At 36.6% G+C, this 144,179-nt stretch overlaps 1 pseudogene; it reads right to left on the bottom strand.

The window, feature by feature from the left end:
- Nucleotides 1-15,327: 15,327 nt before the first annotated feature.
- LOC109044828 lies at nt 15,328-115,610 on the bottom strand (annotated as a pseudogene).
- Between the last annotated feature and the right edge of the window lie 28,569 nt (nt 115,611-144,179).

A 144,179-nucleotide genomic window follows, 5' to 3' on the forward strand; every position in this document is an offset into this window, starting at 1 on the left:
ACCATTAATACCTGCTTAATGGAAGAACCAGCCACACCCATATCCCACTGTACAGATTTTGGGAACATCTGACTGGAAACGGGTCTTCAGTGAGAAGAGAATCTTCAGCGCTGTAAAAATGAAGGGATCTGAAATTTGCAGAGCAGTTGAAGTAGAGGATGGCATTCTTTCTGCTTTTTGTGTGTAATTTGTTTTCAAACTTGCATATCCCTTGCACAACATGAACACTTTGCTCTTTCTCCAAAGGCATGTGTTGAAGGTATCTTCACCTGGTGATAAGCCATTCCCAAATGCTGTTGTCAGGATTATTAATCTTGTATCTTAGACTGAGAGGATGACATGAAGCTATACAAACTGTCCAAAGTGTTCATGCAGACATTTAAATCTAATCAAACATGTAGGACTGATTCATGCTCATGATCATACTTTTTCATCTGTTGTGTCCTTGATGAGTGTCAACATGAATCTTTCAAGCATCATGCATTTAGAAAATACAGAACTTCTTGGTCGAATAATAACACTGGATAGGATGAAATTGCTATTAGTGACAATGAAGTCAACACAGACACTGCAGAGGATGTTCCCGGAGATGTTTTACTGTTTGTACCTGGGAACTGTACCTTTTTTTCCCTGAGAGTGTACAGTACATCTACAAATTGGCCTGAGGGTGAGTGTGTTTTCAGTAAATTTTCATTTTTGGGTGAATTATTCTTTTAAAACAAGAGAAGAAACACACGTTGTCACTCCATGGAGTAAGACCTATAAGTAACAAAAATTAATTTAATTCAAGACAATTCCTGAATCAGGAAAATTTCACAGTGCAAACAAACTGAACTCTGAACATCACACTGACTCGGTTCACTGCCAAAAGCTGTGAAAATGCTGTAAAATGGACATCACTAAAATGAGATCTATTAAACCAACACAGCTCCTGTTTACCTTTGATGGCCTCTATGAAACAAACATAAATGCCATAGGAGCAAGATACTGCTATTCACTACTGATGATATAGCCTACTTTCCCTGCGCAGTGTTAAAGCACCAATCTTAAATTTTAACCGGTTCAGACGCAAAGCTATCATATTGCTTCAGAAGATGTGGAATATGTTGTGCAAACTTAATTTATTATATTTTCAGACCTTACTGAAACTCAAAAGTTCCAGTTCCAATTCATAATATGCAAATATGGAAAGGAGCGAACAGTGCATTATTCAAAATGTCTCTTTTTTGTTTCACGGACTGATATGAGGGTGAGTAAATTATGAAACAATTATCCGTTTTGGGGCAACTATTCAGCAAAAAGGAACATTGATTAATTTTCACAACATTCGTCAAGAAGGAAAGAAAATCAAAAGCAAATATTTTTTTTTCTTTATATTTTAAGCTATGCTCATTCAAATGACAGCAAGTGCTGTGAGAATGATAAATAAGTGTTATTGATATAGCATGTGATACAAAGTGAAAGACGAATCACGCTGTTTGGCCCTATCGTTTCCTTTGCGATATCTCAGGGAGAAAAAGATTGGAATCTGGGATTCACGCAAAGCTCTCCGCTGTCACAGCATCTTCACTTTAAAAGACACTACCAGCTTTGAAGTAGTTTACACTGAAAACAGTATGTTGCAATAAAATTTCAGCGATAACAAAAGCAGGATTTTCACCCCTTTTATCTGCTACTGAAGTGAAGAAGTCTTTAGGTCAGTTTCTTTTTTATTTCTTCTTCTTTAAATAAATAATGTCAAAGAGGACACAAACCTAACAAAGGCAGTTTTCACCAATGTAACATCAGTTCACCCAATTAGTCAAAATTCTGTCATCATTTACTCACCCTCATGTCTTTCCAAATGTTTTTATATGGAAATCAAATGCTAATAAATTAATAAATATCCAGTTAGGTGAATTCAATACAATGGCAACACATCACAACTCACTTAAATACTTAATAAAGCACCATAGAGTGCCAGCAAAAAGCCTCACCAATCATTTTCCAAGTGGTCCAATTGGTTTCAGTGAAATTAATTTTAACAGTGAAATCATGGCAGCTGCCATTGTTTTCCTGTGAGACATCCAGTGCTTTATACTCCAGTCCAATGGGTGGAAGAAATTAAGCATAGCGTTAGTTCTGGCAGGTCATGTGAGTTAAGCTTGCTCTCAGCTGATCCACATCTAATTATAGGCATACAACATTCCTAGGCTATATAAGGTATATTCAGTATTATTCAGCAGTTTTATTGCATGCTCAGAAGCAAATTACCCTTCTCCATCCCCAGCTCCTCCTTTCATCACAGTCAGGACTTGGCTTTCTAATGTTCCTCATTTTCCTGAATCAGACTCCTTATATCATGAATAATGTTGTTACACTAAAATGTCAATGATATTTGCTACATTTGGTTCTACAGGAGTCCTATGGCTTTGGAGCAATGTAGAGTTGAGTTAATGATGACAGAATTTATATGTTTCGCTATAATTTTCTGACTTGTATGATTTTCTTTCTTCAGAGGAAACACAAAAGAAGATAATTTCAATACTGTCTTAATGTCTTTTGTCCATGCAGTGAAAGTCAATGTTGATTGGACCCCAATATTCTTCAAATATATTTTATTGTGTTCTACAGAAGGAAGAAAGTTATACACATTTGCAATGACACAAGGGTGAATAAAATGATGACAGCATTTTAAGTTCTTACCATATTTAAGATGATCATTTAAAAAAAAAAAAATGACTCCACATTTTTACGGTATCCATACAATTAAACTCAATATTGTTTGGTCCTCAGTGTTCTTTAATATACAATTTTGTGTTCTACACAGAAGAAAGAATGTCAAACAGGTTTGGAACAATGTGAGAGTAAATGATGACAGAAATTTCATTTTTGGAGGTGAACTCTTCCTTTAAGAATCATGAAGTTTTCTATATTTGAACAACTTTTATTATGATGGACATGGTGAAGAGGTTGAGAAGTGGTAGCATATTCTTAAAGGAAATTGCTCTCTCAAACAGTAGCCCCTCAATGTTTTTCCAATAAATCATCTGAAGAAAAGAGATCTCTTCTCTCAGTGCTTGAGACTCCTCTTCAGACAGCCGACAACATCTATGACCAATGGTGCAAGGGACTGTAGCCTCCCTATGGCCGTATGCATGCTGTGTTGGTGATTATTTTTTTCCCTGAGTCATTAGACCCCTACCAGTGAAGTCCATGCCCTGCTGGGACCAATGTGTCTTGATAAATTTGCCCTATTATGCTGATAAATTAGTACATCTCCAGAGTGTTCGGGGGTTCTCTGCAGCTGTGACTGGGGGCAATGCCTCTGTCATTACACTCTTTTAAATGTCATTATATTATCTTCCCAGAGCACAGAAAAAAGAGGCAAGAGGCAGAATTGGGATGATAGTATGAAAGAGGACTCACTCTTATTTGCTATGTTCACATTAAATCTAAACTGATGTTTGTACACAGCGGCCCCAAAAATCAAATGTGATTTCATGCTAATGAATGACATGAATGTTTTTGGTATGTTAAATTGCAACAATTCTTTTAACCTGAACTGAGGCAGTGCATAGCTTTTTTTTTTTTTTTTTCTCAAACAACCATGATGGAAGATGTACCCATGTAAATATTCCAGGATGATGACGCCAATATTCATTAGGCCCAAATAACCATATTTAAAGTCTTTGGGATGTGGTGGAGTCGACTCTGAAGAGTGGTTTTATTCTCCTGCTGTCAATACAAGATCTTGGCCTAAAATTAATGCAACTCTTGGTGGAAATAAATGTTGTTATGTTGCATGACATTGTTGAAACAATGTCATAACAAAACCACAATGCTATCCATGCAAAATATGCTCCAACTAAATATTAGAGTGTGCAATTTTTTTTTTTTGTTGGACAGGCAGTGTAAAGTCGACACCAGCACATCCCAAAGACTTTCAGTGGAGTTAAGCTCAGGACTCTGGTGGCCAGTCTTTTACAGTTTGAGCATAATGAATCTTGGCATTGCCATCCTGGAATATGTATATGGCTACGTCTTCTGACATGGTTGTTTGTGGGTGAAAAAATGAATAAAACAAGCGCTGCATCATTCAGGGTTAAAAGAATTGCTGTCAAACAGGAAACATGCCAGAAACATATTAATCACTGCAATAATGATTCAAACCTAAAATCTTAAATATTATATTTAAGTATATATATATATATATATATATATATATATATATATATATATATATATATATATATATATACATACATACAATTACATGAATTTTACCATTTGTGTACCTGTATTTTTCTGAAATGTTCTAAACAATATTCAGTCAACCTTCAGATAAAAGAACAAAACAGGTGTGAATACAGCAGAACTGCACAGTTTTATACATAATGTATGTGAAATGCAGCATTTTAGCTGTGGAGTAATGGTCTGCCTGTTTACCTTAACAAATGCAGTGAATCATTGATATTCTGATGTCCTCTTTTATATATATCAAAAGTGAGACTGGCTCCACCTGTATTGTTATTGCATCTGTTTGAAATCATAATCCATTATGTAGAATGTTAAGAGCTCATGCTGGTAGGAATAAAGAAAGGCTGCATTATTTACCACAACAAATTCTCCAGGGATACTATGAAAAGCCTGTTTACTTTAGTTAAACATTGTTGCATTGCAATGAGAGAGAAAAAAATAATCCCTAATAACAGCAGAAAACTTTCCCAGAATGCTTTCATATGTGTGCAACTCCTATTCATCTCCACTATTAAAGTTCACAAAAAGGTCATTTTGGCTTTCAAACATGCTCTTCTGCTGATGCTCTGGGCTGTTAAATGAAGCTCCTCCATCCTGCTTTGTCTCACAACCATTATTAAGTTTAAAAACTAAGTACGTTTCTAACAGAAAATTGGTAGCAGGGCATCAGACAATGTTGGCCTGTGGATTCCTCCTTGACAGTGTCTGTTTTCCCAGTCATTCGCTATCAGATGGCCTCTATTACACAAAACCTTTAGAAGAACCTGGCAGCAATGCAGCTTTAAAGGGCACGAGCGAAAACACACACAGAATAATTATGAAGCCGCTGACCTCTTGCTCATGCACCATACGCCATTGGCAAACATCTGTAGCGCAGAAAATGGGTGAGTGAGTTTAGTATTTCTGCAGTGTTTCAGATATTGGATTCTATAGCTTTACTTAAGAGGAACCTGATTTGAGGCCGTATCCATTTATCGATACCTCTTTAAGGATTTAAGATTTTAAAGCCTTGGTTCCTTTCTTGGAAATGCAAACAAAACTACCATTTGGAAGTAGCTTACAAAAAGTAGCTACACTGTTTATAGGAGCATGGCAGTAGCAAAACAGTGTAGTTTTTCCAGTAATGAGCTATTTTACACATCAAGTAGCAATGTGTTTTTTGTCACACTTTAATGCTTTACCACCATGCAAACTGGGATAATGAAATGTGCTCACCTAGAACAGGTCATCTGGAAAAGACCCAAATGATACACTTGATGTGGACTTGCAGTCACACGGTCTTCATTCATGCATGGCTCCCGATTTGTCGTTTAAGGAATCAGAATGGTGCTCACAAACACTATGCAGTTCATCTGCATGTGCACATTTTGAATTTGAATTCATATAAACCCTTCCATCTTCTTCTTTTTTTGTGTGTGTGATCATGACTGTTATATACAGTACATGGTTATATAAATTTGCATGTGTGTTTCTTTCATAGAGTTGGGAAATCTGACTCTTTTGAGTGAATCTGTTCATTTGGATGGTTCATTTAAATTAAATGGTTCAAAAAATGATTTATAGATTCATTTAAATGGTTCTATAATTGTATTATCATCATCATCATCATTATTTTAATAGATCATTTCTACTTTGTGACATATTTGCTTGTGTGCCCCTAAAGTTGGTAAACTTTATTTATTTAGTTCAATCTGTTTATTCAAATGGTCCATTTACATGAACTGGTTCAATAATAATAATAATAATAATAATAATAATAATAATAACAATAATAATAATAATAATAATAATAATAATAATAAATAAAAATAAATAAATAATAAATAATAATAATAAAGATTCTTAGATTAATTTAAATCCTTCATTCTTTTCCCCCCTCCTTTTTTTATAGTAATCACTATGTTTGCTCCTTGGTGACATATATATGCTTGTGTATCTCATAAAGTTGGGAAATCTGATTGATTTGATTCAGTCTGTTCATTCAAGTGGTTCATACATAAACTGGTTCAAATACATAGATTCATCTAAATCAATCCATCTGCTTATTTATTTATTTATAGTGATCACTATGTTTTCTGCTTGCTTGGAACTCATATTTATTTGAGTCAATCTTTTTTTTTTTTTTTTTTTTTTTTTTTTTTACATTGATGTTTCATTTAAATGAACTGGATTAAAAATGAGTCACATTTTCATTAATATTACAGTATGTAACATAGCTAAAAATATATATATTTCAAATGGGTAGCTCTGAAGCAGTTTTGAAAGTAGTTTCAAAGAAATGATAACATTTATTGTAGTGCTGATTGAGCTAATCGAGCAAAGAAGAAGAAATGCTCTACTACATAAGCAGCTTAAAGCTTCTCTCGGGCCCAGTTCATGTTTTAATGCCCCAGCGGGGTGCCTAACCTTTCAGCTTTCAGAGATTTTCCACTGGACATTTTTTTGGCCCCGCAAGCTGGACATTAAATGGCTCATACCACCATTTCAGCACAGGACAGATGAGAACATCTAGAATGACAACTTTCTTTTTTGAAGGTGACAAGAAATGGAAGGAACAAAAGAATATTTATACAGTATATAAGGGGAATAATATAAACTATTGCACCGATTCAAAAAAGGATTGAAAAGACTAGGCCCATCAGGTAAAATTAGGGGACATTCTGTGATGATAGGAATTGCTGGCATAAAATTTAGGTTTCAAAATCTTGTAACAATTTTTATTATTATTATTTTTTTTTTCCATAAGGCTTTCAAGTAAACAAAAATTAAAATGTACTATTTAGTATAAATAGAATTATATTGAATATAATTAACATAATTCACATAATAATAATAATAATAATAATAATAATAATAGATTTTACATAATATATAAAATAATTAATAAGTAATTACATTTTATGTATTTTTTTTCAGTTTCATAGCATTTTTCATAATTCCTCTTATATTAAATATTTTAGTTATTATTTTGTATTTTCAGAGTCAGTTCAGTTCAGTTCAGATAATTTTAATAACCTCAGAAGTTTCCAATCAGTTTTTAGAAATCACACAGAAGAAAATAAACAGTTATAATATTATATTGAATAAATGTGTAACAGCTGAAAAAAAAACATCATTAAATATATTTAATTAATAAGTTTATGTGTTCATTCTCAAAGCCCTAGTTTAATACAAAGATGCATTAATACAAATGGCATTCATATAATAAAAATAAAATAAAAGTAAAATAATAATAATAATAATGGACAGTCCTGTACATTAGATTGTTAAATTACTTTATTTCTGATCTCATCATCAAAATTTTTACAAAACATTTTTTTTCTGACAATAATATACTCAAAGAAGAGCCACATTTTTGCATTTGGAGCAGGTCTTCACAAAACTGTTTTCAATCTGTGTACAGATGAAAACAAAAGAAAACAACAGCAAAAAAAACAGAAGGGTTATAACAATGCATATTTACATCCCACAGAAAAACAATAACCCATAGCCTGAGACCAGGCAAAGCCAGAGAAACATGATTTTCATGGAAGTTAATGGGCCTACAGAGGATGAAGTGGAAGGTTAAAACACAGGGGGAGAATACAAATGAGAGACAATATTGCTTTTCATTGTGTTTTTGCCCTATGCCATCCATTAATAGATTGAGTAAGGGGAAATGAATCAGAACCAAAAAGCCCAAATTCACTTGAAACATTAGTTTGAGTTCTCCATAAATCATCACTGCCAGATCGTTGATATCTACACAATTGGCAGTGATGTCACAGCTCTTTCTACAGCTCTTGTATAGTACTGTATATCAGTTCAAAGGACGGTGTTTGAGATCTAAGCTGAGCACCGCTTTCTTTCTGACAAAGCAGCTCTGCTTTAAAAGTGGAACAAAACATCCGACTCAAAATGTTTTGCTGAGGAACCTTGAACATGCTGGATGGGTTTGCAGACAGCTAGCTACCAGACGTCATTTTAACAAAAGCATTTTTTGCTGTTGATACATCAAGGCTTTAGGTAACAGTAAAAAACGGATACATGGGAGTTTCTGCGACAAGTAGGCCTACTGTATACCAGTCAAAATACGAATCAAACGTCTGTCTATATCAGATGCTTTTTCCTGCAGATGACACTCAAAAGCGCTAGAGTGATAACTGCAACTCAGAATCAGTTTGAAATACATAAGCTTTAGACGATGCAATACTGAAACGGTCACAAAAACAGGGCTGTTTGAGATGGATGTTCAAGTTCTGTCAGTCATTCAGACAATGAAACATTTATATTTCCAGAAATGTTCAATGAAAAAAGACTACAGAAAACATGGACTCATGAAAAATAGATGAACATACTTCCATCCCACCAACCCATACTCATTTTCTCAGCCTAATTTTTGTAGTTTCCTCTTCATTGATTATAATATGTTTAGGTCGGAGTTAGTTTTGTCCTACAGAGCTGCATTATGGCCGAGTAATGAATGCCTTTTTTAAGCATTTCAGAGGAAATCGTGTCTCTGTTCCAAAACATAGCGCACTGCCTACGTAGACAGCATTTTAAGGCATTATTGGCATGTTCCTAATTTAAAAGTGTTCCAAAAGGTAGGCAGCATGATTAAGCAGCCTTCTAAAATCCCTACTTTTGACCAGTTCGATTGACAAAAATAGCAGATTCACAGGCCTTCTTTGAACAGAATTCAATCCCACCATGCATTGCAATGAGACCTAAAAAATGAAAGGTTACTTCAAATTATATATATATATTGTTGAATACTTGTGTTGATTATGAATACAATATTCTTTACATACTATTCTATAATAGTCTACTTGGTTATATAAATTGGCATGTGCACCCCAGTTGGCAAATCTGATTCGTTTGAGTGAATCTGTTCATTCAGATGGTTCATTTAAATTAAATGTTTCAAAAAAGTTTCATAAATTCATTTAATCCCTTCAATCTTCTTTTTATTTAGTGATCACTGTGTTTTTTACTATATAAATTTGCTTGGTTATATAAATGTGCTAGGGTGCTCCTATCATCGAGTCAAGGAATCTGATTCATTTATGTAAATTTGTTGATTCAGATGGTTAATTTAAATAAACCTTTTTTTAAAATTATTTATTTAATAGAGATCACTATGTGTTCTACTTGGTTATATGGATTTGCACTTGTGCCTCTAGTTGCACTTGTGCCTTGAGTTAGGAAATCTGATTCATTTGAGCAAATATTTTCAATCAAATGCTCATTTAAATGAACTGGTTCAAAAAGATTCATGGAATCATTTAAACCCTTTAATCTTTTTTTTAGTGATCACAATGTTTTCCGCTTGGTAATATAAATTTGCTTCTGTTCCCTTCTCATAAAGCTGGGAGATCCGATTCATTCATGTGAATCTGTTTATTCAGATTTACTTAAATTAAGTGCTTCAAAAAAGATTTGTTGATTCATTCACAACCTTCCATCTGTTTTTTAATGTATGTATTTAATAAGTATGTATTCTGATTCTGATTCATTTAAGTTAATGTGTCCACTCAGATGATTCACTTAAAATGAACTGGTTCAATAAAGATTCAGATTTTTATTTGTATTAAGTAATGTAGCTTTTTTAAAGGAGTAGCTCATAACTAGTCAAGTTTCGACTATTTTACCCCAAATTAGTGCACTGTGTTTTTATGTTTACTAAAATAGCATGCTGTTAGCTTAGCAGCATGCTAACACTCATGTAAAATGTGGATGTTTCTATGTAGAGCATTCCAAATCGGTCACTTCTGATGATTCATGATGGTCAGGATGCTGTCTATGTAGGTGGAAAGGCAGCTCACTAGATTTTGGATCATTTGGCTCTTCGGCCCAATTTTCACCCGTCTGTTCTGTCCAGCATTCACTTGTTAAACTATGACACTTAATGTTGAGATAGTTTGTGCGCTGGAGCTTTGGTTGAATGTGGCAGATTTTGTAGACAGAGAATATGGTGACAGAGCCAAGTCCACAATAGCAGCAGATGTTAGCCCCATGGGCCAACCCCCGCGCACTGACAACAGCGCTACCTCTCAGCCATGTGCAAGCCTGGAGATAAGCAAAAGGTTTTTTCACCTCCAATTTCCACACAGATGAGCAGATGTATGTGTTTGTGTGTGTGTGTGTGTTTGTTGTATATAGCTCCTTTCACCAAGACTTTTGCCCCAATATTTATATGGCTGCGCAGCAAAAAACAAAAAACAAAAAATTAAACAAAAATATTCCAACATGTAAGCTGAATTTCCTTCCATCTGACTTTCTTTCTCTCAGGCTTCTTCCTGTCCTTTTGGATATTTGCATTAGACACTCATTTGAGAGTCAACAGAGAAATATAAAAGTCTTCTCTGTTTCTTTAAATCCTACCCTTGAGGAAAAATGTGTTCCCAGAAGACACCCGGGCCCAAATCACATGGGGACATAGGACGAACAAAACAAACAACTGGGAAAGAGAAGCTGTGATTTTTCTTTCTTTCTTTTTTTTTTTTTTTGAAGCTCTAATTTAGTTTTCATGTGAAAGGACTGTATTGGTCCATTCTTTGTAAAGTGCTCTCTGAATATTAGCGAATTACACCTACTGATTTTAGAGAACGTGAACAGAGACAAATTAATTGGAAATTTGCATTTAGCTTGCTCTTTCTCTGCAGCTTGACAGCACCTGCATGGATATTTCCAGGAAAATCTACTGGAAGTGTTTTGCTTTGTGAACATTAACACAGGTTTGATTTAACCCTCCTTTTGTCTCCAGAAACTGTGCCCACCTATGATCCTTGTGCCAAACTGAAATTTGATTCCACTGAAATCCATCAATAATTAATGAATTCTTGATTAGGGATTGTTCACATTAAGTAGTTTTTTTTTTCTTTCCTTTTTTTTTTTCTGGTTCTAAAGCTTATTATGATTATAGATTTGAATAAAAACAATTTATGTAAAAAGGTACATTTTAACTTTTATTTTGTATTTCACAAATAAATATTTTGGGGTCAAATATTATTAATAAATTAAAGGTATACACAACCGTTCAAAAATGTGTGGTCTGTGCAGTCCGTGAGTTATTTAGGCTGCATTTTTTAAACTGTTTTCTGTTTTCCTGTGATGGTAATACTGAATTTTCAAAAAAAAAAAAAGAAAAAAAAAAGTTGTTTCTTTATAACAACTTTAGAGAGAGATAGAGAGAGAGAGAGAGACATTCATTCACTCATTTCAGGAATCTTTGATTAACAGAAAGCTGAAAAGAATGGCATTAATTGAAAATAGTAATCTTTTGTAACATTATACATGTTTTTACTGTCACTTTACATTAATTTAATCCATCCTTCACAAAATAAAAAAAAAAAAAAATAAATCTGAACAAGACAATAGGAGAGTTAAAAACGTAAACGGTAAAATGTAAATGACAAGCAAAGAGAAGATGCAGGGGCATCCTCAGTCTTACGTAAATGACCGTAAAGCAGCAAATTGTCAGAATAATGGGAAGAGACAGTTACATAAGGCGCCATGATTTGGTGACTCTGTGGAGGAGGAGAATCGTTGCTTTGAATGACGGTTTAAGAGCTTAGATTATCTAGTCAAGGTAACTCATCCAAATAGCTGATAGGATCGGATGCTTTCATACGCATTTCTTGTTTAATTTAAAGCATAAAAATGATGAAATTATGCGGTTCTGAATAAGTAAGTGTATGCTAAGTATTTTATGCAGACTGACCAAGCAGAGAGTCCCAAACAGGAGCTCTATAATGCATGGAGAAAATTATATAAAAATTGTATTCATTTATTTACTTAAATTATTAAATATTCTAGTTTCCCCTGAACAACAATCTGACTTTGCCTATTCAGGACACAGAAAGTAGTATGGATTTTCTGCAACACTGCCATTGAGCTAATGCCTTGCTTTAAGGAGCGTTTTATGAGGTTGTAAAGTTCTTGCGACTTACTCAGAATTGAAATGCGGTGGGCAGGTAACCCTATTAGCATTTACTTAACAACATCAAGCCTATACTTGATACATCATGCATGAAGCCTCGGAGCAAAGTACAAGCCACTTTCATTGAACAAGTAGATATTATTTTGCCTGGGTGTCTCGAAAATACAAACTGAGGAGAAAGAGAGAGAGGATCACAACGGTTAGGGCAAATAGCAGAATAAAAGTATATATGACATTAAATGAGCATTGATATAAATCTTTCTATTCCCAAACCAATGTCAGCAGTAAAGTGAGACAAAGAAAATGAAAATCTACGATGCTAATGAGATGAGAAACCGAATGAGACAGCAGATATAAAAATATCAATTTTTCAAATGAGGGGTCATATCGGGTCTCTCTAGAAGCGTATTCTTTGATCGGGATGCGCGTTTAAACAGCTGAGGCTTCTGTCTTTTTCACAAAACTTGTGCCAAAAGAAGCAAAACAATATGTTTCTTTATACTCTCTATTTACAAGATAAACATACAAAGATAACTGGTGCCGGAAACCGTCAGGACACATTTCAAAATGTCTTTGATCGTCTTGACAGCATCACTTCTCTTGAAGAGATTGAGACATGACAGTGTGAAATCCGTTTCTTACCTCGCCAGCTCTCCAGCACATTTCCTGTGATGTCATAGCGTTTTATTCATCCGTATCCTATCTAAACATGCCAACGTAGAGTTCTGGAGGGGCCAAAGCGGTTACTGTGGCTCCTGAGAAAATGGCTGATGATGTCACCACCAGTCTTTTCTCCAGAGGCCTTGAACTGGTTGAAATTTGCAATATCCACACTGATTGTTGGTGAGGTACCATGTCCACATTCATTGTGTAAAGTCCAAACGCACAGGCACACAGGGTGAAAAAAAAAAAAAAGAATAAAAATCTGTGTTTACAGGCAATAATTCCATATTCTCATGTTATTCAAAAGTAATTTGAGGGTTGAAAGAAAGAAAAAAAATCAAACAGAACCACAGGACAGTGGCTTGTAATGCCAGACAGTTTCTTGAAGAAAAATGCTCTGCTGAACTACATTGAGTGAAACCGCAAACTGAGTGATACGGAATCAGTGCAATGTGAGTAATGGATGACCACAGAAGTCTATTAGACAACTAACAGTACAGTGTTCAACGAAAAACCACACAGGAGCATCTGGTCTGCCTTAATCTCAATTAAAAATGAACAGGCCCTCGAATGACTATGGGAGACCGGAGGCTATTGTAACACTTATTCAGCATATGCTTAGTAGATATTACTTATCCTGCCTGAGGAAAAGCTTAAAATTATACCTTTGAATAAAAATGTGAACAAAAAATGTATATTTATTTTAATGGAAATATTTGTTTCATTACCATAAAAAGTGTTATAAATTTATATAATTGTTTTAATTGTAAATAATTTTAAAATGTAATTTAAATGTTTAATTATATATATATATATATATATATATATATATATATATATATATATAGCATATTTATATATATATATACCATTTTTCCACTTTAGACTTTTTTTTTTCCCTGACAAATAAAAGATGTATCCTCATCTAAAACTGAAAACGATTCAGTAATAATACTACATATTCAATCGATAATACCATTATTTTGATGTGTGCTGTTGTTGGAAATACAGTGGGTCAATAAACATTTATTTTTTTTGTGATCATGTTTGCCCCCAGTCACTGTTACAATCAAACCCATAACACTCTGACTACTTGTATTAAATTCAGTGTAATGATACTAGTTACTGTTGTCATATATGTACGTTTCTTATATCAAAACATGGCATGTTAATTTGTTGCAGTCTGAGTTATATAGGAAAATTGCAATTACAATTGTCCCTTGTCTCCCATACATCTTTCTGTTCTAGCCAATTATAGCAATTTCATCCATGTAGCTACTTTGTTGAGTGACATCTGGAGTCAGAAAATCTCTTGGTTAACACTCCAAGACCTGAGGTGACTGACCACCTCTTTCTGAACTCAGCTTAAGAAAATCTTGGTTTATTCAATTCTTCAATACAACAAACTTGTATTAGAGGTTGTAGTTTTGTTATTGTTAGATCATTCCCTCAGATAATTGAAAAGCCATTTGAAAACGGGTTAAAAAGATAGTTTTGGTCAGAAACATGTTCTACACAAGTTTGTAAACGCGAACGCTTCTAGCCAAGCTCCATTTCACACACTGTCATCTGCCAAAAACTCAAGTATGAGTTGAATTTTCAGCATTCTCAGTTTTTCCATTTAGGTCGGTTACTGTCATAATGTAGCAACAGTTTGAAGAAAATATTGCAGAGCAAGTTAACACACACTCCTCAATGACGTATAACTAGTCACCTCAATAATAACACACCCAGCATAATGCTGCCTCCTGGAGGTTTATTATAACAGTGTGTGCACTTGATATGCATTGCATCCTTGCGAAGAATTTGTTTCCGCCACTGTATGGGAACTCCAACATGCTAATCAAGTGAGGGACGTTTGCTCCATCGTCTTATGATTCTTCCCTCTTGAAGCTGAAGTGTGTAATTTTTCGGCTTTTTACTGAAACACAGAGACCACCTGTATCCAGTAACAAATATAAACAAGTGGTTGACTTAGCTTTCACATGTAAACACTGCTGCTTTCAAAGCATTTTTTGTTTAAACACTCTGACAAGCCAGCATAGCAACACTGGCACAACCAATGGCGTAAGTTTGGGGCGTGGCTGTCTGTTTGCCTGACCAATGGGAGATAAGGGAAACCTTTTTGAAAACAGTCATATTTTTCACTTCTGGCGGAGGAATTACACACTTCAGCTTTTAAACTTTAATCACACATACACACTCCCAAGCAAAAACACACATACAGTATCTAGTCGACACAGCCTTTGAAATACAAAGCTATATTTTCATTCTGCATTTCAGTACTGAATTCTGCAGGATTGAAAATCAGTGGTAAACTCCAGCGGCCCTCACATTACAGTATGCATTAGACACATACTGATTAGTTTGATTACATTTTGAAAAGAAAAACAAGCTATATGTACATCTAAAGAAGCTTGATCTTTGGTACATGTGCACGCTGAAAGACCTTGCCCTGTGAAACTTCATTTGGGTTTAAATGAATGCTTTATTTAGTACTCGAGATCTTCCATCTGACATGCTCATGTCTAGACGTATCTTTTTTTTTAATCAAATAATGACAACATTTATGAGCGGTCCCTGGCAACTAAATGAAAATAACAGCGAGAGGCCTTTGAGCTCTGGAGAACATTAATTTGTTTCTTTTCATTTCTTTCATTCTCACACTCTCCCATGTCAAAAAAAAAACCTTGTTTATTGCGCATTCCTATTCATTCTTCACTCAGCATGGGAGAATCACCATTATCTACTCCTCAGAGAAGGCGTCCTGTAGCGTCAGTACAGAGCGAGGGCTGAATGAAACCAAAGCCACGTTTAACATCTCATGCATGTTGCACTGGATTTCAATTTGCCATTGAGCAGAACGGGGACAACAAAACGTGTACGGGCCTTTGATTCAGAACAAAGAAAAGATGGAAAAAGACAAATGGGATCCCATTGGATTTACAATGGAAGTGTACCGTATGCCCGATCCTTGTGTCCTCCAGCGACGTCGTTGGAATGTTTTTCACTTCTCTATATTAGAGAGAAACAGTTAGCGCACAGCAGTATGCACAGTTTTTGGACGCGCCGCTGCGTTAATGCCGGCAGAATGTGGATCACCACCCAGGCACAGCCTCTTTTGAAATTACCCATCATGCCTTGCTTTGCGAGCGGGGGCCGTTAGCGTCTAAAAGTGAGGGTGCTGGTGGAACGTTCTGTTGTTGGATAGTTAATGGAGTGTTCTGTGGTGGGGTAGGGGATGCTGGGCCCCTCCATGAGCGCTCTCTGGCTGGGTGGGGAGCAGGGTCTCGCGGTGCCCGTGTTGATGGTGGGCACTGCTGGAAGGGCCACTGTCTGGATGGTGCGCCTCTCGCGGGGGGGAAGCTCCTCCAGCCCCTCCAGGCTTTGAGGCGGACCATCATAGCTCATGTTGAGCCGCAGGGGTTGATGTGCCTGGCAGTAATCCACTATAGGCTGCTCGTACCTGTAGAAGGTCAGAGTGCTCATCTGGTGAGGGACCTGTGGGGGGTAAAGTAGAGAGAGAAAGAATGAGCTGAAGATCCCTAATTAGAATAATTAAGTCATTAACAGCCATTAAATCGTCATTTAAAGGATAGTTCATTCAAAAATGAACATTTTGTCATTATTCACTCAGCCTCATGTCAGTGTATGTCCTACTACTGTAGGACACAAAAGGAGAAATTTTGAAGATTGTGCTGGTCGCTCTATTCCATGCAATTACAATTAATGACATGTGAATTAGAATTAATGAATTAAAGTTTCATTGAAATCAGATTCAAAAGAATGATTTGTTCACGAATTGGCGAATAACAGTGAATTTTCAGTGAATAATTACTTACATTTTGGTCTATTTCTTCACACAAAGCTATTGTATAACTCTGAATATTGCACATGAGTCATATGGAGCTTGTATGGAGCTTGACAGCCCATGTCCTCATTCTCAGAAGTCAGAAAGAGCTTTATTGCCAAGTATGATTATACACATATTTCCTTTATGGAAAAAGCAATCAGGATACACATCAAGAATTCCCCTTGAGTATTTTGTTCCAAGGACGAATAAAGACACACAGGTTTGGACCAACATGACATTTTTCATTTTTGGGTGAACTATCCTTTAAATTAGCCTAATTAAACCACCCCCTCACCACAAGAGTCATTAAATAGTCATAAAATATCTCTGATAATGATTCTACCACCAAGAGACATGCACACACACAGTGTTCATTCCAACATCCCTCCTTCCCACATAGTTCTCAGCCCACTCGCGACTTCCTCTTTAAGCTCTGCTTCCGTCTGCATTTAGAAGCTGCCTCGTGGCACAGCGTTTTCAAAGAGGCACCGCGCTGGTAGGGGTAATAGCTTTTTACACCGAGTGCAAACCCAGCATCTGTCTTGCTTCCCAGTGTGTGTGCCGTGCTCACTGGTGACTCACTCTGTGTATACACAAGAGGCAGAGCACACACACACACACACACACACACACACACACACACACACGATCCCCCGCATGGGCTGCTGCAGCTATCCCTTATAAAAGACACAAAAAAAAATACCCCTCCCCTTCACACCCCGACACCCCGAGAGACACATTGTAGAAAAATCACACAACATGCTGCCTCATAATAACTGCAAAAAAAATATTTTTATTTGTCCATAAAACATGCAGAAATACTTATCATGTAAACATCATTACAACAAGATAAAAGTACTTTATTTAAAAAGTACTTTCTAAATTTACTTTATAGAAAAAAAAGTTTTCAGAGTCTCAGAAAATAATCTATATAGTCTAGAAGAAAGACTAAAGAAGAAGGACGCATTTAGATTTTTTATTTCAATCAATCAATCAATCAATCAATCTTTAATAAAACACATTTTAAAACTTACAAAAAACTCTTCTACAAAAACAAGTCTTATTATTCAACATAATCTTACTTCAAGTAAATTTATCTTATTTTAACACTTTCACTCACACATTATTTAAAGAAAAGAAGTAGAAAAAAAGTTTACAAATACATTTTCATAGTGTTCTCATCCCTCACACTATCTCACACACACACAAAAACACACAGACAAATCATGCCGAAATGAGTTGCCATATATTTCCACTGAACAACCAGAGTTCATTGCTTTTAAAGGAGCGAATTAGTGAACGCTTAGAGATAGTGAAGAGCAACCCAAGCGCGATTACCTTCAGCGAGCACTAAGTGAACGTTAGTGACAAGAGAGCTCTGCCGGTGTGACAGACGAAGAGGTTTTACAAAGAGACTCCTGACAGGAAGAAAAATAAATAAACTACGTCAAATGCAGGGCCGACTCTCAAGTGATAATGAGATGCGTTGTGTCAGCAGCTCGGGTTTAAAGCTCTTTGTATGCCACAATTAATCCACTTCCCCATATTCCCCTGAGCAGAGCGAAAGGCTTTTTGCATGGGCACCAGCAGAATGCACAGCTACTTAAAAAACTGCTTTACTTAGGGTGTCATGGGATTTGTTAAGAGGAAATGGATAGTCATATACTGCAGGGTCACTACAAGGGATGCAAAAAGTACTAAAGCCAATACTAAAATGTGAAAAGCGATTTTATACACTGACATGCCTGTTTGTGTTTATATGTATATGAAAAGCACTTGCTCATCGACACAAATAATAAAATCGTATACTGTATGTATATAAAATGATATGTGCTTTAGGTCTTAATGCAGTTTAATAGACCTGCTGGTTTCTGTTATGCTTTGTAATATTAATCAAACAACGATATTGACAAGAAAAAAAGATAAAGTGCTTACTGATGTTGGCTGGACAACTGTAGTAGCTTAAATAAGTCTCTACAATCAACTATGAACACACAATCAGGCCTAAAGAAAACAAAATAATGAATTTACACATTTTAATAAAAGGCTTGCTTCCCATTTAAACTTCAACAGCATCCGATATTCATGCATTGTATCTAATAATCATGCAGTGAAAACTCTGCAAATAATTTAAGTAGTTTATTTTTACATTTGATTACTTGAATACTTGAATCTGCTTTTACATAAAACTTTAAGCACTGTTGACTTCATTTGTTCTGTTGCTTATAATTGATTCTGTTGACTGGTTACTTAAATAATTACTCAGATTACGTGATGCAATGTTTATTTAATTGAGAAAAGCTGAAAACAGATAACAGCTTTGTTAATAAGGGAATGATCTTGGTAATTGGTTATCGGCGGTTGATGATAATTAAAAAATAGCAAATATACACTAATTATTTGGCCTGATACAGTATATCAGTCCTGTTGGCAACATCAATCACAAAGCAGCAATTGTATAAAAACACAGGAAGAGGAAGTAAGCTGAGCTATTAAGTTATGGCAGAAGATCTTCTATGTGTTTAGGACACAGGTGGGTCGAATTTACAGTCTATGAGGACCCTCATAAACATCAAAAGGTGCCAGGGTAAAAATGAGCACTTGCCAAAATCCAAGCCATAGACCCAGGTGGCATGGAAAAATTGAAAATTAATGAGACAGAGGGGGAATCATTGTCAAAATGAAAGAACCTTCGCAATATTGTGTAAAAAAAAAAAAAAAAAAAAGTGTGTTCAACAGATGACAACAATAAGGAACATTTACATTAAAAAATAAAAAGTAAAAACAGTATTAATGTGAAATTTAATAACAATTTATATGAACTGGTTTATATATATTTTTTATATATATATATCTGAATTTTCAGCATCATTACTCCAGTCTTTCGTCTCACATGATCCTTCAGAAATTATTCTAATATGCTGATTTGATGATCAAGAAACATTTCTGTTGAAATGTTGAAAACAGTTATGCTGCTTAATATTTTTTGTTGTAATTATACACTTTTTTCAGGATTCTTTGATGAATAGAAAGAAAAGCTATTAAAATATTTTATAAACAATGTAAACATAACAAATTCTGTTACTTTTGCTCAAATTGGTCCTTGCTGAAAAAAAACAAAAATGACCCAAAATTTTTGAACAACAAAAGTTGTACATATATTAAAATGCCAACAAACCTCATTATGTGTTGCCCTGAATTTTGAAAGCAAACACAACCATGATTTTCTATGATATTCCTCCTCCTTTAGGTGGTTGTAGTGGCTATTTTCTAAGCAAAGGTGTGGCAAGCTTTCCATTCTGATTACAAAGGCAAATTATTTTGTTTATGTGGAAAGTAAATTGTCAATTTTGAGTTGCTGTTGACCGTTAGTCTACTCTGACGAAGTGACAAGGTCACATTGTGCTGAATTTTAGTGTGTGTGTCAGAGGTAAAGTTACACACTAAACATACTCAACTGAGAAGGCACATATTTAGTCCAGGATGTTCATGCTACTGTGAACCCAATGGACTATGCAAATAGACAGACATATAAATGATAATCAGGGTGAATCCCATGTACTGAGGCAAACAAAATGTTCAATGAGAGTCAAACATTTCTAATGAGCACTCATTGATACTCCTTGAATCTCTCCTGCTCAAATGAACTCCATTAAGCTACGTTTACTTTTGATACAGTGGACGCTCAATGGGAAAGTTCCATACCAACCCCCCCCCCACCCCCCTATTCCTAGCTATTCCTTCCTTCAGCCACTCCCAACTGATCTTCAGTGAAGTTGCATTGATTAAATATCATATATTAACTACTAACTGTTGCAGTGAATTCTGAACAGTGCAGGGCCTCTTCTATGATGCACATGTTTTAATTACTGCATTAAAATTAATTTAGAAAGTCAAAAATATTAGGGTGACTGTCCTAACTAGGACCTAACTGTTAGGACCCAACTGTCCTGATAACATACAGTAATGACGAAAAAAAGCCTAATTAAAAGAAACTCTTTTAAAAACTCACCGTCTCCTGCCCCATTACCCAGATGACAACACCACGGCCAACTACAGTCAAACGCTGGGCTGTTTGTCCATTACGAGTGACTGTGACAGCAGGGACTCATCAGTATGTGAGGGACATGGTGTCTTTGCCACTTCTGTTTATTCAGAGCTTAACTGGGAATTCTTGTGCCCTGGCCACTAGTTATGCAAATAAGCTCACATAGCATATTAAAGCCATACAGTCAAGCTAACACTTTGATTTACTGCATGCTGCTGGCCTTAAAAGCATGCCAACTAGCTCCGTAAGGAATCTATAGGATTCATTTTTCCCAATGTTCAGGCCAAAACCTTTTTATTACCAGAAACATTACTGCAGTGCATTTACAGTGCATTCATGCAGGAGGAAAATCAGTGCAACAATGTATTTGCCATGTCTAAGAGGCTAAACAAGGCGAAAGACATTCACCATCTGTATGCATGAGTCATCCTGCTATAGCTACAGTAAGCGTGCACAGTATGGAATCCGCTAGATCTTTAGTTAATAAGAGGACAAGTGCAATAAGCAATATTGTAAGTTTCCAAGCACGAGAAAAATGCACGACTACATGAGAGAGGATGTTCAGACACATTGTGCAGTTGCGATTGTGTTGCAACTGGTACAAATTGTAATTTTTTTGTCATTATTTATTCTTCTGTATGTTGTACAAAAGAGTAATTGTTTTAGAAAAACTGGACAAAAAGGACTAAATATATAAATAAAGGGACTAAATAAAAGGGCTGAATAAGTAAATATAACATACATAACATACAAAAAACATGACTAACTAAATAAATAAAATATGAAATAAATGGACTAAATAAATGAATGAATAAATAAAATGATTAAATAATTAAATAAATAAAATGACTAAACATAAATAAAAGAACTAACTAAATAAATAAAGGACTACATAAATAGATAAGTAAAAAAAGGACTGAATAAATATATAAATAAATAAAATAACTAAATAAAATAAAAGGACTATAAAAAAACATGCATACACATGTACATCACCAATTAACACATTTTAAGTACTATCAAGTGGTATAAAGCCATATAATAGTGAGTATAAAACAAGTAATTGTAAGGTAGTTTATAATAAGAAATACTGTAAAGAGACATTTTGAGACATGAGAAAGATGAGAAATATAATTGCAATTAAAAAAAAAGAAATATATATATATACAATTAAGACAGATGCAGTCACAAAAAGAAATAAAGTAAACATTTTGAGAAATAAAGCAGCAATTGTGAAACACAATCACAATATATAAGAAACAAAATGTAAATGAAAATATAAGAAGTCGAAACTGAGATATTCGAAGCAACATTACTTTGTTGAGATTAATAAGAATCAATAATGTCAAAACAGCATTGGTCCAACATGTGTAACTAAATGTTATGTGATACTTTTAAAATCTGGATGCGAACAAAGGCTAAAGGCTAACTTTATCACGGAATGTCTTAATGTTTCTCACGCAAGTCATATGGACTATTTATATGGTTTTTAACAGGTTTTTTATTTTTTTTTTCATTTTTGGAAGTTGACAGCCTCTAGTCACTGTAAGGCAAGAGTTGCGTAATGAATCTTTAGAAATTTCGACTTTTTTGTTCCATGGAAAACATGAGGGAGAGAAAATAACAACAGAATCGTCATTTCTGGGTGAACTATCCATTTTAGTTTGTTTACCAAAGCAGCAAACAGACACCATAGAGGGCAGGATGCGCAGTTACAAATTATCTTCACAATGGTTTGGCAGAAGGATTTTCTGTCACTGTCAAGAGAGTTTAAATCATCCCTGATAGGGCTTAAAAAAGTTTGCATGCATGTGCGTGTGAGTGTTGCATCTGGGTGTGTGACAATTTAATGTGGCTGTGCTGCAGGGGCCAAATGGGTGGCCTAAACAGAATAGTATTATTGTGCCCCCTCCTTCAAAAAAAAAAAAATAAATAAAATACTATAAGTGGTCAAAATGATTTTGTAGTCTCAAGTGTTTAGAAATTACACAAAATAAAATTAAGCAGTTATATGATAAAAACCATGGTTAATTTTTGGTAAGGGTTGTGATGTCCACATGTTTTTGTTGAAGAAATTAAAGAGACTCTAGCATTTCTATTGCAAAAAGGTGGCCAAAAATTAAAAATTAAGTGGATATTTGAATTAAATATTTGGTTAATATTAAACAAGGATTTGATTGTCCTGTAAGTGTAACAGCAGCAAATATCAGGCCTTTGGTGCCCTTTGCAGGCATTTGTAATAAAACTGTTTATTTTGTATTACATTATGTATTTAAACAGTGTTATTCAATGAAACCATATTATTATTATTATTATTAATTAACCAATCATTATAACCTCGTTTTTATATAACACATTTTAAGTCATGAAAACTAGAATATTAAGTCAATTAAGATGTGTCGTTGGTGCTGGTGAAATTATTACCAATATTAAAACACGTTACTAATGTCAACAGTCAAAAAAGTTTCACAGGATTATGAACGTAACTACATCTTGGGCTTTTATGTTTTTCTTTTCTCTGCGCCGGACTGCGCTCATGTGAGTGAGAGAATGAGAATGAGAGTTCAAACAGCTGATAAAAACATCACAATAATCCACAAGTAATCCACATGACTCCATTCCAGATGTTTTTATCTGTTTAGACTCTCATTCTGACGGCACCCATTCACTGCAGAGAAGCCTTTGGTGAGCAAGTGATGGAATGCTAAATTTCTCCAAATATGTTCTGATGAAGAAACAAATTCATTCTAAACTTGGATGGTTTGATGGTGAGAACATTTTCTGCAAATCTCCTAAAAAATTGCCATATTTTCTCACTCTCAGGTCATTCCTATATTTCAGTTGACTGGAAAAACATTGCAATCAGTATTTTATTTTTTCAATAATGACAGAATGATATTTTTCGGGTGACTTTTCTTTTAACATGTTTAGGCATGCTTTCCTGGAAAACAATAAAACATATTTATTAATAACAAAGCATCTAATAAACGAAAAGCATGTTAATTTTTGGGCGAACTGTCCCTTTAAAAGCAATTGAATCTGACACATCTAGGACTGTCTCCATCATCCAAATCTGCTGTGTCCATCTGTCCGAATCTACTTTGATTTTCACTCTGTCTAGCTGTTGAACATTTTCAAAAAGTAAAAAGGATTTTTGGCTCTGTGGCAGCCGCCCCTGTCAACTTTTAATCAGGGATATTGAAAAGGAGTGTGTGAACGGGCCTTTTTAAGCCGGGGCTAATCAGACATGCCTCCGTGAACTGGGCCGAAGCCAGGCCTGTTTGAAGACCTCGCTCTGTCTCTACCTTTGTTTCTTTCCCTTCTACTTTCTCTCTCCCGTCTGATTTCATTTCAGAGAGGCAGATTATCTGAAATGAGGCATTCTATCTGGAAAAGAGCACTCAGGATAAGCCTTTACTGAAGATGCTTCTGTTTGAAAAGGATCGATGCGGATTGTCTCTCCCTCCTGTGCATCTAAGACCTGGATTTCTACTTTAAGGTGCTCTTGAGAAAGAAATACAAAGAATTTACTGCTCTTTGGTAAATAGACAAATCCCTAATTCTAACAAATGGAGCTGTAGACAACAGGTTCTGCTCTGCAGCCAAATCGTCTTAAAACATCAGTTTTATTTATGTGTCTATTTAGTATGCTGCTCTCCACCTCTATTCTAGTGTCAGCCTCAGACGGTACGCCCACAATCCGTTCATTGACTGTCTGATGCAAACTGCACACAAAATTGGCATGAAACCACTAATTATGATCTAATTGGCTGTTGCTACCCATCTTCATCTTAAAGGTAAAAGGTGTACAGTGATTTTCTTTTCTCCAAATGGAATCACAAAAATAGTGAGTGTTTTCCAATATACAGAAGCCCACCAAGGTCATGCATATTAATATTTTGTTTTCTCAAGATCACGATTTATTGTATAGCTGTTTGGTGTTACTAGCAGTGCAAGAAATTCACGGCTCACCTGTAAAATGCAATAAAAATTTTAATAATAATAAAAAAAATTTTTTTTTTGAAAACCCATTACATTTTACAGGGAAAATGTATGTTTTAGGTGCTCTTAATTTTTAATCACTTTTAATCACTTTTTTTCAACTCGGTTAAAAAATGCTATCAAAATAAATGAATCTACAAGTAATCCACACAACTTTAGTCGATCAATTAATGTCTTGTTTGTAAGAAACAGATATATAACTTATTGGATGATGGACACTCGTGCTGACGGCACCCATTCACTGCAGAGGATCCATTGGTGAGGTATGGGTAAGTTATGTAATGCCAAATTCCAAATTGGTTCAGACGAAGAAGCAAACTCAGTAAAACGTTAATGAAGCACAAAATGATTAATGAAACAGCAAAAATTACCATTCATCAATTATCTTCAATCCATTGTTTTCGGCAAAAAAGTCATAATTAATAAACTGTATGTTTATAAGCATAAAAGCTGTGACAACTTGCCCTGACCTGACATATACTATACAAAAAGAGTAAGAACACAATTCAGCCTTTTAGTTCAAACCTCCCTTTATACTATATTTCACTTTTGTTTAAATGTATATCAGTCTGGTTATTGTGTCTAACCAACAGCTAAAGCAAAAAGTTTGTCTGGGTAGATAGAATTCACAAAAATGATATAACATCTATCCCTGGACTTCCTTATCTATTTTTAATTTGATAAATTTGGCAATACTTTTTTCTCAGTAATGTAATTTTCTATCATGTTATAACCCACCCATTAGAAAAACCTATCTGATACCATATAAATAATATCCTTTGCCCCACAGACACACCTTCAATGTTCTAAATCAGCACACTTTCATTTACAGATTACCAAGATTCAAAGGGTTGGGGAGGTGTGCAGCTGATATGTAATTATATTCTGGTGTAATATCTCTCCTACTCTCCTTGCCTGGTGTGTGATTACATTAGCGGAGAGCTGCAGTGCTGTTCTGTTCTGCTCTGCCTGCTGTGGTGTTGAGTTTGTTACCTTCAACATGTGTGTGTTCTGGTGTGTGTACTCGTTCATGGCACGTCTAGACCACAAATCTAAATTAAAACGATAACAACAACTCATTTAGTAGTAATTAAGATAGATTGTACAGTATAACATTAATGATGGGCCGTATGTTTTCATCTGCAGAAATAATTAACACAATCCAGGAATAAGGGAGAAAAAAAACACCTTACAGACCAATCTGTGGAAGCAGTGAAATGTCTTACTTCGATGGAATAACTGACAATACAGTAATATTCAACAAAATAACAGTTTTTACTTTGAATTCCTTAGCAGTTAATGTCTTGTCTGGGAACTAGGTTTATTTTGGTTAATAAACTAAAATAAAAACGTTACTAGAAATAAAATAAACATTAACTGAAATAATCTAAAATATATACATTTAATTCAGCTCACTGCCACAGCATTATTTCTCATTTTCTTTTAGTTTAAATTAAAGCACTAAAAAACTACAACTAAAATGAAAATAAAAAAAGGACTTTAACTGAATTGAAAACTAAAAATTTTACAATAAAAAATTAATTCAAAATATTGATAAAATTAGTATATCAATGACAGTTCTAGGAGACAGCCAGTCAGATCAGAAGCAACACTTTGAATGGAAAACACCTTAATGATGGATTTTATTTTTATTTTTATTTTTATTTTTATTTTTATTTTTTATTATTATTATTATTATTATTAACATTATTTTTTTTTTTTTTTTTTTTTACAAATAACTGGACTGGAGTCGTGTGGATTACCTATGAATTATTTTATCAGCAGTTCTGATGGCACCCATTCACTGCAGAAAATCCACTGGTGAACAAGTGATGTAATGCTGAATTTCTCCAAATCAGTTCCGATACCGAAACATACTTTTGGATTCATCTTAGATGGCCTGAGGAATACAAAGAAACTGAATAGGGAAATAAAGCAAGGTCTAAATCAGCATGCGTATAGTAGCACAATAATACATTTATATACCTTATGATGTTTATATTGCAAGACCATTAAATCATAATCATATACATTTACAGACCCCAACCGAACATATGCAACCCCTAACATATAAAAACGATCACTCAAGTAGTCTTAATTCTGTCCATTCTCATTAAAAATAGTCTAAATTCCTTCATTACTGCCTGAATCCGATGGCAGCATAAAACAATACATTATGTATTAGAAGCTTTCTGAGATAAATAGCTTTGGATAGACAAATAAACGCATTATTAAAGCTCCGAAGGGAAAGATGTGACACTTCCAGAACTGCAGCAACAAATCCAGAGAGATGCATTAAGAATGCATGTGTGAGTATTAAGTATGCAAAAGTGCATTAAGAATATATTGTGTATGTTTATGTTTCAAATCGATAACAACATTCAAGTTTCACTTGTGCGACCACGAGAGGGTGTGTTTATCTCACTTACACACTACTGTATTTACTCCAATGACACTCGTCCCTTGGTACTGTTTTTAAAAGGTCACGTAACAACCGTAGCGAGATGTTCACAAACACGTTGGCTTAAGTATGTCTATTTTCAGTTCTGCAGATAGTCAACAGATAAAATCTTTGAGTCAGCAAAGTGCTACAAAGTAGAAAATCTTGTCAAATCTAAATGTGAAACTTGCTTCTCACCCCGGGGACCATAGGATGTTTTTTATATGATTTTTTACAATAAGGTCCCATGGGTTAAAATAATTTTTCACCCAAAAAGGAAAATTGGCTGACAATGTTTCTTCAGGCTTCTCAGATTTGTGGTCCAGGGTCACATATGATGCTGCAAATATGTATTTTCCACAAACATGCAAGGAAGAAAAAAATCGTGAAATAATTCAAAATCTTTCACAATTGGCATGCATGGAAAATGCAAGTCATTTTGTAATGTTCATTTCAAACATTTTGCCCTCCCAAGCACAGAAGTGAAACTCTTTATTAAGTGAGGAAAGTAATGCCCGTACAATGCCTTCAACCTAGACCGCATCTTGAGAAAAAATGACTCTCTTTCAGCAATTCCCGCTGCTGATCTGTCATTCCTCAGTAGTTTATTTGAAAAGCGACGCTCAAGCACAGCAGGGGCCACTGAGTGATGAACGGAAGGTTGAGTAACCCCCAAAGCTGCAATTACTCTAAACACTAACTGGTCTTTTTCCCTTTAACCTCACTGTGACCCTTCATAGAAAGCATGAGCTTATGCACACCTGCAACACACCGGACATCAGCAGGCTCTAAACAAACTTTAATAACCACCGTTGATAACCAGTTGCTTGACTGCTCCAAAGACGTCCAGCTGGGTTGTCCCAAAATGAGGCTTTTTCCTGGTGTGAGAAAAAAAAATCCTTTGGAATAACACTATCGTTCCGAGACAGCTCTTCATCTGGCTGTGAAAAATATTTCATCACTTGAAATGGTGGCAATATGGTGCTTACTTTGATGGTGTGTTTTACAGTTCCATAGCAGAACACTGAATGATGCTACCACTGCTTCTTTCTCAGCCTCCAAGTTGCTCTTTGGCCCTGTGTGCCAAAAGTAAGCGTCTCTACAGAGATGTTCTGATTTCAGAACAACGTGCCCTGGCTAGCCCTACTGTCACATCAAATCTCTCCCTGAGCTTGGTGGATGTGCTTGGAGAGAGATGGGTAAATATTGGGCCTAGGCTTGGATTAAGCTGGCCAGATAGACCATCACATTACAGATGGTAGGTTTAGGTTGTGAGATTTACCCAAAGCTCACATCAGAATGTGTTATGGGTAATGGCAGGGCATGATTTGACAGGGGGCGATGCTTTTGAAAACTTTTTATAGTCGTATAAAACTCTATAGGCGGAGGCTGACTCAACTACCCATCTTTTTAGGCAAGTAGATAAACAATTTACATGAGTCTCAAAACATCTCAAAATCCAATGAGAAATGACAAATTTCCTGATAATTCTATGTTTTTCAGGAGTGTGGCAACCCTATATTTATGTGCTATATCATCATTTTCCCGTTCGTTCTAAATCTATTTCTCATTCTTTCTTACTGTCCCTGTCCATCTCTCTCCCTCCTTCCCCAATTTCTCTCTCCATTACGCCCACAAACAGCAGCTGAAAAGGTCTGGCACTCGTTCAGAATCCCAATGATCACCCTTCCCAAAAATGTCAATGGATGGAAATCAGGCAACGTCACCAGACTGAGGATTGAAGCGTGGCATTATGGGCGACCGAAAAGCTCCGGCTGTGTGCTGAGAGAGGGGAAGTGGTCCTCTTGCCACTCCTGCCCAGTCAGAGGCCTGGTGAAGGGTATAAATCAGCAGTTAAAAGCAAGGCGCCTCCGGCTGATTGGTGTATAATTAAGTGTCTTTTCCGGACATTTCTCAAGGCTCTGGCTCTGATCATTTTAATTTTGCAGTGTGACTTCAGGGTTCTGGACTAATCAGAAGAATCTGTGTCCTGTGAGATTTGCGCACTAGAGGCAGTGTGGCTGAATGGTGTTTAATATAAGAGAGTTGGTTTATAAAGTCAAAAAGGGAAATGAAATTATGCCGCAGAGAATTAAATTCATATCTGGAGTAATATGCTCCCACAACTTTAGGTTTTCATGGGCGACTGGAAAAGTTACAGGTCTAAAAAAAGAGTGTGATATGGTTTGTCAGTACTTTTAAAAGTCCAGTAGATATTATGATATGATATTTCGTTTTTGATATTATTAGTTTTATCAGACAGCAATATGTGAAGAGTGACGGGATTCTATTTTTGGAATAATTTCCATTTCTCAGACACAAACAATATTGGCTGAAAACTTGGCTGATACTTATGTTTTGTTCACATTTGCTGAAACTTTACTCACACCTTCAATACATCCAAAATAGAATAACTTTGTTTCTTAATGAGAAATTAAGCATTATCACTTGCTCACCAATGGATCCTCTACAGTGAATGGGTGCCGTCAGTCCAAACAGCTCATAAAAAAGTTTGACCACTTACAAAGAAATGAAGGGTCTGCAAATTTTATTGTAGGTTTATTTTTCATGGATAGAGACAGAATACCAAACAAACAAACAAACAAACAAAAAATCTGAAAAAATAAAAATACATTATATAAAGGATAGAGATTGATTTGCATTTCAGTAAATCAAATAAGTATTTGAACCCCTACCAACCAGCAAGAATTCTGGCTCCCACAGATTGGTTATGTGCCCATGTGGAACACAGATTAGTCATGCCACTTTAAGAAGTTACTCCTAATGTCAGCTCATTTGGCGTATAAGACACCCGTCCACACAATCTGTATCTTTCATTCCAACCTCTCCCACCACCATGGGCAAGACCAAATAGCTGTCAAAGGATGTCAGAGACAAGATTGTAGATCTGCACAAGGCTTGGTGCGATTATTCAGAAATGGAAGAAATACAAAACAACCATCAACTGGCCTCGGTCTGGAGCTCTGTGCAAGATCTTGCCTCATGGGGTAAAGAAGATCATGAGAAAGGTGAGGGATCAGCCCAGAACTACACGGGAGGTGTTTGTTAATGATCTTAAGGCAGTTGGGACCACAGTCACCAAGCAAACCATTGGTAACACACTACGGCGCAATGGACTAAAATACTGCTCAAGAAGGCACATGTACAGGCCCGTTTAAAGTTTGCCAAAGAACATCTAAATGATTCAGAGAAGGCTTGGGAGAAAGTGCTGTGGTCAGATGAAACCAAAATTGAGCTCTTTGGCATTAACTCGACTCGCCGCGTTTGGAGGGAGAGAAATGCTGACTATGACCCCAAGAACACCGTCCCTACAGTCAAGCACGGAGGTGGAAACATTATGCTTTGGGGCTGTTTTTCTGCTAAGGGTACAGGACAACTTCACCGCATTATACTGTACAGTATATACACCAGTTAAATAGTTCTGTTCTAGTTCTAGTTAAGTAGATTCCTCTGATATAACTTTCTGCATCTCTTTGTTTCAACATCACACCATCCATCATTCTCAGGAGACACCTCTCCTGCCCCTTTCCATCACCTTCATCCTACCTGCTCCACTGTTTCCATAGCGATGTTTGCTTGTGCCCATAATGACTAAGTATCTCTCAAATAGATTGCGGGGACTGGCAGGAACCCCTCTCATTTCTCACAGCCCTTTTCTTTTCTTTCTACCACTCATGTCACATTGATGCAAGCTCGCCTTTAAAGAACAGTCTGTAGAGAACACCAGAGTGGTGGAAAATGCAAAGTGCACACAGTGTCTGAAGAAGGGTGTATAATGTCACCGTGTCCCTTGTGTATGTTAGTCACATCAAAACAAAACAGTAAAAACAAACCTGTTTAAGAGTAATAGAAAGATCTTTAAAAAAAAATGCAATTTTTAAATTTTTAAAAACCTTGAACCAGGTTTTTATCTTTAACCAAATCTATTAAAAACAAGTTTGTTAATTTAAATGAAGCTGAAATAAACTATACAAATATTACATGTAAAACTAAATGAGAATTTGAAACTTTGCCTTGGCAACTAAATGAAATAAGTTTAAGTTAAAGCACTGTAATGACGACATTTAAATAAATGATAATTGAAATGAAAATAAAACTAAGATTTAAATAAAAATAAATTAAACCTTAATAGTAACATAAAGCTAATCCAAAATATTTACAACCATTACTGCTCCAATCAATGACAATTTTCAGTGAATAATGTTTTACATTTTAACCTGTTTCTCAAACAAAGCTACTTTAGAATACTTTAAAAAAATCGCTACGGTTATATGGACTATGTTTATGAATATGTAAATAAATGTGGTGATTTTGTTTATTTTTATTTAATCACATTCAATGGAAAAGAGCAGCGTGAACATTATTCTAAACTTCACATTTTGTTTCACAAAAAATAATAATAATAATAATAATAAACATACAGGTTTGGATCGTCATGAGAGCAAGTCAATGACACAATGCTAATTTTTAGATGAACTATCCCTTTAAGAAATACAGGGAAATACAGTTTTCTTGTAAGAAACTTGATTGAATAAGACAGAAACAGTGAGGGAGCGCACAGGGGAGAGAAAACCGGGACTGGTACAACTGCTAAAGCAGAAGAAAATATTTAATTTTTTTGCCCAGGAAAACAGAGGGGGAGGCTAGCAGAGACGGCGAGCTACAGGAAGACCGATCCAGAGGAAGAAGGTGGAGGGGGGGAATGAATGCAGAAGAGCATTGAGCCGTGGACTGTGTAGCAGCATGTAGGCACTCGTTACTGATGTGGCAGAAAATATGTGCCGACAGGAAACGAGGATGCCAGCTGTCCCTCGATTATGACATTACTGCGCAAGAATGGGCGACAGCAAAATCATATATGACTCACAGACTATGAGTAATAGGCAAGAACCATGACCTTCTGGCCCTGCATTAGGGGCCACATACAGACTCCCAGCCTCCCTATATGCAAAGCCAAAACTGCCTATAAACAATGACACTAAACCACCATGAGAAGCTTGAGGGATTGCATCGACACTCAATAATTAAAAGCAATTAAAATGAGTGTCTGTGCATGCAAAAATCACATCTGGAACAGCTGAAAGCAATGCCTTGTTTTTGCTTTGCAAAAAAAGCTTGTTTTTCCCTGCCAGTAACCACGCAAACATCCAAACAACAGCATCGGTGTGTGGGCAGCAAACATTATTATGCGGACATTCCATTAGTTTTTCAGAATAAGTGACCTTGCTTTTAGAATCTACTGGTGTAGAACTGTAGGGAAGTGAGAGAAATCTAACACCACTACACAAGTATCGTGCAGCCCATATTCACATATGAATACTGCATTAACATAAATGTATACTAGGGTTGCGCAGTCTGGTCGTTTTGACTCTTTGAGTACTTAACAGCAAAGTCAACCGAGTGCTCCAGGATTCAGACAGACAACTTTAGCCATTTCATTGCAGTGTGAACGCTGCGGTTCCAAAATGCAATGTCAGGTTATAAGTAGTTCAGCTTTCGAAAGTGAGTTCCAAGACCCCTGCTTTAGGTTCCTCAGCTGGGCCTTGCTACCTCTTTTTATGCAAAAATGCAGTGCAATGTCTTAACTTTTTGACTGGGGTGGCCATGCGAGGCACAATAAATAAAAAATTAATAATTAGATCACAAAAAAAAAAAATAATAAAACAGGATAGAAAAGGACACCCACAGCAATGATAATAATATATTTATTTATTAATTATTTATATTATTAATATTATTTATTATTATTATTTTATTAACCCTTTAAAAAAATATGTATAAAATATTCTAGAGCTGTGACCAAAACAGTTCCCTAAACCCTATATAGTGCACTATATGGCCGAATTCTGAGTGAAAGAGTTAATTCCCTACATTTGTTCAATACTTTTTACCAACAGTCCTCTCTGATCTTGAGTGTACAACCGGTGTACACTCACTAAAACATTATTTCCCATAATCCAGTGCAGAAAGTACTGATGAGCCAGAAGAGACAGCGGGAACGAGCGAGTTTGAATAAGAGATTGCAGTTTACATTTCTTAACGTTTATTACATGCATTACATTAAAATATATTATTTAGGCATTTACTCAGTTTAATGTTTTACTAATTTAACTTACAAGAGATGTGATGATAATTTGGTGGATGATTTAAAATAATTTTTGTTAAGCACCTGTATGTAGCGTATTTGTCCTAGTGTAAAATTAACGGTTGCCTTTGGGTGCGCTACGACCACTGTCATCTTATCTGAATGCAAACGCTGCTTGGGAGAGTTTCAAGATTTAATTTTTTTTTAATTTTTTTTTTTTATGGTCACTCAAATTTTATAAGTAGCTTTGTGAGTACAGACATCCCACTATGAGAGAGAGATTATCAAACAGTATGTGCACAGTTACTCCGCCACCTTCATGGGGAAATCAGATGTTGTGTAAATACAATGAGCCATGGATTCCTTTTTTAAATGCATTGTAATCCTCTTCCTGCAGTGGACTCAGCTGCAGTAAGGAATTACCATTAGATGTGAAAAAACTGGATATGTCCTTGGTACCTGTCATTTTTGCAGTCACAATATTTTTGAGTCCAAAAGTTGCATCAAAAACACTAGCATGGGGCAAGAACTGTGGCCCAGCAAGCAACCGCTGTGATGCATTCTGCATGCCAGAAAGTGGATGCTGCTAGTTTGGTGCCCTCGGGGACATAATCTCTAGAGAATAATGTTCAGCATATGAGACAGGGGAGAGCCATCAAGACTTAGCCACGTGGCCCACGGCACTGGAGATCATGCATATTTCATGGAGATGGCAAAAACAGACAGTGAGGGCCGCTAGGTCTCACTGTGGTGCTCTTGAATGACAGCAATGTGCTTTGGGCCGAAGACTGGTGGGTCATGTTTGGTAAGCAAAATTTAAAAGTAGCATAATAGACGTCTTAAATGGCTTTCTGAAGGTATTTTGGAAAAATATATGAATATCTGAACTCTTACATGAGGGAATAAAATATTGTAAAAAGAAATGCATTTCTAGAATGGCAGTTGTCCATAATGCAATTTCAGATAACACACAAAATAAACAGCCTACCAAAACTGCTTCCAATGCAGTGTTAAATAGACAACTTTAATGATCACTTTATATTATGAGTTGGTCTCTCTCTTTCTCTCCAATTCACACACACACACACACACACACACACACACACACACACACACACACACACACACACACACACACACACACACACACACACACACACACACACACACACACACTCATGCAACACACACTCTCTCTCTCTCTCTCTCTCTCTCTCTCTCTCTCTCTCTCTCTCTCTCTCTCGCTCTCTCTCTATGACATCAATAAATGTAAAAGACTGGAGAGATTCAGAATCCCTCTAAGACATTCTCTTATGTTTTATCCATGCTGAAGTAATTGCCACAGCTGGTTTCAACTTCCTCTTCCATCCTTCTGAAGAGCCCTAATGACTTCATATCACGTAAGTAAAGTAAAACATTGATGTCTCACACGTGCACTGCATCCTTCATTTCTAAATAAATTGTGTGAGGACACTCCTAACATCAGAGACATGTCAGTTCTTTGCACCTGCTGAGAAACTGCTAATTGGTAGATCACATGTCCCCAGATCACTGTCCCAATCGCAAAGAGCCAGTCCCTCTCTTGTTTCTATGATATTCTAGTGGAGTGATGTGGCTGGGGCCCACAGGGACCCGTGTACACTGCCCTAAATGATACAAACCGACCACCATGTCTCTATGATACTCTGGTGCTAAAGTATACCTGTTTGGCTTAGGCATGTTGCTAAATGGTTGCTAGGGTGTTCTGGTTAGTTACTAGGTGTTTACTAGGGTGTTGAGTTAAAAGAGCCCACCCTTGAGTCTCTATTGCATTCCGTTCCTAAGATATAATGTTTCATTTCAGGTAAGGTCAGGTCAGATTTTTCATCCACCAGGCAAAAACTGTAATGTGGACTGCTTAGAAACGTAATAGCACATAAGCTGCATGATTTGAGGTTTCATATCCGGGAAAAGTTATGTGCCAAGTGTTTTGTCTAGAAGAAGAAAAATAATACACCTTAGAAAGATTTCAAAAAGCTTTCCCAAATACTCTTCCTGTGTTTAACCAAACAGGTAGTCGTGACCCAAACTGGGGCCATTGGTTGAGAGTCGGGTTGCTCAAACAAGCACAGTTATGCTGAAACCCCACAAAGCCACAGTTTCCACCCTTCAGGGAAATCTGCCTATGAATAGCTTACTTATAGTTGTCTCTCTCTGCACATTAAGCTTGGATAGGAGAAAGTATTTTAACAGAAAAAATTACATCAGCTTGGCTTTCTCTTATTCCTGCTATCGCACTATAGGGCTAGTTGGGTTTATGTGGACTTAGGCATCAACCCACTTTTTAAGATTTATGATTACACAAATGTGTGTACCCAAAGCGCACTGCTTTTAAACTGTAAACAAAAGTCTAAGTTGAGATGGAAATGCTCTGCAGTTTGTTTAAGGCCATCTGCTGAGAGCTTTGCTTTTACAGTGTGTTGGATTTAAAGCTTTTTAAATGGGCTCAGAGATGATACTCCTGCCACAACGGTTTTAATCTTAGTCATGGCATTGTCTCGATGCCCTCTGCCTTGTGCGCTCTGTAAGTGTTGGCCTCTACGAGAGTGTTGAATATAAGAGAGGTGCACTGGCTGTTTACTCAGCAAGGTAAGAAACGGTGTACTTTTATTCCTGGCATCTTCAAGAGCTTTGACTATAGCTTCAGTAATGGGATCCTTCCGTATAGGTGAGGCAGAAATCAGAAAAAGCAAGAAACTGGGATTGAGCGGGGAAATAGAAGATGAGGCGGAGGCAGGAAAGAAATAAAAGAGCCACGGAAATTCTCATTGACATTTGAATAGACTGCAGCAGCATTTCAGAGGCTTAGAGCGTGCAAAAGCTGAAGAGCCAGTGAATAAAAATATCATGTCAAGAAGCCAGAAAAGAGGAGATGCACAGAGACATCGATGGATAGACCGAGAAGGGGGGTAGAAAGAAAATCTCCACTAGACCCAGTGGTGATTTTCAGTCTCCTCTTGTCATCGTGAGTGGGTGTAAAGTTCAGCCTCCTCACAAATTGGATGGGGGAATTTGTTCTCCCTTGACATTCTTTGCGGAGGTGTCACACAGAGGAGCTGGCCGCCTGCTCTTTGGAGGGAGATGACAGGGGCATTGTCAGGCCAGGAAACACAGGCCCCACTCCCCCTGTGCTATCTGTTGTACATCACAGCACAATGGCAGCTTTTTGAATGCTGTAGCTTGCCTCGAAATAGCAGGGTGAAGAGGGAAGCAATGTAGGCACTCAAACGGACTCTCATGAGAGGCTGTTTTGAGATAGGCAGATAAAGAGGTTGTGAATCATGGGGTGTTTGGGGGAATAAGGTGAACGTTCGTCTTAATTACCTCCCTGACATCTCACAGCTGTCCGTGATGTTTGCAAGATACCTGAAAACGCAGATGATGAATCCCTGCGAGGGTTAGGAATGTCTGAAGACAGAGGGATCCTGTCTCGCTCTATACCAATCTCTTCATCAACCACATCATCATTTCTCACACTCAGCTTGCGATGGTGGCCACATGGGAGATGGTAGGAAACTACCCATCCCGCCCCATCCGACACAATTTTGCATGCTTCACAAAAAATACTCTGCTCTATCTGGGGAAATAGACATAGACACCTTCCAAATTAACTGCGACAAAAAGAGCTAGGCATGATCCCTCGATGTTTGCTGCTTATCACGGAACGTCTGGTCATTAGCAGATTTGCCAGTTTACACAAATGTGCATGCTTCTCCCAAAGGGTCACATCAAGGTCTGATTTTTTGCAAACTGCTGCTTTTCATAAGCAAAACCAACTAAAACCTACTTGATTACTTCATGCTGCTGAAACCAACGAGGTCAATGATATCTGGAAAAAGCTGTTCGTTAGATTACACATTGATCTGAATGATAGTTGCGTAACTGGGACAGAAACCTTTTTGAATTCAGTTTGAAATCTGCCATCTTTACTCATGGTACCACAGAAGTTTTAAACAACTGTACTTACCACTTAGCATTTACCATTGACCTGGTGTGTTAAATCCTGCTTCAGGAGGCCAAAGTTCTGCAGAGTTTAGCTGCAATCACCTCCAACACAAATTAGTTGGGTCATGTGTGACTAATTATGGTTAAACCTAAACTCTGCAGGACAGCAGAGCTAGTTCAGATGTGTTTAATTAGACCTAGAGCTAAACTGCAGTGGAAAGTGGCCCTCCAATAGCAGGACTGGACATTCCTTAGGTATACAGTACATTTTATCAATTCATTTATCCCTGGGGATCAAAACCAATTATCTTGGCATTGCTAGCGCCATGCTTTACTGTTTGAGTTACAGCGAGCCTACCAACAGGGGTTAACTGGGCTATATTAATGAGCCAAACCTTAACCACTTGCCTGAAACAGAGTTCAGAATATGTAGCTGTCCTTGGTCCTGAAACTAATGCAGTTCAACAGTTGAGCTGTACTGAATCGAGTGCAGCAGGTAACTGTCCAGGGTCCTGAAAACTGCAGTACACATCTGTCTAGAATCCGGGCCAGCTGTCTGAACTCGGCTGACACAATGCAGGGCTCATATGAGAATCAGTGTCAGTAGGTTGGCACAACAAAACAGAGAACAAAGAGAACATGGGCAGCAGACGCACCCTGTCGAGACATCATGTGACCCGTTTTATAGGCAGAGTGACACTGCAGAAGCCCCAATCCTTATCTGGGAGATTAGGAAAACATGACACTGTGCTCTTCAAATCCTTTTAATCATCCAAATGTTTTGGTCTCCTCAAAATCACAAAAACATGGCCAAATGGAAGGAGAAATGAATCTGTCTGGAAGTTACTGTCTGCTAGCACTGCCCCACATTGCCTTGATACCCTTACAAATTATGCCTGAAAGTTAGCAAAAGGGCATTTAATGTAGTTGTCTGCATTAAGCCTTGTTTATTTCGCATAGCTCTGCATTGCGAGTCCCGCTGACTGTGCTTGCACCTCCCCCAATGGACGAGATGTTTATACTTGTCGTGTATGACGTTGTACTATTCTTTGAAACAACAGGGGGTGACGAGGAGTAATTGTCCTCTAAAATCAGCTGTTCACACCGCTACGTAAAAATGGGGAATTGTGCACGGCCGCCCACTCCACAATGACGGCATTTTCGCCGCACTCACCTTTGCGCTTGTGCGGTATAAACCAGGCTTCAGGCTAAGAAGATCTCTTCTTGTGGTGCTATTGATAAGTTTGAGGCAATTTACATGCAACCTGCTCTTTAAAGGGATACTCCACCCAAAACGAAAATTTTGTCATTAATCACTTACCCCCATGTTGTTCCAAACCCGTAAAAGCTCCATTTGTCTTCGGAACACAATTTAAGTTATTTTGGATGAAAACTTGGAGGAGTGAGACTGTCCCATAGACTGCCAAGTAAATAGCAGTGTCAAGGTCCATAAAAGGTATGAAAGTTGTCGTCAGAATACTCCATCTGCCATCAGACGTGCAATCTGGGTTAAGTCATCAATGACAACATCCAAAATATCTTAAATAGTATCCCTAAAATTAAAGGAGCATTTACGGGTTTGGAACAACGTGGGGGTAAGTGATTAATGACAACATTTTCATTTTGGGGTGGAGTATCCCTTTAAGTCGCATCAAACAATATTAGTGTCTTGCTCAGAAGTCTGACAGAAGAAGTATGTGTCTTCCTCAGGCGCCAAAAGTGGTACAAAGTGGTACAAAAAAAGAAGAACTGTATGTGCACTGAAAAGTCCTAAGGGGTTTCAAGACAAAGTTTTGGATGAGATTTTAATGGAGCAAAAGTAGAGGAAGTCATGTAAAATTAAGTGACGGCACAAGATGAACGAGTCATTGTGACCCCTGTGTTCTGACTCTGATCTCGGTTTTCTCATAAGTTTTGTTTCATTCTGTCTTTGGATGCTTAACATCTTCAGGAACAATGGCTATGTTCACAAAGCGGGAGAATACAGTTAGCAGTCATGTTTTAAGGTGCTAAATTTGGATACGTTCACACAGTTTGGTTAATTTGATATAATATTTTATAATATTTGCTTTTTAAAAAGCTTATACACATGAAAAAAAAAACTGTTAAGAAATAAATAACTTACTATTAAAGCTAAACAAATTCTGATCCCTGGTTCTCACTCCAACAAACATACCACATGTGAAAACACAACACTGAGGTATGAATCAATAGCAGCTACAAAGCATAACTCATATATCATACATGTGTTTGTGTGCACACATTTATTACACCAATGCCCCAAGGCAGAAAACACATGCTGCACCTGTACCACTGTCATGTGGAATTGTGTGATGGTACTCAAATTAAGTTATTACTACAGGCATACTTCTTTTTCCCTGATGTCACGTACATCAACCACAGAGAATTCAGCTCTCAGCCAATTCTATGTACATTGTCTCATTCTCATGCAAACATAAACACATGCACACTCAGAGTCCTCATGGGACTTTCCCAGAATTTCATTTATCTGCACTGGGATGTGCAAAACCTGACTAGATAAGACATTCTGGAATGATTAGTTGACTGAGTTGACTCAACACCCTGTATAATTAATCTGGTTTCCAACTGAGTTTCTTATGCATCATTTAAATAAAATATGTTGCATTCAAAATAGTATAATTAAACACAATGGCATGCAAAAAAAAAATGCAAAGCGGTCTGTTTGTTTCGCTTCGCAAGGCATTAATTAATGGACTGGAGTGGATTACTTGTGGATTATTGTGATGTTTTTATTAGGCTTACTGTTTAAACTCTCATTCTGACAGCACCTACTCACTGCAGAAGACCTATTGTTGAGCAACTGATGTAATGCAATGATGCAATAATGTATTTTTTTCTCCAAATCTGTTCTGATGAAGAAACAAACTTATCTACACCTTGGATAAATTTACAAATAAATAAACAAATAGACCTATACTACGGTATTCTTGAAAATACAATCATATATTTCAAAGTACAACAGTATTACCATCTGATACCATCAACGTACCATAGTACCGCCATGGCATAATGTATATGGTACAAGGCAAAGCTTTGCCGGCTGTTAGTATGCTAATTCAAGCAACATTAGCTAAAATAAAAAGAACTTCTCTGCCTCCCTAATCAACTGCTCTGTCGAACTTTGATGACTTAACAATTCTGAATCATCACTAGTAGATGAGCTTTTTGGCAAAAATCCACTCTAACCATACCCAGCAGGCAACTTGCTGCCTGAACTCTCTCGCAAATCTCACACAAAAAATCATTCAGTGCTGCTGACCATGTCACCATGAAAACATTCTCACAAGAAAGCCTTTTCCCCTGAATTTATTCAGAAATCAAGGAACATGTCCATACGCACAGGCGCTGTGATAAACTGCCCAATTCCACTATCGCCAAGTCTACAGCAGAAAGCCATGCCTCCAGTGTGTTGTAATCGTGATTCCTGTTTCAGAGTGTGAGCCTTCAGGCTGCTCTTTTGGTTTATTCATGAGTTGGGTTTAAGGATGTGAGTGGTAGAGAAGAATCTTTAATTGTACTATCAGCCCAGGCCTGGCAGATCTATGTGAAGAAGCTTCTAATTAAAGTCAAAAGGAACATCGACCGTTTTCTAATGGAATAATTCAGATGAGCCATGTTTGTCCATGCCAGTCTCTCATCCTCCATTCTCATTCATTAGAATGCATTACACTTGTGTGATTTCTGGCATCCCGTATTTGCTTCAAGATCACAAGCCAGTGTTGCCGTCAAAGAGAATTGTGCTCGCTCTCTCTCCCTCTCAAGTGTGCTTGCCAGTTGGTGCAGGAAGCAACCCGATGAGGAAAGCAAGGGATTATGTGCTCTGGATAACCCTGTGAAGCCTTTCATGTGAAATACTAGTAAAATATATATAATAATAATACTAATAATAATAATAATAATATAAATATAAATATAAAAAAACAGATTAATGAACATTTATACAAAATAATAATTAAATTTTTGAATGTGTTTTTGATGAGAATAATATTTGATCCATCAAGCTTTCACTTTTGCTGTGGTTTTTTTTTTACATACAGTATGGCATGATGTAGGAGAATATGGAGCTCAAACTCAAGAGAAAAAAAAAAAAGGATTATTCAAAGCCTAAAATGAGAAAAAATATGCAGTTTGGTGCAGTTGTTAGGTGAAGTTTATTTTTGTTATGGACAAAAAGAAATTCTGAAAGCTAGTATGTAAATTATGGAATCAATATAATATCACATATATACGCAAAAAAATAAAGTTTTGCAAAAGAAAATAAAGTTTTGCAAACAAAAATTAAAGTATTGAGGAAAATAATTTTGCTTTTTGCAAACAAAAATAAAGAATTGCAAAACATAAATAATACCGTGCGAAAGCAATGGTTTTGCAAAACATATTTTCTATGGTCATATCAACAATTTTATTTGCAACACTGATTTTATTTTGCGTGTCGGTCTAGTTTGAGCGTGCGCTGCAGTTTTTCCTGTGCGCTTCATTTTTCTGCGCGTCTCGCTTTGTGGCGCTGTTTTGACGTGGGGGTGGAGTCAAGGGGCAGGGGCGTGTACAAACATGCCTCCCTGGAAGTGACGTCATAGGCCCGAGACGCAGCTCACTGATCCAGGTACTGTCATGATGAGCAGATGCATGCGAGTGGATCGCTTCCTTTTATTCACTAGCATTAAAACATGCATGGTTTCGTTTTATTAACTTTATTAACAAATGTATAGCCTATGTGTATTAGCAGCGTTTGCTCAAGTTAAAGAAGTTGTTACCATGCACATCTGCTGTTTATTTCTCTCGATGTGCACACTTTTCTAGCATTAAAATGTGTATTGTTTCATTTGGTTAACTGCATGTGTATAAACAGTGTTTGTTTAAAATCTCTTAACCTGTGGAGGATGCCAGCGCACAGAAGCGTTCTTTGTTCACATTAGTTCAGAGTTACTGCTAGTTTTAACGATGCTTTTGGAAAACGCAGCACTGAAGAGTTTTGTAAATAAAAGCCTATACTGTAAAAAGCCCGACATGCCAATAAAGATTTTTTACTGGAAGTGCACTTTAGAGGATGAATTTAACAATAACCCTATAATAATAAATACTAGAATTATAAATGAATAATTCGCTAGTTTCATTTGTAAATTAAAACACTAATTTAACAAAGAACGTTAATTAGGTAAGCAATACACGAATTAAAAGGGGAAATAAGCATAACAATAAATATAAAAATATAGCCCTATTTAATATAATGGTATTATCAATTATTATATACGGTTAGCCTATATGAATAAATGAATGATGCATTTATATAGCACTTTATAATGTATTGTACACCCAATTCGCTGTACGATCATGTGGGGGGTCTCTCCTCAACCACCAGCAGTGTGCAGCATCCACTTGGATATATTATGTATATATAATGATAAAAATAATAAAAGCCTTATATGCACATATATTACATAAAAAGACACGATCAACGGACTGTGGGATGGATAAAAATATTTGATCAATCTCTGATAATCTCAGGTTGCTATGGTCACGCGGGTTTGTTTATGCATTAAACTCATGGAAAAATTAAACCAAAAAGATTCGAGCTTCATTTTTTTTTTATCTTACAATGACAGTCATTTATTAATTTATGCCAGGAGTTATGTAAATGAAAAACGAAGTCGAGATCGATATAAAACTTGAGTCGTAGACCTCTTTAATGATGTACGTTATAGTTTATGAAGTGAATTGCATAATTTTACATTAAAACTAGCAGTAGGCTAACTCTGAACTAATGTGAACAAAAAAACGCTTCTGTGCGCTGGCGTCCTCCCACAGGCTAAGAGATCTTAAACAAACACTGTTAATACACATGCAGTTAACCATATGAAACAATACACATTTTAATGCTATAGAAGTGTGTGATTGGCATAAAGTTGGCTTGACGTTGGACGTTCGATATTCGCAAATCTAGGGGACCGTCTCTAAAGTTATATGCAAAACTACTATACACTTATCTAACGTCAATAGCATGCAAGGAGAATGACTAACAGTCATGAAAACAACTGTTAACTGTCTTATCCAGGTGTCAACTATAATGCACACCTTTTATATTTTTTTGATAATTATTAAAATAAACTATAAATCAAATGTAAAATATTGCTAATTTTCATTACGGAATGGGCTCAAATTTAAAATATGCCATAATTTGAAGCTCAATAGCATTTGAACAGAATGACTCACTTTCATAAAACAAAGCCTACTGTAAAGTGTTCATCTAGGTGTCAACTATAATGCACACCATTCATATTTTTTCATAATTATTCAAATAAACTGTTAATCATATGTAAAATATTGCTACTTTTCATTACCGAATGCACTTAAATACAAATTTAGAGCTCAATAGCATTTGAACAGAATGACTCACTTTCATACAACATACTGTAAAGTGTTCATCTTTGTGTCAACTATAATGCACACCGTTCATATTTTTCATAATTATTCAAATAAACTGTAAATCATATGTAAAATATTGTTATTTTTCATTTGAGCTTTTGAGCTTTAAATTAGTGTTTACGTCCATTTGGTAATGAAAAGTAGCAATATTTTACACATTATTTTAGTTTATTTTAATAATTATCAAAAAATATAAAAGGTGTGCATTATAGTTGACACCTGGATGAACAGTTAACAGTTGTTTTCATGACTGTTAGTCATTCTCCTTGCATGCTATTGACGTTAGAGAAGTGTATAGTAGTTTCGCATGTAACTTTAGAGACGGTCCCTAGATTGCGAATATCGAATGTCCAACGTCAAGCCAATTTTATGCCAGTAAAAGAGTGCACATCGAGAGAAATAAACAGCAGATGTGCATGGTAACAACTTCTTTAACTTGAGCAAACGCTGCTAATACACATATACATTTGTTAATAAAGTTAATAAAACGAAACCATGAATCTTTTAATGCTAGTGAATAAAAGGAAGCGATCCACTCGCATGCATCTGCTCATCATGACAGTACCTGGATCAGTGAGCTGCGTCTCGGGCCGATGACGTCACTTCCAGGGAGGCATGTTGTACACGCCCCTGCCCCTTGACTCCACCCCCACGTCAAAACAGCACCACAAAGCGAGACACGCAGAAAAATGAAGCGCACAGGAAAAACTGCAGCGCACGCTCAAACTAGACCGACACGCAAAATAAAATCAGTGTTGCAAATAAAATTTTAGATATGACCATAGAAAATATGTATTGCAAAATCATTGCTTTCGCACGGTATTATTTATGTTTTGCAATTCTTTATTTTTGTTTGCAAAAAGCAAAATTATTTTCCTCAATACTTTAATTTTTGTTTGCAAAACTTTATTTTCTTTTGCAAAACTTTATTTTCTTTTGCAAAACTTTATTTTTTTACGTATATATGTGATATTATATTGACTCCATAGTAAATCAGTTGTTTATAATCAGTTTGTATAACAGTATAACACTATAGCAGCACTGAGACATAAACATTCCTCAAAAACCTCATTTCAACGTGATTTTTCTAAGAAATTGTGTACGGATAATCAAGTAAGTTGCTTCAGTTTAGCAAGTGTTCATCTTGAAATATTACTAACAATATAACAGCTCTTTCTAATGTTTACTCTAATGAAAATCAGTAAAGACTTTACAGCAAAAAGACACATGAACCCCATCCTGAAGGGGGACGTTTTTAAAATGATGCTAATAGTCATTTTACTTGTTAAAAAGTATAAACTATCAATGAGACAACAGACAGCATGTAGAAGATTGTGTACAACATATATTTTTGAGCATTTATTATTCAGAGGCCTTAGAAATGTGTGTATCAAATTTGGTACAGTAGGCTTTATAGGGTTAAGCAGAGGCTGAAAGTAGGCGGAGTTGGCTTTGTTCAGCGCTGCTGGAGAGGAGCCGAGGAAGTCACAGGTAACACAGCGATGGAGACCACAGGGATAAAGCCATCAATAGTTTCACAGAATACAGGTGTAAAAGAGTGATATCAGAAGAGGACATGGCAATAACACACTGTAAAAATGGCACATTATAAGACCATTTTTTTGTGTGGTTAAAGATGTTTTTAACCAGTTCTTTTATATCTTGACAGCCACATTATATAATTTGTGATAAAGTCACTACTAATCATCAACCAAAAAACGAATCAGGCTAATCTGAGTAGGACCACTTGAGGACAAATTTTACTGATAAACTGTCTGTATTAAATCTCATGTTGAAAATATATAGAAAATAACAGAAGTAATCATGAAGCAATTAAACTGTTAGTAACCTTTAAATATTTATCCATATAAAATATTAAAGGGGTTATGCACTAAGAAATCAAATTTTCCTTGATCTTTTGACAAATTATAGGTCAATGTACTGCAAAATCATCCTGCACATTCCAGAACTCAAAACTTTCTTGCTAGTCTAAAAACAGCTTTTATTGAAACCAAGTTGCTGAAATGACTCGTTTTGGAATTTGTCACACTATGACATCATAGTGTGATGAAAACCCACCTCTGCAGAAGAAGATCAATGCCTGCTTCTACATTGCTGCCTTTTAAGTCCCGCCATCTGATTTGCACATGTATTAAGAGGAGAGGAAATACTAGAGAGATGCAAACACAGGATTACTCCATCAACAAAACCATAGATTTGCCAAACACCATTTTTTTAATTGCCTTCATTGTGATCTTAACACTGTATTTACACCAGATATGAGTGTTGTTGCATCACGTTGTTAATCAATTTCTCTTTCATGTCAGAAGCATCACCAGTGCTTGGAGCACGTCAAAAATGGAACGGAAAATCAGTTTACTGTCAGGGATTTATTGTGTTGCACCGCTTTAGTGTAAAAAGACTCACTGATTATAACGGGTTCTGTTTTCTTTAGTAACGTTGCACTGCTCTCGTCCGGTGTAGACACGGGGTAACATTAGAAAAGAGCTCCAGATCACGTCAGTGAAACACTGTTTGTTTGCTTTACTGCGGATTCGTTCAAAAGCAGAGAGACTAAAAGTAAAAGATAATGCGGAGTCTGTCTAGAGTGGATCCAACAGTAATGTCGCAACACATAAGTGTGAGAAAATGTGTTTTTACCACCATTGCACTGTCTGTTTCAGACCGTTTGATATATACTGCGTATTTATTAGTTTTTAACCCAAATGACCCATGTTGTTTTCAAAGTACGTCACAGCAGAATCCATCTATTATTTTTATATTTGAAACTGTTAGCCAATCACAGCAGTGTGTTTACTTCCGAGTCTTGAATGCGCCCCAGCTATAAAAACAGACTGTTCTGCAGAGAAGGTCAAAAACAAGATAATAGCCTTTTACTTCAAAATTATGTTTTTTGATCATCCAAACATTATAGGTTGACCTCAGAGAAAACTATAAAATAATAATAAAATGCAGTTCGTGGCACCTATAGATTGGCCAAAAAAAACTTAATTTTCCTCCAATCCATTAGTGCAGATACATGATGAATGGCTTTAAGTACCATTTCAAAGCTTGTGGAAAAACCTAAATAGGAACTCAGTCACAGCGAGACCTAAATTCACAGCACTTTGAGGAGGATGTCTCGCCACGTGGTTCCTTTGCGGCCTTGGAGACAGATGCCTCTCTAGTCCCCACTCACTTCCCTCTTTGCCAAGCGTAGATGTCCACCCAATGGTTTTTCTGAAGATGCACTGTCAACATAAGGACATGACAAGGATCCATGAAGCCTGACGGAAACGTTATCAAATATGCATTAAATCTCACGACTAGCGACAACATTTGTGGAAGTAAGCCACACTGAGTGAGTCATGTGTGGTTTGTTGCCGTTACGGGACTTTGGGGAGATGTATTATTCCAAAAAAAAAAAAAAAAAAAAAAAAAAAAAACAGGATATAAAAAAAAGTTTTCAGAGTTACTTTACTCTTGGTGTACATGGTGTATGTTTGCTCAAGTGATCAGTCAGAAACTCTAGAGATGTTTTCTGAATTTCAGACTTAGCGCGGCTACATCCTAATTTCCATTAACTCCTAGCTAAACCTGTTAATGAGATTCTTTAACCTGTGCCTAATTAGGCAACGGTAAGGACAGCAGGAGGCGATGTAGGATTTAATCTCCCAGGATTTAGCTTTGATCATCCCTTAACCCCGAGCATGGCCCTGGGGGTCTGATTTACACCCACCAGTGCGGCCATCCAGGGGTGAGAATCGCAGCGGGAAGGGTCGAAAGTCTAGAGGACTGTGATTGGGGATGAAAGCTAGGATTGGGAATACAAAGGAGAAACGAAGGACTTTGCTATTAGGAAAGGTAAGTCTATTTACAGCAACACTGTCTGGGGAGGAAGAGAGAACAAGGGAGTGAAAAAAAGACAGCTTCGGGAAACATTTCCCCTGATTGAGAAAGAAACAAGGTGAAACAAACAAACCAAGCACATGAAATGCAGTGAGAAGAGCTTCAAAGCCTGCAGGTTGATTTAGCAATTAACTTCATTAGCATACGGTTGACTTAAGTACGTGGCTTTAAAACACAAAGGCGTCTTGTCGAGAACAGCAAAGGATTATACTCAGAAATAAATCATATATGACAGTGATACTGTTCAGAAAAACTAGAGATACAATGTTCATTATCCTAAATACTCCCACGTATCGTATCTCTCCATTTATCCCTTAGAACATAGTGCCTGAGCTAGCGTTTCATATCAGAGAGTATTCTTCTGTTTCTATGTTATGCTAAAACTGAGGTGCTTAGTCAAATCACTGAAGCTTGAAGAGCAGAGAAGGCTAAGTTATTTACACTCAAATGAGGGCAAAGCTGACGACTTGTACGTTGTAAACAAAAAAGCCGGGACATTTACTGCAGGAATTTACCCTGGGAAAACTTAAGCTTGTTAATGAAGTCCACTTAAAAACAACAAGCTAAAGTAGCAGCTAGCATAAACAAGCTCTTAATAAGGAACAATGGCAAAAAAGTGTTCTGCTGTTGATAAAATTAAGGTCATGCCTTACACAAAGTACTGTAGTATAAATAACTGTTACTATGTATTCTGGGGTAAAAGTAGTAAATTAAAAGAAATTCACCAAAATGGCAGATAGAAAGAGCAAAATATTGATTACAAACCATTTTACTTTATCGGCGAACACCAAAAAGTTGTGAAAAAGTTAATGTAATATTAAAAAAAAAAAAAAAAAATTGTGTTTACTATGTGTTTAATGTTTATTATTGTATCATGGTGTTAGCATAGCAACATGCTAATGTTAAACTCTTTTGAAATCCATTGAGAATTTAATCTGCCCAGTCAGTTTTGTGTTGGAGGTGCGCCATTTGAATTGTTGCTGCCTATAGGGCACTCCAAATCTGGAAAATATCAACAAAGTGTCCTGCTGTTGTTAAAGCTAAGGTCACTCCTTAGAACCGCTTACAAAAAAAAGTACTACATTCAAAATAACTGTAACTATGTATTCTGGTGGAGAAGTAGTGGATTCATGGAAAATAAAATCTGTCCAACATGGGAGTTAAAACAAGTGAAATATTGATTACAGGCCATCAACTTCATCAGGCAACACAGAAAAGTTCAAATTAAACTAAATATGTCTTATTTTAACACACACACACAAAAAAAATGTTTACTACAGTATGTGTTTTAATATTCGTTAATGTATCATGGTGCTAGAACATGCTAACATTACACTATCTACATCAGTTGAGAATCAAATCTCCTGATCGTTTTGAGTTGGAGATGCTCCATGTCAACAGTTGCTGCCTATGTAGGGCACTCCAAATCTGTCACTTTGGTTCCACACATGAGGTTTCTGACAGGAAGGATGCTGCATAAGCAGCAGACAAGGCATCTCACTAGCTTTTGAAACAGAGCCAATGTGTTCAAAATTTGTGGGTACATAGTTAGTTTTATAGAGGAATAGTTGATATCCCATTGATCGACATGGCTGCGCTGCAAGAACTACGGTAAATTTTCAGATATAAATGGGGTTTGCTGTGCCTAATGTTTTGTGTCATAAATCAATGCTAAATGGCTAGCTTCGTTTTATAATTTGAGCTCTTGGCGCACAGTGCAGCAGGCTGTATTTGACTCCAAAGTCCATTTTCCCCAGGTTTCTTGAAAGAGATGTTACTCCCTGTGCTCAGTGGGGGGATGTTTTTATTTGTCACCAGACAAAGTATTATCCAAATGTACCTATCTACATCAGATAGCCTAGCAGTTTCAGTCTGTCTCTGGATTTTTTCAGTTCAATTTCCGAGCAGGAAGTCCTCAGAGATGGCAAATTATACAGTCCATAGCAACACAGGTGCAAGCTGGCTGATATACTGAACAAAGCAGCAAGGCCACCCAGCATCATCTCTGGGGAGGAGGGAGGAGGCAGATAAAAATGAAAATCCAGACATTTACTTGGTGGATTAAAAGATTAGATGGGCAATGCAACAATGTATATGAGACATATGATGACATATAGTAACATGAAAAAACGGTCTTGACTGTAGTTTTTTTTTTTTTTTTCAGGAGATATTTGCTCGCTCCCACAAATTCAAGGGCACAAGCATACACACCAGCAAAACTGGCAAACTGATAGACATGGTTTTCTCTCCGACATGTGTCAATTTTCAAAGGCGCGAAGCGACTTGTGACTGAAACGGGATGCGGCGAGGATCGCTCCATCAAAACAACATAGCCTTGATGTCTGCAGTTACACACCATTTACTCCACCATCTCGGGCTTCCTGTGGATAAACAGGTGAACGAGAAGTATGTAGATGAAAAAATAATAGTGTGGGAGACGTGGGAGGAAACAAGCAAAGAAAATCCAGGAAGAGAAAACTGACTAAACTTGACAAAACTGACAGATATAGGTGACAGACAGAAGATCAATGGGTTTCTGACAGGGCTCTTCTGACATGACAGCTGCGTTAATAATGTGTTAATGATTGTGACATATGCAGTTTTAGATCTGCGGGCAGAAAAGAAATAGATTAAATCTGTGGTTCAGTAAAGGAGTTAAATACCAATGTGCATGACTACATATTTTCAAAGACGACTAGACATTGGGTTGTCTGAACCAGGGGTTTTTCAGATGTTTTAATTCAAAGGACTCAATATAGCAATTACCTTGCAGAAAACGCCAGGCAATATTTTTATTTTGAATATTTTTTGTATATTTTTTTTCTACAAAAAGATCTTTGCCCAATGTTGAAGAGGCAGTTCAAATTTATTTTTAGAGCACTTGTAACAATAAATATAAGTAGTCATAAAACCAGTGAGTAAGTGATAAACACTTATGCTAAATATAAAAACAACATGCTGTTTCCAAAACTACATGCCATTTTTTATTTGTTACTGTTTATTATTTTTTTTTCATGGTGTTTTTTTATGTTTTTGTTTAACTATTTTGTCATCTTAATAACACAAGAGGCACAATACAACAGCCAAAAATATTGTCCACTGTTCCTGTCACTATGCAAAATAACCCTCTTTGGGACACTTTGTGTCTAAATTCATCCTCTGCTGCTGAAAAAAGCTAAAATTAAAAGGCTCACCTCAGCAGCTACTTGACCATTCTAATCCTGTTCTATGCTAAAAATGGCCAGAAAATAATTTGCCTACCTAACATTTATGATTACAGTTAGTTGTGTTATGAGCGTGCACTCACTGTCCACTTTATTAGGTTCACTTTTTTTGTGTCTAGTGCTTTGTGACATGTTGTGTTATCCAGCTGCAAACGGCCATGACAAGACAGAATGAGACTATAAAGGGGTGCACATGCTCTGCAACAATATCCAGGTATGCTGTGACATTTAAACAATACTCAACTGGTGTTAAGGGCCTAATGTGTGCCAAGAAAATATTTCGCACATCATTACACCAACAATACAAGCCTGTTGACACAGAGCAGGATGGATGGATGCATTGATCCATGTTGTTAATTCTGAACCCTACGTTTTCCTGTTTTTAACTGACAGAAGTACAACCTGGAGTGGTCATTTGCTGTTGTAGATCATGATCTTAGGTTTGATTCAAGGTACATTCAGAGGTTCTCTTCTGCATAGCATATTGTACAGCTTGCTTACTGTCACCTTTCTGTCAGCATGAAGCAGCCTGGCCATTCTCCTCTGACCTCTCTCATTACCAAGGCTTTTTCGCCCACAGAACTGCCACTTTCTGGATGCTTTCTGTTGTTCGCAACATTCTCTGCAATCCCTAGAGACTCTAGTGCATGAATAATCCCTGAATATCAGCGGTTTTTGACGTAGAGATCACATTTCGTCTCATTTCAGATGTTTATTCTGAACAATAACTGAACCACTTGATCATGTATACGTCCCAGTCACCTCTAGTGCCCTGCGACTTGAACTCTGGCATTTTTAGATCTTAATGAACAATAACAAGATTAAGTAATGAATGACTCTGAATCATTTACTCAACCGATTTATAAAAAAAAAAAAAAACATTTCTGTAAAGCTGCTATTTAATGATATGTATTGTGAAGAGCGCTATTCAAATAAATTGAACTGACTTTAATTGAATTTTTCTTTACCTGCTGATGTAACAATGTAACCCACAAAAAGTGTCACCAAATGAATCAGATTTTTTTGTTATTTTTTAATCCGGACCACTAATAACTGCCTGTATGCTTTTGTGCTTTTATAAGTTCCTGACACATGATTGGCTGGTTAGATATTTGCATGCATGCAGTGGCATGCACAGGGGGCATGTCCTTGTCACTGCAATTGTCCCCTGCCCCTCTGGAGGTCTGTGCACGCCACTGCATGCATGTATACATTTTAATATATATTATTTCAGAAAGTGTGGTAAATTACATTTATGCAATTATAATAAAGGATAACAAGACTTGTTTAAGTCATTAACAACTTTGAATCATTGACTCATCCAATTTGTTAAAAGCACTCATAACACAAAAGACTACGGGTGTAACAATGTAACTGCAGAAAGTGTCACTGGATGAATCAACAAATTAATCTGAATGAATCTTTATTGTGACCTGATTAAAGATTCAAATTCACTGAGATTAATCTAAATCATCGCTAATAGCTGCTGCTCAAGTCTGCATACTTTTATGCAATGAGTTGCTGCCACATAATTGGCCAAATAGCTTTTTGGATGCATGTATTATTTATTTATTTATTAAACATGTATCCATTTTACATACAGTATACTGATATAAGAAAGCATAGTAAATTAGATTTTTTTCCCCCTCAAAATAACTACACATAAGTCATGAACTATTCTGAATCACTGACTCAACCATTTTAGTATTAGTATTATTTTAACAATAGCCACTTTCACACATAGTTATTACTGGTACATTACCAGTAAATTACTGTTTAGAGGTCAGAGGTCATGTGTGAGCAATTTTTCCAGTATGAGAAGTTGTAACATTACCATTAAATTGCCTGTTATGTTTGAACAAAGAACAAGATTACTGGTATTGAGCATGCACCAGAACAAGCGGAAGTACAGTAAGAAGTCTGCTTTGGGTCAGTCATAAAGCTTTCTGAAAGACCTGTTTACAGCCACTGCTTTTAATTATTATTCTATGTAAACATGTGATAGACATTTTTTAAGAACAACAACATGTTATGTGTGTCGTTCCCTTACGCCTGAAGTAAAAAAAAACAACAACAACAACAACAACAACAAAAACATTTTTTTGGTGAACTGATTCAAATTCACAGAGATTAATCAAAATGCCTGCACGATACATGACATATATAACATTCATTATAGGAAGTCAAAGTTCAGACTCCAAGGAGAACGATCTTACCGAGACCCCTGGAGACAGACACAGGAAAATAGTCTGGCCAATATCCACTCCACTTCTGCTTGAGTTATTACAGCCATTTCAGGCCGTTAAAACCCCTCCTTCAGCTGCAACTACCAAACAGGATTAAAGGGGTCTTAGATATCCCCAGGAACTACAGATTTAACCTTTAATTTGAGATTAGAAATTATATTTAGCAATTATTTATTTTGGCTTCCATTAATTACACAAGAAACTAAGGTGTGCAGTGACATTTGCACTCACTTCCTCTAGTACCTTCCCACCGATGCATTAGATACAAAGAGTCAGGGCTGTTTCTTCAAGGTTATAGGTACCATAAAATGATATATGCATACCAATCCCTCTGACCTTTATTAAATTCTGTCAGGCACCTGTTGAACAAAAGTTTAGTTTTAAGAATCCACACCACAGATTTTGCATGCAACTGCATCTTGATGTAAAAAAAAATGCTTGGGATCAGACGACAGTTGTTTCCGATACAGAAATGATGAATTGGTGAAACGGTAAATGTTAGAGAATATTTTCTAAACACGACAGCCTGACACAAACCCTGTAGCAGCAAACCTGTCAGTAGTCTAAAAAATAATGCTTCTTCAGTCTAGCACTTTGTTGTTCAGGCTCAAAGCCAGAGTTGCGATTTCGACTAAGAACCACCTCAGGTGTAAGAAAAGTTTGCAATATACATCTAACCCATTTTTTCAGATAAAAGGACATGTGTCAAATCCAAGCACAACAGTATGGAAGATAAATTATTCTGTATCTGATGAAACCAGACTGTCACACTTGTTAAGGGACTACATCTAGCAAACAAAATTCTAATAGTGGATGGGATATAAAGAGGGTATTTATCTTCAGATCGCACCTAGCGCTTTCCTCAGGGTGCTGCTTCGTTCAAAGAGCAAAGATAAAGAAATGGAAGCTCATCTTTGTCATTTTCAGTCTCAGTTAACTGAATCGTTAGCGGGGGGCCACCAAATCGAAGATAGTGCGGCATTCTAGCTGCGGGTAACCCCTGCAGAGCTCAGATTTATCTTCTGACTGTCTGCCAGAGCTTTAGAGGCGAAGAAAAGGCCATCAGAGGAATTTTTTTTTCCCCTCAGCTCAGCCGACTGAAACGTGGGGTTGTGGAACCCGTCTCAAACAGACTTAGAAGTGAGTCTGCGTTCTAGGGAGGAAGCTCTCTGGGGAGGCCGGTCTAGGGGAGCGTGGGGAAATGTAGCTGGAGACAGAGTCAATCTGCTGTCAGCCTGCCAAACACAGGACAGCGAGACATGCAGGAGAAAGGAGACATTACTGGTCCTCGGGGAGACTTTTCAGAAGCTGGGCTGGTGCAGGTGGATGCGGCAGAACAAATGGCAAAGGTTGTGTTTTGAATGGTAAGTCACAACAGAGCATTCTGTGGCTCTAAAGGACAAGGGCACGCTTCAACTGGATCTTTTCCAAATAACTGTCGGCTGGTTTTTTTTTTTTTTTGCAGGGAGGATGACGTCTTTTGGACACAGTCCCTGCAGCTACAACTGTCAAATTCCCTTTTTTTTATCCCGCCGCACACTCTCTATGATGCACTGTCAGGTGAAGCTGTCGATGTTGGGAGACTTCGTCAGATCTGTGCTCTCGCTTGAATGATCGGGACCTGTAAAATCTATTGATTCCTCGCTCGAGGTTATGTTTTATTTAAAAAGTGCTTCTGTTTTAGTAGCCGCAACAGCCTGGATTTAGAGTGAGGTGTGTGATTTTTACAACACTAGGGTCACTAGGTAAACAGACTGTGAAAAAAGGGGACATAAAAGGTGATTAAAAAATGGTGAAAACTGTGATGACCATTTACAGGGCATACACCTCCTGAACACACCTCTACCATATATAAAAAAAGAAGTTTTTTTTTCAAAATTTGTGATAGATAGATAGATAGATAGATGGATTTTTTTTATATACTGTATACTGTAGATATTCATGTTTTACAAGAAAATACTACTTCTGTGCATTTAAAAATATTTAACTTCAATGTGTTACTTGATGTTTCTTTATAATTAATTGTGAAATTTACTATTAATTTCTAAGGTACAAACTTTCTGTGCTATTTTTTCCCCCAGTGTTCTGCAATGAGCATGTTCAATTTATGAATTTAAATTTGTTTTGATATATTTTGGGGGGCATCAAGTAAAAACTGACAGTGTGATATTCTTAAAATCATAATGATGAAAATAGCCCAAAAGACTGGAAGACTGAAATTGGTGAAAAAAAAAAATCTCTCTCTCTCACACACACACACACACACACACACACACACACACACACACACACACACACACACACACACACACACACACACACACACACACACACACACACACACACACACACACACACACACACACACACACACACTTATATATAGATAAATTGATATTTCTGAAGTTAGTTCAAAGGGAAGTTAGTTCAGTAAAATATCTTAGAAACTTATTTATAACTCTTATCTCTGGATGTTTTTATTTAAATGATTATTATTTTTTTTTTTTTGAAAAAATACATTAACAAAAAATGTTTTAAGTGTACAACTACATATTTTCAAGGAGTAAAAAAAATATGTTACTTTTTATTAGTAAAATATATAAATATATTACTTTTAACTTGATGTTCACACCTTATAACATTTTTCGGTAGCAGCAAAGTCAGTGTTTACACTTTTCAGAGGACTCAACTGTTTACTTCTAATTGTCTCTTCATATTTAGCTGGAAAAATACAGCCTCAACAGCATAAGTTTAGTAACAGGCACAGAAGGAAGGTCATCCACGTTAATTGCAGCCAATAAAGCAAGAACAAAGTATTTCTTACTTGCAGACTTTGAGTTGAATGTATCTTGGTGTACCTTACAAAATGTTCCACTTAAAGGTGAGTCAAATCCTTACTCTTGGTCTCTCTGTCCTACTTAGAGCCCGTGTTATCGGTCTTCATAACCCAAACTGAATGCCTTTGTAGCAACCTGCTAAATTCACCTTTCTCTTGAGGCTCTGTGCCTTTCCTCTTTTTTTCCCCCACTTTAAAAGAAATCATTTCCATTTGTCTCTTCCTACAGTATGTCTATCCGTTTCCCCAGTATGTAAATGACTGTCCTAGATAAAAGTGTAAAACACCTACTGGTGTATTCACTTGGATTATACGTCTAATCTCAACACTTCATCATATCATTTTCAACGGTACAGCTCATAACAGCCATAGCAACCCACGATGTGAGAACATGTGGAAAAAATACACTGAACCTCTGTAAATGTCCTCAAAAGAAACATGTGAATTATTGATAAGCAGTGATGAGAATTGGAAAGAATTTACAACATTGGGGTTCCGCTTTAGATTCCGGTTCCAACAGCGATTGTTTTAGTACTTTTTAAACAGAAATACGTGCAAACACAAAATGCAGTTCTTATTACATTTACAGCCCTCAGCAATCTAAAGACACCTGATGAGATCCTTTCAGATTTTCAGTGTGTTTTCATGTTTTTCAGAAGCAGTCCAGTGCAAATGCAATCCAATAACTGGAATTGACTAAACTAAGATTTATTATTATTATTATTATTATTATTGAAAGTCTTATGCTCACCAAGGATATTACCAGTAATATTGTGAAATGTTATTACAATTTAAAGTAACTGCTGTCTGAATGAATATTTTAAAATGTAATTTATTCCTGTGATACAATCTGAATTTTCAGCGTCATTACACCAGTCTTCTGTCATTCTAATATTCTAATTTGCTGCTCAAGAAACATTTCATTAGTGTCACTTTTGAGCAATGTAATATTTAATTCATATTTATACATATTATTTGATCAAAAACTCAGTAAAAACAGTAATATTGTTAAATAGTATTGCAATTTAAAATATAACTTATTCCTGTGATTGCAAAGCTGAATTTTCATCAGCCATTACTACGGTCTTCAGTGTTACATGATTTTTTTTTCTTTTTCCTTTTTTTTATAGAAAAGATTGCAGATTGCAACAAAACAACCACAGTGATTTAGAAAAAAAAAAAAAAAAAAAAAAAAAGACTAGTACACTGGTCAAGTTGTCAAGTTGTTTGGTCAAGTGCTGGTCAAGGTATGATTCACTAAAAAAGAACTGCATCCTATGAAATCCCTATTGGGAAAAAGACTAGTTATGCTGTGTGTTAATGATTTGCTACAAAAATAAATAAATAAATAAATAATACATGTGTATGTTAGTAAGTTTTTATGTCATCATGTTGTCATGAAAATACTGTAAATTCTTTTTTTTATGGAACCATTTCTGTATAAGAAATGATTCTTGTTTCCAGCTTCATTTATAAGTAGACGCGCCCTAGTTATGCTATGAAATTAATTATATAGATATTGTCTTATTAAAAGGAGAGGACTACACTAAAGGGATACGCAAAGCATGACCCACGGGACAAAATCTGCCCCACCACATGGTTATCACTGTCAGTTTACCACAATCCAAAATTTTTTTTTTTTTTTTTTTGGAAAATTCACTTGCCACTTCTGCACTTCAAGTGAGTGATGCAACACAACAAATCAGAGCTCTCCCGCTATAATGAACGAACTTGTCTGCACTTCTAGAGAGTCTGACAATTGTAACGTGTCTACACTGAAAACAAGAGGACAGCATCAAAACTAGATGCATGCAGTTTGCATTACAGCCATTTAAGCCGCTTATAATGGAAGAAGTTTTTTTGAAAACCTACTCACCCTCAGGCCATCCAAGATGTAGATGAGTTTGTTTCTTTACATGAAATCTATTATCATTAAAAAACACACTCATTTACATCTTGGATGGCCTAAGGGTGAGGTGATAAAAATAAAATGCTGTGACCACTGAAAGCAAATGAAAATCAGATAACATTGCAATAGGGTGACCATACTTGCTATTCAGGTTTTGGCTTTGTTTTCCTGTTTTCATACTTGCTGAAGGTAATGATCAAAAAGTAGTTTGACCAATAACATGCAGGCATTGTACATAATCATCCATCATGGCATGTGAGAAGATGGGATCTACAGAGAATGGTCAAAGTGATACAAATACTTGTATACATATTAGGTGTGTTCAACTTGAAGCGGCTCTGTGCAGACCGATCAATGACATCAAAGTACCATAAGAGTGATTTGAAAGCATTAGGAGCCGTCTGCTCTCTATAGCTCTCATGATGTCATACACCGATCAGTCTGCACAGCACAGCATTCACTGGCCCTTGGTGACCCTTGCGTTCCTGAGCTGTGTAATTTGAATATCCCTGCTATACTGTGTAATATAATCCAGATTTACATGGTTTAAGAATTTCTGAAATCTTTATAAGTGTAAGCAATGTACTAGCACACTTTATCTTTAACTACTCTCATTATCTTTCCTCAAAGCACAAGTTTAATCGGCTAGGAAGAGAACTTCAATTTCTTCTCCTTTTGTGACTAATTAAACCCAGTATATGCTATGCCATTTAAATCTGCTCCTTGCAACCTTATTAGCAACATAGCAAACTTGTTTGCTAGAGAGACTCAGAAGTACAAACTTTACACCGATTTATAAGACCTGTTAGCATAGGGCCAGGAAGGTTAACAGCTTACATGTCTAAGTCTAAGACAGCCTGCTCTTGGTCCGTTAGGCATTAGCAGTGCTACATTTTTTGCTACATCAAGACAGCAGAATATAGCTGTTATCCCTATTTAGAGAGCTATACAGCTTTAACAAATTAAAAAGTTAAAAGAGCCATTATTCATTATCAACAGTATTTATTGTAAACAGCAAGCCTAAATGAATTCATTAACATGCTTAATGTAATTGCATTACATAAGTTGCTTTGGAACATATGATGAAGCATGTTTCAGAAAAAAAAAGCAAAAAATAAAAAAAATAAATAAAAACAAAACAACAACAAAAACAAATAAAAACGTTTTTGGAACTTGTGAAAGCAATATACTTTTAAAGAATATATACTGAATGTAAGGTTTTCAGGCATTTAATTGCATGTTAATTGCAATTAAATAAAAAATAAAAATATAGTTTATACTTATATTTAAAGTAATAAGCTGATTTTATTGATTTTTTTAAAAAAATTACCCACTTAGGTAGAATTTAAGTACATCTTTATGCAACTAAATAATTTATGTAATCATGTAATTTGATAATTACTTATATTGTCTTTGAAATATGCTTAAAATATATTGCTTAATGTACTGACAAGCATTTATGGTAAATTCAAATATACTTTAATGCCATTTCTATTGAAACTTGCATGTCATTTATTTACATATATTTGTAATTACACCTTTGTAACAAAGTTGTGTATTTAAAATATATCAAATGCAATACTGACTAACACACTACAGTTAAAATTATAATCAAGTACTTTACACATTCTCTAGTATTTTAGTCAAAAATCCAAATATGTACTGTTAAAGTATGACACAATATTATTAAAACAATGATTTAAAAAGTACTTTAAAGTAAAACTATTAATATGACTTTTAAAAGTGTACTTAAGTGTGTAAAGAAACAGTCATGAAAGTATACTCTCTTTAAGTACATTTGAGATTATTTTAAAATATGCTTTTAAGACTTCAAGTACACTACAAGTGCACCTTCAATACAAATTTTTCACAAAGGATATTCTAGAGTCACACCTGCTAGCAAACACTCCCAAATATTTACTTTGTGAATGTAGCATTCCCACCCCTTGGATTGCTTTAGCGTTAACATTCTCCACATAAGTGTTTCTTAGCAGTCAGCAACATTTACAGCCATTGACCGGGCCGCACCATTTGATCAGCGGCTAATGACACTTAACACAATTGCTTCAAGACAAACCCAGTGCTGTTTAGAGCAGAACAGATGTTTTGGCAAAGTGATCTCATGGTTTAATTAGCCATTGATACTAAGTGCATTAGCAGTGAGAAACGTCACAGCTTGAGATATGGCTGTCGCGCTGCACGTGCTAATGGTAATAGGGACTGGGACTGACGGTGTGGTGATGGTGGAAGACAAACAATAGGTCTTCTAAATGGCTGAATGGAATACGTCGACATTGAGGAGTGTTTTTGTTGGGAGCTGCTTAAGGAGTTGTTTTATGGCTACCAACATCTGGAGCTCGGGCAGATGTGCGTGTGACAAACTGGAGGACACCTTAATAGGTCTCTCTAGGTGAAAGTCATTACTGCCCATTACACAGTCCACTGAGAATGATATCCACATTGTTCTGATGAGCTTAATAACTTAATTAAACGCTTTGATTGATAATACAAGCATATATTGTCATCAAGCTGTAATTATGAGAGCGGAATGTAAGATTAGCTTATGTAATTTGCAGCCCCCTCCTCATCTCCCCTCCCCTCCTCACCAGCAATTATTCAAAATCATTCATTAAGCTTGTTTATAAAAGGCCATAAGTTGTAAAACAAGGATTAGTGTTTGAAAATGTTGCACATGTACATGACATCATTCAAAGTCATGAGGTAAGCTTTTACTTAGCCAAACTAAAAGCCTCTTTCCTTATGCAAACAAAGCCTAGGAATATACGTAGGCCTGTGTGATTTGGCCGAAAAAAAAAAGAAAAAAAAAAATCAAACATTTACTGTAATATCTCACATTGATGTTGCTTGATTAAAGGCATTTAATTAAAGATTAAACAAAAAGGCATACAAAATTAAAGAGCAGCTCTTATGAATATATATATATATGTGTGTGTGTGTGTGTGTGTGTGTGTGTGTGTGTGTGTGTGTGTGTGTGTGTGTGTGTGTGTGTTTTTCCCCAGCAAATTGAATCATATTTTGCCCTTGCTCTGTTTTTTAAAAGGAACAATCTGACCCAAAAGTAATCAGGCCCCACACCACTTTCCAATCACACTCTTATTTAGCAACATACTTAATTTATAATAATAATAATAATAATAAATGTTATATTTGTTTATAATAAACAAACATACAAATATATATATATATATTTTTAATGAAATGACATTAAAATGAAATATACAACATGTTTTACTAAAAAGTATACAACACTGCTATTCTAAAAAAAATGTAAATTGCATAAGAGTAAAGTTATTAGGGTAATGCTTTATTTTAAGGTTCAAATTCTCACTGTTAACAAGTTGCTTATTAGCATGCATATTACTAGCATATTTGCTGTTTATTGTTACTTATAAAGCCCATATTAATGCTTTATTTTGCATGACCATATTTTAGCCCCCTTAATTCTACCCTGTACCTAAACAACTACCTATTTAACTATTAATAAGCAGCAATTTCAAAGTTTGTTCAGGGAAAACAGTGTTAGTTAACAGTGAATGTGTGTTCCCTGTTCTAAAGTTTTACCATTTCACATCCTAAAAATAATACAAGGTTAATTCTGATATATACAGGTTAATTCTGATTAACAAAGCAACAATAACTGCTCTCATCCACAACCAGTCTCTGTGCAGCCCTAACTGTGTTTATTTCCAGCCAGTCTCACACAAAGCAACAAGATTGGCTCTCATCCACCAGTGGTGGTTTGGCCACCTGGCCTCCGCCAGTTCCAAAAGAACCTCATCAAGCTAGCTGTAGCCCCAGCTGAGGCAGCATTTAACCTTAAAGACACTTGAATCTGTTCTCCCAGTGCCACCCTCTCCTCTCTCACCTCGACCCACCTGCCTCGGCTATCCGAAATGTCAGGTCATGGGCCACTGACTGGCTGCGAGCTCGCCGGTCTCAAATGACACTCACACAACCACCCCTCACAACCGCCCGATGGTCCACTGACCTTAGCGCTGGTAAAAATTACCTTTCAAAGCTGGTCTAAGACTGGATTTTTTTTTTTTTTTTTTCGCCAATGATCTGAGATCTGAGACTTGATCAGTGCAGGAAGGCAATTCTCACCACAACCTCCTGAAGTGGTTGTTTTCGAGTTTCATCTGCCCTAAGGCAGGTAACTCTAGCTGATGTAAAGGGCTACATCCTATTAAATGACACCAGAAATGAATTTCCAGTTAGAGGTTATTGTTGCATGTAACAGGCCCCAAGCTGCCAAGCTTTAAAGGCTTTTAACAGGGTTTAACAGTGCTTTGTGTTGACGAAAGCAGCATCAGAATTGTATTAAAGATGATACGTCAGACTCTTAATATGGTCATAAACACCCACAGCGGTCATAAAAAGGACATAAAACATGGCTGGAGCTCATAATCTTAAACTTTTTGCAGTAAGAAGCATCAAACATGCAACTTAATATTCACACTCCAAACAGATAATGCTTCTAATTAAAAATGCACATTTGCAGCACATAATTAAAGGATGTTTGTCACGAGGATGAACGGTGCAGTAAAAAGTTAACAATAAGGCAAAGACATGGAATTAAGAGTGACAAATGACTTAGGGGTACAGCTGATGCATGCTGGGAATGACAAAGGGACTTTGAGAGGCTTTAAAAGAGACACAACAATTAAAAAAAACATGTACTGTATTTGCAAGCAAAAGCCTCCTAGGTAATCAGAGTTAAGTAACAAACAGAGACAGATTAATCAAAACATGTTGAGCCAAATGAATTTGCAAAAATTTATATTTTGCTTATAGACAATAAAGCTTACTACAAAAAAAAAAATAAACCCACACCAAACCTAACCCAATAATAATAATAATAATAATAATAATAATAATAATAATAATAATAATAAAAATAATAATAATAATTTACCGGACCGGAGTCTGCGCAGTAGAGAGCGAAGTGGAGCCGCGTCCCGCCCACACTCCCGCAGAGTCGATCACAAACACATACCCCTGACCATTTTTTAAATTAGACTGACTGGTCCAATTTTTGTCTGCTGATTTTTCATATAAGAGGCTTGTGTTAAAATAGGGTAAATACAACTCCAATCTCTTCGTGAAGATCCCGAAAAAGTCCGTTGGCGCCTCAGTTCGCTCAGAAAAGCTGTCAATCTCAATTGTCAATCATGACGTCACACTCCCGTTTTCATAGCATCACACAACTAACTAAAACCAAACTTATTTTAAAAACAAACACCCTAACTTACATGAGCATGATAAAATCTACATCAAATGACACAAACCATGTTTGAAAACAAAATATTTAAAGTGAAATTTAATTATTTAGTTTGTCCCACATCCCATTAGATTACATGGAGAGGGCGGGGTTTATGACCTATAATGAGACCAGCCACCTGGGGGGCGATCGAAACGCGAAGGCTTCACTTTTGAGGACTAGTGAGGCACACTTGGTCCCTACACAGTGTTCATTGCTCCCTACTCCCTGAGCAGGGTAAATCTTTTGAAGTTACCTCACTTTGGACATTCATTCACAGATTTGCGCTGCGCAACATCTTCACACACGGACAAGTGTGACATCATATACCTCTGTAAATAAATACAATTTAAATTCACGTCCCACACACTTCAATGTACTTTGAATGGAACATATACGTTCACTTCGAACTTGAATCATGGTGGAATATCCTGTGATGTCCACTTCGCAGGGCACTTACGTTTGAATAGAACAAATGTCTGAAGCGATAAGAGAAACATACAAAATGTGCAGAGCAGCGGGGCACGAGGAATGGAATTGAGAACCGCTGCTATACACTGCTCAGAACTTGCGTTTGAATCATCAGTGGCAAATCCTTTACATATGTAAATGTACTTACTGTACAGACTGTGAGTCAGAACAGCCGGCATTGTAGTCTTCTCTCCTAGAATCAGGAAGCAGTCCATAAAATGTGCTGCACACTAAATATTTGGGTTGAACTGTTCTGGAACAGTGTTTTAAATACAACTTAGCCACTGATTTCTAGTTGTGTCCTCTTTTGGAAGACCAAACAAAGTATTTTTGCTTTCACAACGAAACAGTGTCTCCACAACATGGCGCTGGCGACAGCAAGAATCAAAGTTACGACTTTTTTCTTTGCATGAACATTTTGGGCGTGAACAGTTGGGTGAGCTTCCCACATCGTGACGTAGACATGTGTGTTAGAATGAGCCGTTTTAGGGGGGTGTGGTTGACTCTTAACTTTTATAAAGAATATCTCTTTGGGTTTGAGACTTTAGTCTTTGCAAATTTACAGATCTTTTTTATGCACCAAGAGCTTTTTAACACTCCAAAGAAAAAAGGAAAATGTGAAATCGCATCATATGACCCCTTTAAGATCCTCCTCCATTCACATTAATGTAACAAAAAAAAAACTCATTCATATTAATGTGATACAAAAAAATATTATATATTATTTAAATGGATAACTATTTATGCATTATGATAGTGTGTATTGCAACTACATTTATGCAGATAGAAATAAAACAAAAACAAATACTGTATTACAATAATGTGAATCTAATGAGAATCATTATTCAGAATGAGAATAAAAAAAAAAAAAAACACAAGAGTAAAAGCTCTAGACACACCACAGCAATGAGGAGAATTGTGCTTAACTTTGAGAAAAAATGCCACAAAGCAAAATAAATTCTTAACAGTCTTACAAATCTGCTGAATTATACACACACACACACACACACACACACACATATATACAGTATATATATATATATATATATATATATATATATATATATATATATTATATATATATATATATATACACAAAAAAAAACCAAAAAACAAATCCTTTCTTAAAATAATACACATTCATATTTTTCTTTCTTTCTTTAAGAGTCCAGAATTGCATTTAGGCTTGTATGATAGACAGAGATCAAGTAATATACTCTCCTGTTTGTGTCTGTAACCATATCGGAAAACAATTTGTTATTATAGTGTGTGCACACATCACAGTATACAATACAGTATCACTGTATTACCCAGCTAATAGACCAATCTGTGAAGCAGAACCTTGTGCAAATCACTGAGGGCCACATTTCAGAGCGAGCCACTGAAGCCCTGTTCTGTATTTCCATAATGGCTCTTGTGGGTTGTGTGCGAGGTGACAGATTAAAGGCAAAGAGAGTCAGGGGTATAATATTGGGTAAAAGAGCAAGGCTGCCGAGTGTATTTTTGATGTGGAGCCCACTGTGGCAAGTGCTGTTGTGTGAGGCTGTGAAAGTGTGTGTGTGCTGAAGATGCAGAGCGTGTGGTGTTAGGTTGTGTGTTTGATGTGAAGGTAAAAGGCCTGATTGTGTTTTCTCTGTCCCTGAGGAAGTGACAGGGCTTTATTGTAATTCCACTCTCATTTCCTGCAACCATGGCGACCGCAACTCTGTCACTCAAGCGCGCATGAGAGAATGGCTCTGCCAATCAATCAGGCCTCCATTACGCAGTACCTCCTTTCCAAACCTGCACTTTTTCTCCTGTGTCACTTTAGCATAACTAAATTTGAGGTCTTTGTCATTGGAGACCATGGATCGTGATTGGTGTGGCAAATGAAAACAACGAGATATGGAGAAGAGAAGACGCTGTTCTACTCAACAAACTGACCATTAGCTACATGAGGCTTTTGTGGCCTATTTACGGTGCCCAGGAGGTGACATGTTCGGTTCACTTAGTTTTGTCGTGGCCACAACATCATCAAACTCATGGGAACATGATAATATGTCAGGGCCACAAGATCATTTTGTCTAGGTAACAACATCCTTATGTCATGGCCTCGAGATGCAATGTTGAGGGAATAACATATTTTTTCGTGGCCATGAGTTTAATGCGTAAACATACCTGCATGACCATAGCAACACAGGTTTATCAGAGATTGATTCTTAATATTTTACTTTGAATTAAGACCATTATTATATTATGTATTATATAAATTATTACATTATTAAATAATTATATTAACCATAGGTCTTGGGTACCGGACTGTATTAAACGTGATAGGCAGCATTCAATTGAAGTTTATAATGAATAAATGTTACATAAAGTGCATAATATAAAATAGGCCTACAAGAAAACAATTTTATTCATCCTACAGTCTTGTAAATCCATTAACTGATCGTTTTTTCCCTGTAGTACATTATTATTATTATTAGCCTATTATTATTGGTTATATTTTTAAGTTAATTTAATAATAATAATAATAATACACAAATATTAAATTAAATGTTTTATGTTAATAAAAATGTTTTATCAATTTTTGATAATCCCGGGTTGCTATGGTCACACAGGTTTGTTTACGCATGAAACTCATGGCTACAAGAAAAATATGTTGTTCCCTCAACATAAGAAGTCGTGGCCATGGCCATCATGTTGCCACAAGTTAATATGATGTTCCCATGAATTAATATCTCGTGGCCTCAACATATTATCACGTTCCCACAAGTTATTATGTCGTGGCCATGACAAAACTAAGTGAACTAAACATGTCACCTCCTGGGCACCATAGCCTATGTGGCGACCACAACAGAAATAATCACAGCAGCATCTTCTTACTATGTTTAAGAACAGCAGGATCGAGCGGTATGATGATATGTACCTTGCGATGGTTAAGACATGGTTCTACATAACCATTCATATTGCAATTATAAGTCTTAAACTCCCATTTGCGACCTTTTCATAATCATGATTATGACTTCATATCTGACATTTGTGACTTTTTCATAATTATGACTTCTTTTCTCGAAATTCTGTACAGAAATGGCCACAAATGTGAGATGTGTGAGAATGTGAGACTTTCTCAATTGCAAAATCTCTAAATCTTTATCTCTAAGTATATAAGTATTAACTATACTGCATGTTTTATGACCGCTGAGCTTTCAGAAGCTGGAATAGAGTAGGGAAATATAGAAAATTAGTACTGTAGCTTGCATAACCTTATCTTCCATCTGACTAACAGAAAGCAAGGAAAAAAGAAGGAAAGAATAAAATAAAATTACATGCTCCGTGTATTCAGATTGTGAGATGGTGACAGGACATTTGGTAAGAAAGTGTCTACTAGAGAAATAAATGTATATGAAAGTGTGACAACTGGATAAATTGAGTCTCCAACTCTTCAGTCATACAAATCTGACAGATATGCACAACTTACGCTCTATAATTGGTAACTTACAGCTTACCTTTCCCTCTAAATAGAGGTGTGTGTAAAAAAAATGAATTGAGTGTTCCAGAAAGAAATAGATGGGAATATGACACTAAAAAAGGGGTAAATGCAAGACAGACCACAATGAAATGAAACCGTGATGTAAAAGGAAACTGTGACAGAGGGTTAAGCAGTCAAGATCTGTTGTGTCACATTCAAACGGAGCGGAACATTACATTTTATCTTTTCCATTTGGAACAAAGACAAAAGTACAAAACAACACTCAGCCATGTTGAGTGAGAGCAGGAGAGAAGCAAGGAAAATTAGAAGCAATAGTCTACCTTGAATCTGTCAGCTGGTCTAATGTTGTATGCTGCACCTTGACAAAGACTACTGCATTATGCAAAATGAATTTTGTGACACTTTAAGACAACCGAAAGGGACATTTTATACTCCCCCTGTTGTCTTCAAAAACGTATTCTTTTTAGAGTAAATATCCTCTTTAATCCCCTGCGTTCAACATAATTATAAAAATGGGCTGAACGGCACAAACTTTAATGACTTTGAAAACACTTCATTATATATTCTCTATGCCACTACATGGCTTTTGCACATACAGATATTATTTATTGTACACCATGTACAATAAATAAATAAATAAATAAATAAACACTCAAGAGGTCAAACTTGTTTAAAAACAATATATATATACATACATATATAAATATTTTTAAAAATAACTCATGCAATATTTTATACTATATATATATATATATATATATATATATATATATATATATATATATATATATATAAAAAATATTGCATGAGTTATTTTTTAAAAAAATTCTAAATAATTAACTATGAACTAATGAATGAATGAATGAATGAATGAATACAAATATTGAATGAGCAGTTTCTTTTTTTCCCTTTTATAAATATGTTTACAATTGTCCAAATGTCTAAATTTGTCTCTATGATCTCTAAAAGGAGTAATTTCATGATTTCCAATTGGCAAACAATAAATAAATACTGAAATTGCATATAGCATTTACACAATTAACAAACAATTAAATAAAATAGGGTTCCAGGAAATTAGATTAGATTCAACTTTATTGTCATTGCACATGTAAGGTACAAGGCAACAAAATGCAGTCAGCATCTAACCAGAAGTGCAATAAGCAGTAAGTACAGGATATACAGTGTCTACAATATGTTACAAATATACAGTACAATAAATATAAAGATAAGGCAGTACTATGGACATAATTTACAGATTTTTAAATACTATCAGCATGATATACAGATAGGTGTGCTATGAACATACTATACAGATGGATTATGTAGTAAGTGTATGTACACTATAAGCAGAAACTGTGAACAGACTGTATGAACATCATTTACACTAGTGGAATGGACAGTAAAAAAACTGCATAGAAAAATATTCCAGTGTGCAAATGGATCATTAAGTATTCTGGATGAACAGGCCAGTATACGTGCAAGTAATACCAAGGGAACTGTTTTTTGTTTGTTTGTTTGCAAACCAGATGTAGTGATGAGGAGGGGTGAGGAGTGTGTGTGTTTGGTGTGTGTGTGTGGATGGGATCATGCGTGTGGATCCCGTTAATGTGGATGGGGTCATGCGTGCTTCCATTCTTCAGCTGAAGTCCACAAATGAGCTACCTTTGTCTTACTGGTGTTAAGGAGCAGGTTATTGTCAGCGCACCATGTGGCCAGGTGCTGTACCTCCTCCCTGTAGGTAGTCTCATCAATGTCTCTGAAGAGGCAAATCACCGTGGTGTCGTCTGCAAACTTAATGATGGAGTTGGATCCATGCACAGGCTTGCAGAACTCCCCGCGGCAGATAAAAAGGTCTACCCTTTACCATGAGAAACTCTAGGTTAGCTGAGCAGTGTCTCCCAACAATGACAGTGTTCATACACCAAGTTTTGTTAACATAAATGCACAATCCGCCGCCTCTGGTCTTGCCGGAGTCATCTGCTATCCTATCTGCCCGGAGCATGTAGCGTCCGGTTAGCTCCATAGCATTATTGGGTACGTCGTTGTGTAGCCATGTTTCTGTGAAAACCATGACATTGCAATCCAAAAGTCTTTTACGGTGGGTGATGCAAAAGCATATCTCATCACCAGTGGCCGCAGATTAGCGAGGAAAAATGCTGGGTAAAGAGAGCCGGAGCAGTGTTAGCTTTAGTTTAGCTCTTAGACCTCAGCGCTTACCCCCACCTTTGTTTACAAACTCAAAGCCGCCATGCAAGCACTTCCGCCCGGCCAGGTAGTGTGCGTAGCTTCGGGGGTTCTGGAGATTTCCAGGATGATTTCGAGGATTGGTGATAAAAACTATTGGAAAAGTGCACACCAATATCCAAAAGCTCCTGTCAGGTGTAAGATGTTAAGGCAAAGCCTGTTCAGTATAAACACACCGCGAGATGAACAGGAAAAATACGTGCAAAATTGCAGAACACTGTATAGAGAGACGCTGAGTCTCGCGATGTGTACGTGTGCCATCATGGTCTACCAGTTAAGTGGTTTTTCTCAGTAGGGCTGGTATGTAATAATGATAAACGTATATTTTCCCATCAAAAAAGTACAATCAAATAAAATATGAATATTTTCAAAAGTAGCTGAACACACTAAGAGGATTTAAATAAACCACATAGTTGTCATAAACAGTAAATGAGGTTTTCTCTGTGCCGTTCTTAAGTCTTCAGGGTATTTCCAAAGAAAGAATATCGCAGAGAAAATATCAAATGTAATGAATGTCCTTTAAAAAAAAAGTTAATGATAATCCTCTATCCCACACCAAGTAGGCTTTAGGCTAGTCATACAAACTCAGAGTGACATTTGCAGAGGTATGATATATATTCTAATAAAATGTCAACCCTCTCTGACACCGTTTTAAGTAGTTCCTGACACATTTCGATGCCCCTCTACGATCTGCACTGCAGTGTTGACTTACATCAAGATTTGATCATGTTTTCAAAGCAGTAGGTCACTGAGGCTATTTTCACAATAGATGCAGTGCAGATTTAGCCCTCAGCTATTCACTATGGTTCTACAAAATGGCTACTGCTCTTTTTTAAAGAAGCTTTACTGGGGTCAGGGGCAGACATGCTGTAGAAACCCAGGATTAGATCTAGGTTAAGTGCCTCACTTAAAGGTACTGGACCACTGGACAGGGAACGGACATCAGAACTTCTGACCTTCAGCTAGTGAGTTAACATCCAACTACTCCATGGGGAGATTTCAATGACCTCTTGTCTGCTGGTATAAAGTCACTACCTGACACTTTCCACAAATAGGGCCTGAAACATGAAGTCCCCCCACCCCCCCCCCCCTCTTTTTTAGCACAGTTATCACTGAAAGGAGGTGCTTAGCCTCATGAGGTCTAACTATCAACTAACTAAATATTTTATGTGCTGTTTTATTTTAATTTTTAATTTTAAATTTTGTCAAATAAACAAACAAATAAATATGCACAAGTTGTTTCCCCCCTTATAAAATGAGTTTTACCCCTTTTAGCAGACATTTGAGCATAAATTTGCAGTCATGGCTTTTATGTAATATTGATAAATTGCTAAACATATTTCCCATAAATAATAAAAAAAAAAAGGATTACAGAAAGAAAGAAAATGTTTAGTACCAAGGTTGAATGGTAGAGCTTGAAAAAAAATGCAATGAAAACAATATAGTTTGTTTAAAATTAGGAAAACAGAACAAGGGTTTTTTATTTGACCTTACAGTACAAAAGGTCAAAGTATGTTTTCCAAGCATTTCAGTGGACAAAAGTCTCGGGCAAGAACACATGTTATGAACAAAAACACAATACCCAATAAATAAATATATAAACCTTTCTCAAAATATTTTGATATATCAATAATAATCTTTTATGCATAAATAAGTCATACAGTTTTAAAACGACATGGTAAGTAGAATTCTAATTTCAGTCCCTCATAGCCTCAGTTTTATTTTATTTAATTTTTTGCATCACAGTAGATATGCTATATACACTGAAAAGTGGCTATCAACGGCCAGGATTCTGTCTTGTATTGTCTCTAGAACCCCAATGTGAAAATGTGTTGAAAAGCACTGTCATAGATAGGAACGTGTAGGACAGAGTATCATAAAGTCTCTGTCCCCGTGAGTCTCAGAGATATATTTTTCCCTTCTGTTCACATTGTACCAGTGAACTCCACTCTCAGTATCAAAAAATGATTGGCCAGTTAAAAACACTTTGTTGCCATCCCCTCTCTGCAGAGCACTACATCCAAACCCGCCTCCGTCTTTCAGTTGCTTTCCTGTGCCAGAATGAAACTACTGGCACTAAACACACACAGGTCCATAAGGGACAAGCAATCGATCGTTCTGAGTCAGCTCTGTCCACTTTAATTCATTAAAACCCCCCTGTCAATGCCCTTTGGGTAATTCCAGTAATGTGAAAGAACTTGGGAGGGCCTGTGCATGCACACACATAGGGTACACACTACAGGTTGCTTACTATATACAGCCTTCCTTGAAGGAATGTGGGCTGTTGGTTGAATAAATAAAAACCATTTAATGGAATTATTAACATATATTGCAGTTCGTTAATGGTAACTTTGGCTGCATATGTCAATAATTAAAGAAATGAAAATAATTCCAAAGCAGGTCATATTCAAATGACAAAACAATTATATATATATATATATACAACATTATATATATATATATATATAAAATATATAACACATATATATATATATATCTATATATATATATATATATATAAAGTGAATTAATGTTGGTTAATAAAATGTAAAAAAACAAAAAAAAAAGAACAATGTTGCAAAATTAGCTTAAATTAAGCTATCAATTATTTAAACATTTTAATTTATTAACATTACATGGCAATTGATAAATGACTATAATTGTGAATAAATAATTGAAAAAAAAAAAGAAATGAAAATTATTCCAAAGCAAAGTTAATTATTCTTACCATTATCACTTATTGTAGGAAAATTCCTTATTACTAATTGCTTTCTTTTTTTTTTAATTGGGGGGAAAAAAAACACACCAAATCACCATTCATATCCATAATTTACAATACAACAGTAAAACAATCTGGTTATTTGGCTTCATTGTGTCAGGCTCCAGGAACAGGATTTTGTTCCAAATAGGATTAATGAAAAAAGATTTCAAATGGCCACATGGTCATGCCGTTCCGACAATGCCGTCTTTATCAGATGTTGAGTAGCTATAGTTAGGCGAGGAAAGACATCAGAACACAGTGAGGCATGAGCGCCACTCTCAAGCTATTACAAGTCTGAGTTAAAGGAGCAAAGGACAGAACATTTAGCGACAAAAACGCACTCGCAATACGTGCACAATCACATTCCACACTTGTCAACTTAAAAGGTCACCGTATTAGTGTGGGCCCCGCGTCCATGCTGGTGGCTCATTTCCAAAGGGCACTGTTCGTTCCAACGTACTGATGGGGAGAAGTAGCATGGAAAATAATTGGATGCAATATTTTGATGAATTCATGAGATGAAAAAATAATCTCCATCTTTAGTTTGACATTAAAAACTGCCGTTTCACACAATTGCTGAAGTGGAACCAAGTCTGAAATGAGAATTACAGGCTAGTAGGAACAGCACACATCTGACAAGGCCCAGAACGACTATTTGTTGAAGCACTTTATCATAAATATGTAATATTCCACGCTGAATATAAGTGGAAAGGAAACAACATATAAGTCTTTTCATCATGAATTTCTGTTCTGGCTCGACTTTTCAAGGTTCCAGGTTTCGTGCAATATCAGTTCATATAAGTTTTTCACACATAACTTCAAGTTTGCATTGGATTTGGAAATAATGAAAAATAACTGTTTTTGAATTATTTTTTGACATAGCTCATTTGTGCATACTGTATGTGCTCACACGAGTTTGGGTTGGTATCAGACTTCAAATTTGAACCAGTCGGGTCAGTTCACAAGTTTACAGTGCAGATTCAAACTTCAACTTAATGCCTTTTGTTAAGTTTACATACCCCTGGCAGAATCTGTGAGATTTAGGATTATGATAAAAAGAGAGAGACCATTAAAATTAGCATTTTTCTTATTTAGTGCAGCCTTTAAGCTGTTTGATAACAGCTATATTCTACAAGACTAAATAATAACCTAATTTACACAAATTATTCTGTTAAAAAAGTTTGCATACCCTTAGTGCTTAACATTGAGTGTTATTATAAAAAAATAAAATAAAAAATTCCTCAACATCTTACAGATTGTGTAACGGGAAAATAAACTTGTGAGGGGAAAAAAATATGTATACTTGAGCAGTACATACAAGCGCTCTTATCAAGATATTGAATTATGGGAATGGTTCACTAGTGCATATTGTGGATGATGTAGCAGAAAAAGTAATAATTTGAGTCTTGCAATTTTAATTCCTACCAACACAAAAACCACACACCAACTTCCACGAAACGGAAAGAGTGATGGTTTTATTCCTTGAAGGCTTTGTACCCTTCCTTTTGCTCCTTTTTGGACAGAAACAGCATTAGGATTCTGGCGAAAGACTGTTCCTTGTTAGCAGCCTTTGCCAGCCACTTAATCTGCCGTTTATCGTTCACCATGGCAGTAATTTAATCTGTAGCCCGCAGAATATTTCTGCCGAACTGGTGATGTGTGTGTGGTGTTGTGAGAGGATGTGTGTCGTGCACATACTAAGGGATAGTTCACTCAAATATGGAGATTCTTTCATTCATAATTTTAGGTAAAGAAAATCAAAGAACAAATGAAGGGAACAAAATACGTCAACATGTTTCTTAATATAAATGTCTAGGGAGCACACCCTGAGTTGTATTAGCAACACTTCAAAGTTTGAAAATGCAATCTCCATTACTGTTAAAATAATTTTAGCAATATAAATTACTTATTGCTTTATTACCTCTGCTCCCAACCACTAGAATATGGAAATAACAACCGCGATCTCATGACCAATTCGTACGTATTTTATGAGGTGGCACGAATTCATACAAAACCTCACTCTTACGATTTTGTACAATTTGTCTAGACTCCAGTGACGGGTACGTTTAGGGGTGGGGTTAGGTGTACATCATTCATACAAATTTATAGAAATTTGTGCAACTCGTAAAATATGTACTATTTAGCACGAATCGTAAGAGTAAGGTTGCACGTATTCATACAAATTAGCCACCACATAAAATATGTATGAATTTCCATGAGATCATGCTGGAAATAATGTTTATTGTACTTCTGGTAAACACTGCAAAAAAAATAAAAATAAAAATAAAATAGTGATGTTCTTCCGCAGTATTTTTGCCTGTTTTCCAGTACAAATGTCAAAAGTTACTTAAATCAAGGACACATTTACTTGAGAGGCAAAAAAGATATAGGAAGATAAGATATACAATAAAAGGTTTTGTTTTCTGTTGAAACTGATCAAAATAAAATGGATTTTATGATTAAAACAAGTGCAAGTATCTGCCAGTCAACTTAATTCAAAGGGAAAACATGTTTTCATACCCCATTGACAGACTGTTTACTAATTTAATTCTGTTTGTTTTATAAGACGTAATTTACTTTTGCATCTCAAGCTAATGTATCTTGATGAAATGGATATTTGTGTTGGAAAACAAAAATAAATGAGGGTACACATAATTCCCTCAATAACACTGTTTATGAAGTCATGCAATAGATTTCTGACAGATAAAAAACCAAAAACTCACATTTTTATTACTGATAATCTTGACACCCATTTTTGTATCCTCAGCATGTTCATGAGACAAGTAGTGCTGTATGATTCCTTAACAAATCATTCTGAGTTGAATCTTTTCAATCAGTTCAAAAAACCAGAATAAACGAATCACTTTAATCCAATTTGAGTTCAACTCACTGACTCAGGTTGCAGCTCACTCTGATTAGCAGTAAATAATGACTAACTTCGCATTGACTAACTAACTTCGCATTGACTTCTTTAATATGCTTTCAAATCTTTTTGAAGCTTAAAATCATTTCTCTTCATTCATCATAAATGCACGGAAAAAAGCATGGGAAACAGTCTTCAATTTGTCTCCTTTTGTGTTTTGCAGAAGAAAGGTGAGAAAATAACAACTGAATTTTTGGGTGTACTATCCCTTTAAGAAATGTTTAAAAAGCATTTATGCTAGGGAGTTCATGTGTATGTGGACAGCTTAAACGGTCAATGAACATGCATATTAATATTACTCTGCTCTCAAGCATTTGTTTTTGTGTGGGTGAGAATGTGTCTTTTCGGAGTCTTCCTGTGTGTGTTTTTTGGTTGTTTTACCAGCCTCGTGGGATGAAGCAGTGGTATTCAGATCCTCTTATTTAGATGCAAGTCATAGCATGGTTGAACAGGGCTGGGAGATGTAGCGAGGTGGGGAGGGAAATGGGATTGGCTGTCCTTGTCTCCAGTCTCCTGCCCTCTGGGCTTCCCAAGACCTATTGAACCCTCACCAAAGGCATAAACAGTCATAAAAAAAAAATCTCTTCACAGCATTGTCACAAAGTAAATCACCACTAATGTCCTTTTTTTAAAAGAACTATCTTTACACCACTCTTCAAAATTTGGCCTGAAATGGCATCAGGCCAGTTAATATTGTTACCATCCAAGCAGTTCAATGCATCACTGACATGGAATGAAAAATGTCTTCATCAACATATGTTGAGTTGCCCAGAGAGCTGTATCTTTATCTTCACAAATATTTCCCAATGACACTTCAACTGGGTATTATTCTTTCCCAGGCAAATCATTATTCACTAACAGGTCAACTAGAGCCCATTACGGACAGTAGACATCATACTTGCATGCTCATTTATCTTAATCTGACATGTTGCTGTGTGGCACATTTTATAAAAGATGTTTATTCAACGATCCATTTTAGGCTTCAACCCAAACTGATTCAATGAAGCCTATGAGCCACATTTTCCCACTTTCATATCCAGAAGAACTGTGAGGTTCACCCCTGTATTGCCCATTCCCAGAGGTCTCCTCAATTGTATACGCTCTCACTAAACCTCCTCCCTCAGTGGTAGCAAATGTCTTGATTTGAAAGAAAAAATTACAGCCTTTGAGATTTTCACTCTGCCTATTGCCTCAATGTCGCAGGGGAAGAGCCTTCTGCTAAACAGACAACAGACAGAAATTTTGCCGCCAGAAAATGATTGTAAAACACATAACTGTCACCAAAGTACAAAGATGCTTTGGAAGAGCATGAAATATCACACATTAAAGCAACCTATCAGTCACAACAAAATGGCTGCTTTTCAAGAGCTTCATGACAAAATTACAAGTCAGCTGGCTTGAGCCTACAAGACCAAAGATCTCCAGCAGATCTGAGACTACATCTGAATAAGTTATTTAAGCAATACTCTGGCGCTTTCGATCTCTTTGTCATTGTGTGTCGTGAGATCAGAGCCTCATTGTCTCCCCTCATCTCAACCACAGACTTCAAACCGTCCCACACCACTCAAAGAAAAGCACGTCTGAATTTCAGAGCATAATAGACATGTCGGAATTCAATGAATTCTAATTTGCCTGTGCTTTCGAAAGAGCTCGGGAAAAAAGGGGAGGAAATTTATTAGAGAGAAAATTGAAAAGGGGAACCTCTCCTGCTGCTTGATTTCCTGCACGTGTTCCAAGAGGGGCTGAAAAGCAATTAGCTCTCTAGCTATGATAGCAAATGAGAAGTATGAATGCTCAGGATGGATAGCTTTCCAGGAATGAAAATTCTGCAGTGGGAAGGATTATGTTAAACAGTCCATACCAAAAAATCAAGGTAGCAGGGTGCTTGAGCAAACACTCTATTAAACATAATCCTCCCGGAGCCCAATTTTGCTTGCCACGTGTATTGATTACTTTGAAAAGGATGAGAGGAAACAAGATTTACAGAGCGCATGCTTTATAGATAATGCATCAGCGGTGAGTAAACCCGTTGAACTTCGACAATATAAGCGAGAAAAGAAATCCCTTTAAAACTCCTGTGAGTGAAAGTGGTAAATGAGAGGTGTGTGCAGTCACAACCTTTGCAAACCAATTTGTTTTGGCAGTCTTTAGTTGAAGTAGCTAAATTGCACAGCTCGCACTGCTTTGCATTGTTGTGTCAGAAGGGCACGATTGCATAGAGATGCTCTATCTGCTAAACACTTAATTAGGAATCAGCCTGCCGTGCGCTGCCCTGACTCTGTCCAGCCTCTGGCTCTTCCCCTGCCAATCAACAGGAAATGGACTGCACCTACATTATATATGTCAATCTTCGAGGGAGTCTCTATGGTTTCTATGGCAAGAAGTTGGTGTGAGATGTGTCCAGTGTTCTCAGTTTTAGACATGGTGATGCAACATGTTAACTGTGGCTCCATAAGTGAGAATTGAGGAGTGTTGTAACATTGAGTTAGCTGTAACAATGTCAGTTTAACCCAATTAAAGCTAAAGTGGAGAGAAATCATCATGTTTGACCACCAGCCTGCTGAGATGATGGTAGAAGACTCTGTACAAAAATATAAAATGTGTATATTCATATATGACATTCATGTATGTTTTACATGCTACATGTTAACATGAGACTGAAATGGGACCAATTATATCTACATTTGGGACACATTGCACTAAAAACTGCACTAAGCTATTGCTGTTTCAAACAAAACATGTTACAGGTCTCCTTTAATGCCTTAATTTTATTGAAAAGACACTACATATATACACTTCCATTCGAAAGTTTGGGGTCAGTAAGACTTGTAATGTTTTTTTTAAAAAGTCTCTTATGCTCATCAGGCCTGCATTTATTTGAAAAAAAAAACAAAAAAAAAACAGTAATCTGCCAAAATGTTATTACAATATGAAATAATTTTTTCTATTTTAATATCCTTTAAAATATCATTTATTTCTGTGATGCAAAGCTGAATTTAAATCAGCCATTACGCCAGTATAAAGTGTCACATGATCCTTCAGACATCCATTCCAATATGCTTATTTATTATTAGAATTATCAATGTTGGCAACATATTTTTTTTGGAAACTGACTGCGATACGTTTTTTCAGGATTCTTTGATGAATAAAACAGTTAAAACAAGAACAGCATTTATTCAAATAGAAATCTTTTCTAACAATATAAATCTTTTCTATCACTTCTTATCACATTTAACACAGTCCTTGTCTGAATGAAAGTTTTAAATTTCTTTCAAAAAAGAAAGAATAAATTTACTGACCCCCAAACTTTTGAATGGTAGTTGTATATTGTTAAAAAAAAAAATCTATTTTAAATAACATGCTCTTCTATTTTAAGTGTTTTATTCATCAAAGAATCCCCGAAACAAAAAGTATCACAGGTTTCGAAAAAATATATTAAGCTGCACAGTTTTCAGCACTGATATACAATCAGCATATTATAATGCTTTCTGAAGGATCACATGACACTGAGACTGGAGTAATGATGCTGAAAATTCAGCTTTGAATTAAAATAGAAAACTTTATTTTACATCATAATAATTTTCTACATACTATAATTTTTTTTTCCTGTGATTTTTGAACAAATAAATGCAGCTGCTGTGATGAGCAATAAGAAACTCCTGTAAAAAAACATTACAAATTGTTTCTTGATCCCAAACTTTCTGACTGGTAGTGTATATATATAAATATATATTTAACCATGTAGTAACACATGCCCCTAAATGTAATTACCACGAAGAAAAGTCTGTAAAAATACAGCTCCATGTACACCATGTTAATATGACTGTATTGATGATGATGATGATGAGGATGATGATGATGATGATTATTTTATTATTATTCTTATTTATTATTTATTTTTTTCATTTATTTAACTGTTGTTTTGGCCCATATTTTTAATTATTCATCATGGCAATTGTTTTGCAGAAAATGTACTAGTAATTTTCCGGTCAGGCATTATCATTTTTTCTGCCAGAAATATTATTATTATTTATTTATTATTTATTTATTTGTACAGTGTAAATGAAGGTACAACACAAACCAAACAAAACAGATTGCATCTTTAATTAGGCAAACTCAAAATAATATCCAGTATGCCCACAGAACATCTTTTGCCATTTACCCTGCATCCTTAAAGAGACTATCAGATGTTTTCTATTCATTAATTATCACCACCAAATCTACATATTTATGAGCTTCCTATTTTGGGCATATGCAAATTAACTATACTCTCCAAGCTTATACTACCTGCCCTGATTATCATGGCCATATGAACAAACCGTGCACTCATAAAAGGCACACTTACTAGATGCTCACTGCTCTAACTAACCTTTCTCCTTCCAAAGATTTATAGCACTTAAAGGAATGTGACAAGATGACACTGACTCTGCCATCATATATCACCCCATCATACATGTTGGTCACATGAGAGCCCAGAGCAGGACGGCCCCTGTCCATAACCTGAAGCCTCTTTGCCTCACTGACTGACACTTCTCTATCATTCTTCAAGGGGAAACACACAGAGGGAATCCAACTAAGCATTAATTTGTCAGTCACACACAGCTTTGTTTACTGGCACGAAACGTGAGCTGTCCGCATTCACTGAAAGTGGCACAACTGTTTAGTGAATTTATCCCTGATTGTCAGCTAACCAGACAAACATCAGCCCCTTTTTCCTTTGCATTGACTTTATGTGGAGATCTGGAACTTTTCAGTGAGAAAGAGAGAGTTAGAGAGAGAGAGAGAGAGAGAGAGATAGAGAGAGAATAAGAGGTGGCAGAAGAGTGCAGAGTGCAAGGAAAAGGGAAACAATAGAGAGAGCTGTGTGGTTATGCTGTTGCCTGGTGACTGAGCTCTATCCAGCTCTCATGGCTCACTGGCCATGTACAAGTACGGCTAAATTTCCCTGCAAAGAGAGAAAGGTGCAAGCTATGCTATTTGCATAAAAAGTGCGGCAGAAAAGCTCTTACCTGCTTTTTCTCGATCCCTCACACACCCCCCCCCATCACAGTAGGTGAGCACTGTGAAATGGAATGGAGAGAGTGGGTAGTGATGGAAAAGTAATTTCCTCTGATTCGGTTCTTTGATATGGTTTTCCAAACACCAGTTCAAGAACAGTTCCAGAGTTCACATGAGTTTGGTCCCTGACATCCCAGTGTGACCTTTTATCTGTTTTAAAGCATTCTGATAATGTAGGCACATCTGCTATTTATTACAGGCTTATTTTCTATAACTAGTATGTTTTTATTCTAATTTCTAGTGTCCTAGTTTTACCCATGATTCAACTCATTAAAACACACAAGCTACTTAGAACCTAAACATAATGCAGGGATTGGCTGCAGCATCACCAGTACCCTACAGAGGCAGGTGTTTTGGAGAATGACTTAAATTAGCAAGGCTACAAACTACATGTACTACTATAGCATCAATGTTCCCTCTTAATTTTTTTGCTGAGCAAAACTCTACTCTATTGTTTGGACATTTTGGCCAACTGAGCAAAAGCATTCTTTATACCAGATCTGTACAGTGCACGCACAAAAAAAGTATGTCAATTTTAACATTAATGTGCTATTTATATTTAATTTTTGACCCTTGGTGTAACTAAATGAATCATATTTTAGGTTACCTGATAAATATTTTTTTTTTTTTTTACCAAGGAATTCTATTATTATTATTTTTATTTTTTTATCTAAATGCAGAACACTTCAAATTATTTATAATCGATATAATATAACATAAAAAAAATGAAGCAGATATTTCTCATGAATTTACTTTTTAAGGTCAATTATTTATTAGGTTTACAATATATAATATAATAAATAATATATATAAAAACAAACTGAAGCATTTAAACTGAAAGAAAGAAACTCCCTAATGAGGCAAATATAAAATCTAAATATTAAAAATATAAAAACAAAACAGAAGCATTTAAACTGATGAATAGAATAGAAATAGAATAGAATAGAATAGACTAGAATAGAATCGAATAGAACAGAACAGAACAGAATAGAAAACAAATTGAATTATTTGGCACTGAGATCTGTAGGCTAAATATTTTCAAAAAATGTGAACATATGAATTCTTATTATAGTTATCTAAACACCCCTATGTAGTAGAGTTTGCACACCCACTAGACCTTTGTGTGACTGTAAATGTCTTAAAGTTTTGTGGACCATTCTGTACCCATCATCCGCTATTTCTAACCACTTAATTAATCCACTCTTCTAAAAACATGATGACATTTTATTTAACGCCATTGCGTTTGTGTTGGCTCTCATGTTGAGGTCAATTTCCGTACACAAAAGTATTTCGATTTCCCTACAGCTACTCCTTTGGCACACATCAGCACACCACCAATCTCTATAGCAGTTTTGCCCGAGCATTGCAGTTATTTAGCATTTAATAGAATTCAATCAAATGGCTTTCCCAACTCATTTTTGCATGTGTCCTGTGCATGGCATATTATTTCTTCAAATGCATAGCTTAGAGGGAACAGTGTAGTGGTGATATGCAAATTCAGAGAGGGAGAAACACAGAGTGGAAGTAATTACAGAATGTTTTTAGCAACAAATACAACATCCACCCACTACCATCCAACCTTTAAAACTCAGACGTGTTTTATTCTTAAGCTGCCACGGTCATTATTGTGACAAGACTCAAGTGATACACACTCATAAGCATTGAAGGTCATATCTTTAGTAACTGCCCTTACCCTCAACCAAAACGATATCGACACTAGCTTGTGGCTAGTGTTTACATACTGTAAACTACTACTCTATTCGCCACAGTCCAGCTATAAAGGGGGACCATAACCAGCGTAGAGCTCAGTCAAACTGTACAGTAGTGGGGAATTCGCGGCTAGGCAAACTCAGTGCTGGCAAACTTAACCAGCACCACACTCAGCTTAATGTTTTCTATAGTTTGCGCGCAATTATTATTTTAGCTAGGTAAGCAGCTCCCAGACACGGCGTCATCTTCACCTAACAGTTCTCCCCATTGCACATAGTTTGGAAAATAGGGCTCCGACTACAAAATGCCAGCGCTCGATAATGAACTCAGACAAAATGAGTGAATCATTTATGGGAAGTCCACGCGTAAAACATTACGGGTAAATAGATTAACTCCAACTCTCCCAATCACTACACAGCAAATGAATAAACCTTCCTCACAACAAGCTCCCCCAAACCGCCACCAAAGCTCTTGCAACAGTGTGTCAGCGTGTACTTGACGAAGTGAAGTAAAGGGAATGCTTGGCGTATGGCTCCTGTTTGTTGTGCAAGTGTGAGGCCAAGCCTCAGTAACGAACATGTAAAATTCCTTTTTAGCGATATAGCATGTGTGCTGAAAGATTTATGGAGCTATTAACCATAGCATCCTTCTACACTTTCCTTACACTGGTCTGTTTGTTCATGTTGCAGATTTATTTTATTAAAAGGGGGAAAGAAGTGGATTAAAAATCAAAGGTAAATCGAAGGCTTTTTGTTGTGACGATCGCAGCTATGAGCCATATTGGGTTGGTTAAACTCAGTCGCTAAATGGTGCTATTGGAAGGGAGCTCATTTCCTCTCTCACGCTCGATTTCTCTCGTGTGCTAGTGAGGGTTGCTTAACTCGGTGGCCAGAGCTTTGGACCTCTCACAGGTCCGATTCTTTCTCTCTGGGTGCGTTCAACACAATCACCACTTTTAAATCTCAACTGTCAGAATGCCATTGACCACTCAAAATGGGACCCGCTATAGCAGACACCTGTAATTCAATCTGACACCAACCCCATGTTAATTAGCAATAAAGAGCAAGATCAGATGGGCATAGTTGCTCTTTATTGTTACTGAGGGGAATGGTGGTAGAGCAATAGAAGTTTCTCCTTGCTACATTGAGAATTAAAGCTGGAATCTAGGAGAGGTTGGTCTTAGTGTTGCAGCCCTGCAGGTGTTCTGTCACCTATGTATCTTGATTTGAGAGAATGGCTTCAGTGTGCATACCTGTTTGACTTGAGGATACGACAATACAAGAACTTCTCTTTAGAAAACTTTTTAATACTTTAGTAATAAGTAATCAGGACAAAAAAAAATAAACCTGTTAGCTTAGTGGTAATGGTTTTAAAGAAGGACGTGTGGCAAAATGGGACATATTTTCAAAATCGAGTAGTTGTTGGTTGTTGCCTGGATACTGCATTGTGCAACAACAGTCCGTAAGACAGGGATGATCCAATCCTGCTTCCTGATGGCCACTGCCCCTGAGAGGTCGCTTAGCTCCAACCCCCCTTAACAGACACCCTGAAAAAAAAAAACAGCTAATGCAGCTTCTTACCTAGTAACTGTCCCATGCAGTTGTGTGAGACAAGTTGGAGCTAAAGATCTGGCAGGGACATGGCCCTGCAAAAAGGACCGAGTTGTGGACAGGCCCTAGTCCGATGTTAACCCTATATAGTTAGCCTGGCTTTTGGTGTTTACCACCTGACTCAGATTTGGAGGCATATTATGGACTAGTGTGCAATTGACCTATGATGCCATTCTCCTTTCCCTGCATCCTGCCAAAACAGCAATATGAGCCAATATGGAACTGGAAAAGACAACAGTTTCTTACAACATGTTTTTAAAACGTGGGAGTAATGTTTAACTAACTTGATGTGCTAAAAAAGGGGATGAATTTAAAGATGATAAATCTGACGAGGCACTATACCTCAGTATGAATGGAATGTTGAATCGCCTTTCTCTTCTGTTGCCCTTTCACTGTACCTGCCGTGGATGGCTGGGCCCCATCACAATGATCCGACACGGAGGGTTCCAAAAGAGGGCAGTGAGCGAGCAGTGACATAAGACTACATAATGAAGGGAAACGAGTATGGATGGAGGACTGCAGTAATGTGGAAGTACAGGATGCTAGGCAGAAGACATGTAGAAGAGATGAAAAGTAAATAGGAAGGAGAGGCAAACGCAAAGGCATATGGAGGACGATAGAGGAGGTAGGAGGATAAATGGATGGCAAGCAGAAGAGAAATGAAAAGACAGTCAGTTGGGAAAATAAATGGGCTGCTGGCATGCTCATACCAGGTGAATTTAAAGAAGGCATTAGTTATGTGTGTCATGGAGAAGGGAAAGACACGTTGTTCCAACACCTAGTGAGCTCACTAAACCTCCACCGCCGCAGCGGGCAATCATAGCAGCTCAAGTTGTGTAAGACTGTTCCAAAACAGTATAAATCTACTAATGCTAACTCAGAACATAACTGAAATCTACTAAAAGCCAAGCCAGACTCTGACTTCCGGGCATTTGGCAACAAGCACATCCCAAGCCAGCCACTTATGGTTTTCTGTAGCATTAAACCCGTTTCTCAGTATATTATACTGTCTTAGAAAAAAGAATCCCCTATGGAAGGCAGTAAACAGCACGGCTCTGCGTACAATTTTCTATTGTTTTTTGGGAACATATAGTAGAAGTTTGAAACAGAAGTTGCCCAAGGGCTCTGGCATGAAGAAATGGTGAATGAGGAAAACAGTGAAAATGGAGAGCATGTCCTAACTCTGGTTGGGCTCTCTTTCTTGGGAAGGTCTTAAATTAACACACACTCGGGATGTGGACAGCCCTGTCCAACTGCGAGGCCCGTGGTCCACCAGGCTCCAGAGAAACGCCGCCTGCAGGCCTTCATTAGGTCACAATAGCAAGTGGCTGTCTCTAAATACATCAAGACCATTTAGTTAATTTAATATACACTACTATTTTATTATTAAAATAGTACTCTCATTTCACGGGCTCTTCGTTCTTGCGACGTGTGATTGTGGGCTGCTTCCCACTGTCTCCTCCTTGTACATAAAGAGGGACTCATAGGGCCCAAATAAACCATCAGGCAATGCTATCCTCCTTGAATAAGAGAATAGCAACGACCTTTGCACTTAACATAACCAACCGGATTGTAACAATATAGCAGGTGCTATAGTTCTCTGGCTTATAAACCTCTTGCAGTGGTCATGTGTGGCCAACGAGACTTGAGCAGAAATGCCTCCCAGTTTACAGCTTAGTTGTCTTTTGTTATAATACACTCAATATGGTGTCTGTTACATGTTTTGTTAGCAAAAACTACAAAAAAAACAAGCAACTCTTTCCTTGACACTTATTTTCTTTTTTTTGCTTAAGCTTTGGCAAAAATAATGGCTGATTCAAGATGAGTAAAATAACATCTCATTTGGATTCTTCTCTATGGGTCCTTAAACTGGTCCTCTCTCAAGTAAAACTCTACAATTCAAACCATTCCTATGCGATTAAACCCTAAAATAAGAAACCTGTTTCATTCATCTGGGCAGTAGTAAAAAGAAAATAATTAATTGTGGTGAAATTGCTAGATAGCTAAACCCTATTTTAAGTGTGCTAAAGTGTTTTGAAGGCAAAACAAATAATCTAGAACCATCCAAGGTTGGTCGAGCGATGCATTCATATATCCAGACTACCATTAGCACACAATGACCGTTCAGTTTTAAAAAACAGTGTGAACTGTTTAGATCCCTGAGTACTTTAGAGTCAGAATAACCATAGTAGGGTTTGTAAATTTTAGTCCCATGGAGGCATTTCTGCTTGATACGCTAGCACTGAACTGCGCAATAATTGTCATTTACAATGTGATCTTCACAATTTCTGGCAAGATATATATGCTAAGTGTTAACACTAACCAACTGCTAGAAACTCCTCTTCCTAACCTCAGCGCTAGGACGCCACATTCAATGATTTATCGGAGGAGACAGTTAATTAGCCTCCTGCGCTGAGATAAATATCTGCAGGCGCTGTCAATGGGGCCTGCCCGTCATATACATCAGTACTGATGATGCCATGTCAATCACAGATGGCTGGCGGCTGAGCCCCTAAAGCCTGTAAAGCTCCTGGCTGGGCCCACGTCAGCCAGCATGACCAGTTTAGAATGAGAGGATGAACTGCAACATGAGGCTGGGACTGAGCTCTTCTACAGCTCTGTGATATAAGTCACATTCAGTTGCTCTCTCTGTTTCACCCATTTTTCTGGGCTCCTGCTCGCTGAGATTGTTTTACCGCCCCCCGAACTGTACCGAATGCTCCATCTCCCACTGAGATGAGTTATGTGAGATTCACTGCTGTTTCACGAGCCAAGCCGCCCTCATCCCACTACACAAAACACTCGATGCACCATAAAGGACACACCGAAAGCCCATTCCCACATAAATTGAGGATTGCAAAAAGTATATCAGTGGATTGTGAATCCTTAAGTGTTTTTTTTTTTTTCTATTTGTTTTTTTTTTCTAGAAATCGTTTAACTTTGCAAGTGACTCTAGTTCTAAAACTATTAATTGACCATTCCCAAAAAAAAAAAAAGCTAATTTTAATAAGCGAAGTCCACTGAAGACACAAAATATATATTTAGAATTATGTATTCGCACGATCATTCTTTTCAATTCAATTACAGTAAATGCAAACGTCACTGGTGCTTTCAAGTACATTCAAAAATGCGATGCAAAAACACCATAAAAGTAGGCCTGGGCGATAAAATGGTAGAAACGATAGAAAAAATGTTTCGATTATACTTTTAGGGGCACGTGCTATGAGTGACGACAGACCAGCACACACAAACATGAACACATGCCTAAATTGACTTGTGCTGTGCCCCTGCCTTGTGATGAGTATTAGTCAATTTTAAAATCAAACATTTGCATTTGAATGCAAAAAATAGTACAAATCGAATGCTTAGGAGTGCACTCAGGGGAGTGTCGAGCGAGATGGCCGTGATGATGATGTAAGTGAAGTTGTTGCATTTTATTTAAGGTTTTTGTTAGGGTCTAGCCCATGGGACGAGCAGTTGCCTTGCTCGCGTTATTCATTCAAAATATTAGAGGAAAATCGTAGTAGCTCAATGCTTAGAAGATCTTGATTTAAGGTTAAAACCAAAAAACCAAGCCATTCACAGCAAGCAACGCATTTTTTAGACAAGACAAATATGACTGTTGCAACTCGCGTCACACAAGAGATGTATAGAACCTCCTTTGACATGCCTAAGTTAAAACAGTTTCTTTTAAACTTTTTAGAAAACACAATCACGAATTTGTTGGAGATTTATTTATTGTTTTTAAATGCAGTCTGTGTGAATGGCGCTTTCTGCTCTTTGTATTAAGCAATGCTATACATACATAATGTTTGTATTGTTCACTAATTGTTTTACATGCAATTTACAAAATTATATTCGATTTATATGAGTTACTTTAGACGTAATGCGCGTTTTTCTTATATAGACAGTTATTTCCCTTGCATTGACAATCATTTAATGTAAACAAAGCCAAATTGTTTTCTTAAAACCTATTTAATATGCATATAAAACATTAAATATTTTAGATAATATTTAGATATTATATATATTATTTGTTGAATTTTATTTTTAGTGTTTGACTGTCAAAACAAAAAAAATATTTGTTCGTTTGTCTCAATAAATTTGGGTTAATTTAAAAATGCAGTGGTTACATTTAAACTTTTTTTTCTATTGCTTATCGCTTTGTTTCATAAAAAAAAGTTAATAAAACATGTCAATAATTACATCGATACAGAACCGATATGAAACATTATATCGTTGATACATTTTTTAACTATATCGCCCCCCCAATACATACGATAACAAGTCCTCAGAAACTCAGACACAGATACAAATGGTTAACCACTGCAACTAAATCCCTGAGGGTAAGAAAAAAAATTGGATAATCTTTTTAGACCAAGTTCTCATGGAAGGGTTCTTCAATTTTGAAGGGGACATTATTTCTAAAAAAAAAAAATTAAAAAGTCTGTGCTCCCAGATATACTATCTTTATCCACATACTGTTTTTTGGCTAAAACTGTCAGAAAATTCATTCCAAACAAGTCCAATAACAACAGCCTAGAATGAATCTGACCAAACTTAATAGCATGTAATCAAACAAATTAACTAATCTACTCTGTCAAAATATATTTTATTTACATCCATAAGACAATCCTTTCTGTCAAAAAATGTACTTTATTTGACCTTTCACAAAGTATTTGTTACAAGCTTAGCTAAGGGACAATCTTAACTTGAAAGGAGCCTGAAATGTACTATATCCCATACCCCAAGACCGCACATCTACTTTTCAGTTTCGACCACCCTTCCTCAACAAGAAATCACAAACCGATTTGAGGAATAGCTTAGCTTGAAGGGAGTAGATGTTGCTAACACCTGCTGACTCTGATGGCAAACAGGAAGGGAACTTAGATTGCACTGCAGGAGCAAATAGTGAAAAAAGAAAGCAGTAAGAAAGAGGTTACTGATCAATACCAGTTAGATCCCAAATACCACCAAATGTTTGGTTTGTATTAGCCTCATATCTCTTTTCAAAATCATATTTCTTGACCACCCCTGAAAGAGTCCTCAACAAGAGATTGCTCTGATTTGATTCATTCTCCCCTCCAGTCAAACCGAAAATGAGCCTGATATGAATAAGGTTGCCGCTCAGTTTGAGCAGGAGAGTTTGGGCTAACTTTATTTTGACACGGACATTAATCAGCAGAATTTACTGCAGCAGGTGTGATGGCATGAAGAATGGACCGAAATATAGGGATTTTATAGGATTGCACACTGCAATGCGAGAAAAATTTTTAAATTTATTTATGTTATGGTATTTATTTTATTTAAAAAAGAAAAAGATTTTATTCAAATTATATATATTTATTTTTTTATAATTTTATTAGGTTTGCTTAGCGTAATATAATCGATCCATATTTATGAAGGCGATTTATTACATTTTTATTCTGTGATTTAAAATATATTTTACATTAAAAAATTGTTTGATTTTAGTTGCTATTTTTAGTGGTTTATATTTATTTATAAATTTAGGCCTATATATATTACAAAATCATATTTGATTGTTAGGCACATTTTTGGATGAATATATATACGTAGCTTTATTATTTCCAGAACATCACATGTATGATTATATTGATTTTTCAAGCAAAATTATTATTTTTTTATTTTCTCCATTTGATTAGATCTATTATTATTTTATTTTTTTTCCCGCGACGTTTTTATATCTTAGGTAAAGTTTTTTTTACTATATATTTATTCTGACATGTTTTTTTTATTTTTGATTATTTACCTCATTGAAAATTAATATATTCCTCAGTTAAAGCCTTTGTCATTTTATGAATATTACCGAGGTTGCCCCATTTAATTTTTATTAAGTATAATTTTTATTTACAGTAGCATTTTGTTTGCGAGACTTATTAAATGCCTTTATTTTTACAAGGACATTTTATTTTTGTAGGCAGGTCATTTATTTATTTTTAATTTCAGAATAAATATTTCGATGAATTATTTATATTATATTTTTTATTATTATTTTTATTTTTAAGAACCGCTCTGAGCGTTTATATTTTTAATATTTTAGATTATAGCGATGTTTTATTAATATTCGGGAGGATTTTTAGCTAAATCTTTAGTACAAACATCATTGATTATTTTTAGGCCTATTCATCCAAAAATAAGCGTAGGAAGGTACAAACCTTCCAGAGTTGAAGGCCTGAATAAAACTCTTAAGAATACACCTCCACAAAACTTGCGTGCCCTGGAGTCACCTCAACTCACGCTCACGATATCTTTCGTAAAATTGGAGTAGCACGGTCATTACGTCTGCTCTATGAGTCAATTTTTCTCGCTAGACTTTATGCTTCTTGGTTGGTCTCCGCTTTTTTTTCCAGTTAGTCTGCTGTTATTTACATTTCAAGCACTGTTTGCTAATATTGACATTTCCTTTAACACTTAACAAAAAATTTGGGGGAAAAAAACAAAACTATGTAGCTCCGCTCCCCTTGAGGTCGATAGTAAAATGAGGCTATGAAACACTGGAGAATATCCCCAAACCTTAACTAACCTCTCCAAAAAGGCGTTTCCTCTTGTCAAATTTGACCTTGCTGACATCGCATTATTGCTTGCGCTGCTGGGACTTTATTTCTTTGCCTTTCCTACTATTTCAGCAGCTCATTAATTTCTCATCCCTGTTGTGAATTAGCTTCTAGGACCAGCTCTTAAGTAACGTCTGGACCATCATAAAGTGGGACTGCTGGGCCATTTCAGGACTCTTCCGAATCGCCACCGGTGCATTAGCAAACACACAAGGGAAGCACCCTGCTGGTCCCACGACTGCATATGTGTCTAGACACTGCATCCTTTTGATCAAATGAGTCTGTGGGTATTTAATGAAACTACAGAAGTGTCATTTTCAGAATTCTGGACTTTTACAATATTTGTGGATTTACACAGTTGTGAAATCAGTATGAGGCGACATACAGGAAGTAGTGCACACAAGGATAAAACTATGGGAGTAAAGTTATCAGTGGCATAATGCACTCTTTCGCCTCTTTCTTTGGCACATCTTCAGCATGCCATCTCAATGTCGCCAATTTCATTGCTCACGACCCACTGCTTGGTAATTACACACACATCAAGAATAAGCGAACTCTGGAATACAAATGCGCAGTCTTGCAAAAACAGCTAAACAGTGCCACAAAGTCAACATCATCTTCTGTTCTAGATTTATTGTGTCTCTCCTATGTGTCTTCATTTTTTCTACAGAGAACAGCATAAGCTTTCTCAAATTATCCAGCCATCAGTGGAATTATAACCACAGACTATTCAAAAGCTGGACATTGCTAAAGAGCCCCCTCCTAAATCTAGTGGGAAGCCGAGAGAAAAAAAAGAGAGACAGAAATGGAAATTGGAGCCATTTCTTCTCTGACTGTCCATATGGTCCTGCTGGCTGGAGATGCTCATGGGACTCAGCAGCTCAAACAATTTCCATCTCTGATTTCGGACACAACTTATCCGGAACCAGTTACCTCCAGGGCAAATGGAGAAACAGCCAGGGTTTTTTGAAGTGGGTGTTTTGATATTTTTGATTATCAAGGTCCAAAGACCAAACTGTTTACCAGTTGTCTCAAAATGTCTTGTGTTTCTGCTTATGAATGCTCCCGTATGTGAAATAGAGAGTTTTCGGGCATTCCACGGTCTCTGCCTTATTTGTTCTCTCTGCAAAAAGGCTCCAAATACAGGGCTTGTCTCTACCTCTCTCTTGCTCAGTGGAGGGGAGCCATTGATAGGTGCGAGAGAGCAGATGGGGATTGACAGATTTCCTAGGCAGAAAGATAATTGCAGGAGACTGGGGGAGGGACTTTGGCAGCACTCAAATGCCTGCAATGATGGGGAAATCAATGAAAGTGTCAATGTACTACCTCCAACAGAATTCAGGGAAACTTTTTGCTAATTTTCACATAAGTGCAAATAATTTTTTTTTTTTTTCTGGTTGTGGCCCCAGAAATAAAACCCTAATCCAGACAGCCTCTCTGACATTTTCCTAATAGTTTCCTATATTTAGAAGTATGTAGCACAAGCAGACTATGTGATGCGGATTGGACCAACAGCAATTGGACACCCCCCCCCCCCCACCTCTTAAAACATTGTGCAATCACTCTAATCTACTCCAGGATTTTGATTCCCCACTCCTCATTCTCTTTTAACAATCTACTGTAAAATGAATGTTGAATTATCATGAACTAACAATGAAGAACTTTTTTTTTATATGATTATAATTTATAAATGTACTACTGTTCATTAATTCATGTACAAATACACTCAACTTGAAATGTTAAAAATAAAATAAGCAAAATTAATAAATGCTGTACAAGCACTGTTAACTGTTATTTAATTAAATCTAATGCATCAATTAACCTTTTTACCTTTTTATAATTATGAACATTTTAGCCACAAAATACCATCTTTCTGCATGTGTTTGACATATTTGCAATCTTACGAGTGCCATTTGCGATCTTGAAGTGAGAGAGAATATCTTTGCTCCATCGTTAAAAAAAAAAAAAAAGCCCCTCACATCAGGCAAAATTATGAACTCCCTGATTTACGTCCACTCACACACACTCTCAACAAGAGCTCCAAAATGCTTCTTGTTGTTGTGAAGCATTGTATGAGAACTAGCTGCAATGTTGAGAAAAAAAAAAAAAAAAAAAAAAATAGTGACACTAATGTGCCACTATAACCTTGAGCCACAATGATATCCACCTATAAATAATAACAGATATCAGTACATCATCAATTTGCCATGTGTAAGTTAGTCACTAAGTTACAGGTCAAACAAGTGGCTAGTCGCAGGCAATTGATGTGTTGCGTGACTCACCAGCCTAGCCAGCCTGGCTTTCATTTTACAGATGCGGCGAGAGACACACAACCTTCAGATCTAAAGTGGGAGAGGATGGCATAGGCTTGAATGTCCACCAAACAGATTCACAGTTGTGTGACAGAACTATATCTGTGGCTCATATTTTCTTCTGCTGCAGATACTGTGTGCCTGTGTCCTAGATCAGGGTTTTTATTTTTTATTTTTTCAAAATATTTAATACCATGGACCCAATATGTGATAAACAGTTATATATCTTTAACTTGGGTCGTGTCTTGCACTGCATAAAAGGAGGCCCACATTTATTTGGCAAGAAATTCAATTTTTTAAACATAAGCCTGAGGCACATTTCAACCAGATGCTCAAGAGACTGTGATGAGAAAGTACTTATATTTTTATGAAGTAAAGAAAAAAAAAAAAAAAAAAAAAAAACTCTTTGGTGTCTTCCACTTTGACTGCTGAAGGAATTCAACATCCATAGGGTGGCGCAGTGTTGATTATGACTTGACTCTCCCCCATCCTTTTTGATGTCAGATAGGTTGTCAAGCCATCGATAGCTGCCTCTTGAATTCAAGCAGATATAGTGCATATAAATTGTAAATGAAACAAAGGAAAACAGTGAAGCATGCAGAATGAGTCACATAGGAAACTAAGCAAATATGATACAAAATTCATCAGCTGGAAGAAGGAAAGGTGGCCGGACCAAATTTTGACCACAGTTTTGTTTTTGCATTGCCATGACGACCAGAATTAGCAGAGCCCACTCTATTGTTTTGAGATTATTCGGCCTACATTGTATATATTGTAATAATGTGTTTGTTTTTCTGCCGTTCTCGTCTAATTATATTGCTCTAATTAATCTCTATTATCTTGTTGACTACAATACATACTGTACAGAGAGTTTCATCTAATCTTACACAGCTTCTCGTTTTAATGCTTTACTAACTGGCATTAAATATTCTCTAAATAATTTTTTCCCCCTAAAGTTTTGTTTTGTACGAAAGCCAAAACTAATTATAGAAATATTTAAAAAATATTTACTTTCTCTCAAGTTGACAGGTCACCCTTTTTTTTACCCACAATAAAGATGTACAAACTTGAAGATAACTATGACAACAATCTTTTCATTATCTATCTCTCAATTTTCCAATCTAATGCTTCCTTTGCAGTCCCACTTTGAAAACTCTGCTCTAAATAACAGAAAAAATTGTGACCATTAACTGGCATGTCTCTCTTGATGTTCAAAGGCTTTGTTTCAGATGCAAAATGCAAGCATACACGAGGCATTAAAGCCCGCAAAATACGACTCCCTCACAAAAACAACTGCATCAAGAATTTTAGATAAGCACAAGCTCTTGTTGCCTCTTTTTTCCTCCTCTCGAAAAAAATATCATCTCACTCTGAGAGCTAGGCAGAGTAGTGGGTGGTTTGGGTAGCATCTGACTTATCTGACACAGCCAGAGATAGCCCGAAGGGTGCTATGCTAAAGAGGCATATCCAAAAATTGGTGCTTGAATCAAGCAATGCAGTAGGAGGTGATAGCACCCTCGCTTCAAACTAAAACAAAGCTTACCTATTCAGGAAGAAAACACCTCAGTGCAGGTCTTGTTTGAGAACACGGTATGGCAAGAGTGCAAACAACAGTGATTATGTGCGAAAGAATGCAACATGAAAATCAAAAAGAGAGCATCATGAATGCGTGGGCCCCTTGAGGAAACAGAGATCGCGGGAGCAAGCATACAGGGGTACCTCTATGATAGAGGAGGGGGTGTGTTCGATTTAAAGATGGAAAGAGTAGGGGGCTCTTGAGGATGCAAGGGGCATAGGCAAAGTAAATCATAAGTGGATCAATTCATTTGGGACACAGATGCCCAAATCACAGGCACCAGTGTTGAAAAGAGTGTTTACCACTCTGCAGCTCCTCGATGGAAGTATTAAGGAGCCCCACTTTAAAAAAATAGGCCATCTGTACAGCGCCAGACACTTCACTAGAAAAAGAGCCAGAGCCAGTTTAGATCATCACAATCTAAAAATTCATATCTGAAGATTCTCTGCTTTTCAGAGGTGCAGCAAAAATCATTACCTAGTACATTTTTGCATGAAAACCCTAAAGGGGGTTCTAGAGAGGCTCAATGGTAAGTGCACTGTTCCTCAATTGATGACTGCTGTGGTACCCTTGAGCTAGGCACTTAACAACTATAAGCTCCAGCTGCAAGCTGCAATATAGATAAATTTATTCTTCGGCGCACAGGTTGCGTCCAAAAACAAAGGCAGATGACCAGTCAGTCAAAAGTTGTGTCCGAAAGTTTAGGCAGCTGACTTTTTGCCTCACTGTCCTATCAGGCAATGCAGGCAATTGCGTTAGTGTATGAAGGTACCTTACAAAACTGATTTCTGACAGACTTCTGAGACAGCATAATGGTTTAACGATCTACAACTAATCAGAGAAAGCTTTGATGATAACTTAGTGAATAATTATTAATTACTACAATACTGATTTCTCACTACAAATAACATCAAAAGTGGAAAAAGTTGGACATAAACATACATTTGCACACAAACTGACCACCAATCACAATTTTCAGATACCATAATTCTTTTTAGCTCAACTGGATTGTGGGGCATCAAGGGTAGCGAAGGATACATCCTCCAAAGGCAATATTTTTCAGCCAAAGTGTTAACATTTTGTAAGTAGTATCCTGGTTTCAGGTACAGGACTAATCAAAACCAAAATGCTAGATTGCAGGAATAGTTCACCTAAAAATAAAGATTTCACAATTATTTACTCACCTAAGATGTACTGTATATTAACTTTCTTCAACCAAAGAGAAATTAAGGTTTTGGAAGAAAACATTTCAGGATTTTTCTCTATCTAATGCAAGTGAATGTTGCTCACCATAGACCATTTTTGTAGGCAGCTTTAAAGTACTCCACACGACTCCAGCGGACAAATAAAATTCTTCTCTTTTTAACTCCAAACACTCACCTTTGTCCGGCTCGGTTTAGTTCACAACATCTCGTTTGAAGTATTCTCAGGTTTTGGGCACAGCCTTTGACCAAATGAATGTGAGAACAGTTGTAAAATAGAAAAAAAAGGTATGATTTGCACCTGAAATAGCGTTGTTAAATCAACCTAATTTTATTTGGTAATAAACTGACTGAAGCTCAAAATTTAGAGACATCAACCTAAATATAATAAAGATGTTAAAAACTAGACCTGCTGGAGAAAATTATGGTTTAGAGCGCTACAGCTAATGAAAATAAAATTCAAAATTGCATCTGGGGCCAAAGAATTGCAAGTGCCAGCGAAATTGTACATCAGCTTGGCACCATACTTTGAATAGTTCTCAATGAGACCCGTGAGACCTTCTAGACACTGAGCCCTAGTCACAGGGAATAGTCATTACCTGCAAAACCACACTTGGTTATCTCACCATTCTGACAGCAGGCAGACTTTAGTCCCAGGTCTCGGTTAAGTGGCATGCCCCCAACAGGCCTTGGCGACAGACAAGACATCGCAGACATTGAAATGATGCATGAAGGGTTATATGGCCGCCAAAACAACACTTCCAGTGATGGGTTAGACATGTCATCCTCCCACACTGTCCAGGGACAATGTTTTTCCGACCTCATTGCCATTGAGATTGCTCTATGAGCACTTCTCTCGACACGAAGCTGCCCTACATTTGCCCAGAATAAGCATTCCTCATGAGCTTGCTCTCTTGCAAGTATCCTTCCTAAGAAATGCACAAGTTGAACCCCAAAGGCCAATTAAAATTAAAACTCACAACCTATGGGTTACGAGTCCGACTCTCTTACCATTAGACAACGACTCCCAAACACCCCCCCTCCCCCATATAAAACTAGAAAAATTCTAAAAAAAAATACTGTTTACCAGACATTTAAAATAGGCACTACTGTTCTGAATCTACTGTTGATGAATTACTGTTCACATTTGTTATACAACAATATTTACTTTACATTGTTAATATTATAATATTTCATAGAGAAGACTGAAAAATTATATATTTTGTTTCTCTTATCTGTGAGCCACCAGGAACGAATTTTAAAACAGTATCTGATATATTTTGATTTCATAAAACTATCAACAAGATCATTTAAAATCTGTTTATTTCCCCATTTTAGTTATGAGCATTGCAAATATCCAATATAGGATGAAGTTCCTGCAAAAACTGAATTCTCACAAATATATCCACTTGTCAAGCTGTCCGTCAAAAACGTTTCTAACCTTTGGGTTATGAATTTCTGAGACATGACTTAAAAGGTCAATTCCCACATCACCTCTCCTTCCACAATGAAGGCTCTACTGTTCTTGTTTCATTTTCTCAACCTTCCTGAATCTGCCCTCTCCAAAGACAAAAAAGAACGGGTCACGATAAAAGAACCAAAAAGAAATGTGACGACTGCCCTGGTCGTGAGGAAGGTGAGATGACCTTGATATGCAAATAGACCTTCTTAAAAAGAGAAGGGAAAAAAGAAAGCCACTAAAGACATTTATCATACAGTGGGCCATTGGCAGGAAAAGTAGATGGGGTCTGCTTCATTTAATTATCATCATCTATTAGAAATTATTTTTCAATGTTCCCACAGCCGGTAGGCTATTGGTTTTAAAGGAGGCTCAAACAACTGCTCCTCAAAGAAAGGAAGTCATACCAGTTTGGTACGACATGCAGGTGAGTAAAAGATGACAAGATTTACCTCTGTATGTACCATTTAAGCTGACAACACTCTTTCTTTATGTTCTCTAGGCTTGCCGCGATAGATGGTGCTGACGGTGATAAAGTTGTTAAGACGCAACACAGGTTACGTCACTTGCCAACCGCAGCACCAACACCCACCATTGTTTTGATTTTTTATAGTAATAAAAATCATTTAGTTCAGTAAAAGAACCGATACTACAATTAAAAACTGAATGCGTCTGCTCAATGCAGCGCGCCGAACGACAGTCGAATCACAGATCAGATTTCATTTATCCAGTGAGGAGAGTGAGTCAAGCTGACTGACAAGAAGAGTGAGGTGAGACAAACAAGACAATGGCAGATGATTTATTTTCTAAACGAAATGTAAAAGCGCCTGTTTGGCAATATTTTGGATTTTGAAAAGCCTGTTGATTTTTGCTGTTTATCTAATGTGATTTTGAAAGTTTTTTTTTAAAAAAAACATTAGTTTTTTTTATTCAATTGGTTCCACAGTGTTTGCTGATTTTTACTTTATTTAAACTTTATGTCATTTATTTATTTTATTTGACATCAAAGTGGTGAAGAAGACTTGCTGAAGTTCAAACCGATCATCAGAATGGGGAAGAAAGGGGATTTAAGTGACTTTGAACGTGGAATGGTTGTTGGTGCCAGACGGGCTGGTCTGAGTATTTCAAAAACTGCCGATCTACCGATCTACCCACAACCATCTCTAGGGTTTACAGAGAATGGTCCGAAAAGAGAAAAATATCCAGTGAGCAGCAGTTTGTGTGGATGAAAATGCCTTGCTGATGTCAGAGGTCAGAAGAGAATGGGCAGACTGGTTAGAGATGATAGAAAAGCAACAGTAACTCAAATAACCACTCGTTACAACCAATGTATGCAGAATACCATCTCTGAACGTACAACACATCGAACCCTGAAGCAGATGGGCTACAGCAGCAGAAGACCACACCGGGTGCCACTCATGTCAGTTAAGAACAGGAAACGGGGCTACAATTCGCACAGGCTCACCAAAATTGGACAATAGAAGATTGGAAAAAACGTTGCCTGGTCTGATGAGTCTCGATTTCTGCTGCAACATTCAGATGGTAGGGTCAGAATTTGGCGTAAAGAACATGAAAGCATGGACCCATCCTGCCTTGTCTCAACGGTTCAGGCTGCTGGTGGTGGTGTAATGGTGTGGGGGATATTTTCTTGGCATACTTTGGGCCCCTTAGTACCAACTGAGCATCGTTTAAACACCACAGCCTACCTGAGTATTGTTGCTGACCATGTCCATCCCTTTATGACTACAGTGTACCCATCTTCTAAAGGCTACTTCCAGCAAGATAATGCACCATGTCACAAAGCTCAAATCATCTCAGAAAGGTTTATTGAACATGACAATGAGTTCACTTTACTCAAATGGCTTCCACAGTCACCAGATCTCAATCCAATAGAGCAGCTTTGTGATGTGGTGGAGCGGGAGATTCGCATCATGGATGTGCAGCCGACAAATCTGCAGCAACTGCCTGATGCTATCATGTCAATATGGACCAAAATCTCTGAGGAATGTTTCCAACACCTTGTTGAATCTATGCCACAAACAATTAAGGCAGTTCTGAAGGCAAAAGGAGGGTCCAACCCGGTACTAGCAACATGTACAGTCATGGCCAAAAATATTGGCCCCCTTGGTAAATATGATCAAAAAAGGCTGTGAAAATTCATCTGCATTGTTAATCCTTTTGGTATTTTAAAAAAAAAAAAAATCACAAAAATGTATCCTTTCATTGGATAATAAGAATTAAAAACGGAGGGGAAATATCCTTATGAAATGAATGTTTTTCTCAAATACTCGTTGGTCACAATTATTGCCACCCCTATAAATTCATATGAGTAAAATATCTCTGAAGTATATTCCCATTCATATTCACAATTTTGAGCACTCCAGCATTATTATAAACATGAAATCATCCAGCTCTGGCTTCCTGTTTCACAGAAATAAAAAGAGGAGGGAAAACAAAGCCCAAATTCCCCTAATCATCCATCACAATGAGAAAAACCAAAGAATATATTTCTGATGTGCAGCAAAAGATAATTGAGCTTCACAAATTGGTGAAGTGACTTTAAGAAAAGAGCTAGAGCAGTGAAAATCCCCATTTCCACCATCAGGGCAATAATTAAGAATTTCCAACCAACAGAAAATGTTACACTGAACTGCCTGGAAGAGGACGTGTGTCTATATCGTCCTAATGTGCGGTGAGAAGGAGAGTTTGAGTAGCTAAAGACTCTCCAAGGGTCACAGCTGGAGAATTGCAGAAAATAGTTGAGTCTCTGGGTCAGAAAACCTTAAAAAAAAATGGTCAAACAGCACCTACATCAGCACATGTTGTTTGGGAGGGTTACAAGAAAAATTCTCCTAGCTCATTCAAAAACAAACTAAAGCATATTCAGTTATCAGCCATGACTGGAACTTTAAATGGGAATGGCTTCTATGACCAGATGAAACTAAAAAAATAGCTTTTTAGCAGCAAACACTCAAGATGGGTTCGGTGAACACAGAGAAAAAAAGTACCCCATGTGTACAATGAAATATACTGCTCTATTTTTTATGTTGTGGGCCTATATTTCTGCTGGAGGTCCTGGACATCTTGCTTAGATACATGACATCTTTGATTCTATCAAATAACAACAGATAAAAAAATCAGTAAGTGACTGACTCTGCTAGAAATCTTATAATGGGCCATGTTTGGATCTTCCAACCGTACAATAACCCAAACACAAACCTTAAAAACAACACAGAAATGGGTCACTGAGCTCAAAACCAAGCTTCTGCTATAGCCATTCCAGTCCTCTGACCTGAACCCCTACGGAAAATGAGAGTGAACTGAAGAGGAGAAGCACCAACATAGAGCTGGGAATCTAAAGTGAGTGATTCTGGATGAAGGAATGGTCTCTGATCTCTTGTCAGGTGTTCTCTAACCTCATCAGGCATTATAGGAGAAAATTTAGAGCTGTTAAACTGGCAAATGGAGGTTTCAAAAAGTATTGAATTAAAGGGGGCCATTAATTGTGGCCAATGTGTATTAGAGAAAAACATTTATTTCATAATGATATTTTCCCCCATTTTAAATTCTTATTATCCAATGAAAGGATACATTTTGGTGATTTTTTTTTTAAATAAAAGACCAAAAGGATTAACAATGCAGATGAATTTTCACAGACTTTTTTTGATCATATTTACCAAGGGGACCAATATTTTTGGCCATGACTGTACCTAATAAAGTGGCCAGTGTGTGTGTGTGTATATAAGAATAAAAAATTACTTGACTTAAAGTATGATATCAGTACATTCAATCTTACCACTGAATTGTAACTTACAGTTTGTGTAGCGGGACCTTCTTTTAATCCGTAAACAAAAACCTCGCGCTTAACATCATGTTCTCCTAAGTTAAGCATTTTGAATCCCTCCGAAATCATATTTACTCTCATAAATATATACATTTTAAGTAATCATTCAATAAAGAGATCGATAAATGAGTCAGTCAGCCAGTAAAACGAAAAATTACCCTTAATTTTTTAATTCTGCAAGTGCGCGACTCTCTGTGGGAGACAGGTGAAAGCGCATGCTGGAGAAGTGCGTGCAGATCAGAAGCGCGCAGTAAATGAAGATGAAACAAACCCACAAATTTATGATTTCTGTTATCACTCTATGCTTAACCCTGGCTTAATATTATAATTTAAATTGCGTGTTGACTGATCTCATTTCTGTATTTTAATAAATGCTGCATTAAACAAATTTCAGGGCTCTGTAAAGGTCATTACACATTAATGTCCCTGACATCTTCATTGGAAAAATAGTTTTACATGATTATAAAAATAACCTGAGAAAGCAAAGGAAAGTGAGGAAAAGAGGGAAAATTCAAACAAACTAAAAACAAACAATCGCTTTATGCCGAATTGGCGCTATTTGAAAGTGAAAGTAAAACGCGCACGCCACTTTTTCAAGCTATTTAAAAGTGGAGGAAAGCGAGGAAAAGATACCAGTATTATCATTGTTGTCACACGTTGATTAACCGGTGGGAAAATTTCCTCACCATCACAACCCTAACATACGTATGCACGGTCTAGAGCCTTGACATTTGAGGTTCTGCTAATTCTACCCTTGCGTCGCTGCACTATTATCATAATCAGCGCTATTCTTCTGCCCAAAACTGAGCTTCTGAACAAGAAACATGCTTTAGCCCACCATGTACTCGAGAGGTGAGAGCCTCATGTGTGCCTACTGGGCCAAATGCCTGCTCAAGCCATGACATGATCGTAATCGACATGAGCACACGGGATGGCTCCAGCCCAGTGCCGAGGGCCAGACACGGAACACAATGACCAGCCCTCCCATTCCAGCATCTCCGAGCACCTTACAAACAATGCCCGGTCAAGAAAACAAGACCTCGATATCAGTCCACAGCTGTGCTTTTGTCTCTCTCTCCATCCGTCAGAGACACACCACGCAGGCTTAGACACCTACGCCGTCGCCTCTTCTGCCCTCTGCGACGGAGAGAGCTTGTTTATCACACCGAAGCATATTGCCGATGTCCTCGCAAGGCGAAGGGAGAGAAAAAGAGACAGGAAGATAGAGAGACGGACACAAGAAAAGGGAACGAAAGAGAAACAGAACAAATAGAGGCTGTGAAAAAGATGAATAGAGAAAGAGCAGCAAATAAAGCGAGAGAGAAAGGACACAGTAAAAAATGCTGAGATACAGAGCAGGAGAGAGAGATATGGAGTGAACGCATTGGAAAGCACATAATGGAGGGGACAGAGGCTAATTAAGGAAGGCCGGATTAATTAGGCTTTCAGTCTGCCTGCCTCTCATTCTCCCACTGTGTTTCCTGCCAGTGCCACACCCTCTATCCCCTCATAAAATATGCTGCAATGTTGTTGGGTGGATTTTAAGGCTCCAGTCTTCGGAATGTACATAGGTCTATAATTTCCAGTGAGAATGTAACTTGGTTAGTTGTGTAGGCAAATACAAGGTAAGGCTGGGTGGTATGACAGTACATAATGTGTGAGGGGAGAAACGTGGTAAACATGCTATATCGCTTATACCACAAACTACCCACAACATAATTAAAAAACCTGATGCCACATGTAAAATTATATCCTGAGGTAGCAGGTTTTGTGTATCGCTCCATGAGGTACTGTAGTTGGTGATTCCAAACTTATAGCATTTAACGATTTCCAACAAACAAACAGACAAAAACATTAGAGATGTACAGATATTAAAATTCTGTCTGATACTGGCAAGCTGATAATCATTAGTTAACTGATAAATCACCAATTTTAAAAATTCTATAGTATTTTATAGAGAACTATAAATAATTAAATATGAAAGTAAGACACTAAAAACTAAAATCATTTAAAGTTCAGTAAAGTATGAAAAATTGATATTCATTTTCAGATTTGCTAACATTTAGATTTAACAGTGTTATTAATCTTGCTAAAGATTAACTTTAGTCCAAATGCAAAAATAGAGGAAATTAAAGAATATAATTAAATATCTAATATTGATTTACAAATAAATTAATAAATAAATAACCAATAAGGTACAACCATATAAGGTATATACAACCAATAAGATACACAATACACAGCATCTCCTTAAATTACCTTTCATTTAAGTATTTCATCAATATATACACAAAATCACTACTCTATAAAATGTCTCAAACCATGATATAAAATTTTAGTTAGAAGTCCAATCTCAAAAAATAAATATTAATAATAATAATTATAATAAAACAAAATAAAAATAGAAAATTAAATAATATAAAATTAAATAATGACAAGACAACAAAAAGTTGCAGTGGTTATAAACATATTTTCTTCTTTGTGATTAAGCTTACCGTTATTGTACAGAGTACAGTAGAGAGCCAATGAAATACAGACTTTGCATAGCTGATAGCTTAGACATTTAGCAACTGTTGACATTAACTATGAATCAGTGGAATATGGGATGTTTGCTCATGTCACAAATCCAGCAAAGCATACTTAAGATTTGTGGGAGTTCAAATGTGAATGAACCATTGAATTACTGTCACTTATCAGCCAAGGGTGAAGGCACTCCACTAGACTCCCAGAAACCCTCCAAATAACATCTATGTGTTAAAACTCTGTTTTTCATAACACTGCATTACAAGAGGCCATTTGGAACATAAAACAACCCTCCCTCGCAATCCCAAATACACCCCACTCTACCCCCTAAAAAACACTCTCGCTTCTCAATGGCACTGTTTTCATGAGGGGGCACTTGTGCAGCGAGACTCCTCATTGGTTCTGTTCCTCCCCCCTGCTCTATGAAGCAAATTATGAGGACCCTTCAGCCCTGTTCACTATGCAGGATCCTTGGCCAAAAATGACAGGCACTAATGGGCATAAATATTTATCAGGTGCCAAAGCTTTGCCAACCTGAAGATGCTGGGACAAAAATCAGAAGGGTAGAAAAAGTACAGCTAGCCGTTTCATGATGATTGACGTCAAGACTCACTATCAGAAAGTCATTCTGAGGGGGGAGGCTGGAATGCCCTTGTGCCAGGCTGCGGGCTCAAGTTTATGGTAATCCAAATAAATTATAATGTACTCTGCAGACATTAAAAAGCATGATTGGTGCTACATTAAATGGGCTGTGACTCACAGGTCACAGTGAGGTGGATGTGTTCTTCTAGATTCTTTCTCATCACATATCTCATTTCTTTTACTATCAGAGAAGATTCTTGCCTTTTTCTGCTAGACTCATCCAGTAATGTTCATTTGCAGTAGGAGAGAGTGGGGTAAGCTGTGCCACTTTATATTTAAACTGTCCTCTAGTCAAAGAGAAATTTGCTAGAGGTGCAATTAATACTCCTGATTGAATTTCAGGATGTATGCTATCAACTGAAATTAGAAGAACGCATCTATAATAGAAACAGACAGAGAAATCTGACTTCCAGTGACAACTTAAAATAAAAAAAAAATAATAGAGATAAAGAAATAAAAAAAATAAAAGTAAAATATCAAAAATGCACTTTGATATAAAATTATATTAGAAAATTCACCTTTTTTTCCTCATTATTAGAGACAGCTCTATATGTTATACCCTTTTTAAATATATGATCACTACTGAAACACCATTTAAGTGATCATTATTTCTTGTTTTCCGTGTTTTTTTTTTATTTTATTTTATTTTTAGTTATATTTATGGACTGTTTTATGCCTTTAATGGGAGAGGTGAGTAGAGAGTGGAAAGGAAAGTGTTGGGTGGAGAGAAGGGAGCGGGATAGGCAAAGGACCTTGAGGCAGGATTCAAACTCGGGTCGCCATACTAACCACAAGGCTATCGGTGCCGAATTTTGTTTCCCATGTTTCATGCTGAACTGAAAACATAGCATTTTTGTTCTTGACTCAGTTTACTGAAAAAAAAGCTTCCTTTCTTTGATCAGTGAGCACAATGAACTTAAATGTGAGTGCATTTTTCTCTAGTTTAGTACAGTTCTCAGGTTTTTAATGCATGCGTCCATTCTGAACTGCTAGTCAGATTGTGATCCAAACATTAATCTCCAGAAGGCACTTTTGTCTATTTGGGGGGATTAGTCCATTTTCATTATTTTCTGGGGTCAAAGGTACTGTTCAACACCAATTTGTTAACTAAAATTTGTTGAGTCTAATGATGATTAATGCCCTTGTTGTAGGCCTTTCACTGTTACATGAAGCAAAGTTCTTGTTCTTTTTTTTTTTTTTTTCGCAAAAGCAATTAGTGCAATTTTAAATCCAAGAAACGCACCACAGGCTGACAGGTTAAGCTTTTAATGCAAATGTGACAGCAACATAATGTACAATATAACAAAATATGATGGTACTGGCCTAATTGCTCACAACTAAAAATAATAAATACTGAATGAGGCACCTTCAAAAGCATGCTTGATTTCAGAGCCTCCATGACTAACACGTATACACACGATAGCCCCAATGGGCCTGGCAGTGTGACGCCCTCATTCCTGCACTTATGTGAGTATTTTATGTTTTATGAGAACATGTAATGAGGTTTAAGTCACAGTGTAAAGATAACTGACGGGTTTTGTGACATCTCCCAACAACTTAGGGCTGGGCCAGAATATTCGATTATTCCAACATTCGCTCGGTGGGTTGGCATTCGATTTTCAATTTTGAGATTCAAATATCCTTTTCTTTATTTTTTTCTTGAACACCTGGCATCCCCTTTGAAACGTTTCTCATTCATGCTTGAATATGAATCACCCATGAGTGAACATCATGAACATCATGATTCCATTCATCTGGAAGAGAAGACAAAAATGCCGAAGACCTCAGCTGTGTGGGAGCACTTTAAATTGAATGAGGACAAGACAAAGGCAATGTGCCAAATATGCGATTTGAAACTGGCCTACCACAACAGCACATCAAGCTCTAAAAGTACTACAACTAGTACCCTATAGTATATTTTTGGTGTAAAAAAAAAAATGAACTGCTTTTATCCGTCATGTTAATCAGTAATTTTACACATAATAAAAACGTGCACTTAATTTGCTTGGTAAACACTTGCGAATACGGCAGTAAAAAAAAAAAAAAAAGTACAGTATCCCTGCCTAATATTAATTTGTCTATATTAAAAGTATTGCTCTTAACAGACCTTTGTGTTTTGTATCACTTGTGCAGTATTCATTCTCAAAGCATATAAGCCCTGCCCGCATGAGGCGCGCCACTTCCAGCTTGCGCTGTTCTGTAGTTTATTCAATCTGAATGTGTCGTGCGTCCATATTGCATCAAAATGTGACACTGCACTCCCTTGGGTCTGCAGCAACGATTAGATGAATGGTTCAATGCAAACAGACAGACAGACACACAGAGATTCCCGCCTTTATTATAGAGAAGAATATGTTCAGTCCCTTCCCTCCAAATATACTGAAGCTTTGAAGCTTAAAAAACGGTATTCGGACCAGCCCTACAACAACTACAATAATAAATAATAATAATAAATATTTGAAATGCAACACTGTGTGCACAGTTGTGTAATTTTAATGTAAATTGTATTAAAGGGATCATATGACGTTGCTAAAAAGAACATTATGTTGTGTATTTGGTGTAATGCAAAAAATGTGTTTATGTGGTTTAAGGTTCAAAAAACACATTATTTTCCACATAATGTAAATTATTGTTGCTCTTCTATGCCCCGCCTTTATGAAATGCGTCGATTTTTACAAAGCTCATCGTTCTGAAAAGTGATGTGTATGCTGATTGGCCAACTATCCAGTGCATTATGATTGGCTAAATACCTCAAGCGTGTGACAGACGAAGTAGAGGCCAGCAGGCTTGCGGCACCCAATTGTGACGACTCCGGGCTGGACTTTGCTTCGTCCATGGCGAAAGCCGATCTGGCGATCTACATCACGAAATGTATGTATTTACTCAGAGACCAGCACGGATCAGCTCAAGGCATGACAAAGAGGATATCGTCCTCTTTTGGATGCCCAAACAAAGTAGTTTCGCTTTTACAACGAAACACACAGCATCTCAACAACATGGTGGCGGCAACAGCGAGAAAAAAAGTTACGTCTTCTATCTTTGCGTGAACATTTGGGCGGCGTTATGCAAATCTTCCCAACACAGTGACGTAGAAATATGGGGGCGTGTTAGTGTTTTAGGAGGGTGTGGACAAGTCTTAACTTTTACAAAGAATATCTCTTTGGATTTGAGACCTTAGTCTTTGCAACTTTACAGTTCTTCTTTATGCACCAAGAGCTTGTAACACTCCAAAGAGAAAGGAAAAATTTAAATCACATCATATGACCCCTTTAATCAAAATTACTCAATCACGACTAGCACAGCATGGAAAACAACTGTACAGTTCTAGTCTGCAATAGCATGATTAATGTTCAGTGAAAGAAAGTTCATCACCTAAATTAATGGATTGAAGGTGCACTTCATCCGCAGTTGAGTCTTTATGAGTTCTGACGATAAAGACCCTCGGTTGATCCAAATCGATCGAAGAAGACATAAGATCTTGGCATTATATTTTACAATGAAAGATTGCCAAATCGCATGTCAGGTTAACAGAGAACCCCTTTCAAGGTAAGGTCAGAGGACAATCCCTCTTGGCAGTCTCTCACACACCTTTATTCCATTTGTGATTTGCAACAGAAGAGATGTAAGGAATGAGGAGAACACTGGTTTTCAAGACAGGAGCAATCTGAACTGTATGTTTGAATCTAGTCTTTTGGCTTGATGTGAAAAGCCCGTAAATCAGGTGCCCGTGTGGAATACCAATCACAGGAGAGAGAATAGAACTCATCAATCATAGGTGACGTGCGCTTTGCTGCACAGGAGGGAAGCCAAACCACATTACTGTTGATGCAGCAATGCTGTGGTACGGAGGACGGGAGGGGAAAAAGAAGGCAAACAATTCAGAATTATAGACTATTAATGGAAAACATTTTGGAAACAGGTCAAGTAAGTTCACTCGATGTGAGGCCTTCACATCGAGTGAAGTCCTGATGATTATGGACTTGACAGGTTCACCCTAAACTTTAGGCAATAGTTAGTAAGGTCTGAGCAAATAATTGCATATTAAAGTTGCTTCAAGAAGAAAAAAAAAAAAAAAAAAAATGAAGAAGAAGAAATTTTTACTACAATACAATAATGCATTATAAAATATTGTGGAATAATGGTTAATGGACAAATTATTTTACTGCCAGATGGTGAAGTTACATCAGTGTTTCCCCTGCCATTATATTAGGGGGGCGGCCCGTCAAAACCACATCTCCAGAGCTGCTCTGAGACTCACTTCATGAGTAATTGACTGTTTAATTTTTGAAAATCTATCCTCATATCATATACACACAGAAATGTAAAGGTATTCACGGCAACCCGTCAAAATAAAAGTTCGGTTAAACTAGCAAAATATAGATTGTTCAGTATAGGCATAATAGGAATAATAACACAATATTTATTTAATGTTTTAATTGTAATATTAAATGACATTTTTCAAATAATTAAATTTTCATTACTTAAAAGATAAAATGAATGAATGTTTTATGCCTTAGAATTTCTGAGCAAAAAAAAATCATAAGGCTATTGTAAGAATAAATTAAACTTGTTTTTATGCTTTCAAATAATTAGACATTCTAAAACAGAATTTGTTAACAATAAAATATAAGGTTAGAAAAAATAAAACATTTGATAGGGCCCTAAACATGTAATTTTAAAAAAAACTTTTAATAGGCTAAAATGATGTTAAATTGTTTGAGCTACATTATTTTAATTCATTAGACATGCTTTTGATTAAGAAAATTGATTTTAACCATAAAAAAGTGACAAGAGCTATCATCACAATGGCAAAAGGGACACATTCTGTGCAAGAGACTTGGGGATTTGCACATAATAATGAAAAAAGTTTGTTCCTTGACCTGGGGAATTCACAAGAGAAAAACATGCCAATCTGCTGGACTCTGATGTGCATCTCTGATATCTCAAAAAATGCTTTGAGGAGGCAGATCAGAGAAGGGGCAGGGGCCTGTGTGCAGAGGTCAACATCGCTGTCAGGATGTCATTCTTTGTGTGCCTTTGCATTCTCACCCACCTTTATAGTCTTCTCTTCCTGTGACCTGATTTGGCATACCTGTTTACCTGTCTAGCATCATGCCAATTGGCCTGCTAGCATGTCTTCCTGGCTTTCTTGTTTCACTCAGGCCTGTCTTGCTTGCCATCAGCATACAAGCCATACAAGCAGTGTCTGCCTCTAATGACACCTTGCTGCACCACTGACAGGTTTCTTAGCCCGAAGGAGTAAAGGTAGCACCTGCCCCTTGGGAAAAGCATGAACATATGTAAATATAGCCAAGTATACAAACCACACACAAAACCAGCTCCTTTAAAAGTGGCAACTGACCCCAGCTGTCAACACACGCTTGTCAGCGGTGTCCTGAGTGACACACTGAGAAAATTAGTATTTTGTAAATTGGAACTACAGACTATGGTGAAGTATAAAAGAGGATGATCTAAAATGAGGGAAAAATGATTCAAGAGGGAAGGATGAATGTGAAGCAAAGATAAGAGGCTAAAAAATAGGTACTGTATGCAGTCATAGACATGGAAGAAGTCAAAACAGAATAGAAGATAAAGTGGGGGTGTTATTAAAGACATTCTCATAGCCCCAGGAAGGTCACAAGGGAAAGAAGAGAGAAAATAGAGAGAATTGTATTGTTTCACACTACACTTTGCGCTGTTTTACACTTCCTGAAGGTGGATCAAACAGTGTTGAAAGAACCAATGAGTGTATAGGAGTCAGGATTAGAAGGATGGTTAGGAAGTCTTTTCATTAACCAGATGTGTTTAAAGTTCCCCATAGACAAAACCATTTCATTTTGGTTTTGGGAGTATTGAGTATACATATGTTAAAGAGGACAAATAAATAATTGCGACACAGCAGCTCATTGAAGAAGTTTCCTATCCTGTGATTACTGTAACTAAAGATTTCAAAGAATCACAAAAAATCTATTTTGGATAAAAGAACAAGCAAGAGCCCGCATGACAGAACACATTGAAAACCATCCTATTACCTTCAAGTAGATGCCTCACATATAGAGGAAGGTATTGCAGGTAGACATATTAATGCATAAATACAATGTGACATACCACAGCCTAAAACACAACTGCTCCTAAAAGAAAGAAGAAAGAAAACTACTGAATTAACGAGACTTTCAAATATGCACTAAAAATCGATATGTAATTGTAAATTAACACCACATCCAAGGTTAAACAAACTGCATACTGTGCCAAAAACATTTAAAAAAGCATCCCTCCTAAAATAACCCTGCCAAAAACATATCCCTCCCACGCATGCACTTTTATCCAACAAAAATCTCTCAAATATGGAACCGAAACAGCACAAGAACAGAAGGAATTTCTTAAAAGCAGTTAAAAAACTGACTTCTCTTCACACCTAAATAAATGGAATATAAGTTGTTTGGAGTCTTACCTCACATTCTCTGGAGCCAGATATGGTGTAGGTGCATGGTCCAGTACCATTGACCAGCACATCCGTGCCCTCTGTGTTATTAGGCTTGTAGTCCACATAGTACTCCTGCAATGGTGTGCTGAGTGTGCGCTCTGTCTCCCGTGATTTTTTCCGACGTTTGCGAGCAGCAGCCGAGTTTTCTTGTAGCTGCTTAACACTGCTTGGATAGCGCTTCCATGAGACATAAATTACCAGGAGGATCATGGCAACTGACAGGAAGAGGGCAACACTTCCTGCCACTATCTTGTGGAATGACACCGGTTCAAAGTCTTGCTCAGGTGGTGGGACAGCAGGCTGAGAAGGTGCTGAAGAGGTGGTGCCTTCCAAGGACGTCCCCTGGCCCCTTCTGCTGTCTCCAGATTTGATAATCGGGATGAAAGAACTGGCAGGGGTCTGGGCAAAGGCCACAAAAGAGGTAGAGGGAAAAATTACGGTTGATGGCGTAGCAGGGGCACCCCTGCAAACTCCACTGGCGTCAACTGCATCCATAACCTTCTCCCCTTGAACTTCTTTGGGTGATGCACAAATCATATTATTTTCTTTGTTTCCATGGAAGGTTCGCAGCCAGGCCACCAGCGGACACACAACTGGTCCACAGTCCCACATGTTTCCTGCCAGACTAATTGCAGTCAGAGAGGTCCAGGCATCCACAGCTTCTTGAGACACATTGACAAGCTTGTTTGAATCCAGGTTAAGCGTCTGCAGATTTGGCATGGCCCGGTACACTTCTGCATCTATCTCCTGCAGGTCATTTCCTGAAAGGTCTAGCTTCTGCAATGACGTCCAGGTCCACGTAAGGCCTTCACTCATGGTCCTAATGCGGTTCCACTGTAGGTAAAGAGCACGTAAGTTATAGAAGCGTGGAAAGTTGAAAAAGTTGATTTTGGAGAACTGGTTATGCTCAATATGCAGCTCAGTTAGCTTCATCAGGCCAGACATTGAATTGCGAGTGATGCTGCGCAGACGGTTGTAGCCAAGGTCAAGGAATTCAAGATTACGGCAGTCTTGAAAAAGGCGAGAGGGAAGATTCTTAAGGGAGTTGGAGCGCATGTGCAAGCTGAGTAGCTTGCGCAGTCCCTGGAACTGCCCTGGTTGTAGAGCTTGTAGCTTGTTATAGGAAAGGTCCAGGTTCCTCAAGTTTGGTACAGGTGAAATGTGGTGTTATGCAGCAGTGTAATCTTGTTGGAGCTCAATATTAGCTCTTTGAGCCTCCGTATCCCTTGAAAAGCAAGTGCATCTACATTAGCAATGTAGTTGTGGTCGAGGTACAGCCAAATGAGCTGGTTGAGGCCAACAAATTGGCCAGCCTTCAGGCTTGCTAAGCTGTTATACCGCAGGGACAGGCCTTGACAGCCGCCTGAGAGGTTCTTGGGAACATCACGGAATGCGCTAGACTCACAGTATACAATTTTGCCATCACATCGACAGCTCCGGGGGCAAGGACGTTCACCAAAGCAAGGGGTGGCAGACAGCCATGCCTGCATTAGCAGTGGCACCATGAACCAGCGGTGCCTCATGGCAAAGCCTAAAATGGAAAAAGAAAAAAGAAAACAGTCAAGAAACTACTTACTTCCTGATATTACTAATACACAAATCAATAGCATATTATCTAAATAATGTTACTTAAAAAGGGATTTATTTAATTCAACTTGTATTTAATATGTACATACAGTATTAGACACAATACTGGGCAAAAGTAAGTCAAACAGCAATAGAGTTTGAAACACATACAGCATATTCACTCATCCTGACAGATTATCTCTCTCACTTTTTTTGGCGCAAATCCAATTGTGATCCTATTAGGACGCTGTGATGCATTGCGACGTGGTGTTGAATTATGAAATGTTCAATATGATGTGCATCATATTGTGAGGTAGTTGACAATACCCAGCCATAATTGTTGAGCAGTTTCAAAACAGAGATTAAGACAACTAATGAGAGAAGAAATATTGTAATTGTTCCGTGATTATAAACCCTTGAAATATTACATTTATACAGCAATATGATACCACACAGGACCCAATTAACAGTGGAGATTGTGCAAATCAATCCAGTAATGCCACGTTGTTTAATTCTTCTCTCTGGCAATGGCGAACATGCTATCAGAGCAAGCCAGTCTTCCAATAAGCTTGGACATAAGCCCACTATAGTATGAAAGGAAATGTCCTGAGAGATATGCCACGGCCATCCTATTAGTCCCTAATTATAATATAAATGATTGTCAGTCAACCAAATCAGTTATATTTGCCAGGATGTTCAGTGACTCTGCTACCAACCTTTGTTCATCTTTTGTCTTAATACACAAAGGAAAGCCTGGGTGTTGTTTTTGTCAAAATAAATGGGGGTGATGGGGGGATGAAGCGAAGCATTATATCAGCAGTGAGTTCCCGACTAAACATTGGCGCAAGAGGTTAGAGGTCTGGGTAAAATACACATGTTCTTTTTGTGAAGGTCTTGACCAAAGCCTGGACATTTTCCAGTAATGGGATTTTATAATTTGTGCTGTGTCTTTCTGGCCTTCATTCCTATGCTGTGCTGTAAGACAGAAAAAGAGGGGGGGGGGGGGTTCAATTCAATTCAATCCTAGATGCATAAACTTTTACAAAGCTTCCTAGAAATTACATTCTGAAATTAAGTTCATAAGGCAATTTGTGTCTGTATGAGATGAAGAATGTAGCTATGACACATTAATATTGTCTAAGAATTCATGAAAGTGGTTATGAAATATCCAATATTGAAAGCAAAATCACTGCAGACCCATCCAAACATTTAAAAAACCATGCGTATGAAAAAGAGCAGTTTAGATGAATCAGTGCTATGTTACAGTAATTTTGCCAGATGTTCTCTGAGGTTGAAGAGGAGAAAATATTTATAAGGTACTCTATTTAATGACATTTAATGGCTTATCAGAATCAAATGGTCATGAACTTTATTAATGCACCTCCTGTTTGTGATTGTAATATACCATGGCCTACAGTAAATGCACTTACCATTACACCTACAAATGAAATCACTGCATCAGACAACAAAATATCAAACCCTCTTCTAAACAAATGAAATGGTGGTAGATCTCAGAATTACCTACACTTTTCTTAGCCATCAACAGCTGTTAAGTTTGGCCAAGTTGATAAGACAGTTATTTAGACACTTTCTGATTCATTTTGTAAAGCTCATCTATTGTTATCATATCATGTAGAACATAGGTCTTAAACCTTGCTCCTGGGGGACCCCCTGTCCTGCAAAGTTTATTTCCAACCTGCTTCAGCACACCTGGCATGTGACTTTTCAAGTGATCCTGAAGACCTTGATCAGTTTGATTAGGGTTGGAGTGGAACTCTGCAGGACAGTGGGTCCCCAGGAGCAGGGTTGAAGACCTATGATGTAGAATCTAACAAACTTCCTTTTGTCAAATGTTTTAATTAAAAAGTTCCATCTTTCCTTTCCAAAAAATGGTTTGCTATTTTCTTATTTATTACAATGACATTCTTATATGTCTTTATTTGACATCAGTGTTCAAACAATGATTTGGGATCCACTGACTGTGATTAATAACAATCACAAAAACAAAGAACAGAGGTGCTGATATCCATGAGTGTCCATTTGCCAACAACTGATGCAAAGCAGGCTGTGATACAATAAAGTAATTACGTCACTGGCTCCCATTCATACTAACCAGACAATCAGACTGTATCAGCTTAATGACATTTGCTAATGAAATGATGCTGATATAGTTAATGATCTAAGCAAAGTCTAATAAAAAATGAATTTGTAGAAAACTTGCACTGCTACTTTTCTTAATTCAGATGCAATTACACTTTTTCCTCTGGATGTAAAACTGAATTTGTCTTTGCACAGGCCTACATACCCTTCACAGCGACGCTCCAAAATTTTTGCCAGGTTGGTTATTTTATGTTTGCTGTCAAGATCTTCCACTACAGTGCTCCAAGGCAGCAAGCATAGCTCATCATTTTATGAGCCGTGGAAGGCCATCTTGCTGCACATCACTAACAAATAACAATTAGAGCAGGTCACATATCTGTCAAATAGCCCCTGTAAAATGATTGAAAGTATATCTATAATCAAGTACTCTAATGTGGCCGTGAGAAGGTCTGCGTCTTAGTTAATAACAGTGCTTAGTTAAATAATGAAAAAAAAAATAAAAACAAACAAGTAATAAAAGAAACTAATACGCATCCTTTAATAAATGCAAAATTAAACACAGATTAACATCTAAAGTCACAGACATTGTTAACACTAATGCAATGCATACTGATTGTGTCCTCTTTGTTTTCTGTCAATAAATAAAATCTCCATGGCTTCGCCTTCCTTTGATGATGAAGAAATAGCTCAGTTGCTCAAACAAGCTAATTATGAAAACTGAACAACAATTCATTAGGCACTTCGGGCATTGTATGCACACTTACATTGTAAAAAATGTGCATACATACCACAATGCATGCACATAATGTGCACCTTTTCCAACATCACATGCAAGTCTGAAATCTACGAAAGAAAATCTGTGTGCGAACTCCACACTATCAATAATGCACAGACACACTCTGAGAAATTGCCTTGCTGCCAAAAATGAGGTTCAATAAGCATTCCAGTGTTAATCAATGAGTTGGCATCAGTCTGCTCTTTAAATCAGTGATAGATGAAGAACCGACAATAAGCCTGACCGATATTTTTACCAATATTCACACTTTTCAACTTAATTGGTTGACAGGTATGTGGATGAATGACATCACTTGGTGGATCACAATTGAAGCTCCTAAGCATTTATGGGTATAGACACTCAACTTTGTAGATAAGAACCATTCTCAAATGAGAAATACGCAGTTTAACAAATTAGACCTAATATCTATAGTCCAAACCACAGATTGAAATGAATTTGCTACCATTTAGATGAAAAAACAGATCTGCACAAATATAATGACATGAATAACAGCATTAATGCTTTAGAATCGCGTTTGAAACATTTTACAGTTGTATATTAGTAGTAGCATAAATATTAAATTAAATATTCATACATGTGTTTTTTGGTGTAGTACAATGATCATTAGATATCATTATGACAAAAATCAGTTTATTTATAAATAAATAAATAAATAAAAAATAAATAATGAATAAATGCCCAGCGAATAAATGAACAGTCCATACATACACTTGACTGTACCTCAACAGATACCACTGTGAGCTGAAGTGAGTGCATGGTCAGATTTGAGCAAGAAATATATGTGATTCTCAAATGCAAAATAAATCGATGCATACAAATTAAAGAGAGCATCATAGGAATACATACATCGACATGTATGGACATTTTATTCTTATCAAAGCACAGGCAATCTCTTAGTTTTACTGCATCGACACCGTTTGAAGACAACTAACATTGCACTGTAACATGAATAAAACTGCAGAAAATTCACTGTGTTTTAGATGCTCACTTAAGGCCGATGGGAATACGCAAACTTACCCATAGCCGCGTCTCAGTCAACTCCTGGCCACAGGTTTTACAGCTTTCTACCGCTCGAGACCCGAAACGGCATGGCACGCGCTCTCCTCAGATGGTTCGGTTCTTCCACAAGCAGCCGCCTGTAGTCCTCCACCGCCCCGCAGAGCAGGCGCGGGAAATCTTCAGTCTCTCCTGACTGACCACTGCACTGACCATATCTTTCAATTCCCCACAAAACAAAATTATCGTCATAAACATCCACTCGAACAGAAATAATCCATTTTAAATCCTAAAATTATACTTTAAGTCACAAACAGAGCCGAAGACGCGTGATTCCAAATCCAAGTTATCTAGCACAAGTCAAACTTATGGAAATCCCAGCAATCCCCTTCCGTCTCATCATATTCCATCGAAGCATACTGCGCAAATACTGTCTTTCCCGAACGGATGATGCTTACCGTAGATAAATCCGTGGATATTATAATATCAATGAGAATTATTGTCTTTAGAAGATTTCAATGCAGTCCAAAATTACTGCACTCGTAGAATACTGTTTGGAAGTGTACTCCACTCCATCGGGAATGTTTCTCCTTTCCTGTACAGTTCCCGACAGTACAGAGATGCAGCAGGATTGTGAGTGGTTAACCACAAACCGCCTGTCGCACCATAACTTTATCAGACAGAATCCGAATGCCCTCTTCTGGCGAACTGACATCTCCAGCAGCAATCTCTTCCCCTCACATTTCACTCTCACTCGACATTTCCTCAGGAAAACTAGTGGGTGACACAACAATCTATGTTAGATCGAATGACATAAGAACAATTAGAAACGACCCATTCTACCTTTTTTTTTTGGTTCCGTTCTGGTGTTCGTGGAATAATTCATAAAGCAATGTTATACCATGTTATTTTCACTTTGTGTCAGTTTTATATGTTTAAATGACTGTGGTGGCTCATACCAACTTAACTGTATTTGTACCGTTTGGGACTGCTATTTAGCCTTACCTTAGGATGTTTATTCAGTAGGCTATAAGTCGTATTCTTAAGAGTCTTAACTTCATTTTTGTTAATGTATGTATGTATATGTATAGATGTGTATGTATGTATACAGTGCCTTGCGAATGTAAGTGCCCTTTTTTTGATCACGTTTTGTTTTGTTGCTGCCGTATGTTAAACTGCTTTTAACCCCCACAAATATCAACACTCCATACACCATAACTGTAAAAAAAAAAAAAAAAAAAAAAAAAAAAACTTTTTTTAACATCTTTGCAAATGTATTAAAAATAAACAAAATAAAATGATTCCATTGCATAAGTATGCATACCCTTATCTGGGACAGTTGAAATTTAGCTCAGGAGCATTTATTTTGCTTGTAGATGTTGCTACATTTCAAGTGAAGTTAACTTGTGGCAAATTCAATTGAATGGATATGATTTGGGATGGCACACACATCTTAATAAAAGGTCTAACAGCTGTTAATGCATATCAGAGCAAAAAACAAGCACTGAGGTCAAAAGAACTGCCTGTAGAGCTCAGAAACATCTGTGGAAGAGTTCAGAAAAAAAAATCTGCTTCATTGAAGGGTCACAGAAGCATGTAGTCTCTGTTACCCTTAATGGAAGATGTTTGAAACAACAAGGACTCTTTCTAGAGCTGGCCTTCAGACCAAACTAAGCAACTGATGGAGAAGGGCTGTGGTTTCAGTGGTGACCAAGAACCTGGTGGTCACTGTAGTTGAGTTCCATGATCATATGTGGAGATAGGAGAAGTCTAAAGAAGGACAAACACTCCAACACTCTGCCAATCCAGTCTTTATGGTGGTGTGGCCAAACTCAATCCTCTCTTCAGTTAAGACACATGAAAACACGCTTGGAATTCACAAAAAAGCACCTAAAGGACCCTCAGACTCTGAGAAACGAGATTATCTGGTCTGATGAACCTCAATTCTAAGCATCATGTTTGAAGGAAACCAGCTCTGCTCATTACCTGCACAGTACCATCCCAAAAGTAAAGTGTGCTGGTAGCAGCCTCATTCTGTGGGGCTGTTTTTCAGCGGCAGGGACTGAGGGACTCATCAGAGTAGAAGATAGCTTTGATGAAAACCCAGTCCAGATCATTCAGAATCTCAGACTGGGCAGAAGGTTAGTCTTCCAACAGGACAGTAACCCTAAGCACACAGCAAGAGAGGTTGTATACAACTCTGTGAATGTCCTTGAGTGGCCAAGCCACAGCCTGAGCTTGAACCCAATCAAATATTTCTGAAGAAACCTGAAAAAAAAATGTGCATCTGCCCCCATCCAACCTGACGAGAACCTGACAGAGCTTGAGTGGTGAAGAGATGAGGAGAAGAATGGCAGATAATTGCCAAATGCTGATGAGCAAAGCTTGTTGCATCAAACAAAAAATACTTGAGACTGTAAAGGTGCTTCGGCTAAATATTAAGTTAAGGGTATGAATACTTATGCATTGTACTTATTAATTATTATTATTATTATTTTTTTTTTAAATAAAAATGTACGAAGTTGTGACGATTCTGTTTTCCTGCTTTATCAGTATGGTGTATGGAGTGTAGACTGATGTGGAAAAAAAGTAATTTAAAGAAGTTTATCATAAGGCAGCAACATTAAATGTGAAAAAAATGATGTATATATATATATATATATATATATATATATATATATATATATATATATATATATATATATATATATATATATTATATATATATATTGGGTCTCGGCTTGATGATCATGGGAAAACGCGGGTCCCAAAGCCAAGCCAGTTGAGAACCACTGTACTAGATGATTTATCTGTGTATTTTATCATGCTCGCGCTGCCACAGAGGATGGTGGGAAATGTAGTTTGGTCCCAAGTAGGCTACAGCCGATAAGATAATTAGCATTTAGCAGCCATGTGTTCCCTCATAAATTTCCATCATGATTTGATTTTCACAATTAGTATAACATTAATATATGAACATACTTAGGCTAAACATTAACTGCGAAGCATCTTAGTTTTTAAAATGGTAAGTCGCTAAATAAAGACTATGCCTATCACAGAATACAGTGCTTATCAGTCATCTCTTGTTTTCCTGACATTATTATTATTATTATTATATATATATATATATAGATAAATAATGTCATGATTTTTTTTTTCAGACTTTATTTGATACAGACTCACCTAAAGGCCCCAGGTCTGAATGACAGTACTGTTATGAATTCCACTATGACAATCTAATCAATTATGGGCTTTCACATGGATTGGAATCTGATTGGCTGTGGTTGTCCTCCTTGCAAGGAAACATTTGAGTGGCACTGCTATTTCCTGCTTCATCATTAGCGCAACTCTGCAATTTCTGTCCATCAAGTGTCCCCTTCAAACTAACAAGCCTGTTAACAAAAGCATTTAACCTCTCAAGGCTGTTAACTGATTGAGCAAAGCCAATTACCAAGAAGCTGACCATCTTATATATATTTATATTTTATATTATATAATATGTGAATGGCTGAACTTGAGAAATGTAGTTGCCAAGGATGAAAGAGGCTTGTGTTTCTAACATTTCCAGCCTGACTTTAAAAAGAACAGCTTATCCCTGTGCACTGAGTCTCAGCAATTGTACAATTGCCTGGAAATCGAGGCCAGACAGCTGCAGTCTTTAAGAACAGTTCAGAAAGGGGTCATGGCATGAGAAAGTGTGTTCCTGACTACACTGGTTTATCCACCTCAGGACTACAAATATTTTTTTGTGGGTTTTGGTAGATGTCCTCATCACTGCTATGCTGCTGCTTAAAGAAAAAATGAAAAATTGCTGAAAATTTACTCACCCTCAGGCCATCATGCAGTAAAAATTGTGTGTCTCTAAGAAACAATTAAAACATTGAGACATTTTGACTTTAAACTGAAGTTTTAATCTTCAATTTAATGCCCCCCCCCCCCCCAAAAAAAAAAAAAAAAGTACATAATCCATAATAACACTTCCTCCAGAAGATGTCCATCCACTGTTATCCTCTCACATAAAAAGCCACAAACCCATAACTGTGAAAAACTTTGGAACTGTTTCTGCTTTCACTTGTAACATTGCTTGATCTGTGCATATGTCTCTTCTGGTTCAGATGAGATAACTTTTTCACTGTGAAAGCAATATTATGGATAGACTTGTATTTTAGCCAGAAGCAATGGTTTGATGTCAAAAATGTCTTGATGGATTTGTTTATTATATGCACAGCTTTTCCCTTCAAGGCATTAACTGACGGACCGGAGTTGCATGGATTATTGACAGCGCCCATGGATCATTGTGTTGATTTTATCAGCTGTTTGGGCTCTGACAGCGCCCATTTCTCCAAACCTGTTCCAATGAAGAAATAAACTCATCTACATCTTAGGTTGCCTGATGGTGAGTAAATTTTCATTTTTGGCAGAATTATTCCTTTAAGCATGTGTTTTTTTTTTGTTTTGTTTTTTTGGCTATACAATTAATAGATGCTTGCTATTCAGAATGGTTGTAGGTCTCTATGATGTTCTGGCCCCAGTATTGCTACTTCAATGTAAATATATTATTTTGCCAGTGTTTTTTTTTTTTTCTCACCCAGCAAGCAAAAATGGAATCTTCTAATTTACATTCATTTTTATGAACACTAAAAACTTTTTCTGATCAGTTTTTGAGCAAGGTTTCATTCCGTAAGTATGTATAATTGTCAGTTGCACATTTCAAGTCGCTGCTGTGAATATTACCAAAGGCTGAGAGTTCTGCCTGGCCTCAGCACTTTTTCAGAAATTGAGTTTGACACCTAGGTCTGTATTGCGAAAACATTATTCCCCTGGAACTCTTACTTACACACCTACAGCCCAATTTGGCTGATGGGCTGCTCCCTGGCTAGGGTTCAACGAAGAGAGACAATCCTGCTGACAGCAGTGAAACAATTAATGCCCTGTGAAGTTATGATGCTGGCAGCTGCCCTTGTCCCATGTAGTGCTTTCACTCTGGTGACAGTGTTATCCTTCTTTTTGCTGCTTCACATGCTGACATTATAGTTAGATATCTGCTGGGGCTTACATCATGATAACAAGGTAACATCAAAATAAATCCAGGGCTTCTTTGATAATGAATTGTTATTACTGTTTTAAAGTATTGACTTAATGTCTAAGAAAACCAATATACTGTACTTAGGAATAACAAGTACAATTGTGCAATGGTGTTCTGCATTCTATATATATATATATATATACTACACACACACACACACACACACACACACACACACACACAACACACACACACCACACACACACACACACACAAACACACACACACACACACACACACACACACAGACAGATACTGCAGAGCACCATTGGTCACTGGTCAGAACATGACTAAGCTACTCCAAAACATGCATTCTTGTTTCCTTTCATGCAACTGCTTCTGCGTTATGATTTGTTTTCTGGCTGCATCACCCAGTTACACTTAAGCTTCAGCTTACACAGAGATGGATGGATATTCTCCATAAAAATGACCTGATATACAACAGAACTTATGCTTCCTGCAGTAATAACAACTAATCCAGTTCCCAAGGCAGCTAAACATCAGCAGAGAATCAAGCTATCACTATATGTTTCACTAGACAGGCTACTGTATACTGTTCTTGCAGTATTAGCTGTACTCATATATTCATAGAATATTTTCCCAGAATTCATCCAGGTGCAAACATGAGATGAGTTCTGATGTTCTTCTTGGCAAGCAGTGGATCTCGTTTTTGCAACTCTTCTTATTGTTCCCTTTAGAAGTCGTGAACATTGACCTTATAGCTGATGCTAGAGATATCTGCAGTTCTTTAAAAAACATTATTTCTGGGATTTATTTGAAACTTCCCAGAGGAGGTGCCGCGATGCCCTTGGAGAAATATAACCATTTAAACCACTTTCTAACCTTTCCAAAACCACACTAAAACTCATCAATTTGAAGGTAATGACATATTGTGGTTCAATTGAGTCCAAGAACCTTTGAAATAACTTTCTAACATTTTCCAAACTGATATTTAAAACTCAGCAGAAAAGCCTGCCTGTGTTCAGCAGCCACCTAAATTTAATTAACAATACAAATTTAGTTGATTTATGGGGCAGGTCACTTTTTCACAGTTGCCATATAGATAAGTGTCTACATTTTACTGAGTGCTAAATTCGTATTTTACAGAATGTTTATGGAAATTCCATTGCATTGGATTTTTATATTGCTATTTATATATTATTTTACATATTGCTATTTATGAATTAATATACTATATATAAAATGTATTCATATAAATATTATTTACCATATAATGTTATTTATCTGTTTTTTTTTTTTTTTTTTTTTTTTTTCCTTGATATGTTTTGACCATTTGTGCATATGGTTAAAATTAGACTATACTCAAACATTATTTAAGCCTAAATTTTAGATTTATGTATTTGAATTGTATTTGGATTGTACATTTTTAACAAAAATAAACCAATAAATATAATGTGATGCATTTTTCCCCCCATTCATAAATGACACAGTTAAGAAACATAATATTTAATGGCTTAATTTATTAGTAACTATTTGCATGTATTTGATTTTGTTTAAATAACCATACTTTTAAAAATAATTAATTCAGCATAAATCTGTTCTTTGTCAAGACAGTTATTTATTATTAATATTTATTCAGTATAAACATGGTTAAAATATGGCAAGTTTATAAGTTTCTTTATGTTAAACTGTGTAAAGTCCAAATTAATGGCGAATTTATAGGCTATACAATTCAAAAACATGAATCCTACATTTAGGCCTAAATATATTTTGAGTGTATATAAAGTAAATATTGCGCAATATATATTTTGCAAAGTATAATATAGTGGGTTTTTCTCTATATGCTGTAAACTGACCACAGAAGTTCTCTAGAAAATATAAAAATGCTGCTCTCTAAGTAACCAGACTGCTTTGGTGCTGTTTAGATAAAAAAAAAAAAAAAAAAAAAAACATTTCTCCCTGGGGTCCAGACCCCTGCACCCCCAAGAAAATAAGGGTACTTTTGTGCTTGATGTGAAGTCTGTGCCTCAGCACTGATGAAAGGCTAGAGACATGCAGCAGTGGTTTCCTTCTATTTGTCTTCTTAACAAGTCCCTGTTCAAAAATTAAAAGGTTGAGCAACCACCAGGTGGTGATTGTTGCACTGTGAAATAACGTTAAAGTTGAAGCATAAAACTCGCCAAACTGTGGCAAATAAAATGACAGATGTTTTGTTGGTTTGTTGACAAGACTCGTGAAGTGTGGTGGCAGTTCAGTTCTGGAGCATGTGCATCATTGTGCTTGAGTGTGTTTTAGTGTGTGTGTGTGTGGGGGGGGGGGGGGGGTCTTCCCAACCTTTACCACAAGCTGAGTCCCAATCTGGAGAGCTGTTATCTAAACCAAGAATCATAGGATGCTGGGATTGGATTTACAGGAAAAGGACATATGGATCCTTTTGTAAGCTACTGTGGAGCGAAAAGCAGATCAGAGTTACAAATTAACCACCATGGTCTGAAAGACAAAAGCAAACAGCATCCCATCTTTATGTTTGTCTAATGCATTCAAGATAGAATTACCTTTTGAAATGTATATGAATAATGCCATAGAAAATGACAAGATTTTTTTCTCTTTTTTTTCTTTTTATGTGTACTATAGAGTACTTATTGTGTATATTGTTATTTATTTACTGCTACAAATTTAATTTGAATTTTATTCCAGCATTATCGTTCAAAATGTGGATGACCTTAGTTAATTTATCAAGTGAAGCAAAATATTAAACATATTAATTTCTACTGATGTACTCCATATAATTTGATTTTCTTAATGCTTTATAGCAGTGTGTGCAATGTTTCCATCTTGGGTGACCAGGTTCATTTATAGTCCCTTGCGGAATCTGAAACCAGGGCGATTTATGGCCTGTGTTTCTGCTGATACAGCCCTACCTGTCAAAACCATCAGTGTTAACCAAGCACCACTCACCATAATGCCCAGATATGCAAACAAAACAGGCATGGAGAGCAGACCTCATCTGGGAACAGCAGAAGGAAAAGAGACCTTCAAACCAATCACCCTGTCCCATCAGTGTCATAGCAATTATGAAAGGTCATTAAATGATATTGTTTCATATTCCACTCAGATCAAACATTAATTAATTAAATCACATTCAGGGGTTGAATTCAAGCATGACCATAGCATTATCTGTGCAAGGCTACTTTCACTTAGCCTATGTCAATGTGTGTGATTGCCTTGTAAACACTGATCTGAAGCTGAGGCATTTAATTTTAGTCTTTTATATACCTATGAATAGTTACTAGATGAAGGAGAATGTTCGCTTTAAGATCCAGACAAATATTTATACAACTTATTTAAGCTCATTTCACACTCATCAGTCATCCCTCCCCGGCTGTTATAAAATCTGGTGAGCAAAAATGGTTGCCGTACAGCATAAGGTTATATTGCGCTCCCGATGCCAAAGTTGTTCCTGCAAAAGTCTCACTGACTGCACAACGTCACAGAAAAAACACACCAGAAACTCTGCTGTAGGTAATAAAAACATTCACTATTTTCGTCAGTTGCTTGACCAGAGCTCAACGGTCAAAGCTAATGCAGCGTGTTGTTAAAATATTTATTTATATAAAAAAAGGTGCAGCAGTTCATTTTAATTATTTGCACTTTGCCTGACTTGCGCTTTCTATAGAGTAAAGCATTATTATCATTATTATTATTATTATTATTAATGCGTCATGTGTTTGTGTGCTATTGTTAAGCTCGTTCCAGATCTAACGCGTCCTCTGTCAGGTGCATGTGCTCTCATTTGATGCTGTAATAATCACAAAATTAAAAATGAGGTCTCTATTTTACGTCTTTGTATTGTTTCTACTGAATTTATGTTTCTACTGAATGTCACACATAAGCCTCGTATACACTACAGCTAAATTCGCATCATCATAACATTATAATTTTTCAACATCACAAAACAAAAAAACACAAAATCCAGCAAATCTGCAGGCCTCCATTCTTTCCGAGATGCCACAACGGTTCTATGGTTATCATGCTGCCATTCATGGCAACTTCAGGAGTGAGTCGTGTTCCGTACACACATGGAACGATAATTTACGGGTTAAGTCAGTGCTTGAAATAAAGCTTTTTCATTGATGATTGCAGCGTTAATAATTTTAATTAAAGGTCTATAATTTATTGCATAATAAACCTCTTTTAAAAAAGACCTTTTTAAAAACATTTTCAGTAAGAAGTAAGCTAGCCTAATCTTTATTATCCTCACAACGTCAGTTATGCAGTCATGCGCTATGAAATTATTTGGGGGCAAATTAATTGTAATATTAATTTAATAATAAAAGTAACTTAATAATATTAATAGGCCTCATAATCAGAAGAATGTATTAATTGAAAATGCCAAATTAGATATAACTAAAGGGTATAAAATTACTTTACTCAGAAATGTCATGTTTGTGATTTTTTTATTATTTGTTAAGTCGTTATTTAAATTAATAGGCCTAGAAATTAGGAAACAGGTCTAGTTAATCGCCGGCATCAGTCACAAAATGTATATAAGCCTATATAAAAAATAAATAAATAAATAAAAAATAGACTAATCTTTGTGAGGACGACTAGCTACAGCTGGTCTTAAATTCTTTAGACACTGCACACCAAACGACTTTGAACACCGACTGAAAACACTGACAGAGCTAAAATGACATTCATAATCGGCCTGACAGTAACCCGGCTTCACAGAATGAACCGGTTTGCTCATGGAAAGTCTTACCGTTACTTGAGGACTGATGGACGGGCTTTCTTCCTCGTCAGTGCGAGTTTTTAAAATACTATTTTTTTTTTTTTTTTTTTTTTTACAGAATTATGCATTGCTGCTGTTTTTCTAACATTTTCTAACACAAAGCTGCAAATTACAAATGGGTGAACAGACATGCAAGAATTTACATGCACAACATGCCCTAAACAGCCTGGATAACAATTGGCTAACACTGCTGTCAATCAAACTCATCAAGAATTATGCAAAAACACATTTTATTTATTTTAGTTATTTGAGATGTAATAATAGTTCTCTAATTGTGTCAAAATAGATTTGACAATAATTAATCTTGGGGGGTGAGGTTCTTTCATCAGAGTGGGCTGGTCTGTGCCCCTGGTTAATACTATTTGTGTGAGTGCTTGTATTTCTGTGCTTATTAGAGAATAGTACACAGTTAGCAACATGCTACCCTCAAACATTTGAGAGATTTGAAGAAAAAATCTTGTTAAGAATGCATGATCACTTACAAAAATGTTTGTGTTTTAAATCACTCCCTTATAATGCACTATACAGGTCCTTCTCAAAAAATTAGCATATTGTGATAAAAGTTCATTATTTTCCATAATGTAATGATAAAAATTAAACTTTCATATATTTTATATTCATTGCACACCAACTGAAATATTTCAGGTCTTTTATTGTTTTAATACTGATGATTTTGGCATACAGCTCATGAAAACCCAAAATTCCTATCTCAAAAAATTAGCATATCATGAAAAGGTTCTATAAACGAGCTATTAACCTAATTATCTGAATCAACTAATTAACTCTAAACACCTGCAAAGGATTCCTGAGGCTTTTAAAAACTCCCAGCCTGGTTCATTACTCAAAACCGCAATCATGGGTAAGAGGTTAACCCAGAAGGCCATCATTGACACCCTCAAGCGAGAGGGTAAGACACAGAAAGAAATTTCTGAACGAATAGGCTGTTCCCAGAGTGCTGTATCAAGGGCACCTCAGTGGGAAGTCTGTGGGAAGGAAAAAGTGTGGCAAAAAACGCTGCACAATGAGAATAGGTGACCGGACCCTGAGGAAGATTGTGGAGAAGGACCGATTCCAGACCTTGGGGGACCTGCGGAAGCAGTGGACTGAGGTCTGGAGTAGAAACATCCAGAGCCACCGTGCACAGGCATGTGCTTTTGAACCAGAAACAGCGGGCAGAAGCGCCTGACCTGGGCTACAGAGAAGCAGCACTGGACTGTTGCTCAGTGGTCCAAAGTACTTTTTTTCGGATGAAAGCAAAATTTTTGCATGTCATTCGGAAATCAAGGTGCCAGAGTCCTGGAGGAAGACTGGGGAGAAGGAATGCCAAAATGCCTGAGGTCCAGTGTCAAGTACCCACAGTCAGTGATGGTCTGGGGTGCCATGTCAGCTGCTGGTGTTGGTCCACTGTGTTTTATCAAGGGCAGGGTCAATGCAGCTAGCTATCAGGAGCTATTTTGGAGCACTTCATGCTTCCATCTGCTGAAAAGCTTTATGGAGATGAAGATTTCGTTTTTACAGCATGACCTGGCACCTGCTCACAGTGCCAAAAACCACTGGTAAATGGCTTACTGACCATGGTATTACTGTGCTCAATTGGCCTGCCAACTCTCCTGACCTGAACCCCATAGAGAATCTGTGGGATATTGTGAAGAGAAAGTTGAGAGACGCAAGACCCAACACTCTGGATGAGCTTAAGGCCGCTATCGAAAGCATCCTGGGCCTCCATAACACCTCAGCAGTGCCACAGGCGATTGCCTCCATGCCACGCCGCATTGAAGCAGTCATTTTGCTGCAAAAGGATTCCCAACCAAGTATTGAGTGCATAACTGAACATAATTATTTGAAGGTTGACTTTTTTTGTATTAAAAACAGTTTTATTTTATTGGTCGGATGAAATATGCTAATTTTTTGAGATAGGAATTTTTGGGTTTTCATGAGCTGTATGCCAAAAATCATCAGTATTAAAACAATAACAGACCTGAAATATTTCAGTTGGTGTGCAATGAATCTAAAATATATGAAAGTTTAATTTTTATCATTACATTATGGAAAATAATGAAGTTTTATCACAATATGCTAATTTTTTGAGAAGGACCTGTACATGAGGGGACAGCCATTTGTAGTGGTGTCCGAAATCATAGTGGACAATGTTACAGCTAGCTGCTAGGGAACTGTAGGCCTAAGTGTTGTACCAAATTAATTCTCCAGTTTCACCAGATGTTGGTGTCTGCAGCACTTCCAAAATTTGCTCAGTTGTTTTCATTCACACATTTTGTGGAGTGATGCTGGAAATAGTGAATAAGGGTATAGGGGTTGATTTCATACACAGCCTTTAAGGTGCAGTCACATTAGAGAATGACAGAAAGAGTTTGCTTTCAAACTTTGTTATGGGAAAATTCTATACCGGAAACTTCTGTAGCACTGAGATTTTAGTTGGCAATCACCGTTCACAGGCAAACAGCCCATTTTTTTGGTACCACTGTCATTTACTTGTCAAAAGCATAGCAATACAGGTCTACCAGCATTAACCAGCCCAGACCTACATGGAAATTCATGCTGGTGTCATTTAGGGATTGAATCAGGGGTTAAGCTCTCGAATTCATTAAAAGCAGTAAACCATGGTAGAGAGGACATCAAGGTGTCTTCTGAGACCGATTTGACTTTCAAATATTAATGGTAAACCAAAGCTTTCATTATCAAAGTTCACTGCAGTGTGACTGTAGTTGTTTAGAAAAAATTACTGCCTTTCTCACACATAACTCAGGCTGATGAGGAGGACTTCTGAAGGAAACTCACTCATTCATTAATTAAACAGACAGCAAACTGCCTCACTAAACATGGCGGCTGTCCTGCAGAGAACATTCCCACACGAACACACACTTACCACAAAACAAAACAACACACACAAAAAAAAATCCCTGAACGACTATGAGTTTGAACCAGCTGGACAAACAAGCAAGTGATTCTCTCTCTTTTGGCTTGATTATTGTTCTGCCAGAGTTGTAGTTCTGTCAGGACAGGTAAAATAGTCAGTGTAATACACTCTAGCACATGGAACGGTACATATTCATAGTCTATTTTATTTAAATAATATATGCTAAGTACTCAAAGCTACAGTACGTGGTAACTAAATAATTTAGAATCTTCAAAGAGTTTGATATGGGCAGATGTAATGTTTAATATTTAAATGAAGAAGGAGAAATAATGACATACTGACCACACAGAGACTGCCGCTCAGAATACTAATTCAGCTTAAGCTTTATTTTGTAGCTAAGTTATAAAATCTCTCTCTACAAATCTTTCATTCTATAGCGCATTTGATTAAAAATTCATAAAGTGATTCCTGAATTGTTTAATAATAATAATAATAATAATTACAATAGGTTTTCAGCACTACGTGCTTGAACCCCTAATAAAGATTATCATATTCAGTCTATTATCATAAAAAATGTCAGCATTTTATGTATAAAACTATGGCTGTCAAGCAATTAAAAATTCATTATTTAAAGGATGTGTGGCAATTAATCTAACTAATCACATTAAATTTGGCTGAGAAATGACCACCAAAAGATCATTTAAAGTTATTATTGTGTTAAATGAGAAAAGCATCAAATGGACATTACAAAAAGTAACTTTAAAAAAAAATTGTGACTACACGAAAAGAGCTTTTCCTGTTATTAAAACAGATTTGTGACCATTAGTGGAACTGAAGGTTCCCAAAACACACGTCATTGTTGTCATGTGGTGAATTCGGCCAATCAAGAAACAGCTGTGTCATTATTAGCGCACCTGCAGCCACTCTGGAGAAACTGCACCGACTGAGTCAGCCAAATTCTCTCAAATTGCTCTCACGGTACGTTGATGCCATACGTCACGGTGATGTGGCGTCTGCACTGTCTCAGGTTGGACATAACTTCTAAATGGCATGCACTGCTTCAAGTCAGCCACCGAACACACCTATTGAGTCCTTCATTCATTTGATTAGTTCAAATTGCTGATTCATTCAGGAATAAAGTAAATGGCTCTCTTTATGAATGGGCCCTTGAATCATTTACACAATTTATTCATTATTGATTGAATTGTTCACCTGATTCATTCAAAATGGATTCATTCATAAATGAAACACTGCTGTGTGAACAACAGTTCTGTTCATTGACAAATTGAGCAAAGAGAGACAATATTTTGTCTAAAATATAACACCACATTAACTTTTTGTTTTGTAAAATCAATATCGCATTTGCACTCATGCTATTCAAGACAAAACAATACGTAAAACAGCCCTAGTACAAATACAAATATCTGAAATATGACCTCAGGGATCCTATTTAGATTTAAAATAATAATAATAATATTGTCATAACACTCAGTGCACCTTTGGTAACTCGGTGCCGAGCAAAGATCTCTTTGAGGCATTTATTTCTTCATTCCTAATTAATTTACGCAGAGCAAGAAGAGCTTTATTGGGATTTTATGTCAAAACATTGAGCATGAGTGCAATGAGGTACTGCTTCAGGTAGTCTGTTGGCTCCTCTGGCCCGGTAGCCATACATAATTAAAGTCGTTTAGCAAGGCTTGGGGTTGGTTTGCATCCATAAAATGTTGTTTAACCTTTGAAGCCCTGCCAAAACCTGCAATCCACAAAAGATAGGTGCACCACTGGTCCGGAGAATTGATGGCCAAACATTTATACAGAGATTTGAGGTAGTGTAAATGGTTTGATTTGATCCTTTTTGATGGCATTAGAGTTGTGAGGGTTTTCTGTATTGATGTTTAGCTTCGTTTAACCATAGTCACCCCTCAAAATGGCCCCAGATTGCCTCGATTTATGAGTCGCTTGCAGCCTCCAGCAAGCCTAGCTGAATAATTTACATTGAGGCCTGCGTGCCTGGAATGGCTGATAGCATTGTTGCACACGTGGATGTATGTGTGTATCTGTGTGCATGTCGGACAGAGAGGAAAAAGGCCAGCAATAGTGGATAGAAGAAAGAGGTTGAAAGGTAAGAGATGTGTGATGCTGAAGGTTTAGTGACATATGCAAGGTGATCCCAGGAATGCTAATGTAACAATCAATTTATCTTTGCAGTTGTCTAAATCTTAACTATATTTAAAAGAAAAGTTAATTTAGGAATGAAAATTATCATCATTTATTCACCTGTGTTCAAGACACTTATGGTGTGTTTTGGCAGAACAAAAAATTATTGCAGTTTTTAAGAAACTTAAATTTCCTTAAATTACAACACAAATACTGGGGTCTCAAACACAATATGCAGTTTTTTATAAAAAATAAGTTTAAACAAAATATGTTAACAACTAGAAGTGACCAAATCCAATAAACCTAAATGACCAATTATACATATTTTCAAACAGGAAATTTAATATATTCTTGCCAAGTTTGCTTTGATCTTGTTTTCCATGGAGATCAAATAAAATAATAATAATAATTATTATTATTATAATAAAATAATATAATATAATAATAATAATAATAATTATGTACTGACACAAAATAAATTTGTGTATTGGGTAATTTACCTGAAAATGAAAAATTCAATTTTGAGTCTATCCCTTTTATAAACTACATTCATATTATGCTATTTACCTATCTGAGATGTGTGGTTATTTATTTATTTATTTATTAAGTCCAAGTTATTGAAATTTTACAGCACAACCTTAAAAATATATCAAACATAATGCATTTTTCATTAAACAGTCAAGATATGAGGATATAAGCCAACAAATCAAAACTTGACAACTGAAAGCACTAAAGGAATGAATTCTTTACAAGTGCACTTTATTCCTCAATTCACATACACATGTATTTCGATAAAGTGAGTGTTTCAACAGAAGATCCTTTTTCAAATCTAATCTAGATGTACAGTAGCAGCTCACTGCCAGTATTTTGGGAACTACAGTATAATGTCTCACATCCAGGGCTCAACACACAGTGTGATTATCCCATGTGTAGACAAAGTCACTCAGCCTTTATCCATCTGCCCATCTGACCACCACACCTCCCACTCGCCCTCAGCTCTTCATGACACTTTCTCAGTGGAGGTACAGCCTCGGGGAAGATGCCGCAGATACCTTGATCCCCTTTCCATCTGAATTTCCCTTTCCTTTCATTGTGTTGGCCTCAATCTCCTGCCATTTTTTTTCTCCAAAGCTTGTGAGCAGCTCCTCAGAGACTCATTACATGCTTTTTCATATTTAAACTCTGGCTTCTTGCCAACTTTGCCTTGATGTTCTTTTCAATGGAGATCGACATCTCTCATTCCTGAACCTCTCCACTCTGTGTGGAACATCTCGGGTGCTTAGCTATCATATGTCTCAGTCATATTGATGGCTAATCTTGAAAGACTGCTTGCTTGGCCTTCCACGAAGTAATTTGTGCAAAATTCATTTGAACTTTTATTAAGTGAAGCACAAATTCATGCATGACATTTCAGGTCTGATTAAAAAAAAAAAAAAAAAAAAAAAAACCAAGCAAGGCTTGGAGGACATGCTTTCATTTAGTAATAAATAAATATATATATGTATATATATATATTAGGGCTGGGCAAGTTAACTCGTTATTATCGCATTAATGCATTAATTGATTAACGCCGACAATTATTTTATCGCGCCTTAACGCAGTTTTTAATTATTATGAAAGTCCGTTGCTCACTGGCTCTGAGTACATTCACAAACCACTGTCCACTGTTATTTTTAACAGAAAAGAATGCAACAAGCTTGTAATCATGTCTTTATAAGCTGGAAATAGGAAGTTTCCGATAGCACGTGAAGACAGCAGAGAAGTGCTCTCGCTCAACACAGTGGAGTGAATCGTTTTGTTAACTTTGTGGTTTATTATTTTAAATAATAATTTTAATAGTCGTATGGGAAGCGGTAAAACACGTCCCTCTCACAATGTATTGCTTTACAGATCTATCGCTTTTGCCGCTCAGAAATATTCACGCAATTGAAACCTCTTCCAACCGAGCCAGGGACTGCTAAACAGAACGATCACACTAGTCAAACGAAACAGGATTTGGGGGTCAAATGCGCTCCGGTACGGTTAAGATTGCCTAGTGTGAGCACACCCTAATTATTCTCCTGCATCCCACACACACACAAGTCTCTACCCGCCCATCAAGTGTTGTCCCGCGCCGCACTCTGCTGCGATGGGTCCCGCAATCGTGCAGGTCTCTAACAGGAAGGTGCCTGTTATAATGTTATGATCGAGGAGCATAACTTGTTTTTCTATAGCAAACTATAAAATATTTTCTATAAAAACATTAATGTCCTGGCAGTGACAAATAGCTTGTTTTATATTCAATTTAGTTGAGTTTAAGTTGAGATTTAGGCTACAATAAATATTTTAACTGCTACTATGTCAAAGGAACACTGCTGTAAAAATCACCTTATTTGTTTAAAGTGTTTGCAAATCAAATGTTATTACACTTTTGTTCATATAGCAATAGACCTACTTTTAAATGAAAAAAAAAGTGCACAATACACTACTTTTGAATGCATTATTAGTTTTGTGCATAACAATGCAATAAATTGTGATTAATCGCAGACAGTTATGCGATTAATCATGATTAAAAGTTTTAATCGTTGCCCAGAACTAATATATTAGAATGTCGTGGAAAAATGTATTTCAGTAATTCAACTCAAATTGTGGAACTTTCCTCTGCCATTTCTTCTGAAATTTACTACAGAGACAAAAGAGCCAGTGGTAAATTCCAAAAGAGCTGATGTAAAAATTGCACAAAAAAATTATTATTTATGGAATTTTAGTGGTTTTGGTTGTCCGCCATGATACTCGCAGTGAGAAATACTGTACCTATACAAATGGTGAAACGGTTGGAGTTCTTTTATCACTAGAATATCACATGTCTATCAGCCAGCCAAAGCTCTCAGCCAATCAGATTCAAGAACCAGAAAGAACCGTTAAATAAATAAATATATATATTTATTTCAGGCGATTTGATCTGCGATAATGAACAAAAAGTTGTAAACATTGGCTTAGTAGCAGGTCAGAAACAATAACATCTGATAAACAGGCAAGTTTCTCAAAGCACAATACACATATTTCTCTGCTATAAAAATGGATCATCATCTGATGGGATGACTCCAATAAGATCTGAATATAGGAATAAGAGTCAAAATATTGCCACAGTTGGATTTTTTTAATTAACTATATTTTAATATAATTTTTGTCGATAGATTAATCATAGCGAGTCTTCAGAAAACAGATTGAAATATTAACACTGAAATATACTGAAATAATATTTCATTAATGTTTTAAGTGCAATTATTAAATATTAAAGATGCACATATTAAAACATATTAACATACTAATAAATAAATACTACTACTACTAATAATAATATTATCCATCTCTCTCACTTTTTTACTGCAGAAAGATATCACCTCCTTGTGACACCCCCCGGGATCAACCCCTATTTTAGAAAACTTTTTTTCCAAACTAAGGCAACATATAGTACAATTGTTACATTTAAAATTAAGATTTTCTTTTCCTGAGACAATAGACCAAAAATATTGATGACTAATCTTACACCACAGATCTCTGACCGATCAAAGTCTCCCTCTAATATCACCTTCAACAGATTTGCAAGTGTAAGTTCATGTCTGTGAAGTGATACTTTCGACATGTGTACCATCCCAATTTCAATATATATTGTAATTCTTATGTCATGTTTTTCTCAATCCTCATAACAGCAAGTTATAATAAACAGCTAGAAACTCAATATCAAACCTTCTATGTATCCAATACAAACAAAAACAAATTTTGCATACTGATTCGATTTTCTCTTACTGCTGAGAGACTATGTCCAAATACTTCTTTCCATATTTCTCCATCAGGGTAAATATGTGAATACTTAGTGTCTTGCACACTGGGGCAATCTCATTATGCTTATAAGATCGAATGCAGTGAACCGTGAGGTAACCTAAATATTAAAACCTACCGGACTCATCCATTTCCTGAGAGCTACTGAAAGGGTTCGGAGCAGGAGTTCGGCTCCAGGGATGGGACATTAAATCAGTTGGGATGCCACATTTTTGGGCTCAGGTGATCCTTGCAGAAATCTCCCAGCTTTTAACACAGACAGTTTGTTTCACAATATTATTATTGTTTATTTGTCGCATATCCCTCCAGCAAGAAACCCACATCTGTTCAGCTTCACATTTTTTTTTATTTTTTATTATTGTTGTTGTTGTGCACACGACACTGATCTCTTGGAGTGTGTAGTCAAGTGCTAGATTACAAACCGACAGATGATGCCAGGATTAAAAAAAGGTCTCTTTGAGCCAAATGTTAGGGGAGGAAAAAAAAAGATAAAAAAAGACAAAAGTGGGCTGAAGTATGGTAGAGGGCGATATCAATATAAAATGAAGCTGTTGTGTTTTAAGAAATTCTTTTGTTGTTTTTGATAATGGCGCATATGTATCATGGATTTTTGCATTAAAGATCAGTGAATGTAATTCCATTATTCATGGAGAATTAGGCAAATGTCTAGTATCTGTGTAAAATGTCCCTAGAGATGCAAACAAACAAAACCAGAGGTACGACATGTACTCGCTCGCACACACATAGACCAAATGCCCGTTTTTTAAATCGCAGCAGGATCCCACTCCTCTAGCGTAGCACTAATAAAATATGGTGCTGCTCTGAACAGGATTTATGAGCTCAATCAATTTCCTTCAGCCTGATCTTCATCTTGTCCCTAGGTTTCTTTCTCAAGAGCCTTATCAATTATATGTTGCCAAGGGAGGCTGAATCGCTTGTGTAGGTTTAGTCGGTCTTGTAAAGCAGCTTGAATAATGGATCCACACCCTTGGCGATGGTGGATGGCATCTTGGGGTGGGTACTGGGATATGTGAGGTAGGCAACTGAAAATTATTTTGCCATTGAAAGTACAAAACACTGTGCTGCAATGCAAAATCAGATCATACAAATATGTTTACCAATTTCACATCCTCATGTTTGGGATCTCAGAAACCCCAAGGCCAATAATACTTTTAAAAACTTACTTAAAGGGATAGTTAATTTAAAAAAAATTATAACAATTCTGTAATCTTCTACCCAGCCTTATGTCATTTCATGACTGTCTTTCTTCTGTGGAACACATTTTGCCATCTCTTCTACACTTTAGCCAAAAATCTAATCAAACGGAGTGTTGAAGTTGTACAGTGTGAGCTATTTGCATTCTAATCCTTTCAAAACAAAAAACAAAAACAAAAAAATCTTACCATGCAGATTTGAGATTCTGGTTTATCCTAGTGTATCCATTTCGTTCTATTGTTATAATACCCCAAGATCGATTAATAGTTATAGCATATGCATGAGCAAACTCTGTTGCAAGTAAGAAATGGAAACCTGAAACAAACATTTCTTTTGATGTCAGTTTCACACCCAAAAGCCCTTACCTGATTGTACAGTGGTTGCTTATTCATTAAACATAATCAATCTGGGTACACTCTAATGAATACAGCTGTGGCCAAGACATTTAGGTATGCAAAAGTTATTACTCACGTTAAACGCTCTGCATCCTTAAATCATGCGAACAACATTAATAAACATTTCCTGCTGCTTGCTGAGGCAGTAGATATGAAGACTGTGATTTCCCCAAAGTGTAAACAGACGGTAACACTCTGAGCAATGTTCTGATTCTAGGACGGTCTTAAGGCCCGTTCACACCAAGAACTATAAATATAAAAATAATGTAACTACACCAGTGGATGATATCCTCTGTTTCTTCAAAACACTCGCTATAACTATATATTTATTGTTAACTTTATTGTTATCGTCCTTAGTGTGAACAGGCTTTTAATAATGAAATTCAATGGAAATGTGCTATGATTGGCAAAAGTGCTAAACAATTGGGGAATGGGGTAAGCTGTGCCACTTTTTAATTAAACTGTCTAGTCAAGGTGTAATGAGATAAAGAGGAAACCTGTTTAAGTTGTCTGCTAATTACTGCAATTAAAAGAAAGGGTTTATAAGTCAAGACCATGTGGCCTCTCAAAAATATAATATCTTAGAAAATACATTTTTATACTGGGTCTTTTCAGTATTTGCACTTTCTACACCAGTAGGTGGTGATAGGGACTGTCTTTACGAGTCAGTCATTCATTAAAAAAAAAAAAAAAAAAAAAGAGGATTCATTCAAGAATGAAACAAGTTGTGACTCATTGAATCATTCTTTTCAACAGAATCAGTAAAAACATCAGGATTAAAACAAGTGAGAGCCTAGTGAGTAATTGAATATTTCATTTAACTGATTCGTTCAGCAGTTCAGATTTATTTAGGAATGAAACAATTGGCTGGTTTTGTGAGTGATTCATTCAACAACGTTGATTCTTTCAGGAACAAAACACAAGCGACTGAATTCAAAATATTACATTACTGCTATTTAGTACTATTTATGCCATTTAAATATACAGTATAACATAAGTAGATAAGATAGCTATTATCCTATTCTAAATATAGCGAAGTCTTTATGGGTGATTTATTAAATCTTTGATTCATGGGTGTCGCAAGCAAGAGAAAAAATAAAAATAAAAAATTGTGAGTGGGATCTCCCCCAGAATATTAAATTTTTACTGGAGTAGATGCCATTTCCTGTAGTCTGGTGCCTTTTTAATTAAACAATTACTTTTATAGCCTAAAACAGTTACCACACACCTGGCAACATTTCCCAAAAATTAACACAGCAACAAAAGTCTAGTTAGTTGTTTTGAACAAAAAAAAAAAAAAAAAAAAAAAAAAAAAAATGGATGTACTGTAGCTAGCTAGCAAACCTAGCAAAAACGTCAGATAACTGTTAGCGTTAGACTATAACAACATAGTGTACATGTAACTGTAATTCAATACTGCAAGAAAGACTACATGATGCGCAACAGGCAAATGATAAAAATGATAAAAATTCAGTCAAATGTCAGCTTGTTTAGTGACAGTATGTGAGCACACAGCCAGACCCACCTGAGCGGCAGACATGCTACAATGCTTTGTTTAACTTGCTGTGTGGCATGAGTGCAGCAGGCGAGTAGTGAAAACATGGAATTGAGTTTCATTTATATGGATTCTGAGCCAAGTGGAATGGATTTGAGGAAGCAGCAGTGTGAAGTCAAGGCTGTAGCTTAAACGTGGAATGAAGTTTAATTTATAAGGGCATTCCTCGAGTGGAATGGATTTGACTGGCTCTGAATGCTCTGAAAAGTGACATATGTACTGAATTAGAGACAGTAAAAGTGGGTGGGTCAAATATCATTGGTCTACAATGGTTCCAACTCACACGCATTGATTCAACCGTTTTTTGTTGTTGTTGTTGTTGTTGTTGTTGTTGTTTTTTTTTAATGACTTCCTTTATGAGCGAATCATTTGAATCATCGTTCAGTCAACTGATTTGTTCAGAAATATGAAACACTGAATCATTTAAGAACGAAACACAACCATTGCAACAATTCTATTGCAGATTTGCTTGGAACTTTTTTCACTGGAGGAGCAACGATAGATGAAAGAACTGACAAAAGTTACTTGAAACTAACTTCTGGTTTATTTATTTAAATTTTTTTATAAAAGCAACATCAAAGCCTTGCTGACTACTTGTTAGGCTTCCTCAATAACTTTTTATAAATGAACCAAGTGGTCATTAGTTCTACCATGACATCGCCTTAGCTTTTGAACTACGAGTCTGTAAAAGAGTCTGTAGGTCATGTCATCGTTTTTCCTTATTAACATACTTGTTCAACTGTTGTATAAAACCAATATGACTCTCACAAGAGTGTTTCTGTGGTCTTGCAGGAGCTCTGTGATTACCTGCAGCCTGGTACCTACAGCATGCCATGCTGATAAAATAGCATAAGAAGTTTGGTATAACTTTAAATTGCTCATTTTACTTGTAAAAGTTTTTTTTTTCTCCATATAGAACTACTTATCTCTTTTCTCATGTACGTACATATTGATGAGACTGTGCTAAATATATGGTAATGACAAAACAATTTGCCACCATGTAATATACTAAAAGAGTGATGCAGCTGATCTTACCCCAATCTATGGACTCACTAAGATCGACAAACAATTTGAACATGTTTTGGCAGCTGGAACAGTTTATAGAGCTCTAAAAGTTGAGGAAGTTTATAACTTCTGCCTAGCTTCATATTCCAAGAATTTCTCTCTCTTCGTCGCCGTAGAAAGAGTTGAGAACGAGACAGAGTGGATGTGAAGTGCGGGTCCTGGCTCTGAGCCAAATCTGTGCTCAATGTCTGCATCGGGGATGACAAGAGGACATGAGGCTTTCGTTATGTGAGCTTGTCGCTAATGCATAAAGGCATCGGTAGTAGCATTTCATACTGTTTTATGGAAATGTGAGAGGGGATTTTAGGTAACTGCAGTTACTCACCTTTGTGTAGTTCCAAACCTGTATTACTTTCTTCATCTGTAGGGAACACTAAACAAAATATTTTGAAGAATGTTTTAACTGTTCACTGTCCAAAACAACACAGGAGCCCACAGACCTTCACTGTAGACATAAAACAGACGTCAAGTTATCTTCTTTGTGTTCCATAGTAGAAAAAAAAAATGACATGAGAGTGAGTAAATATCAGAATTGTAATTTTTCGGTAAACTATCCCTTTTGTACAATGATCACTTTTGAGCAAGAAATAATCACTGGATTCATTCTATCTATTTTGTAAACACATGTTATTGATCTTATTGTGAATAATTCATTCATGTGTTTGTTTGTTTCTTTTTTTCTTTTTTTACTTAATTTTAATTAAATTTAAAGTTTTTTTCCTTTCACTTCCATCCACAATTCACAACAAGCTTTTTTTTTTTTTTTTAAAGATCAATTGCTGTTTCCATTTCATTGCAACTTTAAGGTTTTGTTTGATGCATTTAGTTGTATGTATACTAGATATCCACAGGACAAACAATTTATTCTGTTAAACAAGTTATGTCTGAAATTAGTTGAATTTTCTTTTTCTGTGCAGCCAGTCACAGAATGACACTACTGTGTAATTATGGTTGGATGCTTTCCATGTTGGTCAGACAGACCTCTTCTTTTCTAAGTGGGCGATTCTAGGCTAGACAAAGCAGTAAACTATAACAGACGTTGCTGCAACAGTCAAAAGTCAGTATTTTTTAGAGGGACTTTATTATCTGGCTTGTTTTGAAATGTAAAAATGAAGCAAATACTGATGCAAGAACTCAGCTGGTCAAGCAAACCTTCCTCAATGTTTCCTAACACAGACGGGAATAGTACATACAAAATGAATAATGGAAATGCAAACAGAAGGCTCCACATGGAGGTGTGATGCTGTGCGGGCCGCTGACTCAGCCAAACTCTCTGAGAAGCAGATGAGCAACCGCAGCAGATACTGCCGTTAACATCCATATCTGCCCGGTGACAGAAGACTTACTGTGCACAGGGGGCCTCCCGCATGGGTGGGAAACGACCTGTCTGCACTGAGCTGACACTCATTCCATCTTCAAGACCAACACAGACTTGTTTTCCTAATAATGTGCTTTTGCAATTGAGTACATTGAGTCCAAATAAGGGTGGAGTCTTTAACAAAAGTAGTGCACTTATCACAGCAGCTGATAAGCTTCATAATATTTTTGTTGTACTGTATGTGTGTTATCATATTATGTTAATTTTTAAGCAAATAAAATACAAGTTTTTGTAAGAGCTGGTGGTACATTCATATACATCTACAAAAGATCCAGAGAATGCGAGTCAATATTTTCGTGGAGGTTTTACCATCACATATCATGCTTAACCTTTCTTCAAAAGGTAATTCTTCTAAGCTTTCCGAACAAGTCAGCTGAGGAAGCCACCTTCGCTTTTTCACTTTGTTTGAATGGGGTAGAGGCTTGTGCACTGGGAAATTGTTTTTCTGCACTCATGTTTGGACCAGGTGTTATTTTATTTATCACACCAACAGAAATAACCTTTACATCCAGGGTGTTTGTGTCTGTTGGGTGGAGGGAATGATTCGGTTTTATCTGACTGAAAAGTTGTACAAAGTACCAGTAAGGAAACCTCTTTAGTTTGCTCCCAAATATAGAATAAAACCCAACTGAACAAGTAATTATTTTACAAACACAAAAATGAAAGCATGACTTCATTGATGTAAATGTGAAACAAAGAATTTCATTGTTACCTGTTTTTGACAAAGGTAATATTAGTGAACTGATTATTATCATCTGACTCTTTTTGCAAGCCACTGTCACTTTTCAAGGGGAAATTCTATTCAATAATAAATTCCAGTGAATTTATTCTGATATAATCCGGTGTGTACTTAATTGCAGTTTGTATGTGTCATTGTATATGACTTAAGTTTTGTCACAGCTCCCTTGTCCCCACATGAATTATTTGCCATCTTAATGCATTAGTTTTATCACAGAGGACCCATTTAAATGTTCTTTTACAGACGTCAGCCTAGAAACAATTACCATCCGAAAAAGTCTACTGTGCTCATGTCCCTACAATGTAATCAAAGTTCCACAGCAGTCACACAAAAGGAGTCTCTCTTTCAGAATTCACCTTTGAACATTGTGCAGACAAGCTAAATGTGGCATTCGGTCAAAAGAAGACGCCTACTTCAGTTTCTACCCCTACTGAGAAAAAAATGGCGAAGTTGTGCTGTTGGGTTTGCTGGTGATTAATGGACTGTGTTGTTACACTGTGAGAGTCAGATAAAGAAGGAAGCAATGCCCTTTGTGTTTAAGTCAGTGTACCAGCCTTTATCTCCTTTAGATTTAATGATCAGTCACCAGACTTCCAAAACAGATGCAGTTAAAGCAATCAGTATTGAGTTCAACTGCCTTGTTTCCCCCACTTCCTACTTGTTAAAAACGATATGTCTGTTTGGCATGTAAATATATGCAATTGATGAACGTGATACTAGGGTGTTAAAAAATACGATAGCATTAACATGGTTTGTTGTTCACAGCTGTAAAACCATTTGCACTCATTGTATAATATCATCTCAAAAAGTATAATTTATTGTATTTTTCTACAAAAATTAAAGGAACAGTTCATCCAAAAAATGAAAAATTTGCTAAAAATGTACTCACCCTTAGGCCATCCAAGATGTTGATGAGTTTGTTTCTTTATCAGAATGTATTTGGAGAGATGTAGGATTACATTATTTTCTCACCAGTGGATCTTCTATAGTGAATGGGTGCCGTCAGAATGAGAGTCCAAATTCCTTCAAATTTGTTCCAGTAAAGAAAAATAACTATTCCTTTAATGGGAAGATCTTCAGAAGATAATGGCAAATACTTCAGCATTTAAATAAAGATATTTATTTTTTAATTACTGCAGGCTTACATTGGGTTGCATTTTATTTCCTATGCATTTTGATACGGTTTAAGAAAAATTAGTACTGAAGTAAAATACACAATTTTCAGCCTAAAGTACTGATTCAGTAAAGTTTCCAAGGTGTGAAAGTATCATAATAAAGATAAAACCTCCTTGCATGGACACTGTTTTATTTTTAATTTTAATTTAGTAGTAAAATTTGTACTTTAAATAATTATATATTATGCTAAAATGTATGCTAATTAAGCAAATTATTCACACATGCACAAAGAAAGTTAATTTATATACATGATTGTTTAAATACCTAAACAGACAAAAAGTGGCCATAAAAGTCATTTTTAATTTTTCATCATGTTTAGGTTTCATTAAACATAAGCCTCTAACTGACCAATCAATCAAAGTGATCCAGTTTACATTTAAATGCACGTGTTGCATGGGTTAAATCACATAAATGTGTATAATTTTAATTATGTTCTTGTAGAGGGTCAGAAATCATCTTAGTACAAAAATTCGCAGCACCTCTTGTTCAGGTGCCCTATTTTCCCAGGTAGCAGCTGTTGGAAATGCAGTAGGGGAGCATGCAGAATGAAGTCCCATGCGCTCCTGGTGGATTCGAGAGCAGGTTTGTCTATGCTCAAAATTCAGGCAAATCTAACATGTGTGTTCAGCAATCTTTCACTCACAGCTTCTACAAGACTTGTCAGTTTTGTAAAACTCAGCAGGGCTTTTCTGTAGCATTGTGTCCGCTCACGTGTTGTCTGTGGGCAGGTACAATAACAGCTGCCAGCATGAGCGCAGATTTGTGGCTGGAGGCATTTTTCCCCTTTGTGTTTGCCAGTGGGTGATTTAAATTTTTTTTGCAGCTTCCATTTTCAAAATCTGTATCTGAGCGTTGTAAATCCATACATACTGAAGCTTGGCCTTTTCATTATCCAAATGCTGTAAAAGCCAACGGCACAACAGCCTTGTTAAGAAAACCTACATCATTAAAGCGTGCGCAGCTAGAAAAAAATATATGAAATATCTTCCAGTTGTGCCATTCAAGAGTAAAAGTGCATTAATGATCTCAGCATGCCTTCTTTGAAAAATAAAAAGTGCATCTAAACAGATCGATTAGCAATTTTGCTAATTATAAACAACATACTTTTTAAATAATTATTTCATACCCTCAGTGATAAACTGTATATGCTTCTGTTGTTACACAAGATATTTTGAAGAATGTTGGTAACCAAACAGTTGATGGTACCCATTGGCTTGCACAGTATGGGGAGAAATACTTTGGATGTCAATAGGGACTGTCAACTGTTTAGTTACACACATTCTTCAAAATATCTTGTGTTCACAGAGCAAAGAAACTCCAACATGTTTGGAAAAACTTGAGGTAACTTGAGTAAATTAAGATTAAGTATTTCAAAATTTGGGTGAACTCTCTTTAAGCTACAAAAAATGTTTTAAAAAGTTTTTTTTTTTTTTTTATAAATTAATAATGAATATGTCTATATTTTTCAAATTAGATATCACATTATATTACTGAAGCTAAAAATGATCAAATTAATTATTTATATTTCTTTGCTTTAGCATAGCATAGCACTAACTAGTTATAAAACGCTGTTTTTATTAGCTAGCACAATATATCACAACCCATGCTATGTTTTCGCTCGGGCATTGAAACTAACGCATCACCTGCATATGTGATTTTGCATATAGGTCCCTAGCATACAATGCTGGTGTTCTCAAAGCTCTGATACTGGCATACAGGATCACCTCTGATCTACTGTAAGCACTTTCACTCAGATCTACATTTCCACCCACTCAACTAATAATGATGGTTCCATCACAGCATGATATAAGGTCACTTTCAAAAACCTTCATACTCCCTCAGTGACAGAACAAACTATTAACCTTCACCTGAACAGCAGAATCCTTTGAAATCTTCACACATGGCTGGAGACACATGTCATATTGGAGCATTTGGTTAACTAACCAGTTACTGATTTGCACTTTTTCCTCCAAACAATCATACTACAAAAATAAAACATATAACACACAATGTGATTAATCGGGAGAGCCAGATGTCCTCCAGACCAGCATGGGGCAGAAATGCATCTTATGTCACTATAAAACATAAAAAGATAAATTTGGAATAAACATGTACAATAACGGCTATTTCCATGAGAATAATTTGACAGCACTCACAGAATTGAATTGTACATACTGCAAAATACATTTAAACCAATATTATATACAAAACAAAAACTCAAACTACACAATAACGCACAAACTAAACTACCCTATTTATAAAACAAAACAACAAATAAAAAAAATACGGAAGTCCAAATACACAGTATTCATAAAACAGTAGTTAAATAGTATCTGGATGATCTGCCATTTTTGGTGAGAATTTAAAGTGCCCAACCCAAAACTTAACTGTCCCATGATGCCACGGGAGAGGATTCGTGAATGGCAGTGAAGCAACGCAACTGATGTATATGCATTGCATAGGTCACATGACAGTGACAATGTGGCAGATGTAGTACATCTGGATTATTC

Source organism: Cyprinus carpio, unplaced genomic scaffold, assembly GCF_018340385.1.
Source record: "Cyprinus carpio isolate SPL01 unplaced genomic scaffold, ASM1834038v1 S000006657, whole genome shotgun sequence".
Lineage (NCBI taxonomy): Eukaryota > Metazoa > Chordata > Actinopteri > Cypriniformes > Cyprinidae > Cyprinus > Cyprinus carpio.